This window comes from Bubalus bubalis, chromosome 12 (genome assembly GCF_019923935.1).
Source record: "Bubalus bubalis isolate 160015118507 breed Murrah chromosome 12, NDDB_SH_1, whole genome shotgun sequence".
Lineage (NCBI taxonomy): Eukaryota > Metazoa > Chordata > Mammalia > Artiodactyla > Bovidae > Bubalus > Bubalus bubalis.
The window spans coordinates 10515046-10659224 of NC_059168.1; the positions used below are offsets into that span (position 1 = coordinate 10515046).

Here is a 144179-nt window from a genome sequence, read left to right on the forward strand (position 1 = left end):
TTAAAGAAACCGTTGCCTGGGCCCCACTCCCAGAGATTCCCCTGGGATGGGCTGAGCCAGGTCCTGGGCTTTATGCCTTTGGCAATATCTAGTCACTCTTGGGTGGGCGTATAATGTGCAGCCAGGCTGGGATGCACTGGCATAAGTCATCACAAGTTTCCTCAAGAGTTAGGCCACTGTGGTCTGGTGGAGGAGGAGCTGCCGGTCCTCCTCAGGAGGACCCATGTAGCCTCTCTAGCTGTGTGCGTTAGCTGAGTCATTTAACTGCATCTTCGTCTATCTGTAAAATGGGAATATTTAATGCAATATTTGGAGTCTGGCTTCAAGGAAGGAATAAATGAGAAAGTGCTATGTGAAATAGGAAGCATATAGAATGTGCTCTTTGTGAGAACCTGGAAACTCAGATGATAGCAATTATCTTTGATGAATGAAATATCCTTGGCAACTCGGGAGCTCATGCAAATAGACAGGTTTTCTTCTAAGCTGTATCAGTCTTGTAATTTGATTTGATTCAGAGATCCTACAGGCAGGTGTTGTCAAATGTGGATGCCTGGGGCAGTCCTAGCCTGAGGGCTCATGGGCTGTGGACAGTAGACAATAGATCTGAGTTGGTTCAGACCATTTGGTCATCTTGCTTTGAAAGGTGGCTGGCCTCTGGAAGCTAAAATTTTGTTCTCATGAAAATGTGCCTGGACCTTTTACACAAATACCTCAGACTGTCACCTCAAAAAAAACATCTAAATCATCTCCTTGGGAGATTATGTGGCTATTGCTTAAATGTCTTAGTAATTCCTCTTTTGAGACTGGTTTTGTCTAAGATACATTATTTTCTGAGTATTTTTCAATCAGTGAATTCATTCGCCGTCCTTTAAAGAAAAGTTTAACTTTAGAAAGCAGCCAGAAATATCGTTCAGAACCAAACCTGACAAGTAAGAAGGTATTCAAGCCTAGGTAAGACTATTTTTTGACTCTTAAATTTCTTTTAATTTGCAGGTTCACTGGTGACCCACTCCAGTACTCTTGCCTGGAAAATCCCATGGACGGAAGAGCTTGGTAGGCTGCAGTCCATCAGGTCATGAAGAGTTGGACACGACTGAGCGACTTCACTTTCACTTTTCACTTTCATGCATTGGAGAAGGAAATGGCAACCCATTCCAGTGTTCTTGCCTGGAGAATCCCAGGGATGGGGAAGCCTGGTGGGCTGCCGTCTATGAGGTTGCACAGAGTCTGGACACAACTGAAGCAACTTAGCAGCAGCAGCAGCTTTTGTTAATGAAATCAACTCATTTTCCCTATAGAATGTTACATTCTGGATTTGGCTGCTTGTATCCTGGAGTATTATGTTGTTGTCATAAATTTAAGGCACTGTTTCCGTGTTCAGCTAGTTGGGTGTAGGCCTAGAGAAGGTCTGGAGTTATACCCAGCAGGGTAAGTGAATATAAAAGAACTAGAGTTGCTTTTCATAAGTTTCCCAGGTGGTACAGTGATAAAGAATCCACCTGCAATGCAGGAGACTCGGGAGATGTGGGTTCAATCCCTGGATCAGGAAGATCCCCTGAAGGAGGAAATGGCAACCCATTTCAGTATTCTTGCCTGAAAAATACCACACGATCATAGAGCCAGACACTACTGAGTGACTGAGCACACACAGCTGCTTTTCATAATGATGGATCAAGGGATCAAAGGCAGACAAGGGGAGAATGAAGGTAAGAAAAACATTATAGAGAACTTTTTAAAAAGTATTGGGGTCGGTGGATTAGAGAAACCGAGGTGTTAGATAGGAGGCTGTTTGGACAAAAATGATAAGAGTAGGGTTGAAGAGAAAGACGAGTAGTGCCAAGACTTTAGTGGACGAGAGGGAATGACTGGGAGATGGGAGATTTCTCAACTGTGGAAACAAGGAGATTCAGCTTTTGAAGAAAGAGGAACAATAGTTTGAGTGAAGACAGTTTATTTTTTAAGTGAAGCCGTCACTTGTAAATGTGTGTCTGTCTTGCTCTCCAGTGTTATTCCCAGCACCCTCTATGGCGCAGTCAACAGTCTTCTGAGTGGTGAATAGAGCCTGGTTCTCTACTGGGACCCAGAAACTGACTCAATAGGTAAGTCTGAGAAAGGTTGAACACAGCTGCCTATTTGGGATTAATTTCTAGCTTGTATGCTGATTAGAAATCTGTCCCTTTCTTTTGATAAGTATGCTGTGGGTATACCTTACGCATTTGACTAAGGAGAAAATGGTGCAGTTCCTTCTCCTTATTGGGGCTAATACTGGATTTAGTCTCCTAAGACAACACTAATCAGCAACACTGGGCAAATCCAGGCAGTTTTGGAATTATTTTTCATGCCAACCCAATCCACAAAACACACAAACGTGGTATTGTCAATAAGGACAATACCCAAAATTCTTTTCACAAAAGAATTTCAAGACACTGACATGAATCCAAATGAAGACTTGCAGATTAGCCGAGGTCCACACCTCCACGCACTAATGAATTTGAGACGTACAGAATTAAGCAGCTCAGAGCCAGGACTGAGAGCATCGCCTGTGAGTCAGAACTCCTGAGTTGGTTTTGCTCAGCGGGTAACTAGCTGTGTGGCCTGGGGGGCGGAGGGGACTTCACACCTCCCCCCTTGGTCTTTATCCATCAGTGATCTCACACTCTAAAAGCCATCAATCCTAAGAACAATGAAGGAGGACAGGAAGCAAGGAGAGCAGGTTGCTAACAGCAGGCACCCTGCCGGCAGGGCAGTGGAGGGAAAGCTGGGTGCTGCCGAAAGAGCGAAAGACTCCGCTGAGACGAAGTCCCTGCTAGGAAGGAAAAAAAAGCCAGACAGAGCTCAATCGCTCCTGGCAATGCAACTGTTTCCAAGAAGGGAATACACAGGTCATCTGAGGTCAAGTTCAGGGAACACAGCCAGCCGCCAGGCGGGAAGGAAGCTGCAGTGAATGCCCGCCTGCTCTCCCAGCCCTTCGCCTTCTGAACATGAGTCTCGCACCAGCCCCTTTGCCAGGGCCCCCTTCCAGACCCCGGCCACCTGGCTTGGGCCTTGCGGACGCAGCCCGTGCTGAGGGATGGGAGAAGCAGGTGCGAGCACCCGGGCAGTGCCGGCTGGTCGGGTCTTGGCCTCTTGCAGCGCTCTCCTGAAAGCCTTAGAGAGTTCGTCATCCACTGCTGTCCTCCTCCAGCCTCACGGCCTCCCCTCCCCTAGACACAGGATTCTCTCTTAGCTCCCTGCCTTTGCCATTGGTGTTTACCCCAAAGTCATTCTCATCACAACTTTTGCTCTGAAAATCCTATTATCATTTAATGGCCAGCTGGAAAGCCACGTGACCCGTGAAGCCCCCAGAGCTGGAAGTAGCACTTGTTACCGTCTGTTCTGCATCACAGGTGGGCCATGTTGTCTCGCCCAGATTTGGAATCGCATCAGATCCACTCCTCACCATGGCATCATGTGACTTCCCTCCTAGCTCTGAGCTGCCCACCTGCAAACACATCTTTGAGGTTCTGCTACCATCACACCCCTCACCTCACCCTTCGAGGCTCAGCTCAGAAACAGACTGTGAAGGACCTTCCAGCTCTCCCCATCTCTCCACCCACAGACATGCTGTCTCCATTTTTTGAGTGGCTACTCAGTGCCCAGAAGTTTATCTTGGGTATTTCTAATCTTTGGAACATATCTGCAAAGTAGGTGCAGAGTCTCACTTTCAGAGGTAAGAAAAGAAGCTCAGAGAGGTTAAGAAAGTGTCTGAGTTGCACTGCTCCCTTGTGGCCCAGCCAAGGTTGGAACCCAGGCTTGCGTGACACCTGAACCCAAGCCTTCCTTCCATTCCATGCAACTTCTTCATTCACAGGGCAAATATTTTAAGCCTAAGACTGTTAGGACCTTGAAGATTATCTTTGTTTTCAATGCAGGAAGCCTAAGGTGTCACGACTTGCCCAAGGTGACATAGTTTCTTCCTACCTGCTCTCCTCATCTCTCCCAGAAACCATCTGTCAGCTGCAGTGGTCCCTAATACCAGGTAACATTCCCTGGGGTCCCCAGTTGCAAACCATCTGACACAACTTCCTGGCAGCAGGGCTCCAAATAGGCAGGAGAGGATGTTGCAACAAGTTCAGAGTCACAGCTGTACACAGTGATAACGTCCCAAACTGACAGTCACTTAGCATTTCTTTCTTGTCTGAGGAGAAGCTGCTGCTGCTGCAGTTTTACTGAGTCAGGGCCTGGGCCTCTGCTTTCTCCTGCAGTTCCCTTCTCAAGGGGTACTTGTGGTCGCCAGTGGCTCCAGGATCGCCTAGAGCAAGGGTGCTGCCAGAAGAATCCAAGGACTCACTGCCCATCTTCTGTTCCTGCCATTTACTCTAAGGATCTCCCAATCACATAATCTAGTCCAGAGGTGGATAAACTGCTCAAACCTAGCTGGGAGCTGGCCTGGGACTTGGCGTGTCTGTAGCGTGTAGCTGGGAGCATAAAGGGATGAGGGTGTGGGAGACATTTCATTGCTTAGTCCAAGGGGCCCTTCTTAAGCCCAGCCTACTTCTTTCCATTCGTTTAACATTTATCAAGCTACTTATACCTATGTGCCAAGCACTGGAGAGACAAAGAGGAATAAGACCCACTCTGAGTTTATTATAAAGAGACAAGGAAACAGATCATTTTAATGCTATGTGGCAAGTGCAACAATAAGGTATATGCAAAAGGCAGTCAACAGGAGTAAAATGCCAGACCCCTGACCCAGCTGCGGGGCAAGGGGTTCAGCTGAGGCTTCCTGAAGAGGGTACTTGCTGATGAGATAGATGAGAAATACTAGGAGGGATGTTGTTAGCTCCAGATGACTGGCTGGATGCTGGGGATGAGTGAGAGGAGAAGTTGGCCCCTCCCGCTGGCTGCAGGAATGATGGGAGAACGCTGAACAATGGATCTTCTCACAGATGCCTAGTGCTTTCTTGCCTCAGAGCAGGCGGTTGCTTTCCCGCTGTTGCTCCCAAAGATATGAATTTGGGCCCTTCATTCTCTCAGAGATTTAACCCAGGTGCCCTCAGGAGCTGAAGTCCCCCTGACCCTGGCCTAGCATATCAAATATAGGAGCACAGTCTGCACGGTACTACCTCCAGGCCAGACTCAGCTGGCGTTTCCCAAGCGTCACCCGAGTCTGATAGTCCCTAAGAGAAGCTCTGGCTCTAGAAAACCCACCTGTAAACACCTGCCACCTTGTGAAGGGCTGCTGTCTGAGAACGTCCTGTGTTTGGGGACTTACCCACCTTGGTTGAAAGTAGAACCCACCTCCCGCAGGGAAGATGAAGACTCAGATACTGTTTTTCCCACCCTCCCTTGCAGGTACTTGGCATATCAAGCGCCCGTGGCCTAGATTCTAGGAGTCGACTATCCCTATCGGAGTCAGGTCCCTGACAACTTTCTGTGACAATTGTGTGTGTGTGTGGGGGGGGCACATTTTCGGCACAACTGTGGTGGACCCTCTGAGACCTCGCAGGTGAAGGGCCCTAGGGCTTCCTCAGGTTCACAGTAACTTGCTCCTCAATGCAGTTTAGGTCCATGATGGAGTCTTCAGCTGTCATCAGTCCAGCAGAGGGTTGGGCTATGGCAAACATGGGGACCAGGAGAGCATGGCTTTGTTCCGAGGACAGTGAGTAAAACCATTGAGCTGGCACAGAGAGTTCTTTCATAGAGGCAGGAGAAGATGAGGTTGGAGGACCTCAAAATCCCAGTTAAGGAACCTGGTCATCATCTTGTAAGGAGCACCAACATTTTTGAAAAATGAACTTTTCCTTGGGAATAATTTTGGATTTACAGAGAAGTTTCAGAAATGCCATAGAGAGTTTCCATATATCCCTTACCCAGTTTTCCCTAGTGCTAACATCTTATAGTGTATGGCACATTTGTTAAAACTAAGAAGCTGACATTGGTGCATTACTATTGTTCAAACTCCAGAAAATTCAGATTTCACTAGTTTTTCCACTAAAATTTTCTTTTCTATTCCACAATCCTCTCCAGGATACCATTCTGCATTTAGACACCAACCTTTTTAAAGGAGAATATTAACATTATTAAAGGCATTTTAGGAAAACCATCTGACAGGAATGGTCAAGTGAGATAGGAAGGCATTCCAGAACCTTCAAACTTCCAAATACATCCCACTGCCCAGCAGCTGAAGGAGCTCACCACCTTGAAAGTGCAGTTGCCAGGAAGAGGAAACCTGGGCCATTGGAAGCATCTCTGTGCCTGTTCAGGGTTCAGGGGGCCAAAGATATATTTAGGATCCACTTGGGAGCCAAGAAAAAGAAAACTCCTTCCTTGGGAATTCTCTGGCAGTCCAGTAGTTAGGACACCATGCTTTCACTGCTGAGGGCCCAGGTTTGATCCCTGGTTGGAAAACTAAAAAAAAAAAAAGAGAGAGAGAGAGACACCTGGGAGCCTCTGCCTAGCAGTGCTGCAAGCTAGAAGGTCTTCCTGCCTAGGCACCCAAAGTTGGCTGGTAACCCAGACAGGTAGCCAAAGAAATGTGTGTTTGCCTTCTTTTCTGAAAGTCTAGACTTGTCTCCCTTACAATTCAGTTTGATGTTGTGGAAAGAGAACAGGCTCTAGGATCAGGATGGCCCAGGATTTAAGTCTTGACTCCACCACTTATTGTGGGACCATGTGTGAGTTACTGAACTTCTCTGAGCTTCACTTTCCTCACTGATAATAACTGTTATATTAAACTTCCTTTATAAGATTATTGAGAGGATTGATTAACATTTACAAAGTGTTCAGTAGGGGGCCTGGCACACAATAGGTATTCAGTAATCAATTGGCTCCCTTGACAACAAGAGGGTAGGGCTGAGCCCATAATTTTCTTGCATATCCTCAAACTGCTTAACATCTGCAAAGCAATTCATACATTGATGATTGTGATATGGAGCTCACAAACCCAATGACTTCAGAAAGAGCAGATCATGACTCCAACTACAGCATTCATTTATTGAGCAAGTCTCTATTAGTCACTCACTAAATATCAATAAGTAGGTAATGCCAGGCTCTGTGCTAAGTGACTAAGATGGTTTGCGTCAAGAATGGCAAAGCCCAGGAGGGAGAGAGAACTTTATTCAGGTCTGATACATAGTCCTGATGTTCAAGCTGGTTTTAGAAAAAGCAGAGGAACCAGAGATCAAATTGCCAACATCCGCTGGATCATGGAAAAAGCAAGAGAGCTCCAGAAAAACATCTATTTCTGCTTTATTGAGTATGCCAAAGCCTTTGACTGTGTGGATCACAATAAACTGTGGAAAATTCTGAAAGAGATGGGAATACCAGACCACCTGACCTGCCTCTTGAGAAATCTGTATGCAGGTCAGGAAGCAACAGTTAGAAGTGGACATGGAACAACAGACTGGTTCCAAATAGGAAAAGGAGTACGTCAAGGCTGTATATTGTCACCATGCTTATTTAACTTATATGCAGAGTACATCATGAGAAACGCTGGACTGGAAGAAACACAAGCTGGAATCAAGATTGCTGAGAGAAATATCAATAACCTTAGATATGCAGATGACACCACCCTTATGGCAGAAAGTGAAGAGGAACTAAAAAGCCTCTTGATGAAAGTAAAAGTGGAGAGTGAAAAAGTGGGCTTAAAGCTCAACATTCAGAAAACTAAGATCATGGCATCCGGTCCCACAACTTCATGGGAAATAGATGGGGAAACAGTGGAAACAGTGGCAGACTTTATTTTTTTGGGCTCCAAAATCACTGCAGATGGTGACTGCAGCCATGAAATTAAAAGATGCTTACTCCTTGGAAGGAAAGTTATGACCAACCTAGATAGCATATTCAAAAGCAGAGACATTACTTTGCCAACAAAGGTCCATCTAGTCAAGGCTATGGTTTTTCCTGTGGTCATGTATGGATGTGAGAGTTGGACTGTGCAGAAGGCTGAGCGCCGAAGAATTGATGCTTTTGAACTGTTGTGTTGGAGAAGACCCTTGGACTGCAAGGAGATCCAACCAGTCCATTCTGAAAGAGATCAGCCCTGGGATTTCTTTGGAGGGAATGATGCTGAAGCTGAAACTCCAGTACTTTGGCCACCTCATGCAAAGAGTTGACTCATTGGAAAAGACTCTGATGCTGGGAGGGATTGGGGGCAGGAGGAGAAGGGGACGACAGAGGATGAGATGGCTGATGGCATCACTGACTCGATGGCCATGAGTCTGAGTGAACTCCGGGAGTTGGTGTTGGACAGGGAGGCCTGGAGTGCTGCGATTCATGGGGTCGCAAAAAGTCGGACACGACTGAGCGACTGAACTGAACTGATACATAGTCTGACATAGTTTAATAAGCAGAGGACCCAAGGTACAAAGCCTGGCTACTTGTGTGAGGGCTGAGGGAAGAGCCTCACAGAGAGAAGAGGAAGAGACTTGGGACTGGCAGAATAAGTAGGTCTTCCAGTAAAATAAGAGTGAGGAAAAAGTGAGAGGGAGAGAGAGAGAGAATTGCATTATGTGGGAAACACAGGTCATATTGTGGAACTTATGTTAGTCTTGTATGGAATGAGTGGTGGAAAATGAGGTTATCAAAACACGGCAGCTGGAATACTTCTGCACAGGAAGGGCTGTGTGGGGGTGGTGCCCGAGACCCAACTGGAAGCTCCAAGTAACCACTGCTTTTTTAACACATGGTTTAGTTGAGGGGAGGGCTTCCCAGGTGGCTCAGTGGTAAAGAATCTGCCTGCCAATACAAGAGACACACGAGACCCGGGTTTGATCCCTGGGTTGGGAAAATCCCCTGGAGGAGGAAATGGCAACCCACTCCAGTATTCTAGCCTGGGAAATCCCATGGACAGAGGAGCCTGGTGGGTTACAGTCCAGGGGATTGCAATAGGTCAGATATGACTGAGTGACTGAGCATGCACACACACACTTTAGTTGAGGTATTTTGGGCAAGAGATGATTACTGGTAGTAGTGATGGGCAGGGTCTGGGCAGGGAGTGGGCATTCCAGCCACTCCTGGCATGCCCATGCAGGGAAGGAGCCATGTAAGCATCATGACAGAGCAGGTAGAGTGAATGAGTCAACCGCAATATCCACTACACCTGTGACTAGAGAAACAAACCAAGGTGCAGAGAAGATCTGCACTATTTTGGAGATGAACAGGTAGACTTTGGTGAAAAAGGAGGGTGTGATGATAGTTGGAAGGGGCAAAGATGACTCCACAGAGTCTGGTGAGTCAACTAGGTGGATGGAGGAGCAGAAGTGGATTTTGTTAGCTCAGGCTGGGGGTGGGTGTAGCGTGTGGGTGGGGATGAGACACTGTCTTGTACACACTGAACATGATGGATGTCCAGGTCATGATATCCAGAGGTCAATATAGCTGTAGCTTTGGAAGTCCTCTTCCTTTCTGTAATTTGCTTCAAAACCTGTGTCAAAACTAGGTGGGTAGGCTATAAGTGAAACACAATTGGCTATGAGTAGATAACTGAAGTGGGTGAAAAAGTAAAAATTAGCTCATACTAAGGGAAAAGAAGCTGCCCTGCCATTCATCAGGCTGGGAGGACAGACATCTGTAAGGCTGGCTACAAAGTTACCATGAAACAATATTCCCCCCAAGGGCACGCTGCAGCTAAAGTGTAATAACCACCCCCTCCTTTGTGTGACTACTGCTTTCTGATTCACTGGGAAACCTTGTTCTCTAAAATGATAGATCAGAAACTTCGCTGTTTGAAATTTTATCAGTAAAAATGAAACACCCTTCTGTTGCCAGGAGGATCTAAGTCACTTTGACACAGGGAAGCAGTCTTGATTTGCAACCCAGGTTCAGAGCCTCAGACAAGGGGCTTCTGAACACAACATTTCATGTTTAGCTTAACTTTGCACTTCCTAAGGAAATGAACCTGGGTCTAGCATGCAGTTCAGACCAGATGTTGACTCCTGCTTTGCTTTGAGTCTATCAAAACATGGCTTCTTTTAAATTTTACCTAAATTCTATCCTTACCCTAAATCCTGTTAACTCTTTGTCTGTTTGGTGAGACACCCCATAGTCTCCCCGGTATGTGGGTTCCTTCGTTTGAGTGAGCTAGTAAATCTGATTTTGCCAAAATACAGGTCTGTTCCCAGTGATCTGAGGCTGACTGATTATGTCATGAGCAACTGCGATATGGGAATTCTCTATACTATTCTATTGCAAATGATCCACGTTTTCCATAACATTTCCAAGTTTTTAAAAAGTCCTCACCCCATGTTAGTAGTGTGCACTATGACAGTGTTTGAGGTCTAAGGCAGAATGATGCCCCTCCCCTCAATGTACAGACCCTAATTCCTGGCACCTGTGACTCTTACCTCACTAGCAAAAAGGACTCTGCAGATGTATGTAAGACTAAAGACCTTGAGGTGGCAGAGTATTCTGGACTATCCAGATGAGCCTAATGTAACCAAGTGGGCCCTTAAAAGCAAAGAACCTTTCCTGGTTGTGGTCAGAAAGAGATGAGATGGTGGAAGAGTCAGAGATGCAACGCTGCTGGCTTTGATGAGGAAGGGGCCACAAGCCAAGGAATGTGGGCAGCCTCTAGAAGACCAAAAAAGGTAAGGGAACAGGTTCTCCTCTAGAACCTCCAGAAAGGAATGCAGCCATGTAGATAATTTGATTTTAACCCAGTGAGACCCATGTAAGAGTTCTGACCTTCAGAACTGTGAGATAATATTCTGTACTGCTTTAAATCACCTTGGTGGTAATTTGGTATGGCAACAATAGAAACCAATGCAAGATCACCCAGAAGAGTGAGCAGAGATAGAGATGAGCCAAGGGTGCCTGGGGCAACACCAGCATTTCAGACTAGAAAGAAAAAGGTGAAGCTGTCAAAGAGACAGAAAGGGAAATACCAAGCACTGGAAGAGCCAGAAGAGACCAACAAAGGAAAGAGTCTCGAAGGACAAAGTGGTCCAGAGACTGAAACTGCCTACTCTTTAAAGTGACAGCTGAAGAAGATTAAGTAGTAGTCTTTCCAAGTATGTGTTATTTTCTTGCTTCATATTCCCAGTGATTCTTGTATTTGTATATAACAACTTTCACCTGAAACTATCACTTTCTCCCTCATGTTAAAAGCCTGAGAGTTTGAGAACTTTCACCTCAACCCACATTATAAACCCATTATGGTAATTATTCTGGTTCCAGAAGAGCAGGTTTTACCACATGGTAAGCGAAAAGCAAAGGAGAAAAGGAAAAATATAAACATCTGAATGCAGAGTTCCAAAGAATAGCAAGAAGAGATAAGAAAGACTTCTTCAGCGATCAATGCAAAGAAATAGAGGAAAACAACAGAATGGGAAAGACTAGAGATCTCTTCAAGAAAATCAGAGATACCAAGGGAATATTTCATGCAAAGATGGGCTCCATAAAGGACAGAAATGGTATGGACCTAACAGAAGCAGAAGATATTAAGAAGAGGTGCCAAGAATACACAGAAGAAATGTACAGAAAAGATCTTCACGACCCAGATAATCACGATGGTGTGATCACTGACCTACAGCCAGACATCCTGGAATTTGAAGACCAGTGGGCCTTAGAAAGTATCACTACGAACAAAGCTAGTGGAGGTGATAGAATTCCAGTTGAGCTATGCCAAATCCTGCAAGATGATGCTGTGAAAGTGCAGCACTCTATATGCCAGCAAATTTGGAAAACTCAGCAGTGGCCACAAGACTGGAAAAGGTCAGTTTTCATTCCAATCCCAAAGAAAGGCAATGCCACAGAATACTCAAACTACCGCACAATTGCACTCATCTCACACGTTAGTAAAGTAATGCTCAAAATTCTCCAAGCCAGGCTTCAGCAATACGTGAACCATGAACTTCCTGATGTTCAAGCTGGTTTTAGAAAAGGCAGAGGAACCAGAGATCAAATTGCCAACATCTGCTGGATCATGGAAAAAGCAAGAGAGCTCCAGAAAAACATCTATTTCTGTTTTATTGACTATGCCAAAGCCATTGACTGTGTGGATCACAATAAACTGTGGAAAATTCTGAAAGAGATGGGAATACCAGACCACCTGACCTGCCTCTTGAGAAATTTTGTATGGAGGTCAGGAAGCAACAGTTAGAACTGGACATGGAACAAAAGACTGGTTCCAAATAGGAAAAGGAGTATGTCGAGGTTGTATATTGTCACCCTGCTTATTTAACTTATATGCAGAGTACATCATGAGAAATGCTGGACTGGAAGAAACACAAGCTGGAATCAAGATTGCCAGGAGAAATATCAATAACCTCAGATATGCAGATGACACCACCCTTATGGCAGAAAGTGAAGAGGAACTAAAAAGCCTCTTGATGAAAGTGAAAGTGGAGAGTGAAAAGTTGGCTCAAAGCTCAACATTCAGAAAACAAAGATCATGGCATCTGGTCCCATCACTTCATGGGAAATAGATGGGGAAACAGTGGAAACAGTGGCAGACTTTTATTTTTTTGGGCTCCAAAATCACTGCAGATGGTGACTGCAGCCATGAAATTAAAAGACGCTTACTCCTTGGGAAGGAAAGTTATGACCAACCTAGATAGCATATTCAAAAGCAGAGACATTACTTTGCCAACAAAGGTCCATCTAGTCAAGGCTATGGTTTTTCCTGTGGTCATGTATGGATGTGAGAGTTGGACTGTGCAGAAGGCTGAGCACCGAAGAATTGATGCTTTTGAACTGTGGTGTTGGAGAAGACCCTTGGACTGCAAGGAGATCCAACCAGTCCATTCTGAAGGAGATCAGCCCTGGGATTTCTTTGGAGGGAATGATGCTGAAGCTGAAACTCCAGTACTTTGGCCACCTCATGCGAAGAGTTGACTCATTGGAAAAGACTGATGCTGGGAGGGATTGGGGGCAGGAGAAGGGGACGACAGAGGAAGAGATGGCTGGATGGCATCACTGACTCGATGGCCATGAGTCTGAGTGAACTCCGGGAGTTTGTGATGGACAGGGAGGCCTGGAGTGCTGCGATTCATGGGGTCGCAAAGAGTTGGACACGACTGAGCTACTGAACTGACTGAACTGAACTGAATGATACAGTGCAAAGAAACAGAGGAAAACAACAGAATGGGAAAGACTAGAGATCTCTTCAAGAAAATCAGAGATACCAAGGGAACATTTCATGCAAAGATGGGCTCGATAAAGGACAGAAATGGTATGGACCTAACAGAAGCAGAAGATATTAAGAAGACGTGCCAAGAATACACAGAAAAACTGTACAAAAAAGATCTTCATGACCCAGATAATCATGATAGTGTGATCACTAACCTAGAGCCAGACATCCTGGAATGTGAAGTCAAGTGGGCCTTAGGAAGCATCACTATGAACAAAGCTAGTGGAGGTGATAGAATTCCAATTGAGCTATGCTAAATCCTGAAAGATGATGCTGGGAAGTGCTGCACTCAATATGTCAGCAAATTTGGAAAACTCAGCAGTGGCTACAGGACTGGAAAAGGTCAGTTTTCATTCCAACCCTAAAGAAAGGCAATGCCAAAGAATGCTCTAACTACCGCACAATTGCACTCATCTCACATGCTAGTAAAGTAATGCTCAAAATTCTCCAAGCCAGGCCTCAACTATATATGAACCGTGAACTTCCAGAAGTTCAAGCTGGTTTTAGAAAAGGCAGAGGAACCAGAGATCAAATTGCCAACATCCGCTGGATCATAGAAAAAGCAAGAGAGCTCCAGAAAAACATCTATTTCTGCTTTATTGACTATGCCAAAGCCTTTGATTGTGTGGATCACAATAAACTGTGGAAAATTCTGAAAGAGATGGGAATACCAGACCACCTGACCTGCCTCTTGAGAAATCTGTATGCAGGTCAGGAAGCAACAGTTAGAAGTGGACATGGAACAACAGACTGGTTCCAAATAGGAAAAGGAGTACGTCAAGGCTGTATATTGTCACCCTGCTTATTTAACTTATATGCAGAGTACATCATGTTAAATATGGGCTGGATGAAGCACAAGCTGGAATCAAGATTGCCGGGAGAAATATCAATAACCTTAGATATGCAGATGACACCACCCTTATGGCAGAAAGTGAAGAAGAACTAAAGAGCCTCTTGATGAAAATAAAAGTGGAGAGTGAAAAAGTTGGCTTAAAGCTCAACATTCAGAAAACTAAGATCATGGCATCTGGTCCCAAGACTTCATGGCAAATAGATGGAGAAACAGTGGAAACAGTGGCAGACTTTATTTTTCTGGGCTCCAAAATCACTGCAGATGGTGACTGCAGCCATGAAATTAAGACACTTATTCCTTGGAAGGAAAGTTATGACCAACCTAGACAGTATATTAAAAAGCAGAAAAAATAAAAATAAATAAAATAAAAAGCAGAGACATTACTTTGCCAACAAAGGTCCATCTAGTCAAGGCTATGGTTTTTCCAGTAGTCATATATAGATGTGAGAGTCGGACTATAAAGAAAGCTGAGCGCCAAAGAACTGATGCTTTTGAACTGTGGTGTTGGAGAAGAGTCTCTGAGAGTCCCTTGGACTGCAAGGAGATCCAGCCGGCCTATCCTAAAGGAACTCAGTCCTGAATATTCATTGGAAGGGCTGATGTTGAAGCTAAAGCTCCAATACTTTGGCCACCTGATGCAAAGAGCTGACTCATTTGAAAAGACCCTGATGCTGGAAAAGACTGAAGGCAGGAAGAAGGGGATAACAGAGGATGAGATGGTTGGATTGCATCACCAACTCAATGGACATGAGTTTGAGTAAGTTGTGGGAGTTGGTGATAGACAAGGAAGCCTGGCATGATGCAGTCCATTGGGGTTGCAGAGTCAGACACGACTAAGTGACTGAACTGAACTGAAGCTGGAAAGAAATGTAGCTGTTTTATGTGTTAATCCCAGTTACTTGACTCTGCTGCTGCTGCTAAATCGCTTCAGTCGTGTCCGACTCTGTGCGACCCCATAGAGGGCAGCCCACCAGGCTCCCCATCCCTGGGATTCTCCAGGCAAGAACACTGGAGTGGGTTGCCATGTCCTTCTCCAATGCATGAAAGTGAAAAGTGAAAGTGAAGTCGCTCAGTCGTGTCTGACTCTTAGCGACCCCATGGACTGCAGCCCACCAGGCTCCTCCATCCATGTTCGGTCCATCTGGGCCTAACGCCTCACCCTCACACGAAGGCCTCGGCACAGGACCTTCTTCTCTAGACACTTCATTCTTCAGAGCAGCTGTCACTTTTGCAGGGGGCTGTCCCGGACTCTGCTGGCTCCTTCTGTTATGGCCCCCACGTACACCTGACATCTTTTCAAACGGTCACTATACCTGCAACACGTGGTCCGTGACTATCAGCCTCTCCACTGGCTGACACTTTCTGTGAGCTGAGGATGAGGCCTGCCCTGTGCTGTGCTCACTGTTACCCTCCTGGTCTCTAGCATGTGGGAGATACTCAAATATTTGTTGATGACTGAATAAATGAATGAAGGGTGGGGACCGAGTGCTCTTACTCCGGGTTTACAGGTGATTTCTACATTAGTGGCTCTGGGAAACTTAAGTAGGAATGAAACATTTGAGCCCCTCAGAGCTCAAGTACCAAAACCACTGACTTTCCAAACACGCCTAATATCCTGTATTCATCCCTGGTCTTGTCCAAAGCCAAAGCGGCAAATAAACACATGAACAAGTGGGACAGATTTCTAACATGGTGCCAGGACGATTATTTTTTTTTTGCCATGACAATTCAATGGGAGAAAAGAGTCATGTTTTCTACAAATAGTGTTGGAAGAACTGGATATATGCATGCAAAAGAACGATGTTGAATCCCTTCCTTACACTCTACACAAAAATTAACTCAAAATGGATCACAGACCTAATGTAAGAGCTAAAACTATACAACTCTTAGAAGAAAACACAGCAGATATTTGTGACCCTGGGTTATTCAAAACTTTCTTAGACACGATGCCAAAATAAGTTGATAAAAATAAATTTGACTTCATCAAGATTGAAAACATTCAGGCTTCAAAGGACACTATCAAAATGAAAATATAACCGACAGAATGGGAAAAATATGAATAAATTATCTATGTAATAAGGATTTGTATACAGAATACATACTCCTACAACTCAACAATAAAAAGCCACAAAACACAATTGAAAAAATGGATTTGAATAGACAGTTTTTCCCAAAGATATACAAATGACCAATAAGTACATGAAAGTTACGTTCAACATCATTAGCCGTTAGTGCAATGTAAATCAAGACCCCAGTGAGATACAGCTTCACTCCTATTCAGTTCAGTCGCTCAGTCGTGTCCAACTCTTTGCGACCCCACGAAACGCAGCACACCAGGCCTCCCTGTCCATCATCAACTCCCAGAGTTTACTCAGACTCATGTCTATTGAGTCGGAGAGGCCATCCAGCCATCTCATCCTCTGTCATCCCCTTCTCCTCCTGCCCCCAATCCCTCCCAGCATCAGAGTCTTTTCCAATTAGTCAACTTTTTGCATGAGGTGGCCAAAGTACTGGAGTTTCAGCTTCAGCATCATTCCTTCCAAAGAAATCCCAGGGCTGATCTCCTTCAGAAAGGACTGGTTGGATCTCCTTGCAGTCCAAGGGACTCTCAAGAGTCTTCTCCAACACCACAGTTCAAAAGCATCAATTCTTCGGTGCTCAGCTTTCTTCACAGTCCAACTCTCACATCCATACATGACCACAGGAAAAACCATAGCCTTGACTAGACAAACCTTTGTTGGCAAAGTAATGTCTCTGCTTTTGAATATGCTATCTAGGTTGGTCATAACTTTCCTTCCAAGGAGTAAGCATCTTTTAATTTCATGGCTGCAGTCACCATCTGCAGTGATTTTGGAGCCCAAAAAAATAAAGTCTGACACCATTTCCCCATCTATTTGCCATGAAGTAATAGGACTGGATGCCATGATCTTTGTTTTCTGAATGTTGAGCTTTAAGCCCACTTTTTCACTCTCCTCTTTCACTTTCATCAAGAGGCTTTTTAGTTCCTCTTCACTTTCTGCCATAAGGGTGGTGTCATCTGCATATCTGAGGTTATTGATATTTCTCCCGGCAATCTTGATTCCAGCTTGTGTTTCTTCCCGTCCAGCGTTTCTCATGATGTACTCTGCATAGAAGTTAAATAAGCAGGGTGACAATATACAGCCTTGACGTACTCCTTTTCCTATTTGGAACCAGTCTGTTGTTCCATGTCCACTTCTAACTGTTGCTTCCTGACCTGCATACAGGTTTCTCAAGAGGCAGATCGGGTGGTCTGGTAGTCCCATCCTTTCAGAATTTTCTACAGTTTATTGTGATCCACACAGTCAAAGGCTTTGGCATACTCAATAAAGCAGAAATAGATGTTTTTCTGGAGCTCTCTTGCTTTTTCCATGATCCAGCGGATGTTGGCAATTTGATCTCTGGTTCCTCTGCCTTTTCTAAAACCAGCTTGAACATCAGGAAGTTCACGGTTCACATATCACTGAAGCCTGGCTTGGAGAATTTTGAGCATCACTTTACTAGCGTGATGGTTATAATCAAAATGATAGATGGCGATGATGTGGAGAAAGTGGAACACTCATACACTGCTGGAGGGAATGTAACACGGAATTAAGGAAGTTTAGCAGTTCCTCAAAAAGTTAAACCCACATGGAGTTATCATCTGACCCAGTAATTCCATTCCTCAGTATATACCCAAGAAAAATTATAACATATGTCCACACAAAAACCTGTAGATGAATTTTCATAGCAGCATTATTCCTAATAGTCAAAATGTGGAACCCTCATGTCCATCAATGGATAAATGGTTAAATAAAATGTATATTTACAAAATACTTAGCCATAATGAAGAATGAAGTACTGATATGTTTTACAACTTGAATGAATCTTGAAAACCTTGAAAATGAAAGAAGCCTGTCACAAAAGGCCACATTTATGTGACTCTGTTTACACGAAATGTCCAGAAGAGGCCAATCAGTAGAAATAGAGAGTAGACTGCTGACTGCCCAGAGCAGGGTACGGGTGGGTGGGGATTGTGGGAAAGCGGGGGATAGAGGGCGACTGCCATTGGTATGGCATTTTTTTAGGTGATGAAAACATTCTGGAATCGATTGTGGTGAGGGCTGTACAAGTCTATGACTACACTGAAAACTGCAGAATTGAACACTTTAAATGGGCAAATCATTGGTGTGTGCATTACCTCAATAAAACTGTAAAAATTTTTTAAGTAGAATAAAGAAATGCTGTGCTATTTCAAAACATCACATGTCTATTAGAAACCAATCTCACATTCGTTTTGCCAAGTATCAGGGGAAACGCAGATTTCTGTCTTCTGGGACACTCTGGGTCCCAAGCTCATTCATTTTCTTGTGGGCCTGTGCAGCTGTTAAGGGCTCAGTGCAGGAATTCCAATCCTGATGAATCGTGGATCTGTAGGCTTCTTTCAATGAAGCACTTCAATTCTATACAGTCATGTATTTTTCTCTCTTTACAATAAAACTATCCTTAAAGCTTGAACTGCAGCACACACACAAAAATTTTCTTTCTTTCTAGCATAGACAAATTCACTCCATGAAGTTAACCTGAAACTTACTTGGTAGGTGTTTGGAGGAGGCCAGAGTGCCATGATGACCAAGCCCTCAATGTCATATGCTGAACTTTGAAGCTTGTGGTTTATTCTCTCCCTCCTTCCCTCCTTTTCTTTCATCCAGGTTTTTCAGCTTTGGGACAAAGGTTTAAGTACCGACCCCATCGCCCACACCAAGAGTGCTGGATGGGGAGAGACAGAGAAGCTTCCTGGAGTTTGAGCTCCATTTCCTGGCTCTGAGGGCTCTCACTTCACATCCACCCACTCCTGAGTCATTTTATTCCCCTTCTTCATTCCTAAGGCAGAGCTTGGTCAGGGTTCTGAAGCAATTCCTGCCCTAGCATGTTACAAGGAGCCAATGAACACACAGGGAAGTCTGACAGGTGAAGGATTTAAAAGCAAGCCAGGACTTTTCTCAAGTGAAAATGGCTAGTCTAGAGGGAGCTCAGAGCAGTAGATACAAGCTGAAATAAATGAACAAATGGATTAACAAAATCCACAAAAGCATAGACTTTATTTAAGTCCTTGAGATACAAAAGAAGACCAGGGCTAGGTCTACAGATAACAGAAGCTTAACCCCGAGTGTCAGAGCGCTCTAGGGGTAAAAGCAGGTGGGAGCAGGGGACAGGAAGGTGGGTGGCTTGGTATTTTCTGGCTTTAGAAAGTCAGAGAGCCCAGATCCCAGCTAGAACATCCCAGTACGGTTATAGATTCTTTACAAAGGTGTTTACCTGTGGGAAAGAGAAAAACGAAAAGTTAAATTTCACATTTTCAGGAGACTATACAATAGTCCATCCATAATGCATGTGTAGCCAAGCCTTGGAGTTTTTTGTGAGGAAGAGAACACAGGTATAGAGAGGAAATGTGACCTGCCCAGGGTATCAAGTGGCAGAGCTGGAGAGAATCCAGAAGTCTCACTTCCCTAGTTCTAGAATACCTCAGACGAGGAAGTCCGCTGGAAAGCACATCTTACAAGGCAAATATTTAACAATATTAGCCCCAAATACTTTAGAGAATAGAGATTATCTTAATAACTTATCCAAGGCCCCACAGGCTTTGGAGTGTGAAATGCAATTTGAGGTGCAATGCATAGGACCCATAGTGAAGTTTTGAAGTGATAAGAGTGTAAAAAAAGAAAAGCAGGAGTAAGGTCTTCCCCACCCTCCTCATGAGCTCTTCCTGTATGGTTACTTCTTCCGAAAAATCATCATTGACATCCAACACGAGCACTGGAATGTTCAGCAGAGCCTCAGAGTGGAGCCTGTAAGAAGCACGAATATTTAGGGAACAGAAAAAAGATGGTAAGCTTCACATACTCACCAGTCTTAATAATTCATAACAGCTCTAAGGTTACAGGGCTTCTTAGGGAAATTTCATGTAAACAGTTTAAAAAAAGGAATTCAATAAAGTTGGCTGGGAAGACGAGATTGAAATTTCTCTTTAGTCTGAAGACTGATACTGAAGGTCGGAGCCCCAAACAATTGAAATGGACAGCACACTAAGCCTGAAGGGAGGAAAGGCTGAAACCAGGAGTATTAACTTAGTACACACTGGCGACGTCTCAGCCCCTCACCCTGAGCCAACCACTTCATCATCATCAATCACCAAGTTCAGTCTAAGGGCACATCGAAAAATAAAAAAGCTGGGAAACAGAATCTAATAAAAAAGTTTCTTGAAATATATAGATTATATCCAGTATTAAATTTCTGCTGGGAATAATGCTTAACAATTCCAACCACTTCCAGGACATTCTGAACCTGCTTAAGGGGCTGCGTGTTCAGCTTCCTGTATTTTAATGACTGGCTGCAGGAAGGCAGGCCTCTGTCCACTGCCGCTCTCTTCTTCACTTACGGGGTTGTCTTGTGGACAAGCCAGGCTTCGTGTTGACCATGAAGCTGCTCCAGATAGGCCAACTCAACTTCTTTCTCCTCTTGCCTGGCCCTCCGCTGTAGTCTCTTTAAACAAACCTGAAAGACAATCCCCAGGCTCTGCTGAGCTCCTGGGTTATCTGGGCTGGTACAGCAGCTGCGGGCTCTCGGGCGTCCTTGCTGTGTCTATCCTGGGCGCCAGTGCTGTGACATTCCTTCTGCTGCCTTGTCTTCTTAGTGAATCACAGGTTAATGGCAACCATCACCTACCCTAGGAACCTGGAATTATTATTTATTTCCTCCTCCCTGCCACATCCGGGAAGTCACTGAATTCTCTTTCATCTCTCTCCAGCTGGTTCTCTCCTTGCCTCTCTCTCACCCCTGCCCTGGTCAGGTCCCCAGCACTTCTCACCTGGACTATGGAGCAAGAGCTTTCTGACTCTGCCTCCTGGAGGCAGTGAAGTGTATGGAAAGAGCACAGGCCTTAACGTCAGAAAGTCCAGGGTTAAATTCCCATCTTAGCCAGGCACCAGGGGGGTAAGCTTTGTGGGCTTCCATTTCCTCTCATCAACCCCGTGGGTCACTGTGAAACTCAGGGAAGGGAGCCCATCAGTTTCTGGCAAATGCTGTCTTTTCTCCTACTTTTCCTGCTCAGTCCACCCTTCCAGACTATTGCAATATACAGCTGTCCCTCAGCACGTGCAGAGGAGGTTGCAGGGGCGTTTGGTTCTAGGACCCTCTGTGGGTACAAAATTCCAAGGTTGCTAGAGCCCCTTATGTGTGTGAAATGGCAGTGGGCTCTCCACATCAGGGGGTTCCATGTCTGGATTCAGAGGGCTGACTCTAACGGTATGACTCTCCTTGCAGGGTGCTTATCGCCTTCAGTCCCAGGTGCAAGGAAGTATGAGTAACATCCTATTTACAAAAGGGTACGTAATTCGAAGTCATGTCATATCACACATTCACTCTGGGGCAGAATGCAAATTCTGCATACATCAAAGTTCAAAAAATAAAAAAGTGAGGCTTGAGATTCACTCTGTCCCTCAGTCCTTCCAGAGTGTGCATAATTCTAGTCTGTCTTCGTCTGATTAGAAATCTGAAGCACAATGACTCAGGGAATGTCACCTTCTCCTTTACTGGTCACACAGGGCCATTCCCAGAGTCTGGCCACCCCTCCTAACTCTCCACTCTTGACATCCTTAGCTCCTTCCTCCCCTGAAGCTGGATGTCACCTCCTGTCTGCAGTACAGACCAAGCTCTTTCGCATCTCAAAACTTTTGCTCTGAATGTCTGCTTTGCCTGAATTGCCTTCCTTTCTCTCTATGCATGGCAAACACTTCATTATTCAGTGGCATCTGTCCTGAGAAGAACATGTAGATTAACTCACTGATTTAGGACTTCTCTCTTTCAAATAGTTAAGTTTTATTCCCAAATGTAAACTTTTATTCCCAAAATAATGTATAATATTACCAAAGATGCAATCTGCACTGTTTCCCTCTTGTACCATCTTTTCTCTATGGAAAGAAAACCATATAAACAAATTTCATTTATGATCTTCTGCCCAACTTTTCAAGTTAACACAGGTTAACAGTCTAACATGCTAATACTTTTAGCACTTATCCCTTCTCATCTCTTTCCCTTGAATCAAGAACTGTTCTAAAGTTAGATGAAGTCCTTGTCCTAGGGAGTCTATAATCTAATTAGATAACAAGTAAAACAACATATGCAAAACAGCAAATCAGGTGCTCTACTGTGAGGTTTGGATCTTAAGTAGAGAAGTCAGATAAGGAAGGCGGCAACTGGGCTGGGGCAGTCAGAGGCGCTTCCTGGAAGCGGCAGGGGCTCCCCCTTCATTGCTGGCACCAGCTTACTCAGCACCACTCTGAAAGCAGGCCAGAATCTGTCTGGTCCAGGGCTGAGCACAGGGCCTGGCAGGGCAGGTGGTCAATACGTATTTATTGCACATACTCACTGAATGTTTTCATTTCTGACCCCGTCCATCCCTGTTGACCATCTGCTCCTACTTTCATCTTTTTCCATCTCTACTTTCCTTCCCTCTGAACCTTCTCTTTTTCTTTCTGTCATTCTGTCCCTACATCTTTTCCTCACTGCTGACTGCTTCAAGACCTCTCCGCCATTCCCTTGCCTCCCCATCACACAGCTTTACAGCCCTGACCAACCACGACCCAGTGCTCTACCCCACTGATGACAGATGTTAGTGGCCACTGTCTACTTTCAGAAAGACTTTACACATATAGTCTTACCTCCACTTAAAAAAACATATAAAAGGTCTCCTATTACACATTTGGTTCTTATTTTTCTTAAGAATATGTTTTGAAGATTGCTATATGTCAGTGTAGTACCTTCCAGTTCTTTTTCATGGCTTCAGAGTTTTTCAGTGCATCGATGGAGCATAATATATTTAACTGGCCTCTACTGATGACTACTTGGGTTGTTTATAATAATTTGCTATTATAAACAATGCTGCCCTGCACATGAGCCATTTTGCCTATGTGGGAGCATATTTATGGAGTAAATTCCAAGAAGCATGATTAATAGGGCAGAACTATGTACCCTGCTAGTATACACTGCCAGACTGCCTCCTTAGAGGCTGACCAATTCTCATTCCTGCCAGCAAGGTAGCGTCAGGATTTCTAAACATAGCAAAGCTACCTAATTTTCCTGAGAGAAAAATATTATCAGAATTAATGAAAATGCGTATTTTTCAGAATGTGACGTTATGTTTTCAATTATACACTAGGGCAGAGCAATTCTTTTTATAAAAGCTATAATTATTCATTCATTGCTGGCAGGCAAACACTGATGCTAAAGTCTCTCCTGTTAAAATAGGCTAACATTTCCCTTTGCACTATTAATTTACTTAAGAGAGCAAACTTTTCTTCCCTCCCAGCAGCCTAGGTAAACTTCTATTTTGAACATTTGGTGTAATTCTTGCTGTACTGATATGGTTACAAGTTCTTTAAAAAAAAACAAAAAAAAAACAAAAAACAACCTTGCGAAAACAGTGCTTTAGTCTGGTTCCTCTTTACCTCAGTCCTCATGGGGAGGACACGCTGAACATGAACAGGAAAGAGCGTGGCTGGGAACGGCAGCTGCCTGCTTCACTCCACCCCACCCTCCTGGAAGAGCTGCTGTTTGGACTGCCTGCAGTCAGAGGCAGCAACTGGACAGGGACTGCTAGTGGGTCTGACCACTGCACTTCCTAAGCCCCACACCCAGGTGCCCCTTGTCCCAGGTCTTTGCAGCACACGCTGTCTGGGCTGCAGACAATGCCTGGCTCTTGGAGGTACACTGGCCAGCTGCACTCTTTCTTGCTGATTCTTTGGGGCACTGAGGCCCAGCCGTTTCTCTTCTGATTTCTTTTTTTTACTGTTGGCTCGCTTGCTTTTTACAGGTTAGTGAAGAGTAGGTAGGAAGGAGCAAAATGCCCTACTCAAGCCCATCGCATGAGCTCTAAGCCAACATCTGCCGGGACTCTGCACTGGGGACTGGGCGCTCACACCGCTTTCTACATAGAGATGTTTCACTTCTGTTCTGCTCTCTCACAGTCCCTCTGGGTCTCACAGCAGAGGTTAGGAGTGACTTCAGGGGAAGGATATCAACATTCTCGGTTCTGGTGCCATCAAAATAGCACCAAAATCCCCATTCAATCCCAAAATGAGTGAGTAATTTTTTTCTACCATCAACTTGCAGTAATCCTTAATCCTTCAACCCCTATTCTACCCCAGCTGAAATACCTCAATTTGTCTCTCCAAAAAGATGTTATCAGCCACACCGTAACAATTACAGCCACCACCGCCACTGTTATCATCATTGTCCCATCTCACAGTCATTCCAAGTACACAAAGACGTGAGGAAGACTTCCTTCCTCTCCTGCTGGGTCCCAGTGGCCCAGCAGGCTAGGTCAGGAACCAGGCAGAGGTCAGGTGGCAGTGCTTTCAATTCTCTCAATGCTCAGCCCCTCAACCTGCTGCTGCCTTCAACTCTCCATCCCATGAACTCCTACTGGAAACCATCACCTCTTCAAACCCAACCACAATCTTCACTCAGTTCAAGTCCACAATGCTCTTAACTCATCCTTGGCTCAGGCCATGAGCATTCCTGGGGGCCAGGACTTTCCTCTCACCCTGAACCCTACATTCGGCTACCTCAAACCATCCTTTTGGCAGGGGTCTCCCTTTCCCCTAAACACTGACACCAATCCCTGCCCCTACAGGACAGAACTGGTCTCTTCTATTCCTGCTCCCAGGAAATGACAACTCCTGCAAGAAGTCATAAATGCGCGAGGCTGCCACCTTCAGCTGTGCTTTCCACAGAAGGGTCTCAGCCCTCTGGCTTCACTGCATCTCCAGTTGAGTTTCACTTAAACCTGAGACTCTATTTACTTTCGCGGACTCTCTTTATTTCCTCACAATCTTCAGAAGCTCCCGACATAAAGAGCCCCGATCCCTGGTCCCCTTCACACCCAAGGCCCTTGCCTGCTGCCACCCTTGCTGAGGTCAGGCCCTTCTATCCGGTCCTCTCCCCTCTGGTTCCTGCAAGTCTGTGTCATGGGGGTGCTCCCACCCATTTTCTGACCCTGGCCAGTCTGCTTTCAGGCTTCTTCCTTCCACAAGACTTGGTTATATACCTAAAATCCTGGCCTCTAGCCTCAAGAGAACTTTCCCTCCTAAGACTATGCGTTATACCTGGCATTTGACCGTATGTCAGGTATCTGTCTAAAAAGGTGAGAGCAACACATCCCTCAAAAATACCCCCAGCTTGACTCCCACTCCAGAGGAGCCCTTAGGGATCACGTGTCTGCGACACTGGATTGGACAGACGAGGACCCCTCCAGGGGAAAGGTTTCCAGGGCCTGCCCACTGTTGGCAGAGCCAAGGACCCCTGCCATCTCCAGAGACTCCACATCACCACCCTACTGTGTGCTGGGCTGCCCCCATGGTCCAGGTCGGAGGTCATGGGAGGCAACTCCCACAGTCCATCGTGCCTTACCAGTGGCATCCTTCAGGTTCAAAAAAGCAGACAATGAATTAGGAGAGTATCAGGATGAGGTGAGGAAAGCCTCTTCATCCTCCTGACATGCTAGTCAGGAAACCATAGAGACCACAATGGACTCTGATAACCCAGTTAGAGGGAAGGAAAAGCTGAGGCAACTGGCTACAGGTTAGCTGGTCAGAGAGTCGAAACTGGATCCCAGTGATAAAGCCCAATCTTCTCTAGGTGGGCGCTACATCAAGACGGACCCTTTAGCCCCCTGCTGCAGAAAGCCTAAGGGAACTGGGTACTTGTGCTAGAATGGGAGGGTGCTCACCCACTGCTCTCCATGCTCCAGGTAATACCCACAACCAACTTTCTCCAACTGGAAAATCAGAGGCTCAGAGAACATCACCTTTTAAGTTTCATATGGCCCTAATGTTTAAGGCTTTAAATTCTGTCTTACCTGGGGAGCAGCCTGAAGGTAGATGAAGCCATGTAATCTGAGCCGGCTGGCAAACTCCTGCAGGAGAAAATAATGCCAGTCCTGATAGATATGCCATTCAATGTCACTGAGGGAACCATTTTCAAAAAGAGTCTTTGCAAAGATATACCTGGTTGGAAATGTAGGTGGGATGGGTGAGGGGAAGAGAATGGGAAATGGAATGAAAGGCAAAAGAAAGAAGCAAAAAACAACATTAATAACAACTTCTTCCACGTCTGTCCAAACCACTTAACCTTTTTGGTTCCTTACTGATTTTTAAGAAGTCTGAATTCTTCACCTACACTTTTTGCTCAATACTGAGAACAGCATTTAGACTTCAGAGGCCAAAATCTCTGAGTGGATTAATCCACTGGAAGAAAAAGGCCACTGAAAGACAGTACCATTGGTCGCTAACAATTTTCCCTTCTGGAAACCAGTCAAAACGTGTGCAAATGGTGCATGTAGACTCAGACTTTTAAGATTTCCTTACTATTACTGTAAGTAAGGCCCCAAACAAAAAACAACCTAGTATAAAGCACCCACGACTTACTTTAAGGACTCAAGGGTTCCGAGGCTGCAGAGCCATCCTTTGGTCTAGCTGAGAAGTAGAGCAGGAACTGTATTTAAGTCATGTCCCCTATGGAGCAGGAAACGCATTTCCTACTAACTGCAATATCACCAAGAAAACAAACTCTCCTCCAAAGCAAGCCTCCTCTGCTTCTGAGCTTCTAATCCAGATATGAGAAGGCTAAATCTAAAAATCAATCTCATTTTGCCCCTTGCTTACTTCCATAACTAAAGGAGCATCGGATAAATAGGAAGTCGGAGCTAACCAGAAACCATCGTTTCAGGAGGGGCAATTCTGCTTTCCAACCTCAGGCATCTTGATACAAAACACAGTTTACATCTTAAGCAATGAATTCCAGTTTCTAAGGCAATACTCAGCAACTGGCTACTTCCGGAAAAATGAAATTCGGAAGCCTTGTCTATGAATGGCTCAGGGAGGTATACACCACAAGGCTGCGAGGGCTGCATAAGAGAAGGGGTTGAAGGGTCACATTCCTGAGTCTGACCTGGCTTCAAAATTCAGGAGCTGTGTCACCAGGGGCAAGTCATCAAACTCTCAGGCTGCTTCTTCCTCTGTACATAGATAACAGCTGAACCTCCTTCGTAGAGTTGTGAGAACTGCAATACTTACAAGGTGCTTACAACAGTGACTGACACATGCTAGTAAAGACACCTTGGCTGTCCCTGTAACTGCTTCATTGTTAGGCTATGAAGGCGCTCATTTGGGAGCTCTGAAATGGCTTACCTATGGCCTAGCTGAAGGCAACAAAGAAAAGAGGTGAATTTCTAATTCAGTGTCTGAAAAATGTTTTCAGCTTCTTCATAAGTAACATGGAAATGAAGATCTTATAAAGAGCAAGTAAATACCTGTTACTTAGTCTTATAAAAGGCCCTGGCCTTTTTCTGAGGATGAGCACTTCTTGATTTCTCCAAAGCTGGTAGTAAAGGGGCGAGAGGACGTAGAGGCCATGGTGGTGCTAAATGCTGAGAGGGGTGGGAGAGCCACTGCAGCCTGAATGAAGGGGCTGCAGGAAAGAGCCAGCTTAAGCACCAAGGCATCAGGGTCCCTGCTCTAAAACCACCTGCTGTTGTTTTCTTTCAACTCAAACAGAAAAGATTTAGATTTCCCCCTCCTTGTCATCTACCCTCCCAAAAAGCGATGCTGCTCCTTTGGAATACATATAACACACGTGGGCAGGTGTGCAGTCTCAGAGTTCCCTGCCAGACTAAGGTCACCATGGGGGCAGGAACTGGGTCCGCCCTGCTTACTGCTGCAGCCCCCAGGTCTGACCCAGTGCCTGAACACAGGTGGCATTCAACAAATCTGTTCATTTGCTGAGCCCAATGAATAAATGTTTAAAGGAGTGGAGAGGCTCTAAATTACCATCAGGGTTAGAGTGTGTAATCAGTTAGCCTTTCTGCCTCAAAAATGTCCCCTCTGAAGAAAACATCTGGGGTGTTGTAGCTGCCTATATTGCAATCAGTTGTCTCCCTTTACAAGTAAATGTGAAGATTGTGTACCTTTTTTTTGGCCATGCCACGCCACATGAGGGATCTTAGTCCCCCGATCAAGAATCAAACCCATGCCCCCTACAGTAGAAACACAGAGTCTTAACCACTGGACTGCCAGAGAAGTCTGGAGATCTTCTAAACAGATCTTCTCAAGTCCGTGTACTTTCTAGACAAAGTATTTCTATTTTTAAGGGGTCTCTCACATGTCTACCTCACTAAAGGGCTGAAAATCAAAAGACCAATGGCCAGTTTGTTTCCAGGCAGGTAGCAATATGTAATTCATCTTCCTAATTCAAGAGGCTAGGCTTGAGAGAGGGCAAAGGAAAATAAATAGTAGTTTATCCAACAGTTGAAAAAAACAACAAAAGTCTATATATAGCTCAACCATTTACAATTCACATATTTAGCTTTTATAAAGAACAGGCTCTCTCTTGGGGTCCACAGAGAAGGAGTGCCTAGCCTATAGGGTTTGTATTACATTTCTTGAATGATTTTTAAGTAATGCTTAAAAAAAAATCACAATACATTTACAAATATACCCTTATTTTTCCCCCTCCAAGCGGCTTTATGGGAAGACTAAGAAGTAGCGCTAGTTTTTGTAATTTGGAAGTAAACAGGTAACCAATCTAGCATCTTGAGAAGTGAATGGACAGGGCTTCTCTGGTGGCTCAGCAGTAAAGAATCTGCCTGCAAGAGACATGGGTTCAATCCCTGATCCAGGAAGACCCCATATGCTCCACAGGAACTAAGCCCATACGCCACAACTCTTGAGTCTGTGCTCTGGAGCTGGGGAGCTGCAGCTACTGAAGCCTGCATGCCCTAAAGCCCGTGCTCCCCAGCAAAAGAAGCCACTGCTCCCCGAGCACCACAGTGAAGAGTAGCCCCCACTCTCTGCAACTAGAGAGAGCCTGGGCAGAACGAAGACCCAGCACAGCCAAAAATACATAAATAAAAATTTTAAAAAAGACGTGAATGGACAATACAAGTGAATTTTTCCATTCTGATAATTAAAAGGGGCTTCAGAGCTCAACATGCTTTGAGCCGCCATCTCACACTGACACAGGTTCCTTTGGATAAAAAACCCTCAGTGATGTCCAGATCGAGGCACCCTCACTTCATCTCCAAATGGCTGAAACACAAGTCTCAGCCTGGTCTTGTGGCAGAACCAGGAATTCCGGAGTACAGACGGACTAGCTCCTTTAGAATCGAGGGGCTGAATTCCCAAGCTAGCTGCTAGCCTTCGTGAAAAGTGACTCCTCATCTCACTCCATCAGTAGATAGGATAATGCCCTTCCCTGGACCTATGAGAGACTGAATATCTCTTATAGACTCTGGCCAATAATAAGTCCTCTCACACGACAGAGTCAAAAATGGTTAAATCCAAGACAGAAGTCAATTTTTCAGATGTGCTTCTACTCAGAAATCCTTTCTTGGAGAATAAAACAAGGATAAATGTATTTCTCCTATCATTTTAGGAACACAGATTTTAATTCCATCTGCTTTTTTCTTCAAGGTGATAGCCAGCCACTGATTCATCTGGTTTGCTAAAATATACGCTTCTACTTAAGTGTCTCTTCCGAGCCTTTGTGCATGTAACGGTTATACTAGGTAGCCACCAGCCTGCTTCTATGACAGAAAAGACGACGACAAGGCAATCAGTGCCAGTGTGAGAAATTAAATGCATTTAGTTTATGAAAAACACAGTTTCCTTTCTTGACATGTGTGGTAACTGAAATCGTTAGTCTGAACAAATCTCTATAGTGTAGTCTTTAAAAAGAAGACAATTTTTTCAAGGATAACATTCAATGACAAGAGCAGTACAGGGTCTGAGCAAGAAAAGAAAACCTGTGGTGCTGAGCACAGCGCCTGTGGCCGGCAGAGGCTCGGGAGCTTACCTGTCGCTGTACACAGACCTCTCAAAGATCTGTACTGCCCTCCCAACCTCTAAGAGTTTCTCAGGGAAGGGCTCCAACTGCACTTTCAGGCGGCTCAGGAAAGAAAATGTCTGGAAGGTGTAGGACCATCGTGCTGGCTCCTGGTACATCATATCCAGCAAGTTTCCAAGGCTGGTGGCAGCGCCGGCCTAGGGGCAAATTACAAAAGAGGAGAATTTCCTAGGACGCATTTACTTCACAGCGTTCACCACCCTTCTACCTCATACCTTGTAATCACTGGGAGAAGCAATTACAGAGGTTTCCTCCCCCTAAAAAGATACTGCATCCCTCACCATTGGTGCGGTCAAAGCTACACAACCAAGGGAGAGACTCTCCTACTTTATTAGGTGAGACTCTGATAGAGGGAGATGACATGCCTCAACACACCTAGAAGAGCAGAGGCAGAACCACCGTAGAATTAGCACATTCACCGATAGATGTGTTTGCAGAGCGTGCCGGAGGAGGACTTAACAATCACAACCACCTAAAACTCTACTTGCAATCATATTACTTCTACCGCAACACTATGTTGCTTCTCTCTGGGGCTTCCATTTGTGGTTCTTTCTTTCTAAAACTAACCTAGACAAGAAAGTAACTGACTATAAAATCCAACCCACAAAATAAAGAGTTCTGTCTCTCTTATGGCACAGCTACACGTTGTTAAACAAACAAATACACGAACAAACAAAAACACACAAATCCCTCCTCCTGGATTCTAGACACTTTACGAAAGGCACGTGAAGACCCACTTACTCAGCATGTGCAGGCGGGAACGTGTGTAAGATACTCAGGAACCCTAGATTCTTTCCTGGGCTCTGCCACTGACTCAGTGCAAAAGTGAGTTTTGCGCAAAGCACTCTCATCTGTGTTCATTTAGTCACCATTAACTGAAGGCCTGTGTGGATGAGGTGCTACGTGAGCTAGGTGCTGTAAGGGGTACAGAAAACAAAATTAAGGCTTAACTCAATGTTCACTGTGCTATGCTGTCTCATTTAATCTTCACAACAGCACCATGAGGTAGGTACCACTGTTATGCCCATTTCCTTGAGGAGAACATCCACTCAGAAAGGTGACGGAACTTGCCTAAGGTTTCATGGTTAAGTGTTGAATGGGGACTCAAACCTGGCTTCCACTAACTTCTTCATTCTAATACTTCTCCATATAAAAGCGAGCAAGACATGGTTCCTAAATTTAAGGAGCTCATAATGCAAACAGAAAGGGGTTTTCTGTTTGGACAAAAATATGGAAAACTAGACTAGAAAGCAGAACATACAACAAAGGGGTGCTCACATATGGTGGAGAGCATCTGGGAAGTTTCTGGAAAAAAGTGGCATTAAGCTGGGAAGTAAGTAAATGGTACATGGAATCTCCACAGATGGAAATAGAGATTAAGAAGAAAGAATTTCACATAGAGACAAAAATCTTGGTGGGGGTGGGGGGGTGGGGAAGAGGAGGTTAGACAACCACAAGTGGTCTGGTTTCACAGAATATCAACCCTGGATTCCAAAGAAGGGTCTTACCCTTTGGAAGGTTTCATCAGGAGCAATGCAGGTAGAGCACAGCAGGTCACAAAACAACTTCCCTCCTTCCAGTCCCAACCCACAAACACACACCAGCCTCACAAACGGCCCCTGGCTGAGAGCTGGAGGCTGAAGCAGGAGGACAAATTTGGATGTACTGGGGTCTCTGGCAGGGTCACTGGAGACTGTAGGGAGCCCATGGTGCGTGGCACAGTTCTGAGATGGCAGGGAAGCCAGCTGACTGGAGTGGGGCACTGCGCTGGCAGAGGCACCGGGCTGACTGGGTGGGGGCTTCTACCAGCAGGCTTTGGGCTACTAAAGGGAGCCTGTTGTAGGATAAAAAACTGTACAGAGGCCTACACGATTTCTAAAGAACCTATCTCAACTACAGAACATGAAGCACATATCCCTTTAGACATAAAAACAAAAAAGGGGACAAGCAGTGGAAATAAAAATACTCAGCAATTCAAAAGGAATGAACTCATCAATGTGCTCAGGACAAGCAGCCTCTCAGGAGACAGAGCTATTGCCAGAAAAAGGAGAAAATGGAAAAAGCTCAATGAGATTCAAGAGACTGCCACACTGATAAGAACAGGTTATCAAAAAAAGGAGCCAGAGACTTCCCTGGAGGTTAAGACCCCGCACTTCCACTACAGGGGCAAGGGTCTGATTCCTGGTTGGGGAATTAAGATCCCACAGACTGCATGGCATGCCCCCCAATAAAAGAAATGAACCCATGCTCCAAATGGAACAATATGAAAAGAACATTCTTAGAGGAAAAAAATGCAATTGCCAAAACAAAACTCCCAATGAAGAGAGTAACCAGCAGACTGTAAACTGCACTAAACCTAATTAGTGAGTATCAAACAGAATACTGCTTTCCTCGTGGCTCAGACTAGTAAAGAATCTGCCTCCAAAGTGGGAGACCTGGGTTCGATTCCTGGTTTGGGAAGATCTGATGGAGGAGAGCATGGCAACCCACTCCAGTGTTCTTGCCTGGAGAATTCATGGACAGAGGAGCCTAGCAGGCTACAGTCCATGGGGGTGCAAAGAGTTGGACACGACTGAGCAGAGTCGGACAGGACTGAGCGACTAAGCACAGCACACAGCACGTACAGAGTATCAACTCAAGAAATTTTTCCTAAACTAACAGAAAAAAGTAGAAAGTTAAGAAACAAACAGAAACAGTTTAGGAGATCCAATATACACTGTTACATAGTGGGAGGGTATTTTTTGTTTTTTCTTTCTTCTGGAAAGATACATCAAGATGTAATGTCACCTTCTCCAACCCCACAGCAGTTAATACAATTTTGTATCAAATAACTTTTCAAACAAGAGCTAAAATAATGTGCAACTTTGCAGTACCCATATTTTAGATAAAACTACCTACCCAAAGTGAACAATTTTCTTTCTCAAGTGATGAGCCCAATACAGAGAGGTGAAATGCCACTACCCCCCAAAAAAAAGAGAGGAATGGAGAAGACCACTACTCATAAGGTCTGTGTCTCCCTCTCATCAAATTTCAGTCACTGAGAATCACTGTCTAATAGCAACATGACATATCTCTAGGTATTTTAGAACAAAAATAAACTTTTAAAACCATGGTACTTTTACTATGGTTTTAGTTCAGGTGAAAAAGAAGCCAAAACCAAAGAAAAAAATTAAAGAATATCTCTGAAGACGTGAGACTTTCCACCAGAGAAATTTGCGGAGTACCAGAAAGGATTTAATACGGATTTACATATGTGGCTTTCATATTCTCTCTTTCTCTCTCTCTCTCACATACACACACCCACCCAGACCTATCCTAGCAAGATCTCAATTCATAAAAACAAAACAAAAAACCTAAGGAGGGGGAAAATATTAATTTCTTACATTTAAAAAAGGGTCAGAACCACATAACACTTCCCTACAGCAGAAACCTAGATAGTATATTAAAAGGCAGAGACATTATTCTGCCAACAAAGGTCCCTATAGTCAAAGCTATGGTTTTTCCAGTATTCATGTGTGGATGTGAGAGTTGGACTATAAAGAAGGCTGAGCACCAAAGAATTGATGCTTTTGAACTGTGGTGTTGGAGAAGACTCTTGAGAGTCCCTTGGTCTGTAAGGAGATCCAACCAGTCCATCCTAAAGGAAATCAGTCCTGAATATTCATTGGAAGGACTGATGCTGAAGCTGAAGCTCCAATATTTTGGCCACCTGATGCAAAGAGCCAACTCATGGAAAAAGACCCTGATGCTGGGAAAGACAGAAAGCAGGAGGAGAAGGAGCTGACAGAGGATGAGATGGTTGGACGGCATCACCAACTCAATGGACATGAGTCTGAGCAGGCTCCAAGGTATGGTGAAGGACAGGGAGGCCTGGTGTGCTGCAGTCTGTGGGGTCACAAAGAGTCAGACACGACTAAGCAACTGAGCAACAACACAACAGAAATTAAAGACATTTTAAGACAAGCAATCGCTCAGAGACTATATTAATACCACCTACATTCTAAAAAAAAAAATTCCTCTAAAATAAACTTCAAACAATTGAAAAATGAATCAAAGAATCAAGAAATGGGAAGAAGTGGCAATAAGAAAACAGTGTTCAGTGAATGACCAGCAGAAGAGAGTTAAGTATAAATTATTATTAATGTGGTTAAGAAGTTTACTGCCAATTTCTATAGTTAAAAGAGAAATTTCCAGGAATTCCCTGGCGGTCCAGTGGTTAGGACTTGGTGATTTTACTGCTGGGGTCCAAGTTCAATCCCTGATTAGGAAACTAAGATCTGACAAGCTGTCCAGCCTGGCCAGAAAAAAAGAGAGAGAGAGACAGAGAAATTTCACTATGTACAAACATTCCAGAACTATAAAATTACAGATTTCTATGCTTGGGTGGTAGAGCCTAGAGAAGAAAGTAATAAAAAAGTAGTAAAATTTATTTTTTTCTTTCATGGAGATGCCATTAATATCGATAAATAGGTTTAAACATGAATATATATATATTTTTTGAAGTATAGTTGATGTACAATATTATATTAATTTCAGGTGTACAACACAGTGATTCCATATTTTTGCAGATTATACTCCACTATAGCTTATTACAACATAAATGGCTATAATTCCCTGTGCTGTATATTCTTGTTGATTTGTCTATTTAATATGTAGTAGTTTGTATCTGTTAATCCTACATTCCTGATTTGTTCCTCCCCCTTCCCTCTCCTCTTTGGTAACCACAAGTTTGTTTTCTGTATCTGTGAATCTTAAACATATATATATATTTAACATGTATATTTTTAGTTTAAATGTTTCCACTAGCAGAGTAAAAATAGTAAAAATTTCCACAGGAATGAAGGGGAGAAAGATGAAAGAAATATTTAAATACAGAAAAAAGAAAAAAAAAAAGGAGATGAAAGCACAAAAATAAGGTGGCAGGAAGAAGTTAAATATAATCATGATCAAAGAGAAAAATTCCCAGGAATGGGAAGCAGACCCTCAAAATGTGTAAAAGCTAAAACTCCTGTTCATAAGTGAAACACCAAACCAAGATGACAGAGATTATTTGAAAACAAAGGGGCAGAAAAATCCATCAAGTAGGTGCAAATAAAAAGAAAGCAGATGTGACAAAGCTGTATTAAGAAAAAAAGCATTAGGGACTTCCCTGGTGATCCAGTGGTGAAGAATCTGCCTGTCAATGCAGGAAACATGGATTCAATCCCTGGTCCGGGATGACCCCACATGCCTCAGAGCAACTAAGCCTGTGCTCTGGAGCTGCGGAGCCACGGCTACTGAGCCTGTGCACTGAAACTACTGAGGCCCGAGTGCCAGAGCCTGCGCTTTACACAAGCGAAGCCTCCACAAGGGGAAGACCACGCACTGGAGCGAGAGAGGGGCCTCCCCGCTGCTCGCCGCAGCTAGAGGAGGCCAGTGTGCAGCCACAAAGACCCGTTTATTTTATTGTAAAAATAAAAAATAAGTAAGTAAATATTTTTAAAAATACAAGGAGAAATGGGCAAAACATAATAAAAGCACAAAACTTTAGTACACTTCTCTTAGCATTTAATTAAAAAAAAAAACAGTAGAGAACTTGGAGGATTAGACTCTAAACCATTTTTTTCACATATCAGAAACTGGGATACATAGTACAATGCTTACTAAACGTAACAGACATTTTAATTATTCCTTAGGAGTGTCACTAAATTGATAATGTCTCATAATCAATGGCATCTTAGAATGGATAAAATATGTGACATCAAACTATACAGAATTTACAGGAAATACATACTCTTCTTAAAAGTCCATGGCAAACTTATGAAAACTGACCATACACAGGCCATGAAGAAAACCTCAGTAAGTTTCCCCAATGAGAAACTGTATCAGCCACACTGATCTTAACAAAATAAAACTAGATTAACAAAATAATAAACATACAAAATCTACTCAGAATATGTAAAACACTAAAAATAATTCTTAGGCAAAAAATAAGTTAAAACTACAATTACATATTTTTTAGAAATTTCAGTTACAGTCTCATATGTCAAAATCTAGAAGATAGGCCCATAAGTTATTCTACGAAGAAAATTTCCCATTGCAAATGCTTTTATCGGGTTGGCCAAAAACAGGTGGGAAAAAACCTCGTGAACCTTTTTGGCCAACAGTATTATTAAGGCAAAAAAAAGGGGAAAATACACAAATTAATCATTAACTTTATTAAAGACTTTTCAAAATACAAAAATTCTGAGAAATAAATTTAAAAGCAAAAAGTATGAACTAGAATGCAAGCCCCAACAGAATTAAAAATTACAATCTATTAATTGCACCTTTTAAAAAAGAATAATCATCTACCAAGTCTTTTCCCTTCAAAATATTCACACAGATAAGCAACATCAGACAAACAATAAAATAACTCTCAATACAGAAGAATTTAAAGCATAAAAGACATGACCTAATTTTACATTATTAAATTTGAAAATCTTAACAAAAGGTAATTCTTTGGAAAAAAATAATCAAAAGTGACTAAAAACCCTGAATAATAATTGAGGAAGAAAAACTTGTCCAATATTCCCCTCAAACAACACCAAGTCCATGTAATTTTGAAACTAATTTCTATCATACCTTCAAGGAATAGAAAATTTCTATGCTAAAAATGATACAAAGCTCCTCAATTCATTTTCATAACCTTGATGGTAAAACCTGTCAAAAACTGTATACCCAAATAGTAATACCAATTAAATTTATAAATACACATGCAAAAGTCCAAACAACATATTAGCAAATTAATGCAACAGTACACCATGATCAAAAGGGTTCATTCTAGGAATGTGAGGATGACATCATTATCAAATCTATGACTAACACTAAGAGAAAAAAGCAAAAGAAAGAAAAATCCCATGGTTATCTCACTAGATGCTAAAAAAGGCTTTTGATGAAAACTTAACATCTGATACTGATAAAAACAGTTAATATCTTAGTAATAGAAGGGTACCTCCTCCACACAGTCTACTGAAATGAATGACAAGCACAGAACTTAATGATGATACATTAGAGGTAGTTTCACTAAAGACAGAAAAGATAAGGGTGACTACCATCACTGCTATTATTGAATATTATTCTGGAACTTCTATCTAACAAAAGAAACCAGAAATGAGGTTTGGATATTGGAAAGCCCTTACAAGTGATTAGGATTTAGAGAAAACTATTATTTTCTAAAACCTCAAGCAAATAAAGAAAAAAAAAAAAAAAGAGAGAAGAGAGAGAATTAAGTCACACAAGACATATAAAACAATCAACTGCTTTTCTTTAAAACAGCAATAACCAGTTTGAAAAAGATGATGGAAAAACAGTTCCCAGTCACAATAACCACAAAATATATAACCACTCAGGAATAAACTCAACATGACTATTACTGGAAATGCAGATAACAATTGGGGGAAAATTAGACTCCTGTAACTTTTAAAGTCACATAAAGGGTAAAACCTTAAAAGCAAAAGAAAGAAAAACAAGTGCATGTTTTTATCATCTTGGGCTTGTAACAGGTTTTTTTAAACTTTCACATCAAAGGCAGTAACTATGAAAAAAATGTAGATCTGACCACATAAAAACTTAAAAGTATTATATTGCAAAATATACCATATAGAAAAGGAAAGAAAAAAAAATGACAAAACTGGGGAAAGAATCGACAGTATATGACAAAGAGTTAAGATATTTAACAATACAATGAGTTCTTATGAAGCCAGTAAAAAAACCTAAAGATCTCAATAGGAGGAAAAAATGGCAAGAGGTTTGAACAAGCAGTTCACTAAAGAATACTAAAAAATAGCCAATAAAGATTAAAAAGTTGTTCAATTAATTGGTATTCAGTTCAGTCGCTCAGTCATGTACAACTCTTTGCAACCCCGTGAACCACAGCACGCCAGGCCTCCCTGTCCATCACCAACTCCCCGAATCTACCCAAACCCATGTCCATCAAGTCAGTGATGCCATCCAACCATCTCATCCCCTGTCGTCCCCTTCTCCCGCCTTCCATCTTTCCCAGCATCAGGGTCTTTTCCAATGAGTCAGCTCTTCGCATCAGGTGGCCAAAGTACTGGAGTTTCAGCTTTAGCATCAGTCCTTCCAATGAACACCAAGGACTGATCTCCTTTAGAATAGACTGGTTGGATCTCCTTGCAGTCCAAGGGACTCTCAAGAGTCTTCTCCAACACCACAGTTTGAAAGCATCAATTCTTCAGTGGTCAGCTTTCTTCACAGTCCAACTCTCACATCCATACATGACCACTGGAAAAACCATAGCCTTGACTAGACGGACCTTTGTTGACAAAGTGATGTCTCTGCTTTTTAATATGCTATCTAGGATGGTCATAACTTTCTTTTCAAGGAGTCAGTTCAGTTCAGTCGCTCAGTCATGTACAACTCTTTGCGACCCCATGAACCACAGCACACCAGGGCTCCCTGTCCATCACCAACTCCTGTAGTCTATCCAAACCCATGTCCATCAAGTCGGTGATGCCATCCAACCATCTCATCCTCTGTCATCCCCTTCTCCTCCTGCCCTCAATCTTTCCCAGCATCAAGGTCTTTTCCAATGAGTTAGCTCTTCACATCAGGTGGCCAAAGTATTAGAGTTTCAGCTTCAACATCAGTCCTTCCAGTGAACACCCAGGACTGATCTCCTTTAGGATGGACAGGTTGGACCTCCTTGCAGTCCAAGGGACTCTCAAGAGTCTTCTCCAACACAATAGTTCAAAAGCATCAATTCTTTGGAGCTCAGCTTTCTTTATAGTCCAACTCTCACATCCATACATGACTACTGGAAAAACCATAGCCTTGACTAGACTGACCTTTGTTGGCAAAGTAATGTCTCTGCTTTTGAATATGCTGTCTAGGTTGGTCATAACTTTCCTTCCAAGGAGTAAGCATTTTTTAATTTCATTGCTGCAATCACCATTTGCAGTGATTTTGGAGCCCAGAAAAATAAAGTCAGCACTGTTTCCACTGTTTCTCCATCTATCTGCCATGAAGTGATGGGACCAGATGCCATGATCTTAGTTTTCTGATGAAGGGATGCAGCCAAAGCAAAAACAACACCCCAGTTGTAGATGGGACTGGTGATAGAAGCAAGGTTCGATGCTATAAAGAGCAATATTGCATAGGAACCTGGACTGTCAGGTCCATGAATCAAGGCAAATTGGAAGTGGTCAAACAGGAGATGCCAAGAGTGAACATCGACATTCTAGGAATCAGCAAACTAAGATGGACTGGAATGGGTGGATTTAACTCAGATGACCATTATATCTACTACTGTGGGCAGGAATCCCTTAGAAGAAATGGAGTAGCCATCATAGTCAACAAAAGAGTCCAAAATGCAGTACTTGGATGCAATCTCAAAAACGACAGAATGATCTCTGTTCATTTCCAAGGCAATCCATTTAATATTACAGTAATCCAAGTCTATGCCCCAACCAGTAATGCTAAAGAAACTGAAATTGAATGGTTCTATGAAGACCTACAAGACCTTCTAGAACTAACACCCAAAAAAGATGTCGTTTCATCATAGGGGGCTAGAATGCAAAAGTAGGAAGTCAAGAAACACCTGGAATAACAGGCAAATTTGGCCTTGGAATACAGATTGAAGCAGGGCAAATGCTATTAGAGTTTTGCCAAGAGAACGCACTGGTCATAGCAAACACCCTCTTCCAACAACACAAGAGAAGACTCTACACATGGACATCACCAGATGGTCAACACCGAAATCAGATTGATTATATTCTTTGCAGTCAAAGATGGAGAAGCTCTATACAGTCAGCATAAACAAGACCGGGAGCTGACTGTGGCTCAGATCATGAACTCCTTATTGCCAAATTCAGACTGAAATCGAAGAAAGTGGAGAAAACCACTAGACCATTCAGGTATGACCTAAATCAAATCCCTTATGACATACAATAGAAGTGAGAATTAGATTTAAGGGACTAGATCTGATAGACAGAGTGCCTGATGAACTATAGACGGAGGTTCATAACATTGTACAGGAGACAGGAATCAAGACCATCCCCAAGAAAAAGAAATGCAAAAAAGCAAAATGGCTGTCTGAGGAGGCCTTACAAATTGATAATCAAATAAATGTAAAATAAAATAACATACCATTCATTTTCTTCACTCTCAAGTCAGAAAGGATAAAAAAATAATACCCTGTGTTGCTGAAAATATGAGAAAAATAGTAAAACTTTTCTGAAGGAAGATTTTACAAAATGTAACAAAAGTCTCAACAAAACATGTAATTTGGGGACATCCAAATACCACTTCTAGATTACCCTCAAAATTAAGCCATTAAAAAGAAAAAAAGATATGCTACAGAAATATTCATCATTGTGACACTGTTTATAATAAGCAGAAATTAGAAAAGTAAACATTCAAAATAAGGCTGGATGACTAAATGATAGTACACCACATTATACAGTGTAACATCATACAGCAACCGTTAAAATGACATTAACGGAAAGGAAGAAGACCTTGTGTATCAAGGGACGTGCAAGTGACAATCACAATTTTTACTTTAAAAGAGGAAACGTGGGCATCCCTGGTGGCTCAGTGTAAAGAATCCACCTGCCAGTGCAGGGGACACTGGTTGGATCCCTGGTCCGGCAAGATCTCACGTGCCTTGCAGCAGTAAGCCCATGTGCCAGCTACTACTTAGCACGCACACTGCAACCAATGAAGCCTACTCACCTAGAGCCCATGCTCTGCAACAAGAGAAGCCACCAATGAGAAGCCCGAGCACCGCAACGAGAGCAGTCCCTGCATGCTGCAACTAGAGAAAAAGCCTGCGCAGCAACGAAGACCCAGCACAGCCATAAATACATTTTTTAAAAAGATGAAATGTGTGTGTTTCATACATTTATATGTGTGTTAATATATACATTTTGTCCTTTTAAAAAAATTTAAAAGGACAAAAATGTTAACTGTTTTATTTCCAGACAATGGGATTATGAGAGTAGTAATTATCTAAGTTGTGCCAAAATTTAATGGCTTAAACAAAAAAAGACATTCATTAAATCCACTTCTACGGGAAAGGAATTCAGGACACAGCTTAGCCAGGTGGTTCTGCCTCAGGGTTTTCCATGAGATTTCAGTCAGGATATTGGCTGAGGCTACAGTCATCTGAAGACTTGACTGGGGATTCAAGGATTTGCTTCCTAGAAGACTCAGTCACACGGCTCCTGGCAGGACCAGTTCCTTGCTGCATGGACCTCTTCACAGACAGGTACGCTGCATCACAGGGCAGCTGGCAGCCCCAGAGCCAAAAGTGATCGAGAGAGAGCAAGACGGAAGATACGGTGTCTTTTACCACCTACCACAGAAAGTCACACACTATTAATCCTGCTATACTGTACTCATTAGAAGCAAGTCACCAAGTCCAGATCACACTCCAGGGGAGAATTAAGAATAAAAGAATTAATGCTATTTCCTTCTTGAAGGAAACAGTACCAAATCTGTGGTTATATTTTTAAATCCCCAAAGCAGGTGCCCTGTGGCATACTCAGAAAAAGATAATTTATTTACTAAATAGAAAAGTTAATCTCACAAATACACAGACACATGTACATACATAGATGGAGACAGTTAAAAAAAACAAATATCCTCAATAAGTATAAGTGTCGGGGGGAAGGGCGGGAAAAAAAAAAAAAAAAAAAAAATAAGTATAAGTGTCTGCCAAAAAAGGTAACACGATCCTAAGTTGGAAGAACAAGAAAAGGGCACGGAGAACCAGTTCTGTGGTATTCTGTACCATGTAGATGACATCCAAGAAGTCCCGTTCGGCTCTGAGTACTACTCTTACTAAAATCTAGGTGGAAAACCAACAGACAGGAGTGCATCTCCTACACAAAGTTACTTCTGCAAGAGAAAACAGTCTGGAGGAAAATGGTATTTGATTTCAAAGAGAAGACTCAAGGGGGCAAAAAAGCAAGAAATCATTGCCTTAGAAATGAATGAAGAGTTGCCATGTGGAAAAGTTAAAAGTCTTAAGAGTCAGAACTTGAACCAATGAATCAGAGTCACAGGTATGCAAAGTGGCTCATACAAGAACTTTCTAACAATAGGCTGTTAAAAGCAAGAATGAGGTACTCGTGACTGCTCCTGGAACTACAGGAGTCTGCGGAGATGCTGCCACTCCCTCAGTTGCTTCTGAGGGTCACGTCCAGTGGGTTGTTCCCTACTCACACTGATGTGGCTGGTGAGAAACCAAGCCCATGGCCTCTCCCACAGCAACATACTGAAGGGAGGGCTTCAGCCACAAGGCGTCTGTGCAATGTACAGTGTTCGGGACAGGACAGTGCCTGGCACATAGTATGCACTTTATAAACGTTAGCTATGATTTCTTCATTGACTTAAAATGTGACAAGATCTTCTCTAAGCTTCCTTTCAACTTCTAAGACTTCAAAACTAAGCTAAAATCACTGTAATTAACTACTATTTCTGATGGTCAATTTCAATAAAATACTTAAGGTAGGAATGACAAAATTAATCTTCAATGCCAGGATGGCTGGCCATGCTTTGGGAAACTGGAAAGAACAGAGGCAATCACTTAAACAGAAATGTAAAAACAACAAAAATCAAAACTAAACACATTCAAACAAGTCATCCCTCCCTGATGTACATGGTCTGCTTTCTGAAATGAAGGTATTTTAAAAAGGAGACACAAAATGGACTACTTTACCTACTCGGAGCAAATGAGATTACTACAACTAGTTTATGAACCCAAGCCTGCCAACTACCCACCACAACTGAAAACTTACTTTTTGGGAGCCAGCAGCCAGGACGTTCTGCCATGTTGCTACAGGTTCTGTAGCTACGTGCCACTCTGGGTAAGTTTTCGTGAGTAACTTCACAAAGGTGGATTTTCCCACAGCTGCAATGCAAACAGCATGTATTGGGACACTTCCCAAATCAGGTTACAGGAGAAGGCTGCTACTCAACTCTTCCACAAACACCCAACTCAGCAGCCACATCACTGTCAGACAGATGACAGGTCATGCCATGCTAACCAGAGTCACCATGATGAATGCAGGTAACAGGGAGGAAAAATACCCCTAAGATTGGATTTGTAATTTTATTGCCCCAACCTCCCAGAGGAAGAGAGTATTTAATAACAGTTAAAAATGGAATACTCTCAAAAGTAGACGAAATCAACTACATATGTTATAAACCTTGAATCACAGTCAGTTATTCTGTGCCAGTATAAAATTGCAAGTTTTTCTGTAGAAAATGAAGACAATGACCCTCATTCATTCAACAAATCTAACCAATACTCGGGGAGTGCTATTACGTGCTCAGAACCGTCTGGCACTGGTGGTACCACGGTAAACAAAACACAGATTTTTTGTACAGATTCTGCCCTCATAGAGCTTGTGTGAGAGACAGACACCAAGCAAACACATGAGTAACTAACAACAAACTGTGTTAGTGCTAGGAAAGGAAAATGCATGTTGACTCTAATGTAGCTCGAAAGATCAAGGAAGGTTCCTCTGAAAAATGTGACCTGAGGTGAGACCTGAAAGACGAGGACTGGTCAGGTCAAGGGTGGGGTAAGCGGAGAGAGAGCAGCCAGGCCAAGGGTGGGGGGAAAGGTCAGGAAAAGAGAAAAACAGTGCACAAGAAGACGGAAGAGCAATCTGGCCGTGAAGAAAGCACTGCGGTGACAGTGTGGTCAAAGAGGGAGAAGGGCGGCTCAAAAGGAGCGTGGAGAGGGCAGCGGGCAGGGCGGGGCCAGGCCACACGGGGCCTTGCACCATGCGAAGAAGGGCAACGGGAAATCACTGAGGAAGAGTTTTAAGCAGGAAAATAACAAGTTACCATCTCATTTTTAAAAGACACTCCACCAGCTAGGTAAGACTGGACTGATGTAGACATAGACAGACCAGTTGGAACATAACAGGAGCTTCAACCAAGGCAACAGCAGAGGAGGTGGAAAGTAGTGACTGCTATGAGAAATATTCTGGAGATGAAATTAACCCAGTACCACAACATTTAAGTTCCCTTTTCCCATTTACACCAACATCTAGCCCACACCTTCCTAAATTCCAGACTATCTAAGAGCCCTCCAGACATTTCCACTTGAATGTCCCACAAGCACCTCAAAGTACTGACATGTGCTAAATGAACTCACCATCTTCCCCACCAAACTGAGCTTCCTCCCATATCCCAATCTCAGGGCACAACAGCACTATCCACTCAGTCACAACCTCCTCCTCTGCCAAACCTCAAGTGGCCGCCAAGCACTGTTGAACACGCCTTCTAAAATTTCCCCATCTGTCCTTCTATTCCCATTTCCCGCTCAAGACCAGGCTCTCATTTCTTGCCTCTCAAACTCTGGCCTTGCCCTCTTCAATCCATTATTCATACTGCAGCAGCCACACCACACAAAATAATCCTGCTTAAAATCCTCTGACAGGTCCCTACTCCCTTCATGACAAAATTCAAACGCTTTAGCACAGCGTATGACGGTGGTAGTGACGATGAAAGTCTCTCACTCATGCCCGACTCTCTATGACCCCATGGACTGCAGCCCACCAAGCTTCTCTATCCATGGAATTCTCCAGGCAATAGGTTGGAGTGGGTTGCCACTTTCTTTTCCAAGGGATCTTCCTGATCCAGGGATCGAACCCAGGTCTCCTGTATCGCAGGCAGATTCTTTACTGTCTGAGCCACCAGGGAAGCCCAGCATGGCCTGTAAGACATATAAAAACCTGGCCCCTGCATAGATGGCTCTGCCTCAGCTTCTCTTCAGACACCCTGAGCTCCCGCTGGACCAAACGCCTTGCAACTTTAGTCAGGCCATGTGGTCTGCTGCAAATGTGCCTTCGCATATGCTTTCCCACTTCCTGGGGAGCCTCCTCTCCTCCTCTGACCAGCTACTACTCAGTCTTCAAGATTCTGCTTAGATACACATCCTGTGTGCAGCCTTTCAGGACCTCACACCTATAAGCTGGATTGGCCCGGCAATGCTTGTGCTTGGCCTGGCAATGTGGATAAGACTCCATCACTGCCACTGTAATTCTGTTTCTCTAAGTAGAAGACGCGGTTCCTCCAAGGCAGGAACCAAAGCCCAGGCTAATGACCCAGCCGAGTGAATCAAACATACATTATTAACTTCAGTTCCCTACGAAACCCACATCTGTTAAAAACCAAAACATCCAAAACAATTGAGCACTTGGAGCTCAATCTCCCCTATCAGAGATGATCTTTCTCAAGTGAATTCCACCCTTAGGAGGAACCCAAACAGAACCAAGAGAAGGAAAGGGGAGGCATCCTTCCATCGATTCTATCAGCCATTCATGGTTGATGACTGGGAGTAAAGAGATGTCTCAGCAAGAGAGCCCACACATCCAATATGTGACATTTATTACACACTGCTCCAACTCCTCTCTGAACACAGGGGGTGAAAAACACACACAGAAATCTGTGCATTTTGTACAGTCATGCTCATCTCTCAATCCCACGTCCACGGAGCTCCTGTGCGCCTCTGCCCCTCCCACACTTCCATGAATAAATGCCTTCCCCTGCTCTGTTCAGCCTGTGTCTAAATCCCTTCCCCACCATGCCCATGGCCCACCTCTTCCACAAAGTTCAGGACATCTCTAGCTCACACCAAATTCCTACCATGTTGGGCAGTTGACTCAAACAAATATTTATTAACTGCCTCTTATACATTTAGCATTTAATTGGTTTGATTTTTCCTGGGTCTCAATTTTGGTTTCCTAACAGGATCTGAATCTCTGAGGTTGGATCCCCAGGAATCCACATTTTTAAAGTATGCCCTAAGTGACTGTGATGTAGACTTACATTTCAGATTGTATCCAGAACAATCTGATCACAATCAACAGAGGCGGTTTTTAAAAAATATAGGTTCCAAAACCACATCCCAGACTACCAAAGACCACCTTCTGGGCTTGTCATGGAGTGCCCAACAGGGTTGCAGGAACTACAGACTGGTTGAATTTTCTATTATCAGACATCTGCCTGCCCTGAATCGTCCCTAGTTCAAAATATTTGGCAGAGATGGTCAATATTTAGATTGCAGGTTTTTGATTAAGGCTAAAACATGGTTCCTGGCTATGGGCTGAAAAACTATTTTAATTCACATGAAAAGATGAAGGTAACTGATTTTTTACATGGGTGGGGTAAAATGGTTGTTAGAATTAAATTTTTTAAAAGTTAAAAACAACTACCCAAGGAACAATTGCAGATGGAAAGGAAGGGCCCTGAGGGGTAGGGCGTGCCAACTTCACATCTGAGATCAGACACTATTAGTTCATCCAAGGGCAGTCAGTACTCTGAGAAACCGACTGGTGCTATTTAAACACACAAAACCCGGAATGCCAATAAACAAGATGTAATGGGAAATATACAGTCCCAATTACTGGAACAATCACACCAGTGCAAAACCCCCAACTTGCACACCACTCCCCATTCCAAAAATTTTGGAAAGCCACTTTAAAAATGAGAAGCTAGACTTTCAGCAAAGAATAACAGTGAATGCTGATGGAAGGTCCTAGGAACTTTGCCATCCATGTCACTGTAGGGCTCGGAGAGCCTGGGTAACTTACCATAGAATGACCACAGAACTGCACTCCAATGGAGCTCAGCTGTGCCAAGCACCACCCACCAATACGGAATAATTATTTTAAAAAATAATTCAAAATTATGTATTTATAATACATAACTTTTGGGGGGGTTATGATACTTGACCATAATAGTTTGTTTTTTTTTTCCTTTTAAGTTTTATTTTTTTAAGACTTAGGTTTTAAAATATTCCCAGGGGTTTCCTAAGAATGGTGCTGTCTGGTTCTCCACTGCTACACTGGTTTCCTCCTAGTGACCAAAACATCTGTGTCCAGACGTTCTCTTCTTCAGAGTAACACTGGGCCAACTGAAAAATGCCTCCCCCTTGTCCGGTCTCTATACTGAGCACCAGCGTCTTCTGATATCATTATCTCAGACTTAAAACAATTAACTGTTCTTTTTCAGTATACTTCTAATATCATGAAATTTGGGAGGTTTCAGACCTCATAAGCAGCATTAAACGTGCCCTTAGGGCCTTGGCTATCACTGTACTTTATTACGTGTGCCATGGCTTGAGAAAGGGTGGGAGGTACTTTGTTATTAGAGCACATTACATCAACAAGTTGACTTTTATTAGCACCAGTATTGTCATTCCACAGGATGGATCAAACAGTTCTGTTGTTAACATTCATCTTTTCCTAAATCATGTTTTTTTTTCCTCCCACAAGTTTTTCTATAAACTAGCAATACAATGCCTGTTACAGCTGCTGCTGCTGCTGCTAAGTCGCTTCAGTCGTGTCCGCCTCTGTGGACCCCACAGATGGCAGCCCACCAGGCTCCCCCGCCCCTGGGACTCTCCAGGCAAGAACACTGGACTGGGTTGCCATTTCCTTCTCCAGTGCATGCAAGTGAAAGGTGAAAGTGAAGTCGCTCAGTCGTGTCTGACTCCTAGCGACCCCATGGACTGCAGCCTACCAGGCTCCTCTGTCCATGGGATTTACATTATACTAAAACCTAGTAGTTAAGATAGTATCTTGATGTAACACTTACAGCCGTAGTTCATGGGAGCCTCTTAAATATACCATCATCTCTAGGCATTTTCTTCTGAACAAGATGTAAAATCCTTTACCAAGAAGCAAGCAAAAGCAGTAAATATAAAACTGCCTATCTTTAAGCAAAAAAATTCTTCCAAAGAAAATTTAAAGCCTTTATTTCAGGAACTATATCTGATGCTATATTCATTCATTCAACCAACAGATGTTTACAGAGTAGCCACTAACAGCGGGTACTATAACTAAAATGAAGTAAGCTGAGATGCTGCCCTCAAGGAACTTATATTGAGACTCTGAGCATACAAGCATTCTGGGAAAAAAAATCATCAGCTGACTTAAAAGAAACTTTATATATTTCAGCCCTGATTACTTTCTCTTCTTTTCATGAGAAGAAAAAAAAATCGTTGTTAAAAAAAGAGAAAAAAAAACAGTCCTCACAACTTCCAAAGTGTAGTTAAGCTTCTGCACTCAGCACAGACCCTCGCTGATCCAGAATGCCCTCCCCAGCTCTGCCCACCAGCTGATTCATCCTTTCAGTGTCTCCTTCTCAGTGAGGTCTCCTTGAACTCTCTCCAGCTCCACTTTATCCCTGGGCAGAGTTAATTACTGCCTGTTCTGCTTTAAAAGGCATCACAGTGTAATTATTTGTTGACTCATCAGTCTCTCCAGCTAGACTGGGAACTCACGTTTTGAAGACAGGGACCAACCTTATTTCCTTTGCATCCTGAGTATCTGGCCAGGTGCTAAGAATGAGATGGATGGATAGAAGGATGTCAATCACAGAAACAGAGAATCCAATTTATTCCTAACATTGTATCCAATATACAAAGATTCCTTTTTTCCCTAGGAATCTTGCCCAAATGTTTACATTTAATGAAAATAAAAGATGACACTAGCAATGTTAAATCACTAATTTTGAATGCTGGAGGATATGTTATTAGGAACGCTCTCCACTGCTTTACATACAAGCCTCTAAATGGCAAAAGAGAGGTTTCTTCTTCTCTGCTGGGTCTTTGAAAACCAAGATGGGAAAAAAAAAAAAAAATGAGACTAGTCTGAGATGACTCACTAACAAAAGTTCCTACAGCAATCCTTTATTCAATTTAGGTTTGTAAACACAAAATAACTGACTTTGGAAGGTAATAATACACTTTAGTGATGGATACACTTATATAAAAAAGATAGGGTAGGTATTTTAATTTTTAGATTTTAAGGGATTCTAGATCCCAAGCTTTGACTTTTAATCATAACATATGGCTCACAACTCATGCTAGATACAATTACTTGCTGCTTCACTGATCCATTTCCTTATGTGCTACTGTGTGTACCTGCAGGGTCAGATTAACAACATTTAGAGCAGCAAAACAAGAAAGGTCCCTCTAAACTTATCTAACTCCAGCTGGGACAAGGGTTCACCTTCCCCTGTTCAGGTTTCCTGAATGGATACTCAGATTTTTGGGGGTGGGGGGGAATGTCACCTGTGGTTAGAGAACAAGATGACTGTTTGATTGTAAAAGCAGTTTACTGTATTTCCTCTGTGGATACCAATGACTAACTTGCACATGGCTATCACAGCCCAGGAGTCAAGCATCTAGCAAACACTGAATGAGTACAATAGGCCACACACGGGTTAGATGCTGGTGATACAACGATGAACAAGACACTCTGTGGCTGATCCAGGAAAAGTACTGAGGGTGTCAACAATCTCAACAGAACTCAAGTGCTGCAGAAGTTGTGGGTACAAAATGTTATGTGAGCACACAGAGGAGGCAGTGCCCAATTCTGTCTGGGGAGAGTCATCACCGTGTGGGGGTGATGGAGAATAATATAATGGGAGATAAAACTAGAAAGAGCCAGATTAAGATCCCCAGTCCACCTCGCATTAGTCACTTCCTTTGGGCAACTGCACTCACTTCTAAGACTTCAACAACTACCCTGACAAGTCAACAACTTCCATGTCTGGGACTGCAGCTCCAATCTGTCTATGCACTTCAGGCACTTACTCTAATCTACCTCAGAACATCTATCTCGTCTCAGGAACCTCCTCCAAATATCACTCTTACATCCCAAGATTGCTTCTTCCTTCATTCCCATCCTCAGTTTTCAGTCAGTGTCTAAATTAAGGCTCCTTATCTCTCACCTCCAAGTGGTCACCAGGTCCTGTCAATTCCACTTCCAAAATCTTTCTCAAACCATCATGATGTCTGATGATGTCCACCATTCTCTCTGTTAAGGCCTGCATCTTCCCTCCCTCCAACTACAATGGCCACAAAACCTAGTCTGTCTACACCAACATTCATTCAACAAACTGCATGCAAGGCATGATGGGTACTACAGCAAATAAGACACACAAAATGCCCACTTTATGAAGCTTTATTTTCATTCATTCATTCTAGTCCATTTCCTTTTAAACATCAATCTGGCCATGGCACATACTAGCTTTAAGTCTTCAGTAGCCTCCCATAGCCTACCTGAGAAGCTCCTCGCTGTTCAGCACCTGGCAAATCCTACCCTTCCAAATTCTTGTTCTGCTATCCTCTCACAGGCCCTTCAAACTCCAGGCACAAGCCTGATATTAAAACTGCATGTCTCCTGAGGCTCTGTGTTGGCAAATATTACTTCCTGTGCCTGGAACACTCTTTCCTCTGGGGGAGGAATTCCTACCCCAGAGATTCCAAGTCTCCATGTCCGAACATAGCACTCATCACTTGGTATAGAAACTATGCTTAGAAGTCCGCTCCTCCCACTTAGCTCTGAGTTCCTTACAGGAGAAGGCCTGGACCACATCTGAGTCTACCTCCACAGCAGGCACACACTGAGCTTTGGCTGCAGGAGAAAGCAAGGAGGCGGCCCAGAAATCTGGAAAGGATAAGAAGAGAAGCAAAAGGCAGGAAAACTGGGACAGGCACTTCAAATTTCACTTGATCATCTGTTCAAACCACTTATTTTGTGAAGTACTCTGTTCCTCTCTGGGCTCTGAGGACAAAGTTTCCTTTAGTGGCATGTTTCCCAAAGTATAGGACAGAAAATCTTTTTAAAAAAAAAAACACCATGAGGCAGGTAGCCCCTCTCATTCCCTTCAATGTTTCTGATTTAGCTGGAGAAAAACACACATCTGTGGTGACTGATCTCACTTAAATTTCAAGACCGCTGAGTCCAAATGGGTCCTTAATGCCGCCCAGCAGTTCTACATTTCTCCTGCTCACTAACCAGACTATTTCATGTCTTTCCTCTCTCCTCACACTCAGCTGATCTTTCTTCCTTCTACTGAGAAACTGACACAACCAGAAGATGTTCCCCAGGTTCCCAATGCACCTACTCAGGTCAGTAATCGTTTATGTTGCCATTCTCCCTGTTTATTAGGGATAAACTGCTCCTAGCTAAAGCCAATCTCTCTTTCTTAACTTGGGCAAGAGATTCCATTCCTTCCTGCTTACTAAAATCACTCTGGCAAGTTTATCCTCTCTCCTGTTTCACCAATTTTCTCCCTTTCTACCAGCTTATAAATATGATCTAATTCCTCTTACTAAAAAAAAAGAAAAAAAAAAATACAAAATCTAACTCTCTCAAACCCTTGTCCCATTTCAGCTATTACTCCACATCTCCCCTTTCAAGGAAAACTCCAAACAGTGGTCTTAACCCACTGTTTCCAATTCCTCACCTCCCATTCTCCTTGAACCTCTACAATCAGACTTTCATGCCCCCACTCCTATAAATTGTTCAAGTTCACCAAAGAGTTCCATTATTCAAACAGCATTATACAGTCGATCATTTCTTTCCCAAACACCTTCTTCACTTAGTTTCCAGTATATCATGTTTCTGGCTTTCCTCTCATCTCAGTGGTCATTCCTCCTTTGTCTCTTTTGCTGGTTTCTTCTTATCATCTCAATCTCTCTTAACATTTGCACGCCCAGGACATGGTCCTCTCTATCAACATACATAGGCTCCTGGCTTTAAATACCATCTACATGTATAACTACAATCCAGGGAGACTCAACTCTAGACTCATATATCCAACTGACTATTCAGCCCTACTTAGATATCTAATAAGCATATAAAAATCTAACATGCCTAAAACCAAAAACTTGAAATCACCCTTCTGTCCCCAGGCTGTTATTCCCACTTTTCTCTAAGAGAATTGGAACTCCATCTTTCAAGTTGCTCAGGCCAGAATGATTCGAGTCATCACTGACCCCTTTTATGTTATACTCCACAATTTCCTGTTACCAATTTCTGTGTGCCCCACCCTAAATGAAATTAGAATCGAATCACTTCTCACCACCTCCACTGTTAACATCCTGGTCCTACACACCATAACTCATCACTGCAGCAACTTCCTGACACCTTCTATTTTCAACATATCAGCCAGAGTGATCTTTTTATAATCTTAGTCAGATCAAGTCACTTGACTGCTCAAATCTTCCAACAGTTTCTCATCTCAGTCAGAGTAAAATTCCATAATGGACTACAAGGCCTATACAATCTAGCCACCCTTACCTTCTGACCTCATCTCCCTCACCTGCTCCCTTGCCTCACTCCACTCCAGCCACAGCAGCTTTCCTCTTGTTCCCTGAACACACTTCCCACCTCAGGGCCTCTGCACTTGATCTTTCCTCTGCCTGGAAGATTCTTCTCCACATTATCCACATGGTTCACTCCCTCACCTTCTTCAGGCTTTTGCTCAAATTATCACCTTCTCAGTGAGGCCTGCCTTGACAACTCAACTTAAAATTGCAACTTCCTTCAATTTCTCAATCCTGTATTTCCTCCATCACACTTTTTAATATCTAACATACTATTTATTTATGTTGTTTACTGTGTATCTCTCTCTACTAGAGTCCTGTGAGAGCAGAGATTTTATTTGTTCTCTTCACTACTGTATCCTCAGGGCCAAGAGCAGTGCTGAAATATGGAAGTTGCTCAAAGGGCTATTTGTTGAATGAACAAATTGAGAAATTGCCAGTTTGCTGCTAAAAGTCTTCAATACTTAAAACTTCCTAATCCTTTTTTAGGGCTCAGCACCCTACAGGTAAAAGCCTCAAGTCAGACTTTAGCAACATTAGTAACTAACAGTAACTAATTGAATATTTTGCTTTATTTTGAAGTATTTTTATTTAAGGTACTGGACTTCTATTCACTCTTACAACCGTTATTTTTAATTTAACACATGTTTTTAAGTTTAAAAAGTGAGCTGTTCTAAGAAAAATGTTAAGAAACTATAGTGGGACCAGCACAGACATAGCAAAAATAGTGAAAGTGATATCTGAATGACTGGAGTTTATGAACTTATGGTAGGGTTGCCAGATAAAATAAGGACACTCAGTTAAATTTGAATTTTAGATGGGGGGGGGGGTATGTTCCAAATACCGCATGGGACACACACTAAAATATTATTCCTTATTTGAAATGCTATTTTAAATGGACATGCTTTTTTCCTCCCCTCAATCTAGCAACCTCATCTTAGGAGAACAAAGAAATTGCACTCTTCTCTTTGTCGCTTCCATTTTGATCTACCAAAACAAGCTAGCTCTTGTCCCATTAGCAGATTGCGTGGTTTTTATGCCTCAATAAACGTATCCCTGTGGGAGAGTACGAAGGCCTGACGTCTGAAAAATCTAAGAGGCAAAGGCACACAGCACACCTTGAGTGGGGAAAGGTCTGGCAGCTCAGAACAAGGAGCCTGGCCGCAACAGATCGAAAAGGAAGGGCTTCTGGGCCCAACTCCCTTTCCTAGCCTCTCAGGGACCTGCTCTGCGGAGGCCGAAGCCTGGCAGCTACTTTCTGGCCCTTACCAATGTTGCCTTCGACGGAGAGCCTTCGGGGACCACGCCCCGCGTGTAGACCCCTGGAAGGGGGCACACCCTCGAGTAAGCGCTGAGCCATGAACTTCGAGGGTGCGCGCAGCAACCTTAGATAGAGCCGGCCAGCGGTCATCCTACCCACGATTCACGCAGCGATCACTTCCGTCGAGAGCACTTCCGCCCCCGATACTGCTGTTGAGACACTCCGGCGCACCTTTGACGTCACGCGGAAAGTAGGTGGTGTTGAGCTGGCTCGAAGGGAGGGGCCGAGGCGGGGGGCCGGGGTGGGGGGGGGGGGGGGGAAATCTCTCTGTTCTCGCGATATTTGTAGGAAAGCGTTGCAAGAAAGACTTCTAGTGTTGGGTACTGGAGAGTTTAATGAAAGTTGGAGTTGCTGCTGCTTTATTCGCTCGTCTGTTTGTGTTCACTGGAAAAGCAACATTTAAAAACTGCCATAACTCAACAGTTCATCACCTTTGCATATTTGTCTCACTTTAGAATAAATTTCGTAATTGCATATTTGTCTCACTTTAGAATAAATATCGTAACTAAAGACAAATAAAAATAATTGTAATTTTAAACGAGTTTTTCCCCCAAGCGTTTATTTTTTGGCTTTTGTTCTAACGTGGGAAGAAATTGGACAGTTTTAAGTAGGAAAATGATGCAGTCTGATGATTTACACAACTTAACTTCATATTCCGTATAACTTCCACCGCAATGCTGGCATCTTATTGAATAAATTAGCAAGTTAGTGTGTTAGTTACACGCCACCTCTTGTTTCGCTTCTTGAATAAATATTAAGTTCAATCAGTTGATTTGAGTAGTAAGCAAAAATTCCATAAGGGTGAAGAGGGTGGAGGGCTTCCCAAGTGGTGCAGTGGTAAAGAATCAACCTGCCATTGCAGGAGACTAACAGAAAGCTGGTTTCGATCCCTGGGTGGGGAAGATACCCTGGAGTAGAAAATGGCAACCCACTCCAGTATTCTTGCCTGGAAAATTCCATGGACTTGGGGACCCTGTGGGCTACAGTCCATGGGGTCAAAACCAGCAGAGACATGACTGAATCCCTGGGACAGGCTGCAAAGTGAGAGTCCTCGGCTTCTTGCAGGAAGAATTTAAGAGCTAGCCAGAGTAAAGTGAAAACAGGTGTATTTAGGTAGATATACGCTCCACAGTGTATGGGCTGTCTCAGAAGGCAAGAGCACTAGAGGTGTGGAGGTGGTTAGTTTTTATGGGCTGGGGAGTGGGTGGAATATTCTAACATCTTGGAGAAGGGGCAAGGATTTCCAGAAATTGGAGCACCACCCACTTTTTGCCCATTTATGGTCAGCCTCAAAACTGTCATGGTGCCTGTGGGTGTCATTTAGATGCTAATGTATTACAATGAGCATATAATGAGGTTCATCTACTGGAAGTCAAATCTTCTGCCATCTTGGGCCTAGGAGGTTCTAACCTGTTTTTGTGATCTCCTGTTCTTCTTATTAACTGTGCCATTCTTTTAATGATTGTGCCCTGCTGCCTTCCTGCCAGTCTCAGGACAACTATTTGCAAAGCAGGCACAAGATCCTTTTCCTATATTGATGTTTATATGGGATGGCTGAAGTGACATTCGTATATTTAGATATAGGTTCAATCCGTGGAGAAGAAGATGGCAACCCACTCCAGTATTTTTTTCTGGGAAATCCCATGAACAGGGAAGCCTGGTGGACTATAGTCCATGGAGTTGCAAAGAGTTGGACAAAATTGAGCACACACACATACACACACACATTAAAAAATAGATTCTAAATTTATTTAGGATAACCTGGGTAGAGTGCTAAAGGATATTGGAGCAGCTACAATCTGTCCCATTCCCCCACTTTCTCTGCCACAGTCACTTCTCCGTAGAAAAATTACTTCTGTTTCTTTATCTATGTAAACTCCGACTTGGGAAAATATTCATCCAAAAAAGTTTGAGAAGCTCTCACCATCCTATGGCCTTGTTTGTCTCTTTGCCCTCAGGGTGACTGTGAAGGTTAACTACAAAAGTTGCTGGCAGGTTTAGGTACAGATAGGCAATTAACCTGTTCCTAAAAGTTAGAGCTCCTAAAAATAATTTAACTAATTTATTTACTTATGTTTTAAAATAAGGTGTCTGGCTGCACCTTGTACATGTAAGATCTTAGTTCCCCAACCAGGGATTGAACCCACTTCGCCCCATACCTCGACAGTGGAAGTGCAGAGTTTTAACTACTGGATCACCAGAGAATTCCCTCAAGAGTCATTTAAAACAACTTTTTAGTGAGGCAGAATATGTAGTGAAGAAAAGAGCATGTGTTATAAGTATACAGTTTTATGAAATGTTCACAAACTAAGCACACCCTGTTACCCAGGATCGGAGCAAGAAATAAAGCACTACCAGCACCCCCAGAATTCATTTCCCCTGCCAGTTACTACCCCCAAAGTTAACCAATAGGCTGACTTTTAACAGCAGAATTAGTTTTGCCCATTCTTTATGTAAATGAAATCATGTAGTAAGTCATTCTTTCATTCAACATAATGTCTGTGAGATTTATGTATGTTATATACATAGCTGTAGTTCGTTTATTCTTGTTGTTGTGTGGTGCTCCATTATGTTATTATACCACCTTGAATTTAATTTATCCATTCTACTCTTGATGGGCATTTGAAAGTTTCTAGATTAAAGCTATAATAGATAGCATTGCTATGAATATTCTTGACTATGTCTTTGGTAAAGCTAAGAACTCATTTGTCTTGGGCATATGCCTACAATTAGAACTGCTGCATGAGAGGTTATATGTGTGATGAGCTTTAGTAGATATTCCAAAAGAGTATACAGTTCCACGCTATTTGATCATACCAATCAAGAGTGCTACCATCAGTGAGTCAGCGCTCTTATAGCTCCACATTCTTGCCAACAATTGGTATTGTCAGCTTTTTTCATTTTATTCATTCTGCTGTATAATGGTGTCTTGCAGTTTTAATCTGCCTTTTCCTGATGATTAATGAGATGGAACTTTTTTTGTGTATGTTTATCAGCCATTTCAGTAGCCTCTGTTGTGAAGGACCTGTTCAAGTCCTGTGCCCATTTTCTATTGGCTATCTCTCTTTTACTTATTGTTCTTTGTATATTCTGGATATGAATCCATTATGAATATTTCCTCTCACTCTGTTCCTTGCTTCCAAAAGCTTTTAAATTGGGGGGATGTATACTGTAAAGTAAGAAGCTAAAATGTCTTTTGCCTGTTAGTCATCCCTCAATTATTGATGATCCTTCTATTCCTCTGTATTTCTTCATGCTTGTTTATTATGTTATACCATGTAGAAAAATTCAACACTTTTCTTGATCTTAATTCCAAATTTCCAAAAGAGAAACTCTGATTGGCCCAGCTATGGTCAAAAGGTTAGGGCTCAAGAAACAAATGGGTGTGTTGGAGGCCCACCCCAGGGTGCATGAGGAAGAAGGGTGATTAAAGGGATTGTCAGGAGCAAGGGAGAAAAAACGGTGGTGATCAGTTCTTCCTGGAAGTGGTAAACAGGTTTTGGCCAGAAAGCAGTTGGTGCGCAGAATTATGTCCCATTTGCTTGGAAGAATGAAGTCACTTCCTGCTCCTGGGGGTTGTCAGACATCTGCTGAAGTTTATGAGTAAAAGCTGATGTTGCCCCAGGAGGACTGCAGTCATTCAGCATCCATTCCTTTATCCAGTATTGGCTCAGCATCTACCATGTACTAGATACTCTGTTTAGTCCTTAGAGCTCTGAAGGAATTACCACTTTCAAATATTTGTAAATGCTGCTGTGACAAGGAAACTGATCTGTACCAATGTGCCATGCAGCCTCTAAAAATAGGGAGATAAACATACAAAATGTGACCCTGACCTTCTTCTACGGCTTGATGTCTGGTCAGTTATATTCTTATCTACATCAAAGATATTCTAATGTACTGGATTATGCTAACTCAGTCTGGTTAAACTGGGAAGTATGCTTCCAAAACCCCCTTGCGCTTACTCCTTGGAAGGAAAGTTATGACCAACCTAGATAGCATATTCAAAAGCAGAGACATTACTTTGCCAACAAAGGTTCGTCTAGTCAAGGCTATGGTTTTTCCTGTGGTCATGTATGGATGTGAGAGTTGGACTGTGAAGAAGGCTGAGTGCCGAAGAATTGATGCTTTTGAACTGTGGTGTTGGAGAAGACTCTTGAGAGTCCCTTGGACTGCAAGGAGATCCAACCAGTCCAGTCTGAAGGAGATCAGCCCTGGGATTTCTTTGGAAGGAATGATACTAAAGCTGAAACTCCAGTACTTTGGCCACTTCATGTGAAGAGTTGACTCATTGGAAAAGACTCTGATGCTGGGAGGGATTGGGGGCAGGAGAAGGGGACGACAGAGGATGAGATGGCTGGATGGCATCACTGAGTCGATGGACGTGAGTCTCAGTGAACTCCAGGGGTTGGTGATGGACAGGGAGGCCTGGCGTGCTGCGATTCATGGGGTCGCAAAGAGTCGGATACGACTGAGCGACTGATCTGATCTGAACAGGGCTTTGAGTTTGAGTTGATCAAAAGAGGACCAGGTTTGAGATTTAGAAAGCAGGATGGGAGCCTCAGCAACTCTGAGGAGACCTTTGTCATTGGTGTGCCCAGAGATAGATGCCAGCTAGTCCTTGAGGCCTAGCGACTCCTCCCTGATTGCCCCACATTTCCCTCCAGACCTCCACTTCCCCAGCTTGTCCCATGGTGGTGCAGTCTCATTCCTATAATAACTCCCTTATCCCCATAATGGGCATGGTGGCTCTGCCCGCCTGAATGAACACTGATAGACCCAGTCATAAAAGGAGGCATATAGGAAACGGTTAAGTGTGTGGGCTCTTGTATTCAGACAGCTGGGGGTGAGGGTTAAGAAAGATAATCCACGTGCAGCGTTTAATGCAATGCCTGCAACACGGTTACCAACCAATAGGGATTACATAATAAGTAATGGCCGCCTTCAGCTTGGCCCTCAGGTCCTAGGATGTTATTTCTTTTTAGTTGACTTCCTGTTGGATTTACACACTCCTCAAACCACTGTAACCGATCCATGCTCTCTCTTCTACCAGCACATAACTCGACTTACCCTGCAGAAGTCTAGGACAGCACTTATTGAAGTGGGGTAAGATCAGGTCAGGGAAAAGGAGGAAGGACTGGTCAACCTTCCCTTCTTGCCGCATGTGGAGACTCCTCTGTGCCCCTCCACAGTGGGAAGGGTCTGTGTGCCTGGGCATCATAACCCATCTTCCCTGTGTTTTCTGTCCCAATAGCCCGTGCCTGTGGCTCTTCTTTGCAAGACAGCTCTTAACCTACTGGAGGAAAGTCTGGGACTTTCTGTCTGCTAGGAAGTGCCATCACCAATCACTGATATATGGCCGTGGCTCCTTGCCTGCAGTAAGGTTTATACTCCAGGGCTCCCTGGAGACCGGGCTGAAGTCACCCTCTTCTGTCCTGCCTCTCTCCTCACTCGCTGGTTTCCAGCGAGAGCACTTCTCTAATAAATCACTTGCACGTGAGTCCTCCTTCCAGGGTCTGCTTCTGGGAAACCCTTTAGAAGACAAAAATCCTCTAGGGATTTTGTTTTTGAAAATATGCCTCTCTACCACAACCCCAGAGGGCAAGTGAGGGGATGGTGGAGGAGGCATGTCTGACCTTGAGTTCTGTAATGCTTTAACTGGACTCCACTGTTTCCATATAGGTGTGTCTGCAAAGACCAGGTGGGCTCTGTTCAGGAGCATCAAGGATGGACCTGGCCAGGTGGCAAGAGCAAAAGGCACGTTGGCAGAAGTAAGGACTTAGTTCTACCAATAACTAGCTGGGCAATCTAGTTAACTAGTAAACTAGCTATGAAATGAGAATGATACTAGCACCTGTTTCATAGGGTTGTAGTAAGGATGAAATGAGAAAATCCACGTAACGCTCTTAACCCAGTGCCTGGCATAGTGTAAGCATTCAATCAATGGTAGCTGTTAGTATCCATTATTCTCCCATAGTATTTTGTGAAGGCTTCTGTTTCTGCTCAAATCATTGTTTTATATGTATGTGTCTGTCTCCTTCTTTAGGCCTTGTGACCTTGATGGGCAGGAATCATCTTTGTCGGGTACATAAATCCCATTCGACCTTAACCAGGAATTGTAGATGCCAAAAATTCAAATAAATAAAAAAGTCAAGTAAATACTTGTGAAATAGCAGACTTGACCAAGGGCAGGGAGTGGGTAGCAAATAATCTGAGACAGAGACAGAGAGAAAAGGGGAAGAGGGAGGGAGAAGAGGAGTGCAGGAAGAGAAAATATTCTTCCTGTGGTGCTGCTCCTTTCTTGATTAGTTTTTGGGGCAAAATACAACTTAATCCTCAATGACAAAGGACTTCATAGAGACTTAAGCCCACTAGGACCATCCTTCACCTGAGTTTAAATAGCATTGTGTTTCAACCACTCATACGTTACATGCTATAAGTGCTGTGTTTCTCTTTTTGTTCACATTGTCTAGTGTTATCACCCTTGAGTAAAAGGACTTACATCTCTGAAAGCCCTTGTTTCTTAACCCTCCTGTCCCCAAGAGTCATCTAGTCCTCATTCTTACTGAAGTTCAAAGAAAAAGGAAACAAGTTGGTAGAAGAAGCTCTAGGCTTTAGCATCAGATACACATGAATTTTTAACCCTGGTTCTGTGTGATCTTCAGCAAGTTTGTAACTTCTCAGAGCTCAATTTCCTCATCTGTGATATGTAACAGCAGCACCTACCTCATAGAGTCATTGTGTGGACTAGAAATAAGGTGTGAAAAGCCCTTAGCACTATGTGTGAGACATGGCCCAGGAAGATAAAGATCTTCACACAGAGAAGGCAGGCTTGTAGGTTTTAATGTTTCATGATTCATGATTGTTAACAGAGCACGCTCAAGGAGGTCCCCAGAGAATCTGTTCTGACTTTAGAAGCACTTTCTGTGGACAATGGAGGGCCCTGCCTCATCATACTCTGGCTTGCTGATCCACATCTGCTGGAAGGTGGAGAGAGAGGCCAGGATGGAGCCTCCGATCCAGACTGAGTACTTCCGCTCTGGGGGAGCAATAATCTGCAAAGAGCAAATGTGGGGAATCATGGTCAGTTGCCAAGGTATAGGGAAGGTGGTCCAGGAATCATCTCATCATACTGCCAGACTGCCCTGGGAAAGGACAGCTCCTGTGGTCAGAAAGGAACTAGGAGAAGCCTTGTGGTGGATCAGACTATTGCTCAGATTGTCATTCTGCCTCCCACTTCATTCCCCTGCCCCTCCATGAGAAGAATGGGCTGGGCCCTGTCTGCTTTGGCCAATAGGATATCAGCAGACTTGACATAGTGGCTAGAAATGTGCTTCAGTCATGCAAGTGGCACAGTTTCTTGTGTCTCTGTCATCTTCATGAGAAGAACTTCCCTTAAAGAGCTACTGGCCCTTTAGCCTGAGCCCTACAGTAAGAGATACACCCCTGACCTGAGTTGGCTAGACCTGCAGAACTGCCAAGCCAAACTTGACCCAAAACAACTGACTCCCAGCTGACCTGCAGATGCACGAACAATAAATGCTTATTGTTATGTGACCTGACATTTCACAGTTGCTGTTACCCAGCAATAGCTAGCCAATACAAACATCTATAAGGGCAGTGCTATTCTTTTCTTGCCTGGATGCATGGGCAGCTTGGGCTGGGATTCCTCCTTTCCGGAGTATAAGCCAGTCTACTCAATAGTCTCTTGTATCTGAGAAGTTCTCAAATTCATACATGTCACTGGGATTCCTGAGCTTGGCCTTTAGAAATTCGTTGCCGTGTCAGACAACTTTGAACTTCATCTAAAAGTGGACTCAAAAGGACTATGACTCTTCAACTAACTCCTGTTTCTGAAAGGACTAAGAATCCAATGCTAGAACAAGCCAGATGTGAAACAGATTTTTTTCTGGTCTCCTAAGAATCTCCCTACATATTTCCTAAATTGCAGAGATCACGGAATTACAGAATAAGAAGGGTCTTTAGAAGTTCTCTTTTTCACGCAGACAAAAGTCACGCCGGGGCTCCTTTGACAGACACCTCGAGGACGGGTGCAGCCACTAAGAAGGTAGAGGGTTTTATTGCTGGGCAGCTCCAGTGAGAAAACTCTGGGCTGTCTTGGGCCGGAGGCCCTAAATCTCAGCTCCATTTCCACCCTACTCTCTTCTTCCATGTTCTGGAGCTGGCCTCTTCTCCCCCACACATCTTGCTGTCCAATTTGGCTGGGAGTTTGTACATGCACACACCCTTGGGTACCTGTACTCACTCTCTCCCCCCCTGCCTGCAGTGCCCTTTCCCTTCCTCTGGTCTTATTTAAGCTGTTCTCCCATTGCGCATGTCTAACGAGCAGATCTTAAACTCCTGAACAGCTGGCCATGTTATTAAACTCAGGGCATTGGCTCATAAATCGGGATGTGCATCAAACCACTGGTGTCCGTCTGTCAGTGTAGGTGATGGCGGTACCCCATATCTGTTGAACAGGAATCTGGGGGTGAGGCTAGGTCTGGTATCCTGACACAAGGTCTTAGTAAAAAAGCCACTGCCCAAGGCCTGGCACAGTGCCCACCATACGGCAGGCCTCAATAAACATGACTGCTTCAGTGGTTCCAGGTGAGAAGAGCTCGGGGGTGCTCACCTGTTTTCTGATGGCCCATTCTGCTTCCCTGGGCAGGGAGGCCTTTGTGGAAAAGGTTCTTAGAATACTAACATATAGAACACACTTCCTCAGCTCAGAGGCCAACTTTATCATGAGACTCTAACTTTCAACCTATTTGTTATTGCTATTTGGCGCCTACCTTTTTCTAACCCCTCTAGCAAAACAGTTCCTAGAAATCCTGAAAGGGTCTGGTTGCTTGGGGACCAGAGGCTGGGGAGGGGTGGTAAAACAGGTGGGCTCCTGTGCTGAGGAGGCCTATGAGGTGCGAAGCAGTGTGGGAGGGCTGCGGCCGAGATGGGACACAGGTCAGAGGTTATCCAGGAATCGAGGCATGTCCCTGTAGCCTGTCCTACAGCCAACATTCTCTCTCGGGAACTTTCACCTTAAAAAGGTTTCCCAGGTCCTTTTTAAAGTTTAAAGATGGTGAGGTGCTGCCTCTTCCTTTTCTTTCCCTCTTTAAACTCATTTGCTTCTCAACCCCTTCAACATTCTCTCCATTCCAAATTCATTTTACCTCCTTCTCATACAGTGTCCATGAGATTGTGCTTAAGAGCCCAGAATAAATGTGTCTCCCGTTCAAGGTCCCAGGAACATACTCCCCCCCAAGATGAAATCTGCCTCAGGCCAGGATAAAGGTGACCACCAAGCTGTAGGCTTGGCAGCCTGACTTGGACCTGTGTACCCAAGTACACAGGTCTTTGTACAAAGAATAGGATGAGGGGAGCCAGGGTAGCACCCACCTTGATCTTCATGGTACTGGGGGCCAGGGCTGTGATCTCCTTCTGCATTCTGTCGGCAATGCCGGGGTACATGGTGGTACCCCCGGAGAGGACATTGTTGGCGTATAAATCCTTGCGGATGTCAATGTCACACTTCATGATGGAATTGTAGGTTGTTTCATGAATTCCAGCTGACTCCATGCCTAGGAGAGACCACAGTATCTGGTCAGGACCCACTACCCCACACCTACAGCTCCTCAGGTGACCCTTCTATCGGGACAGCTACCCCGATTTGCCTCAGTCACCTCCCTACTGGACTGTAAGATCAGACCCTCTAACTGGTCACTGCCCTGCCTTGAGTTTCCCCTATTCTGAGTGATCGTTCACACTGCTGCCTGATGAATATTTCTAGAGGGACGCTTCCGTTGTATCACTTTTTTTTACAACTTTATTGAGATATAATTCATGTACCATGATACTCACCCCTTTAAAGTGTATAGTTCAAAGAGTTGTACAACCATCACTACAGTCTAATTGTGGAACATGTTTAGAACCCCCCAAATAAACTCTATACCCATTGGCAGACACTCTCCATTTTCCCCTTCTCCCCTTTCCCAGCCTTAGGCAACCACTAATCTATTTTCGATCTCTAGAGATGTGCCTATTCTGGACATTTCATATAAATGAAACCATACAATATTCTTTCATGTCTGGCTCACTTCACTTAGCATGATGTTTTCAAGGTTCTTCCATGTTATAGTCACTTATAGCCAAAAAATATCCCACTCTAAGGACACAACAATCACATCATGTTTGCCTACTAGTTGACATCTAGCCACCTTTGTCTGCAACCGAGATCTTCCACAGTAGAAGGCCCTGCCTGCCAAAACAGCTCATGCCCACATACCTAAGTTTCCCCACCTCCAGTCTTTTTCCATGTGGTATTATTCCACACTGTAGACAGAGGAATCTTCCTCAAGTGAAATTCTGACTTCTCTACTCTGCTGCTTAAAGACTTCCAGGGGATTTGAAATTGCTGATATGATTAACACCCACGCTTTTTGTGTGACCCAGCAGCTCTCTTTCCCGTGTGTGAATGCATGCACACGTGCACATGTACACACACAAACACACACACACTTCACCTATGATGTCCCAAATAGAATACGACGTGCACATATTCCATAATTTTCACAAGCTTTCCCTCTGCCTTGCATGCCATTCCCCACTTTGCACTCCTTCCATCCCCAGATACCATAAGGTGATGTTCATTCTTCAAGGTTCTGTTCAAAGATTCAGCTTTATGAGAAGCCTTGCCTGATTTCTTAGGCCTATAGCACTTTATCCGGTTTGCTATTTACCACTACATTGTATGCCAACATTTGCTAACGGGTCTTCCTCTTATATACTTCTCAAGATGATAGTTATCCTTGTATTAAACATTATCTTATTTAACCCCTATCTAGTAGGTACTATCACGGTTTATACTTTGTAGATAAGAAAACAGATTTGAAGAAGGTAACATGCCCAAGGTATAGCGCTTGAAGGACCAGAATCAAGACTTAAAACCAGGTCTGACGCCCAAACCCACTCTGTCTACTCCTATAGATTTCAGACTCCGTGATCTAAATGGTGAGAATTCAAGAAGAGTTTTGTGTTTTAACCTCATTCTTAGTTTCATGTTATATTCCCATCCCATTTTTCCTTTATTTTGGTTTCCTTACCCTTTTATTTAAAATTAGATTTTATCTAGTTGTATTGTTCATGTATTTTCAGCCCTTTCTGGAAAAATATGGGTAAGTATAAACAATAAACAGTGTGTGTGATTGGCCGGAACTAAGGCAGAGCCTCACCAATGAACGAGGGCTGGAAGAGAGTCTCTGGGCAGCGGAAGCGCTCATTGCCAATGGTGATGACCTGCCCATCTGGCAGCTCGTAGCTCTTCTCCAGGGAGGAAGAGGAGGCTGCCGTGGCCATCTCATTCTCAAAGTCCAGGGCCACGTAGCACAGCTTTTCCTTGATGTCTCGCACAATTTCTCGCTCAGCTAGAAAGAGTAGAAATGACAAAGAGTAGATACTCGGCTCTGCTAGTTTGGTTGTCCCATTTTGGTCTCCATGAAAACTTCCTTCTTCCTTCTCCCTTGGATTCAGTCTCAAGATTTGCTTGATTCTCAAGCAAAACTTTGCATGTACTTTTCATCTAGCTCTTATCACTCTGTCTTGACAAAGCTGCAGGCCTTCCTGAGGGCCTTGCAGCACACATCTCCCATCTAGATGGAGGCATATATGCTGGGATTGTACAGAATCTAGGAAAGCCCCTACCTATAAATTCTTCCTGCCTTGGGGGCCACTTCCCCTTAGAAATTCAGACCTTAGTTATTCCATTTGTCCTCAAACCATAAACACTTCGAGGTAATGAAATGCACCACCAGTCTTGCCACCATCCAGCCCCATAAAAACTAGCTCTGATCCTGTGGACGTGGACAGAGGTAGCAGGACCCTGGGAAGGGAGGGTGTGCTGTGAAAGCACAGTTAACGGAGGATGAAGACAAGCACTTCTTAGAATGAGTAGGTCTAAGCCTCGTACCCCTCCCCAGGGTGTCTTGGTTGGGAAACTTGTCCCTTGAAAAAGGCTCCCCTGACTATCTGGTCTGGTCCAGGGCCCCAACCCCAGCTTATGGCCTCCCTATCTACCCTAAGAGAGTTTGAGGACACAGGGCCACTGACTTCTCATTACTCATGAGAGTTTCTGGTCCTAGATCAGATTTGGTTCTGAGCTCAAGTCAAGTCCAGAAAGAGGATGGGTACCTGTGGTCACAAAGGAATAGCCTCTCTCTGTGAGGATCTTCATGAGGTAGTCCGTGAGGTCGCGGCCAGCCAGGTCAAGGCGCATGATGGCATGAGGCAGTGCATAGCCCTCGTAGATAGGAACATTGTGGGTGACACCATCCCCTGAATCCAGGACAATGCCTAAGGACAGAGGAGATAAAGCCTATGAAACCCTTTATTTTTTTCATCTGTTTCTTTCTGGGACCTGTCACCAAATGATCTTCAACAAACCATATGTTTCTTTAGCAGCTGGAAAATTCACCCACTGTGAGAATTATCAATCATATTTTTTGTGTACGTCAATTTTGTGTATGTCAGAGTATTTTCTCAAATGAAACTGTAGGCTTCTGGAAGGCAAATGAAACATCTCCTCTTCTTATATCCCTTGAAACACTTTCACAAAAATGCATACTTGTCAATTGGCACCTAGGATGCACATTCCTTAAGTTAGAGTGAATAATTTGCATATCCTTCAGGCATCAAACTAACATATATGCTCATGCAATTAGAATGTTAGCACTTAAAGGACTATAAAAACCAGCTTAAAAAAATGAACATTCTCTACTGATGAAACTTTCAGTAAACTATGAAAGGATATAAGTTTTCTCAGCATGATAAGAAATCCCTCTTGATCCAACAGCCATATAATTGATGGGGAAACATTACAATATTGTTACTATATTATTATTATTTAATATTGTCCTTGATGTTCTAGCCAATGCAATATGACAAGAAATAGAAATAAGAGGTATTATTTTCAAAAGGAAAGAGGATCATCATTATTTGCAGATAAAGTGGTGTGTATGTTAATTGCTTGGTTGTGTCTGACTCTTTGAGATCCCATGGACTGTAGCCCATACTTAAAAGACCTAAGAAGACTAACTGAGAAACCATTAGAGTTAATAAGATGTCTCAGTAAAGGGCAGATCCAAAATAAATATCCAGAGATCAGGAGCTTACTCTTATACAAGGATGTTGGTCACAGCATAACTTATAATAAGCAAAAATTGGAGGCCACCTAAAGGTTTTGCATTAGAGAAATAGCAAAATCAGTCAACCAATCATGGAAGCCTCACACACAATGACTACCATGTGGCGTGTGAACATGACGTCCACAGCATAAAACCAAGCGCAAGGCGCAGGGTTCAAAACCGTGTGTACCTGCATTCCCCCGTCACTGTCCTTATCACATGCAGTGAAATTATCCTTTAATTTCTTCTCTCCTCCACTAGACTGTGTTAGCTGCAAACTGGCTCATCTGTCTTGTTTCCCAGTGTGTGCCCATGGCCTGCAGCATTTGGCACAGGGTATGAAGTATTGGAGAATATTTGAATGGATGAATAAATGGACAAATCAGTGAATATATGAATGAATGTTTGAAAGATATTTCTGGAAGCTGTCAAACCCTTATTAAAAATCACTTCATTTTGAAGTTCCCTCTGTTTTCCCTGAGTTTTCTATGCCAAGGCCACCTCATACGTATACAGCCACCATCACAGATTCTGCCATTGCTGCTTCGTGAGCAGAAACATTCCAGTGCTGTTGGAAAGTGTGTACAAGCTCCCAGACTAACTCCTGTGATGGAAATAGGCCCTTGCGGTCATGATTTGCTCACATAGATTCTCTTCAGCTCTACTGGGGGACTTGCACCTGTATTCTACCTGGGCTTCCCTCTGTTATCCCTCACCCACGTTTTCATTGGGCTTTGGCTGTCCCTTTGATTCTTCTGAACAGGAATCTCTCCAGGAGCCCAGCTTTCCCTTTCTTCCCCTCAAGTCAAAAAGGGAACAGATTCCAGGGCTAATTACCCGTTGTGCGGCCAGAAGCATAGAGGGAGAGCACAGCTTGAATGGCGACGTACATGGCAGGGACGTTGAAGGTTTCAAACATGATCTGAAAGAACAACGCAGAACAGAAGACTATCAGAAATCACAGCTCTCTTGGCCCACAGAATGGTTGGTAATTTTATTAAGGGGGGGACCTGTGCCTGTTAACCCCGCTCCAACCTCCCATGGGTTCTGGCGTGGACTGCACGCACAGCAGGTCCTCAAAAAAACTCTTTTGCATTGATGCGTGGTTGGGAAAAAGAATCTGGCCAAGCATCCATGTGTGTTCCTGCGCTGGTACGCAGGTCTTCCTGGCCTCTTACCTGGGTCATCTTCTCCCTGTTGGCCTTGGGATTCAGAGGGGCCTCCGTGAGCAGGGTGGGGTGTTCCTCAGGGGCTACCCGCAGCTCATTGTAGAAGGAGTGGTGCCAGATCTGGTTGGGAGAAAAGTCAGATGAGACCAGCAGACTCTCAATGGGCAGGGAAATTCCAACTGGCATGTCCGTACTGGGGGAGGATGGCTTGATGGTCTCAGAATAGACTGGATCTGGAGAGGAGGCCCATCAGCACTGGGAATTTCTGATCACTCTTTCAAGGGTATATTCCTTCTCATCAGGGCCCCAGACAGGACTCAGACCTAGGGCCAACATACTCAGTGTGTTGATTATTTCCATCTGACCTTGGCTCCTCTTCACTCGGCTCCCTCGTCTCCCCTGCACCCCGAGGGACCAGGTGCACTGCAGCTCTCTGGCTTCTGGCTGTGTTTGGCTGATCGAAGATACCAGCAAGGGGTTGCAGAGTGTGAGGCGGGAGGAGGGCAGGGTGCCCTCCTAGCCAAGTTGAGGTCTCCCTGAGCACGGCTCCTGCTGTGTGGCCCCTCTTCAGGCTCCAGCTCTCACTGACCTCTAGCCTCGCCACCCTTGCCCTTCAGCCTTCCAGCTCTAAGAGCTTTCCCTGCTGCTGGTACTCGGGTGTCTCTGCCTCTCTTTCTGGTTCCCTAACTTGCTCACACCTCTGTAAGTAATCCTTCCTTAAATTAATTCAGAACCCCGGCTTAGTGTATACTGTCTCCTGTTGAAGCCTGACAGATATGCATGGACTGTCACTGTCTATTACTGACCAGGCTGTTCTTCAGAGCAGGGTTTCTCAGCCTCAGTGCTTTGACATTTTAGGTCAATAATTCTTCATCGTGGGGGCTGACCTGTGCATTACGGGATGTTTAGCAGCATCCTTGGCTTCCACGCACTGGATGCCAGTAGCACCTCTCCAGTTGTGAGGAGCACAAATGTCTCCAGAAGTTGCCAGATGCCCTGAGAGGCAAAATTATCCTGCCTGAGAATCACTGCTTTAGATGAAGCTAGTTCTTTTTTTTTTACTTCTATATGTGTGCTGTGCTTAGTCGTTCAGTCGTGTCTGACTCTTTGTGACCCCATGGACTGTAGCCTGACAGGCTCCTCTGTCTGGATTCTCCAGGCAAGAACACTGGAGTGGGTTGCCTGCCCTTCTCCAGGGAATCTTCCCAAACCAGGGATTGAGCCCAGGTCTCCTGCACTGCAGGAGGATTCTTTACCATCTGAGCCACCAGGGAAGCCTGGTAGTTTACTTCTATATATTTAATATTTAATAGTTACAGGGCACAATATTAGATTTTGAAAACATTGCATGGTAGTTTTAGAGGAAGTTACTTCTTCCCACTGTGTCCAGTTCCCTCTGAGTGATCCAAATAGCAAACAAGAGCCTTTATTTCAGAGGGATTCAGCAAAGAGTGGTAGGGACACAGGGCTTTGATTTCCTCAGAGGTGGGGCACAGAGTCCTTTGTGTCCATTGAACCCATATGTTTATGGGCCTCCAGTTTTGTGCTGCTGCTGCTGCTGCTAAGTCGCTTCAGTCGTGTTCGACTCTGTGTGACCCCAGAGACGGCAGCTAGGATGGTGCTAAATGTAACCTTAGTTTCCAAGTCTAGAGTGGATAAAAGCAGTCAAAAAGACAAAATGCAAAGACTCATTCATATTCAAGTGAAGGAAGAGGCAGGAGAAGTTCATTTTCTAGGAGATCTGAGAGAGCCCTGAAGGCAAAGGAAGGTCTCCAAAGACTGAGAAGGGCACCTGAGGCAGAGCAAATGGCACAGGCAGAGGCTGCAGGCTGTGGGGGTGTCACAGGAGACAGAAGAGACCGCAATTAGGCTTAATAAGGTGATGTCAGTGTTTCCTCAAATGTGGCCTCAGTTGTGTGGGGATAATTGCTATAGGTGCAGCTTCCCAGGCTGTATCCCAGGCCCATAAATCAGAATCTTTTTGGATGTTGGGTCCAACCATCTGCACTTCATTTTATTTCATTTTCAAAAGCTTTTATAAAGTACTTTGAAGTTTAAGTTATGAAGTACTTTAAAAGTTAAAGATGTTGACAATTTTTAAATTAGAAAAATTTCTTTAAGAGGAATACAGATTTCCCATATTTCCATCACTTACTAATAAACAGTTAACACTTTGGCTTTTTTCTCTCCCTAACCTTTCATCTTTATGTATTTTCAAATTTATTACTATTATCATTTATTCACTTCATATGCTTTCATTTATTACTACGATTACACTTCTGTGTTCAATTTTGTTTCCTATCACTTTTCAGTTAATATAAGTAAATAATTTTCTTTTTCATAGTAAATATTTATTTTTAATAAATTGAATTAAAAATTATTTTAATGCTTATATGACAGTTGATCATATCTCATCACTATCATATATTTAATCACATTGCTATTCAGGGTAGCCTTGATTTTTTTTTTATAATTGTGTGAAAACTATCTTTGTACCTATTACATTTTCTTTTTTGTATTCAGGATGTTTTCCAAAAAAGAAAAGTTCTAAGAGGGGCTGCACATACAATCATGACTAATGCATCCTGCTGTATGGCAGAGACCAGCACAGCACCGCAAAGCAAGCATTCTGCAGCAACAACAACAAATTGTCCATCTAGAATTACTTTCAATTCTTTCAGCAGTGCCTGAGTCCTTATCATAAAAAAAGTTCATTCAGCTGATTCACTATCCATTCATTCTTTGGTTAATCTTCACACACCGTTTTCTCAAATGTACTTTCAAATATTGCGTAATGCTGAAAACCATGAAATATCCCAAAGACTGTCTGGAAAATGAGAGGAATCACCATTGCTTTTATCTCTGTTTGACGAGGCAGCAGCCAATAAAATAAAACCCTTCCTTTTGGTGGCAGTGGAACAGTACACTTGACTGCCAGACATCCATTTTTATAAAAAGCCAAAGCAGTGGGGTATAAAACACCACATGCCATGCCAATCAGTGAACTTCTCAGAACACAGTTTTCCCGGCTTGTATTACCTAAATACAAAGCATCTGTTATAAGAAGCCTGTAGGAAACTGTGGTGGACAAAAATGGAAGTATAGTCAATGGTGCATATGTCTTCAAAGCATCATGTTTAACCTTGAAGCAATGCCTGGAAATGAGGTTTCCCAATATTCCAGGGAAAGCAACTGTTGTTCCAAAGGTCACTGTTACATATACAGAAAAGTCTTTTCTTTTCTAAAGTATTCAAATTTTTTTCTGTGATTTCAATGACCATTGGTTTTCTGAGTTTTGCATCTCCTAAAGAAGGACTGGACTGACCATGTGTATGTGTTGGCATCTTGAGGTCCTTGCATGCTTCCCCAGCTCCCACCAGCACCACACCTGAAGCCCTCAGGTCAGCTCCAGCCTCATGCCTGGGTACTGCCATCTTGGTGACTGCTGGAAAATGCTTTGATTTCTGTTACTCACAAAGAGGCTAATTTTGTCTTTACTTCAGAATAAGAAATTGCCTATTTCACCCTTATCTGCATTCAGTGTTCTCACTCTTAAAATATGAAATAATTTGACAGATAAAAATAACACCTAGCTGTTTTACTCTAAATTTTAAAATAAAACTTTAAATAATTTTTCAAAAAATTTTCAGATTTTCAACTTTTAATCATTTCTATTTGGCCAATTCCCTGGTCATGTCCCTTGATTATTTGTCTGGTGGAGACTTTGTGTTTTTAATTATCAATTTATATTAGTTGTTTATATTAATCCTCTATTACACTAGTTGTGAAATTTATTTGCAATCTGCTGTTTGCCTTCTAAATTTGGTTTTATTTTTCACATACTAGAAATTATGATTTTTAAGAAATCACATTTGTTATTCTTTCTATGACTTATTTCACCAGAAATTTGATACTCATACTTACTATATTGTATTTTTCTCATTAATTTTTTTACATTTAACTTTTGTATTCAACTGATGTGTTTTAATGAAATTGTATGAGGTAAGGGCCATAAACAGATTCCCTGCCCCCCCAAATAATGAATCAGTTGTCACAGAATAATTCACTGAGTAATCCTTTTTTCCCCTCTGGTCTTGGAAGTTACATTTACTATTTCTTTTTTACCTTTGTACTGGCATCAGATTGTTTTAATTTGTATAACTATATATCTTAATATTCAGATATAGCAAGTCTTCTGTCAGTTTTCCTTATTCATAATAGTCTCATAAATTTTATTTATTTCTCCAAACTTTATGATTATCTTGCATAATTAAAGCTTGTGTTATTTTTAGTCAAACTCAAGGAAGCAGAGAGTAAAACTGGAGTTACCAGGATCTGGGGGGAGGGGAAAGGGAGGTGCTCTTGGTCAAGGTGCACGGAGTGTCAGGTATGCGGAATGAGTAAACCTGGAGATCTAACAGAATATATTAGCATGGTGAATAGGGGTAACAATACTGTCCTTAAAATTTGCTAAGAGGGTAAATCTTAAGTGTTCTCACTACAAGGAAAAAAACAAACTGTGAGGTAGTAGATATGTTATTAGGTTGAATATGGTGACTGATACCTAATGTATATACATTATCGAATTATCAAGTTGTACACCTTAAATATATACAATTGTGAGAGTTTTATTAGAATGGCAATGAGGGCTTCCCTGATAGCTCAGTTGGTAAAGAATCCACCTGCAATGCCAGAGACCCCAGTTCAATTCCTGGGTTGGGAAGATTCACTGGAGAAGGGATAGCCTACCCACTCCAGTGTTCTTGGGCTTCCCTGGTGGCTCAACTGGTAAAGAATCCACCTGCAATGTGGGAGACCTGGGTTAGATCCCTGGGTTGGGAAGATCCCCTGGAGAAGGGAAAGGCTACCCACTCCAGTATTCTGGCCTGGAGAATCCCATGGACAGAGGAGCCCAAGTCAGTCCTCACCTATTGAATGGTAAGTGCCAGAGTTTAAACTAGATGTACTTAACCTGAAATCCATGGTCTTCCTGCTCTTCAAATTCAGGGAATTCTAGATGAGTAAGACATGGTTCCTCCTCTCCCCTCCACCCCAAGGTTTACTAAGAGAGAATTAACATACCACACTATATAAGTTTGTGGCTCAGCTGGCAAAGAATCCGCCTGCAATGCAGGAGACCTGGGTTCAATCCCTGGGTTGGGAAGAGTCCCTGGAGAAGGGAAAGGCTACCCACTCCAGTATTCTGGCCTGGAGAATTCCATGGACTGTACACTCCATGGGATTGCAAAGAATCAGACATAACTGAGTGACTTTCACTTTACTTTTAATGAGCCTATAAATCAACTTGAAAAAATTTGACAGCTTTATCCTATTCAGTTTTTCTTTTAAAGCATGTAATGTATTTTTAGGAGTTTCTTTAAAGAGTCCATATTACTATTGTGAATAAAAATTTTGTCTACTGTTTTTAAATTAGATATTATTAGACATATACAAGTAATATGTGCCACATATTGAGCATTAAGTATGCTCCATGCTTTGGGATTATACTATTTGCCTAATTCAACCTTCAGCACAACCTAGTGAAGAAAGTATTTTTATTTCCACAAGTAAGGAAGCTGAGGTTTAGAGGAAGTTTTTGCTCCCAGATCTCCCTGCTTCTGGTACCAGTGTCTGTGCTTTTAACCGCCCCACAGAGTGGAGCCAAAAGCAATTGCATTTGTTATCTGTTTATTTCTCATTCGGAGTGACTGAATTTAAGGTTTAGAGAAAAGTGTATGTGAAGCACAGATTTCAAATCAGCTTTCTTTATTCCCAGCTGCAAGACTGCAGCTGCTCAATAAGCCCTCTGTTACATTTCAAGAGACAGTCATTGCAGAAACAAGAATTCTCAGACAACTGTCAGTGGGATTTATCAAAAGAATATTAGAAATATTGAACACCAACTATACTTCAATTAAAAAAGAATATTAGAAAGGTTCTATTAGCATTTTGCACGTGATTTTGTTGAACACAAACTACTATTTAAAAATTACCCCCATATCTTCCTTTTCTAGATATTTTATTTTCATTTACCATTCACAGGTGGTTTTGTTCCTGATATTAGTATTTCCTAGGTATCTAGTGAAAGTTTGATTTTTGTTTTGTTTTGGCCACACCACACAGCATGCAGGATCTTAGTTCCCAGATCAGGGACGGAACCCCCGTCCCCTGTTGTGGAAGCGTGGAGTCCTAACCACTGGACCACCAGGGAAGTCTGCCCTTTCTTCCATTTTCTGACATGAAAAAAAGCTTCTAGAAACCAGTAGCAATTCTTACTTAAATTTTTCACTAGAGAAGCATCATAATAGTACAGTATCAATGTACCTATCTGAGGCAGGACAGGGAACATAAAGAGGAGAAGTTATTCACCTTTTTGGAGGGGACCGTGCATTTTAAAGAAGGACAAGCGCTGGGCTGGGATGAAAGCTTCAGGAAAGGATAAAACTGGGACTTAGGCTGGACCAGGTCCTCAGATGCCAGACACGGAGTTAGGAACCTACTGATGGTCAGTGAGGAGCTACTGAAGAGTCCCAGGAGGCATGTGACATGATTTGGCCTGTTAGAAAGACAAGCTTTGCAACAGAGCAGAGAATGAATTAGGCGGTTGAGACAGGAGACAGAGAAATCAGTCAGGAAGCCATTGGAATCATCCAGTGAGAGATGTTGGCAACTTAGGCTGGGGAATGCCCAGGGGGGTGGACAGGAAGGAAAGAAAGATGTGAGAAACATCGTAGAGGAAGAGTTAACAGGGCAGAAGGTCTTGATGATATTAAAATGAGCACATTACAGGAGGGGTCCACCAATACCTTCTCCATGTCATCCCAGTTAGTGATGATGCCGTGTTCAATGGGGTATTTGAGAGTAAGGATCCCGCGCTTGCTCTGAGCTTCATCCCCCACATAGCTGTCTTTCTGGCCCATTCCCACCATCACACCCTGCAATGCAAAAGAGAAGGAAGGAGAAGGGAATTGGCTGAGGGTTCCACTTGGAGGGATTCAGGCACTGGAGAGTCTCTGAAGAAGGATAAAGACAAGAAGAATGTCCTTTTTCCCCACTGGAAACCAGGCTGAAGGAGGCGGGGTGAGGCAGATGCTGATGAATGGGGAAATGATAGGAGAGAAGACGGATGATTTCTCACGGGCGTGTCTCCCTTCTCTGTCCTAAAACAATGTCATTTTCTGAGAGAACAGGGCTCATCCATACATTTCTCCCTCTTACTTTACTTGAAGCACACACACACACACACACACGCACACACACGGCTCCCCGTGGATGCCACAATGCAGTGCTTCTTCCCAGGAACTCAAAGCCTTGGGTCCACATAAGCGTACCTGGTGACGAGGGCGACCCACAATGGAAGGAAAGACGGCGCGGGGGGCGTCATCTCCTGCGAAGCCAGCTTTGCACAGGCCAGAGCCATTGTCACACACGAGCGCGGTGGTCTCTTCTTCACACATGGTGAGTGTGGCCGAGTGAACCAGGGGCTGGAGCAGCTAGGGAACTGGGGAGAAGAGAGGTAGTTGGCCACTTCTCAAAATCATGCTGGAGACGATCTTCTAGGCTTTGGGGTCTGACCCCATTGGCAACTAGGGCCTAGTTCCAGACGGACAGGCAAGGACCCGGCCCTGCACTCTGGCATTTGGGCCTCTTCCCTCTCTCTACCCTGCTGTTTTGAGCTCAACTGTGGACCCCCCAATTTCTGTGTTGAAGTCTAACCCTAGTGCCTCAGAATGTATCAGTATTGGAGGATAAAGCCTTTAAAGAGATAATTAAGAGTAAAATGAGGTCATTGATCTATTATGACTGGTACCAAATGTGCCTAATTCAATAGAATGGGTATCTTTACAAGAGAAAATTGAAACAGAGACATACAGAGGAAGACCATGTAAAGACATAGCAAGAATACAATCATCTACAAGCGAAGGAGAGAGGCCTCAGGAGAAACCAGCCCTGCTAACACCCTGCCCTCAGACTGCTAACCTCCAGAACTGTGAAAAAATAAAATTTCCCTTGCTAAGCCAGTCTGTGATACTTTATTATGGCAGCCCTCACAAACAAATCCACCTGCCTCTCAAAGACCTGAAATGATACAAAGTGTTAATCCAATGGAAAAACTCTCTACAGACTTGAAGTTTAGAAAAGAAATAGAAAAAACTTGCAATAAACATAATTAAGGGTTATCATTTACTATATACAAGAACGCTTATAAATCAATAAGGAAAAAGTAAATAGCCCGAAAGGAAAAAAAAAAAAACAACTATGAAATAGATAATTGACAGAAAAGGAAATGCACATACCCAACAATTACCTGAAAAGGTGATCAGCCTCATTAGTTATCAGGAAATGCAAATGAAATAAGACCATTTTCACCCATCTCATTGTTAAGATTCGAAGTTTTATCATAGCTGTTGGCTAAGTTGTGGGAACACTGGCACTCTTTAATCCGAAAAATACATCAATGTACAATCTGGCACTGCCTAAATGTCCCTTGTGGGATATTGTACTGAGGTTAAGGGAAGGGACAGGCAGATCGACATGGACTAATGTGGACAAGTTTCTAAACCATTCTGCTGAGTGAACAAAGCAAGTTGCAGGATAGACGGCCCAGCATGAAAAATTTGTGAGTTTTTTTTAAAGCACAAAAAATATTGTGCATTTTCCATAATTTTCTTTTTGTGGATGTGAACACATAGCAAAAAGTTCTGGGGAAAAAACACTAAGGCTGATCGTAGCAGTTACCTGGAGGTGGGAAGGGGACTGGGAGGAGAAGTGTCGTAATGTTTTAATTTTTAACAAGGAGACTGTATCCATGTACAGTTTATAATTAAAATCAGTCATAACATATCATCAAGGAAAAAAAGATGCAGCAGTTCTAGGTGAAATGTACAATCCTAAGGATAGAAGCCCCTGGAGGACAAGGAAAGCAAGAGAATTCATGATGGGACTCACTGCCCCTGTCACTTCAGATGGAAAAAAAAACAGAGAAGTCCTTCCTCCAGTGCTAATACCTGAATTGGGATGGCTGCAAACTGACTAGGAAATTAATTTTTCTAACGTGTTGCAGGTTTTCTTTTTTTTGAGTGACCCAACAAATTCTTGACCCTTGTGACGAAGGAGAAGTAATAGCAGTCTAGGAGATGGTGTACAGATCACTATCTGGCCAGCAAGCCCCGGGTGGAAGGTGGAGAGAGTCTCAGCTGAGGGGGGATAGGGGTCCAAAGAGAGGCACAAGGCGTGGAAAGAGAAGGTGGCTGCGGAGCCCACCAAGCTCCGCTCAGAACATGCAGCAGGAGGGGAAGAAGAGAGCTGCCGCAGACACCTGGGACGCCGGCTCCCGTACAACCTTATGTGGGAGGAGGACAGCAAAGACCATGACCAGAGGAAAGAGGGAGAGCCCTAGGCCTGTGAATGCCAAAGACTACCTAGAGACTGAGCAAAAGCTTGTTCACACAATTTTGGGGCTAAAAGGAAGCCCTTCCTGTTATGTTCAAAGCAGTGTGTACACAGAGGCCACCGGGACGTCTAGAATCCAACCCTGCTTGTCCTTGCTGACCCTCATGACCCCCTTGGCCATGGAGAACAAGTCCCAACTTTCTCACTCAGCCTCTGTCCCTTCCGGACCTTTAGATGCAGGGTCTAGAACACCCTTCCCCCAACCTGTTTACTACTCTGACTCCCATCACCTGTCAGGCTTCTGTATCAACATTGATTTTCAGTCTTTTTGGCCCACCAGTCTCAGTGCCATGGAACAAACACTGGTGAGAAGACAAGAAGGTCTGAGATGTGATGGAGATTGAAGGGAAGTGCCTGGTTGCTCAGAGCCCATGGTTGCCAATGGGAAAGAGATAGTTAGGGAGTTTGAGACCAACATATGTACACTGCTATACTGCAAATAGATAACCAACAACATCCTATTGTGTAGCACAGGGAACTCTGTTCAATGTTATGTGGCAGCCTGGATCAGAGGGGAGTTTAGGGAAGAATGAATACTCAACCAAAAGGACTTTTGGCTGAGTCTTTTGCCGTCCACCTGAAACTATCACAACATTGTTAATTGGTAATACTCCAATATAAAATAAAAAGGTTTTAAAAAATTTAAAGAAAAAGTACCTAGTTGTTCAAAACAATGCTGCCTCTGGTTTGAACAGTTTCTGGATTGCAGAGAAGTTCCCTAACCTACCATGTTGGAACCATGGAGAAATGGAGAGATGTCAGGAGATGGAGGTGGCAAAAGTTCCAATGTTCAAAAAGGGAAACAAGGCAGAGGTCTAAAACCTCAGGTAATCTTGATATCCAAATTAGGTGGGTTTCCAGAAGGCACTATTAAAGAAAGCATTATTAAAGAAGAAGTGATTTCTTATAACTGACTAGGGTTTACCAACAACAAATAGCCTCCTTTTTTTCCCAAGACTCCCCGGCTGGAAATGAAGGAGAACGTGGGAGAAATTGAGCTTAATTTGATCTTGGCATCTGACAAATTCTCCTGTGACATCACTATTGATAAAGCCATGTAGGCCGAACGATAAAACAATTAGGCATATTCATAGCTACCTGAGTTACTGTCACTGAAAGGAGTTCATTGATAGATCACTGTCAACCTGGAGGCAACAATATACCTCAGAACTCCACTCTTGGTCCTGTCTCATGTTTTATATATGAACTGGACGAAAATATAGAGTACATGCTGATCATATGTCCAGATAAAACACATCTGTTGGCTGGAAGGATCAAAATCTAAGATCTCAAAAGCAGAGAAAAACAAGTTAAATTCACTAGGATTAAATTTAACAGGATAAATATGAAGTTGTGAAGATGAGTCTGAATAACAAACTGTGAAAGTTCTTGTTCAGCCTCTGTGAGAAGGACCTGGGGTCTTGTGGACAGTCAGTAGTGTTCTGGAGCCAGGATAAAAGCTGACCCCACCTCCAGCCTGAAAGCTGTGTCTGCTCCTTAGGACTACACTTGCCCCCAGAGGTGTGGGAAGGTGAGCTCCTGTTCACAGCTGACAAGGCGAACAGGACTACCTTTCTGAAGGAGAATTCACAAACATTTATCAAAAGTCTTTAAAAATGCACATGTCTTTTCACAAATACACTTCTAGCAATTTATCCTTGACAGTGAAAGTGGAAGTTGCTCAGTTGTGTCTGACTCTTTGCAATCCCATTTACTATACAGTCCATGGGATTCTCCAGGCCAGAATACTGAAGTAGATAGCCTTTCCCTTCTCCAGGGGATCTTCCCAACTCAGGGATTGAACCCAGGTCTCCTGAATTACGGGCAGATTCTTTACCAGCTGAGCCACCAGGGAAGCCCATTTATCCTTGGGTGAGTGCAAAGATTTGGCCAACTTTAATGCCAAAAAATTTATTGAATAATAAATAAAATGCTTGTAAACTAGTTGCCAGAAACCTTCCTATAATAGAGCAGAATATTTACTGCCATGGAAAAGGTGCAGGCTGTCTTGTTAGGTGAAACACAATATATTCTGTGTTTGGATTTTTGGTAAAAAACACATCTTTAATTTTTAAAAATGGAATGCCTTTCACACATACTATCTATTTAATCCTCACAGAAGCCCTGAGTAAAGATATTCTTAGTTCCAACTTACAGAGAAGCAAACCAAATCTCAGAACAGTGAAAGGACATAGCTCTCAGGCTGCTCACCGGGGGAGGTAGGGCTGGCCACAGCCCATGAGGCTCCAAAGCCTGGGCTTGCCCCTTCCCCAGCAGCTCAGTGACACCCACACAGCTTCTCCATGTTTGGTGTTTTTGCTTCTGCCTCTCTGTCTCTCTAGCACTGCTGGCAGCAAAAGCCCTAAAACAAAAGGGTCAGTGTTCTTTTCTCTCTCGGAGACTTTGAGCCCCTCCTGTGCCATGACAAGATCTAGATTTATGTTGACAGCCCCCGTGCCGGTGGGCAGCACGAAGTAGATGCTCAGTAAACGTCGGATGACAATCTCTCCACCTGCCTGGGCTCCGCCGTGACAGTCTGCTCTGCCCCTGACTGCTGAACTCCCAGTTCCCACAATCCCAGGCAGCTTGCTCACACGATTTAGAACCATGAAGGGATAGTCTTCTTCACAAGCTGGTCACAGAGCGCTGGGTTTCCTTGTTCTAGCAGGTGGTCCACCTTGAGGAGAAAACAACCTCCAAACGTGGCCAAGAAGCAAAGCTGCCCCTCTGTGACTATCTCCCTCTGGGGTCCCCTCACTCGTGTGACCTGTAGTTCAAGCCGCTCTGGCTTTTCGGTGAACCCTATTGTCTCCCCCTGAAGTTCTGCACTCACAGGAAGAAAGAGTGTTGGACTTCATTTCCCAGCAGCTGAGACAAGCCACAGAGTGACTTCAAGCTGTCAGCCGTGCCATTCTGCAGCACTTGAGGTGGATTCAGATCTGCTTTTTTTTGAAGTTGGAACCAAATGAGAAGCAAGGGAGGTGAAGGCAGGGGGAGGGCAGCTGGCGGCGGGGGCCCTCTGGGGGAAGGCTTGGACCCTGGAGCCAGCCTCTCCTGGAAGGTCTCTGCTGGGGGAAATTCTAAACCTCACTCAGCCGCTTGCTGGTAATTTGTGGCCAGACTCGAGCGTGTCAGCTGAACCAGGGCCAACATCACTGTGGTTTCCTGGGTCACAATCACTTTGCACTCGCAGAAAACCCAAGCGCTCTGTTCTGGCCCTTTCAGCACGTACTACATCTGGGCTTCATTGAGGATTTCACAGAGTTAGAAACACAAATCCCCACTCCTCCCCCAAAAGTGGCCAAAACCCAAAGACATAATGAGTGCAAAGGATTTGCTCACCCACTCATGCCCCTGGCCACCTCCAAGCAAATCCGAGAACAGGGTGAGCGCTCCACACCCTCACTCTGAAGATTTGGTTTCAGAGTTCTCTCCCACCCTCTTTTCTTTTCTCTCCTCCCTTCGGGCGCCCCTTCCCATGGTTCAGTTGCACGGCTCCCTCTCTGGCCTTCAGTTTCCTCAACTGTAAAATGAAAATGGTGACATCTATCTCCCAGGATAATGGATCAAATGAAATAATGGAAATGAAGTGCTTTATAAAGTGCAAATCAGGGTCAGTAAACTCCTGACTCTGTAGACTACAAACTACAACACCTGTTTTTGTGAGACCCTTGAAATAAGAATGGTTTTGATATTTTTTAATGATTGCAAAAAAGTCAAAGAATAAGATTCTAGTACCCAAGAAAATTATATGAAATCAAATAATAAATAAAGTTCTATTGGAACACAACTACATCCATTTATTTACATACTGTCCGTGGCTGCTCCAGTACAATGGCAGAGTTGAGTAATTGTGAGAGAGACCTTTAGACTCACAAAGCCTAAAATATTTACTATTTTGTCCTCTACAGAAAAAGTTTCCCAATCCCTATTGTAAAGGACTGAAAAAATAATAATTCTTGTTATCTCTCTTATGTTCTCCATTAGAACTTGCTCTCAGGATGAAGTCTGCCACACTGGAAGGAGATGAAGGATCTGCTTCACCAATCAATGATTATTGAAAGGAAGGTTGAATTTATGCCAGTTCCCAAAGGCATTTTCATTTCAGTGAAAAGTTTGAGGCCTAAAAGGAAAGCCTCTCAAATATAGTGAGATTTCAAGTAATAGTTGGGGAAATAGATTGGAGTGAGGGCTTCAACTGACAGCTAAGCAGCTGCCTATTATAATCTGCAAATGCATATATCCATACAATGACTGCATGAGGAACACTCCTATGGTGGAAAATTCTAGTGGCACCTCTTATTAACTTCAGGATACCTTGACTTGGTTAATACTAATTAAATTAAAAATGGCTTCTTTCTCGTAACCCTACTGGTCCTCAGGAATCTGCCATTTGGACTTGCTGTTCTGGCTTTTATCCTGGCCACTCTCTTCCCCTGCTCAGATCTAGACCTGACCCCTCTCCTGAGCCCCACGGCCCTGGCACCTCAACTCCATCTCTGAGACTGCCATCCTCATCAATGTCCTCTGGTTGGATTGGCCCCTCAGAGACTTGTACCCCAACCCAGGATGGAGCCCGGTCCCCCAGTCCTCCCTGCTCCTTCCCCTCCAATCCTCAGGCCTTTTACGTCTGGACCCAGCGCCAGCCGGGACCAATGCACTGCTGTAGGAGCCTTGCCCTGTCCCAGCCCACTCCCCTCACAGCTGCCTGAGCAGTCCTTTCAGGGGGCAGACCTCCTGCCGCTACCATTCTGCGATGCCCCATTGCCCAGTCCTTTAGTTTAGTGGAGAAGGCAATGGCACCCCACTCCAGTACTCTTGCCTGGGAAATCCCATGGATGGAGGAGCCTGGTAGGCTGCAGTCCATGGGGTCGCTAAGAGTCGGACACACTGAGCAACTTCACTTTCACTTTTCACTTTCACGCATTGGAGAAGGAAATGGCAACCCACTCCAGTGTTCTTCCCTGGAGAATCCCAGGGACAGGGGAGCCTGGTGGGCTGTGGTCTATGGGGTCGCAGAGTCGGACACGACTGAAGTGATTTAGCAGCAGCAGCAGCAGTAGAAAGCCCTAGTAATCTGGCCCCGCCTTCTCCTCTGACCTTAGAACTCCCTGCTTCCTGCCTTGAAATCTATATTCAGTGGCGCTGAGCCACTTAAACAGTCCCAAAGACCACTTGTCCTCTGTCCTGGGACTATCCCGACTTTAGGACCCAGGTTAGGTACCCATTCTTCCAGGAAGCCTTCCCTGATAACTTCTGGGCTGGGTGAGGGGCTCCTGGGCTTTACCTCTTTCATATATTTATCTTTTCCATGGTTTTCATTTGTCTCTCCTAGTGATTGCAGAACCCCTACTCTGTCCCTAAGGAGCAGGGACAATGCCTGCTTACATAACAAGTGCGCGAGAAGTGTTGCCAGAATGAACAAAGGGAAGGAGGAAAGAAATCTAGCTTCAAGGTCATGATGTCATATTGCCCATCCTGGTTTCCCAGGTGTGACATATAATATCTGCTTATTAGATTTCTTCTAGTTCCCCTCCATCTATGTCACAGGAATCTCTCTCTGCAGCCCAAGGGCTAACCTCAAACTCTAAACCCATTCAAATGGTAAAAGCAAGAGCTTAAAGCCTCCCTGTGCAAAGGGCGATCCCAGACCAGCCACCTCAGCCTCACCTGGGAGCTTATTAGGGGTGGAAATTATCAGCTCCCATCCCAGTCTATGGAGTCAGAATCTGGGGTAAGGCAGTCTGTTTCAGCAAGCTGTCCAGGTGATATTTAAGGTCTGAGCACTCAGGGCCAGGCCCTGACAGTGTTGAGCTGGGAACTTTCTACAAATATTATTTCATTTAATCCTCACAACAGCACTGCCAGGGAGATATAGAATTACTTCCATTGCTGGGTGATCAATCTTCAAGGCCCGCACCACTACCCCGGCCAGCCTCAGCTGTAAAGAGATGTTAGCAGAGTTTGATCGCAAAAGTGGACACAGCCCCTTGGTCTATTTTCCTCTTAATTATTTATGCTCACGTGTCTGTGTGTGTGTGTCGCTGGGGGAGGACAACGACATTGGTGGTGGTCTCACAGCTGGGTGAGGATCTTAACTTCCCCAGGTCTCAGTGTCTTCATCGGAGAATGAATTGTTAATAGATGGTTCCACTTCCTTCCAGCCCTAAAATCACATGATGCCCCGGGACACTTACCCCACCCTACTCCTGATTTGTTGCATCCTGGAGCCTTTAAGACGGAGAAAACTCTTAGCCAAGCATGAATCAGAAGTCAGAGAGACATGAGGTGGTCTGAAGAAAATACTCACCCATTCCCAGCAAGACATCTCACAGACACAAGGGTTATGACTGGTTTGGATTTAAATGCCCTGGGAAGTCATTTCTCTGAAAAGCATCTGCTCCCCTAAACAGCCTCCCAGACATTCTGAGCCATGACAAAGGACACGGAATAGATCTGCTCTGGCCCTGGTGAGCAGTGAGAAGAGAGAGCGCGCAGGTAACATATCCCACCCGGCACCTAGTTAAGAGGGCAGGGAGCTGTGCTGCCCTTGCCCTAGGATGCCCCATGGCCAGAAATGCCTTCTCCTGGCAGGCAGCAGTGTGCTTGCAGGCACCACTGCACACCAAGGGCCTTGACGTGTGACCTAGGCCAGCGTCACCAAAGCCAGGCCAATCTGAAGGCGCCTTCTGCACCCAGGGGGCCAGGCGGCCCCAAAAAGACAGAGACAGCAGAAGCTGTATAGTACTCACCGAGTGTAGAAGAGGTCCTTCTCCCAGTGACTGAGGGCTGGTGTGTCTTTGGCATAAATACCAGAGCAATATAAAACCCCAGAGGCGGATCTTCTTTAAACAGAGTCCCTAAAAAGGCCAGCTGACGGTGTGTTAGCAATATTACCATATAAGGTGGTTTTTTCAATAAATCGGCCTTGGGGGTGGGGAGGGTGGAGAAGGGGGTTGGGTAGAGTGAATTATCATTTGAAAAAATGTATGCAAAAGGACTCCAGAGGCAGCAGCCTCGGTGCTGGCGGATTTGTTCCTTTTATGCTGCACTTGCATAAACAAAACTCACACCAGGCCTTATAAGCTGCCCAGAGTGAGGCCAGATGGAGCTCTGCTCCTGGAGAGAGAACCATACCAAGAATGGCAGTGGGCCGCCTCCCTCCGCACCTCCCTACTTAGGCCCTGCTGCCCGCCACCCCAGGGCAGTGTCCCCAAAATGGATGCAATTGTGCCTGGTCTGGGGCAAGCCCAGGTCAGCTAAAAACCAGAGGGAAATGCCATCCACACTGAAGCAATCCCGTGTACTCTCCTGACCTGTTGCCCCTCACACACGCTCCTAACCCCTGGGCTGAGTCACCTGCGGGCCCAGAACAGCATGAGCCTCTTCTGAAACCTCTGTCTCCTTTCCTGAGTCCCTCTGCCAGTCCCTGGACCTTGGGAACACAGCCTAAGGTAGCTGCCTTGTTGTGGAGGGACACCCAACAAGACCCGCTCCACCTAACAAGGCCCCCAAGCTTGTAGACCTGTCCACAGTCCTGGGCTTCCTGCTCTTCTCACGTCCTCTTCCTGAGTAGCCGCTTCATTTCCAAGCTAGCAGCTAGAGCTCTGTGGCAATTACTCTCCCCACCATATTCCCACAGTCCCAACGCCTCATGCCTGACCCAGACTAAAAGTACCGACTGCCTATTGGACGTCCCTGCCCAGATGACCCTCCAAAACAGAATCCTCGTCCCCTCCTGTCAATGTTGCTGTGGCAACTGGGCTCCCTACTTCAGTCCTTCCTCTCAGTCCTTTAAGCTAGTAACTGCCTCGCCCTCCCTGATGCCCATATCCACCCAGGCATCTTTCTGGTGCCGCTCCCCCTCGGAAATGCTCTGCCTCTTCCCTGCCACCCCCGTGGGCCCCCACCCTGCTTCAGGCTCTGGTCCTGCCCGGCACAGCCTCCTGACTGGCCTTCCTGACTCCGCCCCACCTTAAAACCCAGCAGTTCCCCGAGTGTGGTCCCCAGGCTGACTGGAAGGCAGCGACTGCATGACCTGGGCCGTGTTAGAAATGCAGACCCTCAGGTTTCACCCAACAGGACTAAATCAGAAACACTGGGGCAATGGCTCTGTGTTTCACAAACCTCTTCCTCCCACCCAGACGTCCAGGGTTCCTACCCGTCACCAGAAGAAATGTACATTGCATGCCTGCTTACATTGTCCTGGGCCCCCAGGTGACTCAGCCCCGAAGTTAGGGGCTTGTGTGAGGGGCAGCAGGGGAGGAGGGCACACGGGATTGTTTTCCCGGCTGTGGACACCATTGCCCTTTGTGGGATTGTTTTCCCAGGTGTGAACGCCATTGCCCTTTGGCTTTTAGCTGACGTGGGCTTGCAACAGACCATGCACAACTGCATCCATTTTGGAGACACTGAGTGGAGGTCCCAGTGGTTTTGGGGGTCCTGGCACAATGGCTGGTATAGGTCTGTATCGCTCGTTAATTAAGGACTGAGGCGGGCAGAGGTGTGGGTAAGGAGTGGCCACTGCTGAGAGGACCCAGAGGAAAGACTGGGGAAGGCTTTGCATGGAGACCTCGGATTGTCCCCTGTATAGAAGGGACACTGTAGCCATCATGAGATATACTTACTTATCTTTGACTACTGGCCTGAGTGCTTAACGCCAGGTCTAAATTCCAGGCCCCCAGGAAGATTCCCTGACCCTTTCAGGTCCCTGGAAAAGCCCTCGTTGTGGATGGTGGGGCAGGAGGGCAGCAGATGGGCGGGAGCTGTCCAGCAAGGACACAGTGCTGCCAGTTCCGACTGGGCAGGACAGGCCGAGCGCTCCCCACTAGTCTCCCTCCCTGGGCAGCGACAGAGCGTGAGTCTCCTCTGAGTGGATCAGGGGTCTAATGGGGGCGTTTTTTTCTCTTCACAGTATCAGGGTTGGCTTCATTCTCTTCTAATCATTCTGAACTGTGACTTGGGTGAAAGCTCATTCATACCTTGGTTGCCACAATCATTTTATAAGCAATGAAGAACCTATAATCAAAGGGAACTGGTTGTGAGTCCAGGTCCAAACAGTCCAGAGTTCAGAGAGGGCTATCTGAATAAACTGAAGCCTGCCGGAAATACTTAGAGAGGCTGGAGTCTGCCTTGACTTTGATAGAGAGAAAGGGTGGAGGAGGCAGGAGGCCAAGCCAGCTGTCAGAGGTGCTCAGTTTTTTGTTTTTTTTTTTTAATAGTATAAAGATTCTTACCCTGAAACAGCTACTTCTTTCTTTTTTTTCCCTTGGTTTCAAAAATAATGCAAAAAATTCAAAGAACACAAAAATGTGTGTTTTAGAAGGCAATTGCCTCCAACAATCTCGTACAGACCTGAGTCAGAGATGGTTCTAACATGCTTTCAGTATGATGTACATTCTTTCAGTCTTCTTCCAGATTTTTTCTTCTATTTTTATGTGACTTCATAAAAATGGGATTATGTTATAACATACATTTTTGCAACTGTTCTGAAACTTGCCATGTTTTCTTAATAATACTCTTGGATGGCTGTCCAAATCAGATTATAGATTTTTTTAAACCCTAACATAGTTTTCCATAGTAGGGATATACTGTAAAATTTTTAACCAATATTCTGATTCATAGGTTCTTGAGTCATTTCCAATTTTTCACTTATGCAAACATTGCTGTAGTTTATAAAACTTTATATACTGTGCCTTTGTATACTTGTGTAAGTATATATATATATATATAGGTTCATTTCCTACAGTGGAATTGTCTGATCAAGCAAGGAACATTTAAAATATTGATAGATATGGCCAAATTGTCTTCCAAAAAGGTTGTACTAGTTTACACTCTTGCCAATAAGATATGAGACCACTTCCTTCACACTGTTTCAGACTCTGAGTATCAGTGGATTTTTTGTCCATTACATCTGTTTGTTACCTTTGGAAACATACAAATTTTCATGTGGCTCACCACCTTAGAATTGGCTAAGTTTTTCCCCTAATTATAAAAGTAATGCATGCAATTTTTTTTAAAAAAGGAAAATATGGAAACAAGTGTCTGCATCTTAAGATGTTTCTTTTGGTGGACAGTTGGCCAACTGAGCATCTCTGCTCCTCTTGCTCTCTTTGTGCCCAAAAGAACCATGTGGCAATGAACCATCTTTTAAACTTTTCCTAATCCAAAAGGAGAAACTTAGCATCTTCTTGTTTTGAAATTAAAATTTTAAATTATTTGGTAAACAATGAGAATAGACCCGTTTATTAATCTTTTGGGGGGAATCTTTCTCTGAGAAAGATCATATCTTTGTCTATTTTTTTTTATTGTATGGTCTGTCTTTATCTTCTTGAGTTTTAAGAGTCCTTGGTATATTTCAATAGTGATACCATTAGCCTTTTATTTATCACAAGAGCTGCAATTATTTTCCCACCAGTTTAACTTTTATTTATTTACCTTTTGGCTTTATCTGGTAGCATTTGCCTCATTGGAATTTAATCTAAAGTCTTTCCTTTTTGCTATCTGTGTTCCATTATATTCTTAGTTCTTTTATTTTTTATTTTAATTGTGGTAAAATACACATAACATAAAATTAGCCATTTTAAGTGTTCACTTCATTATTATTAAGTATGTTCACTTTGTTGTGCAATCTCCAGAACAATTTCATCTTGCAGAACTGAAACTCTGTATCCATTAAGCAATGACTCCCGACTTCCCCTGATAGTCACCAGTCTACTTTCTGTCCAGATTTGACAACTCTGGGTACCTCATATGATGAGTGGAATCACACAGTATATGTCTTTTTGTGACTAGTTTATTTCACTTAGCACAATGTCCTCAGGGTTTGTCCATGTTGTAGTATGTATCAGAATGTTCTTTCTTTTTAAGGCTGAGTAATCTGCCCTGCTTATTTAACTTATATGCAGAGTACATCATGAGAAACGCTGGACTAGAAGAAACACAAGCTGGAATCAAGATTGCTGGGAGAAATATCAATAACCTCAATATGCAGATGACACCACCCTTATGGCAGAAAGTGAAGAGGAACTAAAAAGCCTCTCGATGAAAGTAAAAGTGGAGAGTGAAAAAGTTGGCTTAAAGCTCAACATTCAGAAAACGAAGATCATGGCATCCGGTCCCATCACTTCATGGGAAATAGATGAGGAAACAGCGGAAACAGTGTCAGACTTTATTTTTTGGGCTCCAAAATCACTGCAGATGGTGACTGCAGCCATGAAATTAAAAGATGCTTACTCCTTGGAAGGAAAGTTATGACCAACCTAGATAGCATATTCAAAAGCAGAGACATTACTTTGCCAACAAAGGTCCGTCTAGTCAAGGCTATGGTTTTTCCTGTGGTCATGTATGGATGTGAGAGTTGGACTGTGAAGAAGGCTGAGCACCAAAGAATTGATGCTTTTGAACTGTGGTGTTGGAGAAGACTCTTTGAGAGTCCCTTGGACTGCAAGGAGATCCAACCAGTCCATTCTGAAGGAGATCAGCCCTGGGATTTCTTTGGAAGGAATGATGCTAAAGCTGAAACTCCAGTAGTCTGGCCACCTCATGCGAAGAGTTGACTCACTGGAAAAACTCTGATGCTGGGAGGGATTGGGGGCAGGAGGAGAAGGGGACGACAGAGGATGAGATGACTGGATGGCATCACTGACTTGATGGACGTGAGTCTGAGTGAACTCCGGGAGTTGGTGATGGACAGGGAGGCCTGGCGTGCTGCGATTCATGGGGTCGCAAAGAGTCGGACACGACTGAGCGACGGAACTGAACTGAACTGAAGGTTCCATTGCGTGTATGTGCTTCATTTTGTTTCATTGGGAGATAAGTTTTTTCCACTTCTTGGTTACTGTGAATACTGCTGCTATAAACACGAGCATCCAAACACCTCTCTGAGACCCTGCTTTTGATTCTTTTGGGTTCGTACTCAGAAGTGAAATTTTTGGACCACATAATAATCCTATTTTTAATTTTTTCAGGAACTGATACATATTTTTCACAGCAGTTACATCATTTTATATTCCCACCAGCTGTACACAAGAGTTCTAATTTTTCCACTTCATCACCAACACTTTTTGATAGTGGTCATCCTGATGGATGTAAAATGGTATATCACTGTGTGTATGTTTTTTTTTAAATTAAATAGACTATTTCTTAGAGTAGTTTAGGCTTATAGAAAAATTGAGCAGAGAGTACAGAGATTTTCCATATATCCCCTATCCCTACTCATGCATAGCTTTTCCCACTAGCAACATCCCCAATCAGACTAGTACATGTGTTAAAACTGGTGAGCCTGCAATGACATGTCATTGACACCTGAAGTCCATAGTTTATATTAGAGTTCACTTTAGGTGTTGTGTGTTCTCTAAGTTTTGACAAACATATAATATCGTGTATACATCATCATAGTATCATACAAGACAGAATCACTGTCCTAAAAATCCTCTGTGCTACACCTGTTCATCCCTCCCCACCCTCCAACCCCTGGCAATCACCAATCCTTTTATTGTCTCCATAGTTTGCCTTTTCCAAAATGTCATTTCATTTGTGTCATACAGCAGGTAACCTTTTAAGATTTTAAGCCACTTTTAAGTGGCTTCGTTCACTTAGTCACATGCGTTTAAGGTTCCTTCATGTCTCTTTATGGTTTGATAGCTGATTTTTCAGTAGTGAATAATATTGCATTATCTGAATGTACCACAGTTTATTGATTCACCTGTTGAAAGACATCTTGATGCTTCCAAGTTTCGTCAGTTATGAATAAAGCTGCTTTATAAACATCGTTGAGCAGGTTTTTGTGTGGATATGTTTTCAGCTCACTTGAGTAAATACCAGGAATGTGACGGCCAGATCACATGGTGAGAGTGTGTTTAGTTTTGTAAGAAATTTCAAACTGCCTTCCAAAGTGGCTGTACCATTTTGCATTCTCACTAGTAATGAATGAGAGAGAGCCTGTTGCTCACATCACCGTGGTTCTGATTTACATGAGAGCACTTCTTTTTAATGTTAAAAATGTCTCCTGTTTCACAGTTGTTGATCTCTTAATTTCTTTGAAGGAAGGAAACAACAAATATCATTTTTTCATACACTCTTTAAAATAAAATTTTGTCATTTTATTTTTGTCAAAATAGGAATTTGTTATTTTTCTTCTGATTTAAAAAGAATTAAAAACATTTCAAGAAAAAGATGTATGAAATGAAAAATAAAAATCCCCACCATACAGATAACCATTATGAACCAAACTCTTTACAGACATTTTTCAATACAAATACACATTTATCGTACTGTACACATTGCTTTATATACTACATAATTTATTTCACTTTTTATTATCTTTCATTTGTCATTAGGCTGTCAGCTCTAGGAAGGCAATAGTTTTATTTCTTTTTTTGCTCACCTCTGTAATGCCCATGACTACAGGAGGGCCTGACACATGTGGGTACTCAAGAAACATCTGCTAAATGAAGAAAGAAATAAACAAGTTCCACTTTTAATTGCTTAACAAAATGTCTTGGAATTTCTTTTTTTTTTTTCCTGTGTCCATAAATACAGACTTTCATCATCATCTGTTTTATTGGCTGCATATATTTCAATGTATTTATCAAATTAATCCTTTACTGATTGCCTGTAACAACTAGCTTCTACTTTGTCACTATTATATATAATACTGTGATGAATATGCTTTTACTTATGTTTGTATACATATGGGATTATCTCCTTAGATTATTCCAAAAGGAGAAGTTTCTTGGTTAAATAGAATACACATTTTAATTAAAAGTCATTTTGCTAAGTCAGACCTCCTAAAAGTAACTGCAATTTATTCTCCCATTTAGGTATGAGAGTGCATATTTTCTTAGAACCTAACTGGAGAGCGTCAGACCTTTTTTTTTCCAGTGGCTTACCCAGTTTTAATTATATCAGAAATTGCATCATCCTCTGCTTGTTTACAACTCAGATCTTCTATGAGTCAAACGACCAAGGGGAGCCAAACAGCTTTTACTCCTATTCTTAGAGCATATTCTATACTGTAGCTATTATCCAATGTATTTCTTTAAGTTTAATCTTTTTGAAAAGCTCTATTTTAATTTTGTTTTTACATATAAACATTTATTTTTAAATGCTAAGTCTCAAATCCAGGCATTTTTGAGCACCCTAATTACATACCGCTACAATATCTAGTCCACATCCTGGAAGTATTATTTTCTGTTAATTATTCACTCTGTACAGTTAGAAAGAGAAAGGACAAATGAAGTTATGGTTTAGAAAGACCAGTCAATCAAGTTGCTATCTTCCTTGGCTTTTAAATTTATAGTAAAGGCTCAGAGAAGTCCTAGGTACAGTAAACATTCAGAATTTCCCAACTGATTTACTCTTAGAACGTTTCTTTTTTTTTATTTTTTTACTTTACAATATTGTATTGGTTTTGGATAGAGTTCTGCAGATGATCCACTTGAAAAATACAATTAGTTGTGGAGTCCTGGTCTGGGTATGAATAACAGCTCTGTCCCCTACTATTAACTTTAGGCAAGCTCTAATTTTCTCATCCATAAACAAAGTTTCTTCATACGACTATTGTGAGGATTAAATGAAATCATGTGTGTAAAGCTTCTGGTGTATAGTAAGGGTTCTGTGGCAACTGTCAGTAAATGGAAGCTGCGCTCTTACCATTTCAGGGCTCTCACCTCATCAGGTTATTTATCAAGCTCTATCATTGATTTCATCAAGAACTATGTCCCACTCATCATCTAGATCATCTGGAATAGATTTGGGATATTCCTAAAACTGATACCAATGGAGAAGGCAAGGGCAACGCACTCCAGTACTCTTGCCTGGAGAATCCCAGAGACGGGGAAGCCTGGTGAGCTGCCGTCTATAGGGTCACACAGAGTTGGACACGACTGAAGCAACTAAGCAGCAGCAGCAGCAGATACCAAACATTTTTCTGTTTGTATCATTTTTTGCAGATGACTGGTCTACTTAATGTGTTAATTCTTAATTGCATTTTTGGAGGTAGCTTGCAGTTATCCTCTTGTGATATCCATAACTTACATGTTTGTTGTCATTGTTTAGTCACTAAATCGTGTCCAAATCTTTTGGGACCCTGTGGACTGTAGCCCTCCAGGCTCTTCTGTCCATGGGATTTCCCAGGCAAGAATATTGGAGTGTGTTGCCATTTTTTCTCCAGGGGATCTTCCTGACCCAGGTATCGAGCCTGCATTTCCTGCATTGGCAGGTGGAGTCTTTACTTACCTTTCAGTAAGCCAAGTGGCCAGTTATACTAATGCCCTCGTATTTGGTTTTGCCCTTTTAGTTTAATCATTAGTTTCTAGATCTAGTATTAAGGCCTCTTTAGGACCAGAATTTGGTTTACCACTTCTAATACTTGGTATCTTTCTTCTCCAAACATGTTATTGAATTTTTGTCAGCACACATATTTTCCTGATTGTCAGGATGTTTTTGCACTGACTGACATTCCCTCAATTTTTATTCCAAACTCTGTTATTATTATTAATTTTTTTTAGTGATCCCAATATGGTGACTTTTGGGTTCTTAGAGCTCATTCTTCAGTTGTAGCCATAGCATAGATAGGGAGGTATACCAGCTGCCCACTTTGGGGCTCTTATAGGTGCTTGTGAGGATCAAAATCCAGAACACTGATTTATGTCCACTCGCACTAAACTGACTGGTTCCCTGGCCATATTAGCAGTTGAGTGATTGATATTCTGTTCCATATGTTATTAATACTTGGCAGTAAGTAAAACCTACTAAGAAGCCTAGAATAATGCTAATAAATTCAAATTTTCTTTAAAACCAAGATAATATGCTTCTGCATCTAGATCAGAGGCTGACAAAATGCAGCCTTCAGGCTGGCCACCTGCTTTCGCAAATATCATCTTCTTGGGATGTGGCCATTCCCATGTTTATGCAGCTTCTCTGGCTGTTCTGTGGTGCCACAGACGCTGATTGGCTTCCACAGAGACCAAGTGGACTGCAAGCCTAGAATATTTACCATCTGGCCCTTTAAGACACAGTTCACCAACCCTTGATCCAGACTATTAGAAGTTGCCAGATAATCATGGTTTTACAGCAAGGAGAGCTGGATGAGTTTAAGAGATAGTATAATCAAACTATGCCTGAAACCTCCTTCACCATTCTAGAATTACACTTGAATTCACTAGAATTCTTGAGTCCTGTTAGGTCTTGGTTTGGAGCTCTCTTTTTAAAAAGCTTTATTTATGGTCTTTGTTTCAAAGTCTATTTTGTCTAAGTATTGTGACCCCTGCTTCCTTGTCATTTTCACTTGCATGAATTATCTTTCTTCATCCCTTCGCTTTCAATCTATGTGTGTCCTTTGCCCTAAAGTGGGTCTTTTGTAGACAGCATATTGCAGGCTCTTGGTTTTTTGTTTGTTTGTTTGTTTGTTTTTTATCAAATCTGCCACTCTGTGTCTTTTAATTAGAGCATTTAGTCCATTGATATTTAAGGTAATTTTTACAATTTTATTTTTATTTATTTGGCTGCACCAGACTTTAGTTGTGGCACATTGTATCTTTAGTTGCAGCAGGTAGGGTCTATTTGCCTGGCCAGGGATCGAACCTGGGTCCCCTGAATTGGGAACAGAGTCTTAGCCACTGGACCATCAGAGAAGTCCCCGAGGTAATTATTGATAGATATGTATTTTTTGCCATTTTAAACCTAGTTTACTAGCTGATTTTATATTTCTTCTTGTTCCTTTCTTTTTCCTTTTGTGATTTGATGATTTTCTTTTACATTATGCTTGTGTTTTCCTCTTTTTCGTTTTTATGAATGTATTGTGTGTTTTTGATTTGTGGTTATCCTGTTTTTCAAGTATGTTAACCCATTACTATACCTACTTCCTTTAGACTGATAGTCATGTAGGCTCAAGCACATTCTAAAATATATACATAAACATACATAAATGTACATTTTCTTACTCTTGTCCACCACATTCTATGATTTTGATGTCCTCTTTTACATTTTCGTGTTTGTCCTTCTGCTATTCATTTTGGTTATCATCACTTTCACAAATTAAAAAAAATTTTTCTTAATCTGTACACTGGCTTATTTAAGTGATTTACTTTCCAACTGTGATTTTCTCTTTTCTTTAGATTCTTGTTTCTTTTCTATTTGGAGAAGACCTTTCAATATTTCTTTTATGATAGGTTTAGTATTGTAGTCGGAGAAGGCAATGGCACCCCACTCCAGTACTCTTGCCTGGAAAATCCCATGGATGGAGGAGCCTGGTAGGCTGCAGTCCACGGGGTCGCTAAGAGTTGGACACGACTGAGCGACTTCACTTTCACTTTTCAATTTCATGCATTGGCGAAGGAAATGGCAACCCACTCCAGTGTTCTTGCCTGGAGAATCCCAGGGACTCGGGAGCTTGATGGGCTGCCATCTCAGGGGTCGCACAGAGTCGGACATGATTGAAGCGACTTAGCAGCAGCAGCAGTATTGTGGTATTCTTTTAGTTTTTGCTTATCTTAGAAATTCTTTCTCTCTCCTTCTAATATAAATGACAATCTTGCTGGGTAGAGTATCCTAGATTCCTTTCAGGACTTTAAATCTAGCTTCCCTTCTGGTCTACAACATTTCTGAAAAGAAATCATCTGAGAGCCTTATGGGGGTTCCCGTAATTAACTGTTTGTTTTTCTCTTGCTGCCTTTAGAATCCTCTCTTTAACTTTCGCCATTTTAACTACAATACGTCTTGATGTAGATCTGCTTGGGTTCATCTTGTTCGAGATTCTCTGTGCTTCTTATCGGAGAAGGCAATGGCAAGCCACTCCAGTACTCTTGCCTAGAAAATCCCATGGATGGAGGAGCCTGGTAGGCTGCAGTCCATGGGGTCGCTACGAGTCAGACGCAACTGAGCGACTTCACTTTTCACTTTCATGCACTGGAGAAGGAAATGACAACCCACTCCAGTGTTCTTGCCTGGAGAATCCCAGGGATTGGGGAGCCTAGTGGGCTGCCGTCTATGGAGTCGCACGGAGTCGGACACGACTGAAACGACTTAGCAGCAGCAGCAGCAGCAGTGCTTCTTATACCTGGATATCTGTTTCCTTCTTTAGGTTTGGGAAGTTTTCAGTCATAATTTCTTCACATACATTTTGATCCCTTTTCTCCTTCTAGGATCCTTATTATGCATAGATTGTCATGCTTTATATTATCCCATAGGACTTTTATACCACTTTCATTTGTCTTTTTTTCTATTCTTCCAGATCACTTATTCATTCTCCTGCATTATTGAATCTGCTATTTATTGCTTTTTAGCTCAGCTTTTGTCTTGGCAAATGAATTTTTCTTGGCTCCTCTTTAAAGTTTTTAGTTCTTTTTTTACAGTAATCTGCATTTTTATCAACAGCTTTTCTTAATTCCTTCAGTATTTTTATTATCTCCTTTTTGAATTCTGTGTCTTTTAAACTGAAGAGGTCTGCTTCATTGTCTGTTCTTTCAGGGGAATTCTCTTGTTCTTTTAAATGGGAGTGGCTCCTCTGCTTCTTCATTTTGCTTATATTTCTCTTATTCCATGAGTTTAGGAGAAACGATTATCTCTTGTGGTCTTGAAGGGCTATTTTTATGTGGGAGTGTCCCTGTGTAGCCTGTGTGGGTTTAATATTTTTGCTGTGAGTGCTGTTTTTAGTATGGATGCCTGTCACCTCTTTCTTCAGCATGGAGCATCAAACCTTTTAGTTTTTACAATCTAATAGGTGAGAAATGTGCTGTACAGGGTTTAAATTTGCATTTATTTGGTTACTAGTGAGTTACGCATATTTTCTTGTCTATTATCAACTTGTATTTCTTCTTTTGTAAATTTCCTGTTGGATGCATTTTTATTAGATGCCTAAACTTTTCTTATTGATTTATAATAATTCTTTATATACTTAAGATACTAACATTTTGTATGTCATGAATACTGCAAGTATTTGTTCCTAGTTTGTCACTTCTTTTAAAATTGCTTTCATGGTATCTTTTTAAACAATTTTTTGTAAGAAATTTTACTTACAGGTGTTCTTAGTGATACAGAACCCACCTGCCAGTGTAGGAGACACAGGAGAGGCAAGTTTAATCCCTGGAGCAGGAAGATCCCCTGGAGAAGGAAATGGCAACCCACTCCAGTGTTCTTGCCTGGAGAATCCCATGGACAGAGAAGCCTGGTGAGCTATAGTCCATGGGATGGCAAAGAGTGGGACACGACTGAGCATGCACATTAATGAGTTTTTACATCCACATCATCACTGCCTGAATCAAGTTTCCATGTGACCTCTCCCAGTTGATAATCCTCCCAAGGTCAACACTACTCTGATAAAGCCTTAACTTTTGATGTAGTAAAACTTTAGCTTTCATAGTTTGTACCCTTGGCTCATGTTTTAAAATAATTACTCCTGTGTGCATCCTCAGTCATTTCAGTCGTGTCCGACTCTTTGTGACCCCATGGGTGGTAAACCACCAGGCTCCTCTGTCCACGGGAATCTCCAGGCAAGAACACTGGAGTGGTTTGTCATGCCCTCCTCCAGGGGATCTTCCCGACCCAGGGACTGAATCTGCGTCTCTTATGTTTCCTGCATTGGCAGGCAGGTTCTTTACCACTAGGGCTTCCCTGGTAGCTCAGCTGGTATAGAATCTGCCTGCAGCACAGGAGAACCCAGTTCGATTCCCAGGTTAGGAATATCCCCTGGAGAAGGGATAGGCTACCCACTCCAGTGTTCTTGGGCTTCCCGGTGGCTTAGATGGTAAAGAATCTGCCTGCAATGCGGGAGACCTGTGTTCAATCTCTGAGTCATGAAAATCCCCTGGAGACGGGAATGGCTACCCACTCCTGTATTTTTGCCTGGAGAATCCCCATGGACAGAGGAGCCTGGCAGGCTACAGTCCATGCGGTCATGAAGAATCTGACAGGACTGAGCAGATAAGCATAGCACCACCTGGGAAGCTCATTCCTCTACTCATAATTATATAAATATTCACCTATGTTTTATTCTGGCACTTTAGTTATGTCATTTATATTGAAATCTTTATTTAATCCAGATAAAATCTATTCTAATGTAAACAAGAGAGAAGGATCAAACTCCCCTATCTGTTCCTTCAAGGCTATTACCCAGCATTATTTGTTAACAAGTTAACATCATTTATAAACTAGTCAACACCATCTCCATGAGTTAAAACATTTTAATATAGTCTACTCTCTTGCTTTATTTGCCAATTTCTGCACCAGTATCTCAGCATTTTAAATATAACTCCAGGTTTTAATATCTCCTGAATTAAATATTTCTTTGTTATTTTCTTTCAAACCTTTCTTGGTTATTATTTATCATTTATTCTCCAGAAAACCTTTAAAATCATTTTGTGACATTCTCTCCCCACATCCCCTGAAAAAGTTGAAATCTTAATTGGTTACATTGAGTTTACATATTAATTTATTTTTAAATTTTTTATTTATTGATTTCTTTTGGCCTCATTGAGCAGTATGCAGGATCTTAGTTACCCAACCAGGGACTGAACCCGTGCTCCCTGCGGTGGAAGCACAGAACCCTAACCACCAGACGGCCAGGGAATTCCCTACATATTAATTTAGAAAACACTGATACCTTTACATCATTATATATTTATTCAAAACTTTATGTTCCTTAATAACATCTCAAGGTTTTCATCATATAGACTTTGCACAGTCTTGTTTTTCAAATTAGGATTTTTATGTTTTTCGATGATATTATATTAGCATCTTTGCAATATTTTCTGATTACTGACATATGGGAAACACATACATTTTATTATGTACATATATAAATATTATTATACACACATATCTTGTCATCTTGCTAAACTATCTCATTAGTTTGAAAGGCTTTTATTTAGTGGGTAGCATATCATTTGAAAATAATATGTATTTCAACCAATATTTCTATATTTTCTTTAGTTTCTTATTTTTATTATACTATGTGGAGCTTACAGAACAAGGTTTAATGTTTTGTTGTTACAAGTCGCATCCTTGTCTTTAACGCCTCTAGTTCATTTTTCTTAACATCTCTACAACACTCAAGGGTTCTAATTCATTAATCTGAGGTGGCACCCAGGCAATTGCATCCTGTTAATTACACTAATAATATTGAAGCATGTTCCCAATATGTCATTAGGATGGTAGTCTAGCACTTTCCCGTTAAATATAATTCAATATAGTATGCATTATTTTTCATATTATGGAATTATTGTTCCACCAAAGGTTTATTAAGAGTTCTTAATTGGGAGTTTGGGATTTAATAAAATGTCTTCTCAGCATCTCAATGATCCTCCCTTCAGGAAAACACATGAAAACATCTGTTCAAAGGCACCAGAGAACACCCAAAATAGGACTTAAGAGGCCAGGTTTCTGGAGAGAGAAAACTCATTTGGGTGAACTTGATATTCTATGCCATTTTTCTCTTGAGATGTCTTTCAGTGTTTAAGCAGAGGTCAAGAAGTTGAATAAGGAGCAGTAACTAAGAGAATGGGAAGCTTATCAGTACTTCTGACAGACTTAGGCCAGGGAGAAAAACACTATTCAGGAGGAGGAGCACTGTCAAATATTTCAGGCTTTCCACTGGGACCTGTGATGGTTAACTTCTTGTGTTAACTTGGCTAGGCCACAGTATCTAGATATTTGGTCAAGTACTAACTGAAGTATTTCTGTGAAGGTATTTTTTAAAGATGAGGTTATCATTTACATCAGTAGACTTGGAATAATGCAGAATATCTTCCACAATGTGGGTGGTTCTCATCCAATCAGATGGCCTAAATAGAAAAAGACTGATCTTCCTGAAAGAAGAAATTCTGCCAGCAGACCATCTTTGAAGTTAAGCTGCAATTCTTTTTTGGGTCTGCAATCTGCTGGCTGTATGTATACAGACACACACATTCTCTCTCTCTTTCTTTCTCTCTCTCAATTTTGATTCTATTTCTTTGGACAACCCTAACTAATACTAGTCCCAAGAAAAACTATGCTCTAGAGAATAAGGGCAAGCCAGAAATAGACCAGGCCTTACAAAGACTGAACCCAGCTTAAAATGAGTTCAATTCCAGATTGGAATGAGGTGGTCTCTAACTATCTGAAAAAATTTAGAGTAAATTCTCTCTAGAGGAAGATAATACTTTTAAAAGCCTGTACAAATATTTGTCTACAGTATCTGGCATTAATTTAAAAATTATCAGAAATACCAGGAAATAGGACTGAAAGAGAAAAAGCAAACAACAGAAACAGGTCACCGATGATCTGTATCTTGAAAAGCAGGAAAAATACAAAAGAGAGAAATTTGGATATGGTGAAAAGGTTTAACACGTGTAAATGTAATCCTTGAAGGAGGAGAGAAAGAAGGAGATGAAAAAGAATATTTGAAAAATAATGGTCAAGAAATTTCCTAAGCAGGTGAAATACATTAAGCTTCAGATCCAAGAAGTACTCTATATCCCAAGTAGGATAAATACAAAGAACATCATTCCTTTGGTACATCATAGTAGAACCAGGATATGCCAGGAGAGGGGTGGGTGGGAGAATCTAAGATTAAGAGAACAATTTAAAAGCAATGGGTTGAAATGTGATACCTTCAAAAGAACAGCAAAAAGACTTATAGCTGACTTTTCACAATGGCATGACATCTTTAAAATGCTGAATAGATGCAGTTTATAATTATATAATCTGTGAAATATTCCAGAAAATGAAGGCAAAAAATAAAGACATTTCCAGAGATGCTAACACTGTGATAATTGCCTTAAGGAGAATTCCTCAGGCAGAAGGAAAATTATCCCAGTAGGAGCCACATAAATTCAGAAAGGAATGAAGAACAATGAAAAGGGTTAGTATTGCATAAATCTGCATGAATATTAATTATACAAAGCAAAGGTAAAAATGTCTTGTGAGCTTTAAAATATATGCGAACTTATAATATACAACAACAGTAATACTGAAGTCAAGAGGGGATAAACAGAGTCGAAGTATTCTAAGTTTCTTGCATTGTCTTGGAAAGAGAAAATTCTATTTTACATGAAATGTTAATAAATTAAGGATAAATGTTATAATATCTAGGGTAATCTCTAAAAGAAAAAGAATGTATAACTAATAAGCTAAAAGAAGAGAAGGCAACTAGAATAATAGAACATACTCCATTAATTCAAAAGAAATTAAGAAAGGCTAGAAGGAAGATAAACAGGTGGGAAAAATAGAAAACAAATTGTAAGGTGCTAACTTTATGCCCAGACATATCAGTAATTATGTTAAATTTAAACTGAATAAATATTCCTATTTAAAGATAAAAATTGTTTGCATATTTGATGATATTAAATCAACAATCATCAATCCTGCTTATAAGAGATATGCCTTAAATGTAAGGATTCAGTAAAATTGAAAGTAAGAAGCACTAATCAAAAGAATGTTATACTAATATCAAAGTAGGCTTTTAAGGCAAGGAGCAGTCCTAAAGATAAAGAAACATTTTATAATGAAAATGGGTCAGTCCACCAGAGAATTCCTCAGTTCTATGGAATTATAACAATCCCACAGTTATGTGCACTTCACACACACACACAGGGCAAAACTTAACCAAACAAAAAGGGAAAGACACAAATTTGCAATCACATTGGAAGACTTGTAACACAGGAAAGTCTCAGTATCTGTTAGAACAAGGCGACAAAAAGATCAGGAAGGATTTAGAGGATTTGAACATGATTAACTCTTATCTGTGTACAGAATGTTGAGTGAATGTTTTTTGTTTCCCTGAATTGTTGCTATGGCCCCAACTGCAAACAACAAGCCACGGGAGATGGCCAAAAACCAGAGCCCAGCTCCTCTCCCAGGGCTTACTGAGAGGCAGCTCAACCACCCTGCTTTCTGGGAGCAGCACCCCTGCCCCCACTCGGAGCCCCCAGACACCTATGTGAGAAAGCTAGAGAGAGACTTGAGTCTTCGCAGTTGGAGCCCTCAGCTTTGGAGGGAGAGCAGTGCTAGCGGAGGGGGCGTTCTCTCCTTTCTCTGTGGGGAGGGGAGGGCTGCTCGTAAGTAATTCCCTGTCAAGTAAGGGGGTTTCCAAGAGGACGATATGGAAGGTCCAGTGAGTGTGAAAGTCACTCAGTCGTGTCTGACTCTTTGAGACCCCATGGACTACACACACAGTCCATGGAATTCTCCAGGCCAGAATACTGGAGTGGGTAGCCTTTCCCTTCACCAGGGGATCTTTCCAACCCAGGGATCGAACCCAGGTCTCCCATATTGCAGGTGGACTCTTTACCAGGTGAGTCACCAGGGAAGCCCAAGAATACTGGAGTGGGTAGCCTATCCCTTCTCCAGTGGATCTTTCCAACTCAGGAATTAAACTGGGGTCTCCTGCATTGCAGGTGGATTCTTTACCAACTGAGCTATCAGGGAAGCCCTAGAAGGTCCAGTGCCCACAATAATTCTCCTCTTGGGGGTCTGCCAGTGCAGAGGCTATACTGATCTTCTCTGAGTCCACCTGAGTGGGGTTTGCGGGAAGGCAACTATACAGGTCGGACATTGGGAAACTCTATGGAGAAGACTGGACACCCCCATCTGGAATGTTCTTACAGGTCCAATGGGCACAGGGAAAGCGGTTGGGCTTAAGCCTTCTTGCCAATATTTAAGCAAGAGAAAGACTGTGGGTGGTCCCCTGGAGAATGTATTCCTAGAGTGGGGCTAAGGGCGAGTGAAAGCATTTGAACTAGACCAGATTCCCCAGATCAAGGAAGGGTGCTGTTTAGGTGCTGGGGGGGCAGGCGGGGGCAGAGACAGCAGTTTGCACACAGCATGCTGAAAACCCCACACATGATCACTATGAGAAAGACAGTGCTAAATGGAGATGTGAGAACTCTGAAACCTACCAGCCAACTAAGTAAAAAGACACTTTTCCTGCCCACTTTCAGGGACGACCCCAAGTCTGGAGGAGCTAGAAACAGATCTCACCCCCTCTCCACTTTCTAGGGATCCTGAGCCTTGGGGCTGGACTGGAAGGTGCCCCGGGATCCCTGTTCCTTCCCTTACTTATTATTAGGCAGTTTCTTCTCCCACTCCTTCCAGGCAAGCCCTAGCAGTATGGTGCCCCAGGTCACTATTTTGAGCCTAGGAGACAAGAGAAACTAGAGGCGAGGGTTGGGGGAAGGACGATTAGAGGGCTTTAAAAGTAGAGTTGATAGCCTCCTTGCTGGATGGTTCTTTAAAAGTAAAGCTCTACCTAACACTTCAGGCGAGCCCACTCAGAAGGGTGGCTTTGAAATGACAGACACCTGCCAGGCCATTTCATTTTGTGATCGGGGCAGTGGTTTCCCTGGGATAGGCCTCAGCATATAGGGACACCACTGAGCCTGGGCTAATAGGATCCTCTGCCCATCTCTCTAAGAAGGCAAGGATGTTCCCCTGAAAGACCAGAGCCCCCAAAGGATGATTTGGAGCAAACTACTGGCCTTGGACCACACTATTATTGTTATTATTGCTGTTATCGATAGCTGCCATTTATTGATAGTGGTTTACAAATTGTACTAGGCCCTGTGTATGCATTCCCTTATCTAAACATGGTATTTTCTAGAGGTGAGAACTTTGAAGCTGTAAGGCACTTATTGAAGTGACATAATAAGCAAGTGAGGAAGCCAGGAATCCACCCCAGGTCAGTCTAGCTTTGAAGCCTGCTCTTAACCTCAGCATTTTGCTCTCCCCTAGTGCTGAGGGGAAAAAAATATATATTTGCAATTTGGTATTAGCTGAGAACTAGTAGTGTTCTGAAAGGGAGGTCTCCCATAACAACATAATGCACATAATTTAGTGTCAGCCTTAATTTTCAAAATGTTCCTGAGTAGCCAAAGTAACTTTTATTAAGTCAAATGAAGCAACTGTAAAAAACCAAAATAGTAAGAGGGTACTTAGGACCTCATAAAAATTAAGGTTTAGGATACATTTTTCACTGTCTTAAAAATATTTTACTTTGGAGGGGAGGAGAAAAATGGGTTGAGGAAGACTAAGAGATACAAACTTTCAGTTACAAAATAAATGTCACAGGTATGAAATGTACAGTGTGGGAAATATAGTCAATACTATGTAATACCTTTGTATGATGACAGATGACTAGATTTATCATGGTGGTCATTTTGAAATGTATAGAGATATCGAATCACTATGATGTACACCAGGAAGTAACACAGTGTTGGAGATCAATTATTCTTCAAAAGTAAACAACAGAATAAGCTCATAGAAAAAGAGTGCAGATGTACGGTTACCAGAGGTGGGGGAGGGCGGGATTTGAATGAAGGTGATCAAAAGGTACAGACTTTCAGTTATGAGACAAATGAATACTACAGAAGTCATGCACAACATGAGAAAGATAATTAACGCTGTTCTATGTTACAAATGAAAGTTGTTAAGAGTAACACCTCTCCCAAGTAACTAAGACTTCTTGTCACAAGGAAAAAAAAATTTTTTTCCATTTCTTCAGTCTTTACACTCTCCCAAGTGAGTTATTTTGGCTGCCTTTTTCTTTTCCTTTAATGCTGTAGTTATGTGAGATGATGGGATGTTCACATAATCTATTGTGGTGATCATTTCATGCACATACGTCAAATCATTATCTTATACACCTTAAACTTATACAGGGCTGTACATTAATTCTATCTCAATAAAACTGGGAAAATCTATTATCTTGTGGTGAGTATGGAATCTGGCAATAAGGGTAGACTCTAGAAAAGGTTTGCGAGTGGTTATCTTGGAAAGTGTGTTTGTGTGGGACGAAATGCAGAATAACACCTAGGAAGTTCACTTCCTCCAGCTCTCTGACCATGTGGTCAACAGCCCCCGTTGTTATAAATATGAGGTCAGTCTCTGACTAGAGCCCAGTTATGGTCCATCACTGCCCAATTCTAACACTTGAGCTAAGTAAAGCATCCATGGGGACTTTTTGCCTCTTGAAGTTTTAATGTTCCTTCTGAACGATGGGGTCTAATCCCCATCTTTATTTATGAATTGTGCTTATTGTTTATTATTTTACTCTTTGGATTTAGTTCTAGCTTATTTTCCTTACATAAGGATAACTTGTGCTTCCCCTAACTCAAATTAAGTCTATTTTTTAAAATTGGTCATTCTACCTAAATTCTATGCCACCTTATTAACAATTTGTGCAATTCCAGGATTCTCAGATCAGCACTTGACACAAAGAGCAGATGGTCTTCAGACAACGGTGCCACCACAGGTCACTGCTACCGTGCTTGCCCTACAGTGGCAGGAATAACATGAACTTGTCCGCAGCTTTCATCCACCTCTCCTCAGCCTGGGCCATGGACACATGGATTTGGCACTGTGATTGCGCTTCATGGGCCGGAGTCGGGGGACAACTTTCCTGAGGGCTGATCCAGGCTGAGTTCTGACACCAGTACTTTTCCACTCGTTCAAAAACAAAAACAAAAACCTGATACTATCTTTAGATGAGTTAGTTGCACAGCCCCCTGCGATAAAAAAAGAAAAGGAGGTATTCTTTTTTACTGTGGTGAGATGGCTTTTTTTCCTGGACAAAGAATGGTCTAGATATACAACAGTCTTTATTAGTTAAGGACAGAGAAGGGCTACAGATCAAAATCTCTAACCATAAAGTTATTACCTAGGAAGGTATTCCATGTTATTCCCAAGTTCATAAATGAGGAGACAACCACGTTGTTCAAAATTTGATTCCCCAAATTCGCTGTCCAAAATCTCTTTGTGGTTACTGCAAGTCCCTTTTCGACTGTAAAGTGGGAATCTATGTATTTAGTGGGCCAAGAGCTCTCTTACTCCACTGTGGTGAGCTGTGTTAAAACAAAAGTCATTTGAAAGTCAGAGTCTCAGATCTTACTTAGCCACCAATAAAGAATGGCAGCTAAATTCCAGATACTTGCCAAGTATTGCAATTCCAAGTTCACTGTCACTAAATATTTATTAAAATGTCACCAGAGAAACTTGGAGTTGTTTAAAATCTCTGCAGTCCATCTTCAAATATGATGAAATATGTCCTTCAAATATGACAAAATACATCCCTAGGTTAAACCAGATTAAAAGACAACTAGGTATCTGAGCTGCACTGTATATACTGCCTGCCTCCATTCCCCATTTTTCCAGTAGAATTACTTTTACAACATATTGTCCTTTAGTGAGATGCCATCTTTTATATGAATAAAAATGATCCTCTATGTGCTGTTTGGTTTATTACACAAAGGTTTCTATTATTCACGACATCACACATCCCGTGGCCTATCCACGGGAATGTAAGTGAGCATTTTACTTTTTGCTGTATTACTGTATCTACTTTCTTGTATGCTTGTATTCTATATTCCTTTGCCTCTACCTTCAATTTACTTTTCCTTTGTAGTATTTTACATATCCTGGAAAGCCTTTCTACTAGGTTCAGAGTCTAGCATGGGGTTTGGCACTTGGTAGTAAATATTTGCTGAAAAGTAGAATACAAAATAATTACATAGAGTATAAATTAAATTATAAAAGTTGACTATAAATGACGAAAACATTCATTTCTCCCTAACTTGGGGTCTGTCAATACTCAGGCAAAGAATTGGTGCCCTTTCTGTATACACTGACCAATTACGAAGAAATTTATTTCATGGGAGTATAGTTTCTTTAGTACTTCCCAGGTGGCTCATTAGTAAAGAATCCACCTGCCAGTGAGAAGACGTGGCTTCAATCCCTGAGTGGGAAGATCTCCTGGAGAAGGAAATGGCAACCCACTCCAGCATTCTTGCCTGGGAAATCCCGTGGACAGAGGACCCTGGGGTCCTGTGTCCATGGGGTCACAGAAGAGTCGTATGTGACTGAGCAACTAAACGACATAGTTTCTTTAATTTACTCCATTATTTTTCTCCCTGAAGACAGAGTATAACACTTACTTCCTGTGTATTTTTAAGAGTGCTCTGCACACAGTAGATGCTCAATAAGTGCAAATTAAATGACCCATCTTTTGGGGAGTGAAACGGTTGCTACTCCATAGTCAAGCTGCTATTATCTGAAGCCAAGAGCACTTGGTGTTTCCATTTGCATTCTATTAGTTTGCTCATCTTGGGTCATCAGAGTGATGGTGCCCTAGCTTCTCCTTCTAGGCACTTAGTGTAGACGCTGTAGCTTTTTCCTGGCCAGCATCCATTCTTCCCTTAATGCCATCATGATTTTTCTTTGGAGAATGAATGTTCCCCCATTCCCAATGCACCTAGTTCAGATGGGGTATAGATACATGACCCAGGCCAGGCCAATCAGAGCATGCCATCCTCTTGGACACAGTGATTGATTCAAGGATGAAGTCATGACCCTATGACTCAATTCCAGGACTTGTTGGAATTGCTGAACACACGTTCTCTTTTTCTTGCTGGATTTACAAAGACAATATGAACAAACCTATAGCTGATGGAGTTCCCATACTGGAAAAATCTAATTAAATCAACAAATACTGAGTATATAAGAGCTAAGAGAAGAAAGCAAAATGAGTCTTTGATAGCAATGGGCACTGGATTCAGCTGTGCCTGAACACAAGTTTGAATTGAGTTTTCTGTCAGTGCAGTGCAAAGAATTCAAACCAACCCAGGATTCTCTGTCATTATACGGTCTCTTCCAAGGCCATGTTGAAGCTCCAAGGGCTGTATCAGAAGCCTCGTGCTTACAGAGCGACACTGGGACTGGGAACTGAAAGATTTGTGTAAACTTATCCTGAGTCTGCCATGGTTCAATTAAAACAATTTAAAACTCCCGGGCCATTGGAAGGTATAGAACACTAAGCTGGATAAGAGAAGTCTGAGACACAGATGTTTAAGCATGGTGTGCAGGGATGTTAAGAGCTATTCAAGGTGGCAAAGGGATCAGTGCTGTAGATGGCATGAACCGTATCTTGATGCAATTGTGTTTTGATGTGATTTCTTTTTTTTACTGCAAAGGGAGATGAAAAGAGGAGATGGGGGTAGATAAGTTAACTACAGAGAATGACTGAGGAATAGCCTAGAAAAATCTTACTTCCCTTAGGTGACATTTCCACTTCTTTCACCTATTTAAAGAAGGTGAAAGAAGTGGAAATTTTCACCATTTTCACCACTACTATTGGTCCAACACAAGTAACATCCTATATTCTCACTCAGGCCCAGGAAGAAAAACAGAAATAACCCTTGAGCCACCGTGGGAATTCTTTTTTGGAGGACGGTGAGTTGGGGAAAAGTAATCCTTCCCTAGAAACTGAGCAGAGGAAAATCTGCTAATAAGCTCAAACAGATACATAGGCGCTCTGCAGGCCAGAGGTTGTCTTCTTTAGGTCTATTCTTTCTTGGGCTTTCCACTCTTCAGGTTTTATCCACAGATGTCTGCCAGCCCTTGCAGCAAGGTTTATTTTGACTAGGTTCCAGTGGTGATGTCACCCTCGTGGAAGGTTTCCATATATGACATCCTCCGCTGCTGTGCCCACGAGCATTCCTAAGGCCCTTTCACTGGTGCTGTCCAAGAATAAGGTCTTGGCTGGATTCCCACATTGAAAGGGCAGTGGAGCTTTGGTTTCTGAAAATAGTAGGCATTGTTCTTTCTGTCCAATTATAAAAACAATGCATGTTCTCTGTAGAATATTTGGAGAATTCAAAAAAGTATGGAGGGGAAAAAAGAGAGCGATTATGCCATAATTCTATCACCTACAGAAAAATACTATTAATATTTTGGTGTATTTCTTTCTCACAGTTTTAATGAATGCATATATCTATGTATATTTTAGGAAGGTGGTATTGCATTGTGGTTGAGTGTGGGTTTGGAAGTTTGACACCACTCATTTGCAGTTCCATGGCTTTTGGCAACTCCAAAAAAGAACTCCCACAGTGGTCCAAGGGTTATTTCTGTTTTTTTTCCTGGGTCTGAGTGAGAATATAGGATGTTACTTGTGTTGGACAAAAAAGTAATGGGTTTTAGTGGGTGAAAGAAGTGGAAACATCACCTAGACTAAAGGAAGGAAGACTATTCTTAGATATTTCTCAGTCATTCTCTGTAGTTAGCTTCCCTACTCCTCTGTACCTCATTTCACCTCACTTTGCCTTGGGGGAAAAAAAAAAAAAAAAGGCATCACAGAAAAAGCCAAATAGCATCATATACCAAAGCACAATCCCATCAAGACATGGTCCATGCCATGCACAGCATTGTCTTTTCTCTTTAAACAACAAAGTTTGCTATTCTTAATCTAGTCTTCCATCAGTACACTATTATTTTAACTTATGTTTATAATAAGAATTACCTAGTAATAAAATTTCCCCAACATTCTTCACCTTTCAATTAAAAAATGGTTATTCCCTTATTCCAGATTAATTTTAGAGTAGTCCTTTCAAGTTAAAAAGTAAAATTTTTGTAGACTTGCATTTAATTTTATGGATTAAAGAATTAACATCCTTAAAGCATTAAATATTCCCCTCATAGAATATAGAATATTTGTCTTTCCATTTATTTTCCTCATGTCCCTCTGTATAGCTTAGTTTTCTTTATAATAAAGAAAGAAACTGAACATTTCCTGTTCATTTTATTCCAAGTTATTTCATAGTTTTGGTTTCTAAGGTGATTAAGAATCTTTTTCCCCAATCACAACTGGCTATTGCCTGTACTAGAAAGCTAGAATTATATACATCTTTTAGTGGACAAACACTGCTACTCTTTTGTGATATTTTACCAAAATAAAAAAGGGCATGGGAATTATCCTTCGCTTGAAAGGTTGAAAGAACTCATTCATAAAAGCCTCTGAAGATAATATTGTACACGTTTTCCCATTTCTTCACAGACTATTGGTCTTTTAAGTTCCACTTAAGATAAATTTTAGTTTCATGCATATGTATAATTTTTTTTTTTACTAGAAAATCATCTGTTTCACTGAAAAGATTATTCAGTGAGAAGCTTAGTTATACACAAGACTTTCTCATGGGCTTCCCTTGTGGCTCAGCTGGTAAAGAATCCGCCTGCAACGTGGGAGACCTGGGTTTGATCTCTATATATGCAGTTTTTATTTTTTCATATGCTTTCCTTCTTTTATCTTCTAAGAGGTAACCTTCTATGATTAACCTGTTAATTTTTAAATTGCATAATCTTTAAAGTCATTATTCAAACTGTGTGCACATTTAATGTGCTGTCCCTGAAGAAACCAAAGCTTTTCCATTTATTGGTTGGGTGACTTTGGGTAAGTCTGTGCATGTATTCCTATCTTATCAAGTGTCGGGCACTGTGCTGGGAGCTGAGAATGGAAGAGTGAACAAAAATTGCTGTTTTCAGAGTATACTAAATATATAGTATATATATTATACATTATTAATTATATATATTATACATTATTATTATATATAATATATACTATATATAAGCTAAAAATAAACAGGATGATTTTAGCTAATGACAGTGCTATGCAGACAGTAAAGAAGGAGATAGTGTAATGGAGTGGAGGTGATTTATATGGGGCTGTCAGGGAAGACCCCTGCCAGCTACCAGATCTCATGGACCTTGGGTCCCTTGGTCATTAGCCTGAAAACCTCCCCTGAGCCTTTTGGTGCCACTCACCTCCCCCTTTTCTAAGCTGTTGCTTTCCTTTGTTTCTGCGACAAGGTAGTAATTACTTGTCACCAGAGTCTCTTCGTTTCCTCCTCCCTCTCTGACCTCCCCCTTTCAGCCTTCAGTGCGGGCACATCTTCCCCGTCCACCTTTCGGGCAGCACAAGCAGCCGTCCTGGCAGCCGGAAGAAGAACAGCTGCTGGCAGCTCGTGCCTGTGTTCAGATCTCTGGCATGAGGTGACACTGGGGTGGTAGGACAGGCCCAGGATACATGTCTGAGTCAAGGCCTTAACATGGCTTCCTACAGGTGGAGGTCAGGGCACAGGTCCAGCTGGCTTTCTAGCACATGGTCCAACACCAAGGCTGCTATTTCAAGGAAGGGCTCAGCAAAAGAAAGTAAGGAAGTACTGCGTTGACTAAAAGGCACTCAACACAGAGTTAGAAAGCAAACGTGACATGAGTTCACATGACAGTTCAGTGACTTGACTCACAAAAGGCAATTAAAAAACACTGCAAAATAGCAAAAAAGTCACATACCAAACTGTGGGTAACAGGCTTAAGTGCCACTGGAGCTCAAAGAAGGAAACCCTAAGAGTGAATTTACCAGTTTGAGTGGACACTGGAAAAGACAGAACTTGAATCAAACCCTCAGGGAAGCAGGTTTAATTAACAAGGACACAAGAGTCCATGGTTATTTAGTGCGACAGGGCTGGATGCTGGATCTGACAGGCACAGTGAGTGATACTGCACACATCTTATAAACATAAGGTCCACTTCTGCCCAGGTAGGCAAAGGTTAACCAAAAACTCAACCTTGGATTAAGAAATAAAGAGATCTGGGAAGAGGGTCCAAGTTCTCCTCCTATTCTTTCACCTCAAGAAGTAGTTGGAACAACAAAAGTAGGAGGTACAAACAAAAATGGGGTGGAAGAAAAAAAACTCTGCACATGACATGATTCTATAAACAGAAAACCCTAAAGATGCCTCCAGAAAATTACTAGATCTAATCAGTGAATTCAGTAAAACTGCAGGATACAAAATTAATACACATAAATCCCTTGCATTCCTATACACTAACAACAAAAAATCTTAAAAGGAAATTAAGGAAATAACCCCATTCACCACTGCAACAAAAAGAATAAAATACCTAGGAATAAACATACCTAAAGAAACCAAAATCTATATGCAGAAAACCAAAAGACGCTGATGAAAGAAAATAATGACACAAACAGGCAGAGAGGTACATCATTGGATTGGAAGAATCAACATTGTGAACACTACCTAAAGCAGATTCAATGCAAATCCTATCAAATTACCAATGGTACTTTCACAGAACTAGAATAAAAAATTTTAACGTGTATGGAAACACAAAAGACCCCAAATAGCCAAAGTAATCTTGAGAAAGAAAAACGGAGCTGGAGGAATCAACCTTCCTGACTTCAGGCTATACTAATACAAAGCTATAGTAATTAAGATGGGAGCTTCCCTGGTGACTCAATCGGTAAAGAATCCAACTGCAGTGCAGGAGACCTGGGTTCAATTCCTGGGTCAGGAAAATCCCCTGGAGAAGGGAATGGCTACCCTCTCCAGTATTCTTGCCTGGAAAATCCCATGGACAGAAGAGCCTGGTGGGCCACAGTCCATGGGGTAGCAAAGGGTCGGACACAACAGAGCAACTAAAGCACACAGTAATTAAGACAGTATGGTACCGGCACAAAAAAAAAAATATAGCTCAGTGGAACAAGATAAAAAGCCCAAAGAAAACCCCACACACCTATGGGCACCTTATCTTTGACAAAGGAGGCAAGAATATGCAGTGGAGAAAAGACAATCTCTTCAATAAATGGTTCTGGGAAAACAAGACAGCTACATATAAAAGAATGAAATCAGAACACTTTGTAACACTGTAAGACCAGAAACTATAAAACTCTTAGAAGAAAACATAGGCAGAACACTCTTTGAAATACATCACAAGATCCTCTTTGACCTACATCCTAGAGTAATGGAAATAAAAACAAAAATAAACAAATGGGACCTGATTAAATTTAAAAGCTTTTGCAGAGCAAAGGAAACTATAAATAAGATGAAAAGACAACACTCAGAATGGAAGAAAATAATTGCAAATGAAACAATGACAAAGGATTCATCTCCAAAATATACAAGCAGCTCAATATCAGAAAAACAAACCACCCAATCAAAAAATGGGTGGAAGACCTAAACAGACATTTCTCCAAAGAAGACATCCAGATGGCCACCAAGCACATGAAAAGACGCTCAACACTGCTTATTATTAAATAAATGCAAATCAAAACTACAATGAAGTGTAACCTCACACTGGTCAGAACGGCCATCATCAAAAACTCTACTGACGATAAATGCTGGAGAGGATGTGGAGAAAAGGGAACCCTCTTGCACTGTTGGTGGGACTATAAACTGATAGAGCCATTATGGAGAACAGTATGGAGAGTCCCTAAAAAACTAGGAATAAAGCTGCGATATGACCCAGCAATCCCACTGCTGGGCTTACACCCTGAGGAGGCCATAATTCAAAGACACGTGTACCCCAGTGCTCACTGCAGCAGTGCTTACAATAGCCAGGGCACGGAAGCAACCTAGCTGTCCATCAGCACAGCAATGATAAAGGAGTTGTGGTATATATACACATACACACACAATGGAATATTACTTAGCTATAAAAAGGAATGAATTTGAGTCAGCTGTAGGGAGGTGGATGAACCTAGAGCCTGTTACACAAGTAAGTCAGAAAGAGAAAAACAAGTATCATATATTAATGCATACGTGTGGAATCTAGAAAAATGGTACTGATGAACCTATTTACAGAGCAGGAATAAAAATGCAGACAACGGACTTGTGGGTATAGTCGGGGAAGGAGAGGGGGAGTCGAACTCAGCAACACTGACACAGATGCAATACCACGTGTGAAACGAGAGTTAGCGGGAAGCTGCTGTATAACCCAGGGAGCTCAGCTCAGGGCTCTGTGACGACCCAGGGGGATGGGGTGGTGGGGGAGGTGGGAGGGCGGCTCAAGAGGGAGGGACATATGTATACTTATAGCTGATTCATCTTGTTGTACAGCAGAAACCAGCAAATTAAAGCAATTATCCTCCAGTCAAAAATGAGCTTTAAAAAAGAGTGGGGGTGGAAACAAGAGATAAAAGATACGGTGCCATCTCTTTAAGTCCTGGCTCTGCTCCGAGTCTTAGGGAAAATGAGTAGAAATTTGGAGTATTTCTTCTGGTTCTTGAGGTTTTCCGTTTTTTCAGTTCAGAACATCGGAGCAGACCAGAAAAGATAATTGGAGCTGAAGCCCAGTTAGTGATAAACAACATGAATCTGTCTGAGGAGTCCTCTAGCTGGAAGCTGAAGCAGGTAGAGGTCTCACAGGTAGAAGCAAGGGCACCTCAACTCTAAGTCTTCCAGAGATACAAATAGTAAGTACGTTAAGCCTTTACAGCATCTTTACAACTCTCATAGTTACATATGGAGTTCATTTTATCATTTGAGGTAGGTATATTAGACTGATCCCACTTTATAGATTTTAAAGATGTTCGGGAAGTTAGGTGACTTGCTGGTAAGTGAACATCTGGGCCTAGAATCAAAATATCACGTTTAGTCTAGCACTTCCTCCCAAAAGGATAATGTTCCAGTGTTCCAAACAGGTTTTCTCAGTGCCCCAAGCAAAGCTCCTCACAAAAAGAAATGAGCCCTGGGGACTATCCTGGTGGTCCAGTGGTTGAGAATCCACTTGCCAATACAGTGGACATGGGTTTGATCCCTGGTCTAAGAGGATTCCATATGCCACAGAGCAGCTACTGAGCCCGCACTCTCCCCCACATGAAAACATTTCTTCCACTGGGGTAACTGAAACCTAGAAGTGAACAGCAATCAAAGGGGATAGGCATTATGATTTTAAATTCTGAGGTGCCAAGTGAAAGTTGAAACCCTCGCCTCTCAAGCAACACATATCCATCATGACACCAGCCACACTAGGGAATGCTTCCCACATAAAGTGCCTGGTACCGAAGAGAGCATTATAAGGTTTAAGAGGCTTTTTTCTTCCTCTCTGGTTTGGTATTTAATTAGGAGTATGTGAAAGTATGCTTGTTGCTTGGAAGAAGACCTATGACAAATCTAGACAGAATATTAAAAAGAAGAGACATCCCTTTGCCAACAAAGGTCTGTATAGTCAAAGCTATGGTTTTTCCAGTAGTCATGTACAGATGTGAGAACTGGACCATAAAGAAGTCTGAGCACCAAAGAATTGATGCTTTCAAATTGTGGTGTTAGAGAAGACTCTTGAGAGTCCCTTGGACAGCAAGGAGATCAAACCAGTCAATCCTAAAGGAAATCAACCCTGAATATTCATTGCATGTCTATGATGTACAGAGACTGATGAGAGCTCAAAACTTTTAGGTATAAATGACTAGTACAGTGGTTTTCAACCCTGGCTATACTTGAGAATCCTATCAGCTTAAAAGACAAAAACAAAAACAGTGTCTGAGGTCTCACTCCAGAGATCTGGATCTCATTGGTGGGGTGCAAAGCATGAGTATAAGTACTTTTTAAAAAGCTTCCCAGGTAACTAGTGTGTGGCCAAGGGTAAGAGCTTAATGTGAGCATATGGTAAGTCTGGAATGAAGGCTAAATTTAGATGTTAAGCAACAGAAAGCTACTGTAGGTTTTTGAGTAAGTGAGGAAACATGAGGATGGCTGTAATGTGGGAAACTTCTTCTGACTGTATTGGGCAGAACAGACTCGAGTCAAGAAACACTAATAAGACATCCCTGGTGGTACAGTGGCCAAGAATCCCCTTGCCAGTGCAGGGGACACAGGTTCGATCCCTGCTCCAGGAAGATTCCACACGCCATGGAGCAACTAGCCTATGTGCCACAACTACTGAGTTCACGTGCTGAACTACTGAAGCCCGTGTGCCTAGAGCCCGTGCTCCTCAGGAAGAGAAGCCACTGCAGTGAGAAGCCCGCACACCGCAGCCAAGAGCAGCCCCCCGTCTGCAGCAACTAGAGAAAGCTTGTGCACAGTAACAAAGAAACAGTGCCACCAAAAAATAAAAAAAGAAACACTAAAAACAGTCTGGTAAGAAGTCTATTGAAATAGTTCAAGTAAGGGGTAATAAGATCATAAACTAGACAGCAGCCTTGAGAATGCAAAGGAGGCGGGCACTGCCTAGAAAGTACAGAGCCAGGCAAGTGTGGGGCTGTAAGGACAGGGCGGACCAGGCTGCCTGTGGGGCTAAAGCAGGGAAAGGAGGGTCCCGGCCAGAGAGATACTCTCCCTTGCCCAGACCCGCCTAGCCCCACATTCCCACCTACTCTGAAACTGCAGAAAAGAGAACTTCCAGTATCTTTGGAGTTAAGAACCTATGAGAACATGAATATAGACATTTGTCTCTTTCAGGGGAAAAGTTCAAGGGCCACAAACCTAAGTAATAAAGAATGAATATATTCAGGACACAAAATTTTTAAATGAAGCAGCTTCAAACATCTCCCTCGATGTTGCTTAAATCAGAAAGGAATAACCAACACAATAAAGCCAGTAGGGTGTGTTGGCACAGGAATATAATCATTTATTTGGAGTGTAACCTGGTACTCCAAATAAAGGCACTATTACCCTCAGCTGAAAGATTTTAGGGCACAAGGAGGAAGTGAATGGATGACCCACTTGAGACAGCACCAAAAGAACAAAGATGACTTCACACCTCTGGAAGATGGCAAGAGGCAGAATGAAAGGACTGAACAATTTAACGTGAACTGGGGCACACCTGCAATGTTGACACATCTCAAGTTCTATTTTTGCCTCACCTTTCCCCAAATAACCAGACCTTGTGTTAGCATTTAGTAAGCACTGTCTGTCTAGACAATGCTTGATCCAACAGATCATTCTAGAGCACACACACACACAACATATATATATATATAAGTTAATTGTTATTTTATTGTAGAAGAAAAAATACCCTGAAATATTTGTTAAATAACAATAATTTCTGACAAAATCATTCTTTAGGGTTTTTGAACCTCACCATCTGGTCAGACATAGCAAGCTGACCTTCAGCCTTATAATAAGCTTCATTAATCTTGCCATAAACCACAGAAAAACCCAAAGATTTTTTAAATGGCTTCCAAACTTCTGCATAGATGCTCTTCATTAGTCCAAAGGTAAACAATAAACAAGTTGGCAAATTAGAAGGATACGTGACAGGGAAAAAATGTTAACAATTGGTGAATCTTGGACAAAGCACATGTGAGTCTTCATTACACAGTTTTTCAACTTAATTTTTTAGTTACAGGCACACTGAAAAGTTGCTTTAGCATGACCATGCTCTTTTCCAGATGTGCCTAGAAAACATACTTGATTATTTCTTTTCAAACCAGAAATAGAAAATCAGTTCTCCCCTGGGTGATACTTCCTATTGTTTTAAAAAGCTTCCAGAGCTTTCTGGAAAGTTTAAATTAAGGGGCTACAGTACACTGATATGGTTTTACAATTCTTGGGAGGCGTCTGAGTCAAACTCTCATCGAAGGTCTGTGACGGTCACAGCTCTGTCCACAACAGTCACGTGGTTGCAGCTCTGCAAGAGCGAAACAGAAAGAAAGGGGAAGTCCTGGGAAATTCAGAAAAGTCATCTTTTAAATGCTTAAATACTTAAAATGCTCATTCTGGCTAGTGGTTCCCAGGCTGGAAGCCAGACTGTTACTTAAGTGGCAATTATGGTAAGGGGTCTGGGAATTATTATTTCCACCAATCCAGAATCAATAGCCTGTAGTCTGAATCAATATGGACCTATATATCTCCATTTATTCTTCAAATGTATGTGTATTCTAGAGTCATTTATAAAATACACATTTATTTTAAATAACTGCTGAATTAATTGCAGTATGCTGGGTCATTATGTCAACCAGATGATAAAGTACACCTATTCTCACAAGGGGAATACTCCCTCTTCGCACGCGCAAGGGGTCATCCTAACTGAAAGCCTAGGCCTTTCTGGGGGATTGTGCAGTCTCTGTTTCAACATCCTGGTACTTAGCCATTTACTACATTCCAAGGCAGACTTCCCTATTTGTGAGCAAATCTGTCAGAAATTTCTTTCTCGTACTCAGCTGAAAACTGGCACTTTCACAGGGTCTTAAGTTTTGGTTCTGGGAGTCATATGAAATATCTGGGACCTTTTTATACAACAGCTCTTCTAACACTTACAGTCAGTTCTCAGATGCTCCCTGGGGTTCTCTCCTAAACATCCCTCATCTCTTTTACGTGACAAGGCTCTGGAGTCCCTTTTCCACGTTGGTTTCTTTTCAGTGAACCCAACAGAAATAATACTCCATGGCCAGCACGGAGTGAGGCAGTACTATCTCATTAGATTTGAGGAGAATACTGCAACATACTTATCAGCAACTACAGCTTTTTATCCACAGCTTTTTACCACTGTGAATTTACCAAAAACCCACAACATTTACCACTTGGGGGAAAAACTTTCTAAGAAGGTCATAAAAATCTCTATTGCCTAAAATCAAATTAAAAGCAAAATTCCAAAATTAAATATACTTTACCTATCTTAAATGGCTTTTTTCTTTTGAATTCAAATCTCTTATTGAAATGCATGCTTAGCAACTGATGATGATGAAGGAAAAAAACCTAATGTTTAATAAGCAAGCTACTGCACTTGGTACTTTCATTTAATCCTGTCAACAACCTGTAAAAGTATATATTATTATCATCATCATCATCATCTCCATTTATAGGCAAGAAAGCTGAGGCCCAGGAAGGTTAAATAACTTGATCACAACCCTTAAGTAGCGGAGCTAAGACTCAAACCCCTTCCTTTTCCACACTGCTTCCCACACATGTCTTTGTAGGAAGATTTAGAAAAATTAGTGACAAGGCTGATCTTCTGTGTGGGCCGTGAAGGACACTGTGTCGCATCAGCTCTGACTGTGCTCCCTGGTTAAAGCGTAGCTCCAGCTTCCTCCACAGGGATACATACACAGAAGAGGGGTGGGTCCTTGCTGTGGGGATGAAATCCTTTCTGGCGACAGGAAGAAATCTCCTCTAGTCCATGGTCAGTGAGTTTAAAGAATCCAGTTCTGAAATAAGAAAAAGCAGGTCCAGAATCCAGCAAAGGTGTCCCCTCAATCACACACACACTGGGCAGGGCAGAGCTCATTCTGAGACACCTTCAAACGTCTGCTGGCCCGCAGATCTCTTCTCTGGTGAATGAATCAGGAGTGATTCATCACTGCCACCACATCAGTTTTACTGGGAGAATTCATAGTAAATAACAGGGTTTAAAATGAAAAAGTTAATTTTCAGAGATAATCTGTTGGATACTGACATTCTCTAATCTGACATCAATGTCTTGAAATTCCTACTGCTTCAAGTCAAACACTTCAAATTTCTTACATCCTTTTCTTATAAAAGCACCTACATTATTGCTTGGATACTTTTGTAAACAAGCAGAGTAGGTTTATCAGGCTACAGGACTTAAAAGGAAGACCTTTAGAAAAGCCAATCAAATATCACAATCTATATATTAGATAGAGAACAAGGTCTTAAGAATGCAGAACATTTCCTCTGAGGCTTTTCCCCTGAACACCCTATGTACTTACTCCTGGAATTTGGGGGAACAAACAATGGCTATCGACTCTGGCAACATCATCTGGTACGAGCAGTGAGTGTGTAGGTCAACACTGGAGAGGAAGGCTGTCTGCGTGGGATGAGTCTGAGAAGAGGGGAAAAAAGCCTCAGTGAGAATACACAGGCAAGCCCAGCCCATGAAGAAAGTGAAATGTTAGCTGCTCAGTCATGTCCAACTCTTTGCAACCCCATGGACTGCAGCCTGCCAGGCTCCTCTGTCCATGGAATGCTCCAGGCAAGAATACTAGAGTGGGTTGCCATGCCCTTATCCAAGGGATCTTCCTCACCCAGGGATCGAATCTGGATCTCCCACACTGTAGGCAGATTCTTTACCATCTGAGCCACCAGGGAAGCCCCCCATTGAAGGAAGGCAGAGCCAAATAATTCTCAATAACTTGCCATGATCGCCTTAAGTATAAAGTCATTAGCAGCCATGAGGAATATGCCTGAAGTTCCTAATAAGGAATGAACTTCCTTCCCTGCATTGTAAACAAATGTAATTTAACATGAGTATGCACAGACTCATAATTTCTAATTGACCATCAAGATCTATCTGGCTCCTCACAAGCTCTCTCGACACGATGGAAAGTCACCCATACTGGAATAGATGGTATGTGCTACCCAATACTTCAACCTGGTACAAGTCAAGGACTTAACAAACCACAGATGAATGATGCTTCTTCCTGACAAAAGGGTTTAAAAGTCAGGCACAAGTCAGGGGCTCCATAGGCAAAAGTGGCAAAAGCTGTCCTGTGGTTAAAGCATGTCATTCAAGGATATGAGAGGCAGAGGGTGACTGGGATTTCAGAGGGTGGTTAATCACAAGGACCCTGTCTTATCTGAGAAAAAGACCATGATGTTGAAATTTGAAAGCAATCAGTTAAAGCACCATATAAATTTCATTCAGTTTATCTCACTTGTTTTCAGTTTTTTAATTTTGTTTTTTTGGCCGTGCTGCATGGCTTGTGGGATTTTAGTTCCTCAACTAGGGAGGGAATCTGGGCCATGGCACTGAAAGCACCAAGTCCTAACCACTGAAATTCCCCAGTTATTTAATGTTTTATTGAACACTGTCTTTGTATACAAATGAACACTATATAAAGACTTATCTTAGAGGGGGTATGATGTTAGATAATAAGGATGGAAAAAGGAAAGACCAAATATGACTCAAAAAGAACACCAATCTTTACTGACTTAAAAGCACAGAAAATAAATATGCACACTTGACCAGTGTTTTTAACTCTATTGTGCAAAAATGAAGCTCCTAAGGGAACTTGTCAAAAGCACAAGTTCCTGCACCCCACCCTGGAAATATCCATCCTGAGAAGGAAAAAAATACTTTTTTAAAGCTCATTAAATAATTCTTATGCGTAGCCTCATCCGAGAAGCATGGCTGCACAAAACGCTGTGACCAGCTCACTGTGGAAGAAGTCTACAACACAGGAACAAGTTAGCCGAGTGCTGACAGCAAATCCACACACGCCTGCGCGGGGCAGGAAAGGACTTCGATGACCACAAGGGAGGAACAGTTTCTACCAACAAGAATACGATCCCATAGGCTTTTAGGAACATGTGGCCTGTGTCAACACCTTTCATCCCATGTTAGAGCTTGGAATTTTAACTGAGAACAAACAAAGTCTACACAAGTTGATGAAGGTCTCCAATCTAAAGGCGGGTTAGCTAGAAAGACGACATAAAGACATATAGCAGGGCCTCAATAAAAAACTGTAAACCAAAAAGTCTTGTTTGAGCCTATGCTCCCCTCTAACTACTATGCCTTCTCTCCTTCCCGTCACAGTTGAGTTTCTTAAAAAAAAGTTATGCCCACTGTGCCCACATGCTGGAGATAGAGGAAGGCATTTTTATGAAAAAAAAAAAAAAAAAAACAAAACAAAAACAAAAAACAATACACCAAAGGAACAGAAATGAGTGAGAAAAGTGAATGCTGAGGGCAGCCTGGGTGTTCAGATGAGCAGAGTGTCCACAAAGAACAATGCCAGCTAAGGTACGGCTGAGACAAGGTGAAGGAGTGCCTTGAATACTGAGTTGGGGGTTGCACGATAGTTGGTGATAAACATGACCATACAAAGTTTTTGACGAGGGGGGCTTCCTGGTGGCTCAATGTTAAGAATCTGCCTGCCAATGTAGGAGTAGTGGGTTCAATCACTGTTCTGGGAAGATCCCACATGCAATTAAGCGCATGCACCAAAACTACTGAGCCTGTGCTCTAGGGCCTGGCAGCCGAAACTGCTGAGCCCGTGTGCTGCAGCTACAAGAGACGCCACCGCGGGAGAAGCCCACGCACTGCAACCAGCCCGCGGGAGAAGCCACGCACTGCAACCAGCGGGTAGCCCCTGCCTGCCACATCTAGAGAAGAGCCTGCACGGCAACGAAGACCCAGCACAGCCAGAAACAATTCAAAGATTTTGACCAGGAACCTGATTCATAGCTGGCACGGTACAGAAGGAAGAATGGACCTTTTGCATTCTCCTCTTGCCAACTTTAAGATCTGAGCAAACATGACCGTCTGGTAATGTTTTGGTTTGCTTTTAATCCCAAGTTAGGAAGAAATGGTACAGGAATATCATGGGGGGGAAAAAGCTGGAATACTATCAATTTAAGTTCTAAATTTCTTCCTAGCTAGGCTCTCACTGATATTAAAAATACTTTTACTCACTTGTGGCTAACATGTACCTAGAGTCTAAACAGTAATTATTCCCAACTTTGCCTCATCTTGTCCAGTTCTTAAACTCTCCTGTCTCCTCCCGCTGGGCAATGGACCTAGATTTCAACCTCACTGAAAGATCGCCTAAAATGAGTTCCCTCAACATCTCCAATTATAACCTTGAAAATCTCTCTTTAACTTTCTTCCTTCAATTCTGTTGTAGAGGAGTGTTTTCTCCCTAATATGAAGATGACACCCTCTTTGTACTTTTGACTTAATTCCTTCCTACCTCCAGATTATCTTGTCTCTCCTGTCCTTTTACATCTCATTCACAGGTTCCACTATAGTTCACCCACTCACTGGGCTTAAAAACATGCTCAGACAACTATACACAAGAATGCAGATGAACCTTAAAGACACTGAGCAAAAGAAGCTGAATACAAAAGAAGACATATTATATAATTATATTGAAGTAAAGTTCAAAAGGGCTTCCGTGGTGGCGCATAGGTTCAGGAAGATCCCTGGAAGAGGAAATGGCAAACCACACCAGTATTCTTGCTAGGAGAAGCCCATGGACAGAAGAGCCTGGCGGGTTACAGTCCATGGGGTCACAAAGAACTGGACATGGCTGAGCACACACGCGTGCATGTAAAGTTCAAACCCAGGAAAAAGCAAACTATTGAGTTTAGGGACACACACTAAGGTGGCAAAGCTATAAAGAAAGCAAAGAATTTCAAAAGAAATCAAGAGAGGGATTACCTGTACCAGAGAGGAAGGGTGACTGGGCAGGAGCATGGGGTAGGAGTATGTTTCTGGCAATGCTCTATTTCTTAACCTAGGTAATGTGTACACATATATTTTTGTTTAATGATTCATTAAAGTGTACATTTAGTTTATATAATACTTTCTTATATATATTTCAAATATAAAGGTTTCAAGAAAATAAAAATAAAAACAACACATTTTCACACACTAAACCATAAATCAAGCAAACTTTCTCTCAACCTGGCTATTCCTTAAGCCACTATTCAATCTCTTTCCTTTCCTCTAGTTAGTGCTAAGCTCTTCAAAAAATTAGTGTACATTTCACTATCACCACAACCTCAATACCCATTACTTCTTAAACCTTTTAAATCTATTCCCACCACTGCCTAAAACCCACTAAACTGAGGTCATCAATGACTCAGCAAGTCCAATCAGCCCATACAAGTATTCATCATCCTGGAGCTCTCCGCAGCATGTGACACAGTGAACATCCTGAAGTTTCTCTCTGAGACATTCCTCCTCCTTTGGCATCTATGCCTCAGCACTACCTCACCTTTCTCTGACATCTCTGTGCTGCATGACTGACTACTCCCTATGCTCCCCTAGGTGGCCTGGCCTTCAGCTGCAAGTTAATTTCTTCTTGTTCTCCACCCTCCCCCAGCTCCAAAGCCTCCAAGGTCAGCTTGACATAGAGGTCTCCTGGTTCTCTTTCCCACCTTGACCTTGTTTCCAAGTTCAAATTCCTGATAACTACCTCTACTGATATAATGTCTGGAAAAAGAAAAAAGTCAAAGTCAGTCGTGTCCGACTCTTTGCGACCCCATGGACTGTAGTCCTCCAGGCTCCTCTGTCCATGGGATTCTCCCAGCAAGAATACAGGAGTGGGTTGCCATTCCCTTCTCCAGGGGACCTTCCCGACTCAGGGATCAAACCCAGGTCTCCCACACTGCAGATTCTTTACCACCTGAGCCACCAGGGAAGCCCAATGTCTTACCAGTATCTTAAATTCAATATACTCAGAACTGAAGACAACATTTGCCCCACTTCCAAGTAAGTTCTCTTGCTGGAACCTCTGTTTCTCCTTATGAGATGATTGATCACTGCCACTTCCATGAGTCAGGCCTGAAATTTCTAAGTCATCACATTTACTCATCATCGTCTCTGACTCATTCCCCACATCCTCTGAAATCCTACATTTGTCTCTTTTTTTCCCAAATGCACTACCATCACCCTGGCTCTCTTCATTATTACATTTTAATCATCACATTAACCTCTTAAATGAGCTCCCTGCCTCATCCTACTCACTAAAATGCAGAACTATCCTGCCTGTCCACCCCAAATACCACTCCTAATGTATTATGTGAAAACTTATCTATCACTGTTTCCTGATATGAACTCTAAGCCCCAGAAAACTGGACCACTCAATGCCCCAGGATTCCAGTCTACCTATTTCACTGTTGTCCCCTCCATATGCAACCCTCCCTTGGCCCCCCCACCACAAATCTAGTACATCACCCCGGCTGTGATCCTTCCCTCCTCTAAATTCTACAGGGCATCTCTTAAGGCACTAGGCACATTCTGCTTCACATAAGGAGTTAACGACTTGTCTATATGTCAATCTCCTCTATTAGACTAAAATCAAATCTTACTCAAATTGTATCCCCTGGTGGATAAGACACAGGTTTTCTATCCCCCGTGTATCTATAATGGGGGATACACAATAGCAAGTATTTACGAAAGGATAGAGGCACAGAGGACCGCCTCACAAGTCAGTGTTTCCCCAGTGCCAATATGCAGGGACGTGCAATCTTCCCAAACCCAGAAATAAGCTGCCTTGTTTGTGTGGAACCCTGTCACACAATGTAAAAAACAGCTTGGTCTATGAGAATGAGGGGTTGTAAAAAGAATAAAAAGAAAAATTAAAATGTAATCTTTAGGGATGGAATTATATTTTACCTGAATATTATTAGAAGACTGTTAGGATATGCAGATACTTAAAAATTTTCTATTTTGATAGCCTTTCGGATTTACATAAAGGTTTACATATAGGTTGTTTTGGGCTTCCCTGGAGGCTCAAATGGTAAAGAATCTGTCTGCAATGCAGGAGACCTGGGTTCGATCCCTGGGTCGGGAAGATCCCCTGGAAAAGGGAACGGCTACCCACTCCAGTATTTGCGCCTGAAGAATTCCATGGACAGAGGAGCCTGGCAGGCTGCAGTCCGTGGGGTCCAAGAGTCAGACACGACTGAGCAACTGACATTTTCACTTTCTTTCATAGGTTGTTCTAAGAAAGATGAAATGCAAGTATCTGAATTAACTTCCTTGGTTCATTTTAAATACTTTGATTTGTACACCTTTCAGGAACATCATTTGTATGAAGTAAGGCAATGATAAGGCTCACATACACTCTCAGCTAGCATCCTATCAACATTCATGCTCACAGGGCAACTGGGACTTTGGAGGAAGAATTTCATTTCTATTAAAAAATTATTTTGATTAAAAAGTCCTGGGCTTCCCTGGTGGTCCAGTGGAAGAATCTGCCTGCCAATGCAGGGGAGATGGGTTCGATTCCAGATCTGGGAAGACCTGCAGGGCGACTAAGCCTGTGTGCCACAACTACTGAGCTTGAGTGCTGCTACTACTGAAGCCCAGGTACCCAGTGCCCAGGCTCCGCAAGAGAACCACCATAGTGAGAAGTCCATGCACCATAACTAAAGAAAGCCTGTGTGCAGCGATGAAGACCCAGCACAGTCAAAAATATATGCATCTCTTAAAAATATAATAAATCATAACATCTTTTAGAAATGAAAAGCCCCAGAAATCAACACTGGAGTGCAAGCAGGTAAGTACGCTAAGGAAGTCAAGTCTGTACCCAACAGAGGGGAACACAACCATCTGAACAGTCTGGATACAATTCACTCTGCTTCAAGAAAAGAACAAGCAGTGCGTCTATAACATCATGTGAGATGAACCCCCGGAGGGCTCAGAACTGCTTACATGGATCCAGCCCAGTGTGATGAGACCCTGCTGATCCTGTATGAGGAAAAGCTCTTCTTCATTCTCGGTGTTGCAATAATCAGACCCAGCACTTTGCTTGGGGATGAGAACATGGGTAATGGTAAATTCGTTCCTCATCTGTCAAATTAGAAAACAGCTCGTCACAATTCCGCAGTACGTAGGCAACCCTCTCTGTCACAGCAGTGGAAAGTTAAACTTCCATACGAGCAAAGGCCCTTCTCCCAGCATGAGTCTCCTTCGTGAGATGAGTCCCTCATGTCAGTCTTGCTCACAACTCTTACTGCCCAAGTACACTGCCTGGGGCCCTCTGCAAGGCCAAGATGCCCACAGCCCTGTGGGAATTTCCTGCTGCAGCCAAACAGGTCTGCTCATGAATCTTAAGAAGCTCTGGGTATAGTACTGTTTCTCTTCCTTCATTCATGTCTAGAGTAGTTTCCTTTTACTATTTCTCTAAGCCCTTCCCAACCTTTAAGGCTCAGTTTAAGTCTATTCCACTTTACTCATTTATTTATTCAGCAGCTAGTAATGAGTTCTTTAAGCATCTCCATTTAATGATCCTTCTTTCCCCATAATTCCTAGTGCTTTTATTGTACGTGCTAGTCAGCAAACTCTTTTGGTGTATATCTCCCATCTCTCTAAAGTGCCTGGGTACTTTTTGTGGACAGATGCTATCTGCCTTACATGTTTCATATTCTGATGATCTACCATAAAGCAGGTGTTCAAAAGCTGAACAAGGGATCTTCCTACCAAGTTTAGAATTAAGCATTTCTTATCACCAGCATTAAAATACTCAGTTAAATTCAATTAATTAATTGATTAATCAAATTAATCAAATCCAGGGCCACTAAATTCAAGGTGACACTGCATTTTGCTGCCACGGCCCCTTCAGCAGAGGGATCTGTACAAAGAGTAACTGACCCTGGATATCTCTCTGAAAGTCACAGGAGGCCAAGGGTGAAGAAACAGTCTAGGCTCTAGAAAGCATTTTTTTTTTTTTACCAGTTTTCCACAGAGAATTCCACATGTCTCCACTCCCCGGGCAGTGTTGGCACCGGCCAACTGGAGAAACTGTGGGCAGAGCTTCCCGGGCACCACCACGTGGCGCAATCCATCGATTGTAGGAGCTGTAAAGGAGAGAGAAAAAAAAATCTAAGACCATGGGGCATAGCCTCCCCAAGCAGACCTCAGAGTTGGCAGCCCTAGGAGAGCAATGCCAAATCACTGGGGTCCCCCCAACTGCAGGCAGTAAGTAGGGATCTCATCCTAATGGCAGAAGAGAAAGGGCTGCAAAGGCTCTTCTCCAACCTCTGACCACAGCCACTAGGAGTAGGTTGTTTCAAGAAAAGAGAAGAGGCTTTAATCATTCAAGTGAAGACAAAGAGAAACTACTACTTAAGTTTCTGAGCTATTCAGGAATAATAGTGAGAGGCAACCCTGCCAAGTACATGGGAGAAATCCTGAAAGCTTCAGAGTCTAACACCTCTTGCCCACTCTTACTTTGTCCTTTTAAGTAGATTCTGAAAAGCTGAATTCCTTACATGACTACTTGAAAGACAATTCCTAACAAAAAGATCTATTCTAATCATCAAGGCATACTCATCATTTTGCTGCTACTGTTATTTTCTTGGTTAACTATTCATTGGTGAGAGAAGGAAAGACTCAATAGTTTTTATGGCTAGACTGAATTACCACTAAGGCAATGGCACCCCACTCTAGTACTCTTGCCTGGAGAATCCCAGGGACAGGGGAGCCTGGTGGGCTGCCGTCTATGGGGTCGCACAGGGTCGGACACGACTGAAGCGACTTAGCAGCAGCAGCACACAGAATAGTTACCTTGACTAAGCTCCTTACCAATTAGGAATATTTGCAAGGCAAACACAGTTCAGTAGCTTTTATTTTTAAGTCAGTTGTTGAATTTTAAAGTGTTACTATAAATCTCAAATTTCCTTTACAAAAGGTTAACAGTGGTCTCTGGTTCACTGAACATGTCAAATCTCTATATAACCCTTAAAAGCTGAGAGTGAGTCTGACTTTCAAGGATTTTATTAGCGCTTCAGAAAATCAACCTAGCCCAGGTAAATTATATGGCTTAAGCAAAGGCCACTTTATAATACAGCTGTCATAGAACACAGTATGATAATATTGATCAAATGGATTTCTGTGACCAGAGCCTAATGAGTAGGATCACGGAGGGAGTCTTCCGCTGAATCCCTTGAAATGACGCCCTTTTTGGCTGCCGCTGAGATGGAAAAGGATTCGAGCGAATGAATTCACTACCTTCCAAGTTGTTCAGTGCTCCAGGTTTCAAGGATCTGTCCACCACCGGTGGCTTGGCAAGCCTCACAGTTGCATTACAGTCTGAAGGCTGTGTGGATATAGCAGGCACCGTGGGGAACACATCTAGGGAGGGCGTCTCCAAGTCAGGCACCAGTGGGCCCCCGAGGCCAGGGTCCACCTTCCCAAACTCCTGCACAATCTTCAGTCGTTCCTTTTCTAGCTCCTGGTTCCGGATCATCTCCTCAAAGGCATGGAACTGCTCCTGCTCCAACTGCTGCTGCTTCTGCTGTGCCACCCTCTGTCTTTCCTTTTCCAGCTCTTCCTGCATGGCTACATTTCGGGCAAATTCTTCCGCTTCCTTCTTCTACAAAGCACAAATAGGAGTTAACAATAACACTTTACACTCAAGTAACTTCACACCTTAGGAGGACAAAGCTTTTTAGCAGGGAGACTGCCCCCAAATGTTCTGGCCTGATTTCCAAACACAGAATCCAGGCTTCCCTCAGTGCCTCTACACCCATAGAACAGTTACCCCTAATGGATCTAACCACCGTACACCTATTTTTCAACGACAGTTAAAGTCCTGATCCTCTCAGTACCCTTTCCCAATAACTCTTAACTAATGCATTTTCTTCTTTACCAAAATGTCAATGCAGCATATTGCCTGCACATGCATATCATATACAATTTTAGTCTCTAAGTGTGCCATGTATACATTCTGTATCCCAAGTAGGGCTGTGAAAAGGAACCAGATCCCAAATTATAAACGCCATGTAGGGGGTCTGTATTGAATTTTAATCCTGAATGAAGCCTCTGAAATTCTTCTGGTGATTAGTAAAATACAGAGTGACATTTTAAACTATTAAGAATCATCAAGTAATAGCTTCCTTCATGAAGATTTTCACTCACTAGGTACCTTAGAAATATACAGCTGTTTTCCTCTCAGCTGATTTTCAACATCAGAGTCCAGAATAGAGTTCAGGAGAGTGTACAAAAGAATGCGAAATGCTTGCCGTGTGTGTTCCCAGCTGACAGACCAGTGACACTGCCTCAGAGCTTCTCACATGTTTTAACTGACTCTTCCTAACAAGAAGTCATTGAAAATATTAATAGCTTGAAAAAATTTGACTATTATAAACAGGTATAATCTGTTTTGGATATAATCAAATGTGAATCAAATCCCCAAATTCTCTGATCTAAAAACCCTATACTTTAGTGAGAACTTTCTTTGTTCTTAGGTTCTAGCTCTAGACGTAACAGGCAAGCAATAGATTTTCTGTCCCTCAAGTCATCCTCTTAGATAAAGGGGTTAATCTGTATTAGAATCCTCAGCCTCAACACTTTTTTCTGGATTTTGCCAAAAATATAAAATATCACAATGAAATCAAAAGATCCGCTGAAGTACCTACTAGATTCCTGGAACACAGCCTAATAAGCCAAAATAATTTCCTTTTTTTGCTAATACATACTCACTTTTTCTTCATTATATTCTAAATATTCTTTGGTATATCGTTTTAACAGTTCTGCCTTCAGTTCTTCTGCTTTGGGAAATGCAATCTCCTTTAATTTCTGGGATACAAAATCAAAATCTGAGAGTTAGGACAATGGTCGCCAATTAAGTAGAAAAGTAAAAAGACTTAAGTCAAGTTGGCAATGGCAACACCACTTCTAAAAACATTTAAATAATGTAATTTAAATTACCCTTGCCATACTGTACCTGGCACTTCGTAACTGATCTACTGAAATGGCCTTATCTCCTATTTGCAGGATTTGACATTCAGATGCAGACTCTGCTACTTATATCTGGAAGTTAGTCTGTGCCTCTTTGAAGCTTTTAGATGGGCAGGAGTGAAAGTGAAGACCCACCTTTACTGTGTCTTTCTTTTCAGGAATGACAGCCGATTTGTAATCTCGATGCTTTGGTAGTTTCTCAATAAAAAGCCTAAGGGGACAGAACAGATTGATGGTGATACAAAGAAGACATGAAAATGCCCAAAAGACTCTGAAACAGTGCAACTCCCTTACCCTGTTTCCAGGTACGCACAGGTAACAGGCAACCTCCCCCACTCACCCTCAGCCCCGTAAAGAGCCACAGAATTGCTCTTCTCCCAATTCAGGCATTCAGCAGCACGAGACGCCTACAACAAAAACTATGGAGGGGAGAAAATCCTAGCCTGTGCCCAAAAATACGCCTCCAAAGAAATTCTTTTCTGGTTGTGACAGTAACAGGCTTCCAAAGGAAAAGCCCTCTGTCACAAAGCATTCTTCAGTGAACAGTCTGGCAGCCAAAGGCAGGAGGCTAAGAGAAAACCCACGTTCTATTACTACTAGCTCTGTGTGATCTTTGCTGTTGGCTTATTTTCTTTGGGATTCATGTTCCTTTGTAGAAGAATCATCCTTGCACCAGATTAAGCACTGGGATGCTCAGAGAGTATATGTGTTATATGTGAACATTACATGTGTAATGTGTAATATGTGCACATGTGCATTATGTTTGATATGTGCATTATGGTCTCCGATGAAAACTGCTTAGAGAAACATAAGTGCTAGATTTCCTCTTTTAGTTCTTGTCCTTGACTGTAAAGCTCAGTGGGAAAAATAAACTGAATCAATTCACGAGCTCTAACATTTATGATATCTACTTGGGAATGGTGAAAACAAATAGAAGTTCAGTAACTTGTCACAGCCAGAAGTGGAGGGCTCAGAATGCCAGATTCCAGATTCTGCTTATAAGTATATATAGTAACACAGGAAGTATATACAGAAGCTAACAAAAGTAGAGGGCAGGGGAAATAGAGTGCATGAGGCAAGAGTGGGAGTGAAAAATCTATATACCTTTTTTTAAAAAATTATTTTGATTTTGAAGCATGTAATGAAAACTAGTTCATGAAGGATTTCCCTGGTGGTAGTTAGGAATCCTCCTGCCAATGCAGGGGACATGGGTTTGATCCCTGGTCTAAGATCCCACATGCTGTGGAGCTACTAAGCCTATAAACCACAACTACTGAGCTTGTGCTTTCCAACAAGAGAAACCACTGTAGTGAGAAGACTGCACCGCAACTAGAGAGTAGCCCATGCACAGCAACGAAGACCCAGCACAGCCAAAATAAATAAATAAAACAAGTTTATAAAACTTCCAGACCTGAACATGAACACCTTTCTCGTGTTTCAGTAACTGTAGTCAATTTTCTGAACGGGGACATGTGGGCAGAAGGGTCTCCTGAAAACAGAATGAGTACCACAACCCACTGCCCACACTGGAGGCAAGAAAGCTTAATGCTTAGGAGGGCAGGCTCTGGAGCCACCCTGCTTAGGTTCAAATCCTGGCTTTAGCCACTTATCTACCAGCTGTGTGACCTCCAGCACCATCCCTCAGTTGCTCTCTCTCTATAAATTATATACACAGAGACAAACTAGTACTACCTGAAATGGTTGCTATGATACCAAACAGAGTTTAAAAATAAATAAAGTGCTGAGCACAGTGCCTAGCGCATAGCCAACATCTGCTATATATACGATTGTTTTTACTATTATAATAAATAAAGATGTGAGCAAGAAAAAGAGAGGAAGATGTTAACACCAGGGTTAGAAATTTTCCAGGCAGAGAATAGCTGTGGCCCAGAGGTATACTGTTCTCTGGGTTGTATCTGGTTGCAGTCTAGAGAGAGGAGCTGTACAAAAGCAAACAAAGATGCACTGGCAAAACACAAACAAAACAATCCAAAAGAACAAAAGGAAAAAATATGCATAAAAGTAAATAAAAGAGGGAAATAAATAAAATGGTACTCAACTTTACTTATAAATGAAAGAAATTCAAATTAAGATGAGCTACCATTTCTCATCTATCAGATTGGCAAAGGCTTAAAACTGGATTGCAATCAGTGTAGGTAAAGGCACAGAGAAATAGGTGTCCTTACACATTCCTAGCAGGACAGGAATTTGATAATACCTTTTTCCTTAGGGGAGGAAGGGGTGTAGGAGACAAGTATTCAAAATTTAAAATGTGTATACCATTTAAGCTCACAATTCCATCTCTGTGAATTTATCCTACAATAGTACAAAAATATATGAATAAGATTATTCAATATAGCATTGTTCCTAAAAGAAAGGCAAACTGAAAACCTAAATGGCCATCAGTAGGGGATTACTTCATAAATTATGGTAGACCCAAATGTGGAACAACAACACAATCATTCGCTCTTTCATTCAAAAAACACATATTGAGCATCTACGATGGGGTCAGGCATTATTATAAAGGCTGGGGACTTGGCAGTGAATGTCACAAATTCCTCCCCACCAGAGTATACATGACAGGGGGTAAGAGACAATAAACCAAACAAAGAGTATGCAGATAATCAGTGCTGGGAAAGGCACTAACCGGGAAGGGGAATAAGTGACATGGAAGGGATGGAGATTTTAGGTAGCGCAGCTAAGGAAGGCATCACTGAGAAGGTGACATTTAAGTAAGGACTGGAAAAGCGAGCCATGAAGATATCTAGGACAAGACTGCTCCAGGTAGAAGAAACAGCCCTAAAGCAGAATAAGATGATGGATCAGTGTCCTGATATGTAAAGATACGACTGTTAAGAAAGCAAGCTGTAGAGAAGACTATGTTGTATCATCTCGTTCAGGCACCAAGGAAAAAGGATAAAGACATGAGCCCAGGTGCTTGCATGGGGATATTTTCTTAATAAACACACAAGAAATAGAACATGATTACCTCTGGTGGATGGGCATTTTCTTTTCACTTTAGTATTTCCCTTGCTGTATGGTTTGAAAACAAACTGTTTTAATCATGAAAACATATTAATTTTGTGTAAAAATAATTTAAAAAGTCAAAAAGAAATTCTATAACATGGATGCATTAAGGGCTCTAATTTCTTCCAATCTGAAAAGTTAGTGAGCAAAGCGAGCATGATCACAGAGGAAAACCCTCTTCAGTCCATAAGCCCCAATCCTGGTGGGAAACATTTTCAACACAGGTGACAGACCATTTTCAGAAAGCAGGTTTGTGTTGTAAGAGGCTCACACAGCAGACAGGACTGCCTAAGGCCTCTGTAACTCTTTTTGATGCAGCCTAGTCAATGACCATAAAAAGCTGTGAAAGAATCCACTGCCTGGATTACTGTCTGTGCTCACCATGAAAATATGTACTGATTTAATACGTTGAGGATCCTTCTTCTATACTGGGGTCTGCAAAAGGAAAAGCATTCCTACAGTAAGGAAAACCTCTGAGGAGGGAAATGTGCTTGAGATCATTAAGATGCCTAAACTGATTGAGGGAAAAGAACAAATATACCCTTTAAAATCTTGAATTAAAGTATCCACAAAAGGTCTAGAACAATGACTCAGTAGTGGGGGGGCGAAGCAGAGGAGTGGTGAAATAGAGGCCTACCCTCCTCTCTCCTCCTCAGTGTAATAATTGCCAAAGTGAGCTCTTGTTAGCTGACAGGAACATACCAAGTAAAGTGTGGTAGAAAAACAGAGCAAGAATACTGAGCTAGAAGGTTTTTTTGCAACTCCTAGGACTTGTCAGCTCACAGAATCAAGAGTTAGGGTCTTGAAGATATCTGCAAGAAAAATAAATGTAGCTATATTTGTTGATTCAGGTCAAGCCAATCTAACAACGTCCCAAATTAAAACCCAAATCTAACAAGTTAAGTAATACATTTTCCCCTCCTCTCACTTGACTCTCCTCCAGGCCAAGTTCATCACGTTAAATGGTCCTATAAGCAGAACACCACATACAGGGACAGGCTCCCTTTACCAGTCTTGTTAACACTGATATTCATATCACTCAATGTAATAACAAGGCACAGAAAAAAAATCAACTGAAGCTTCTGTGTACTATTAATCCTACTCCTACTCCCTCTGGCCTATTTAGGAGTTTATTTCTATGCTCTATCTCTTTTCTGTACCATTAGCCTCTCCTACTCCACAGTATCCTTTCCAAAAAATATGCTCTAGCATCTCCCACCTGAAAACAGACACAAACACATTCATGTACTCTTTGTCCCCCTTCAATTATTTCAGTTTTCCACTTTACTTCTGGTCCAACTTCTCCAAAGAGCTGTCTATGCTAGGGCTTGGCAAACTATGGCCAGTGGGGCAAATCTAGCTCGCCATCTGTTTTTGTAAATAAAGTTTCATTGGAACACAGCCTCACTCATTCACTCACGTATTATCTATGACTTGCTTTCACACTACAAAGCAGAGGTTGTGACAGAGACCAACTTGCCTGTGAAGCCAAAAATATCTACTATCAGGTCCTTCTACAGGAAAGGTTTGCCAATCTCAGAACTATACTCATCGCCCATTCACCTTTTGACCCACTTCAGTGAAACTGCTTACCAAGATTACCAATCACATCATGACATCAAATCCCTGCCCACCTGACACAGTGCCCATTGTCCTGCAATTACTTACTTCTTTTGGCTCCCATGACAAAGTGATGGATCTCCTCCTATCTCTCAAAACTTCCTTCCAAGTTTCCTCTACTGGCCTTCCCTTCACTAACCAACCTTGGGGCTCTCTCCTAAGTTCCTTTTCTTCTCATTCTACAGTCTCATAATCAAAGTCTCTTTTCCTTTAATACACCATGGATCCTTCCAGCCTCTAATGAAGCCTATGGACTCTTCTTGAAATAATTTTTTAAAGATGTAATATAAATAATGAAAGATTACAAAAAGCTCCATTCTACTCTAACAATTTTCAAAATATTAAAAAATGATGGCATGTGCTTACTTATTGATGCATTGTTAATACATTAAAAAACAAGATCTAGTTGCGGGTTTAAGAACTGTACTATAATTCTGAAGTAGTGATAAGTATAAATGTTATTTTGAGACCTACTGGACAATCATAATATGAAAATATCTTGATTTCTGTTGGTGACAAAACTACAAATATTAATAATACTGTGGTTTGAGCCTATATTCAAAATTAAAGGAAGTGCTAAATTTCAGCCACACATTAGTAAAAGTAAGAAAAGCTTTTCCCAACCAAGTTCATGGACACTGAATTCTATCAACGAATCCCTGTGTGTTCCTAGACCCTAGATTAAGAACCACTGCACTAGATGGTCTCAGCATCCTTATGGCTTCAGGACCAACTATATGTTGAGGACTCCTGAGCTTGTTGCTCCAACAGAGACCTCTCCTCTGAGTTCAGACAGCTACACTCAACCTCCTACTGGACATCACTACTTGGATATCTCATAGATAACTTAAACTTAACACCTTAACACGAACTCTTTGTCTTCCCACTACCCAACAACCCCCTTTGACACCACTCTCCCCCATCTCAATAAATGGACCGGCAAATCCTGTTACTCAAGGCAAAATGAGGTCAACTTTGATACCATCTTCTTTCCAAAATTATGAGTAAGTCTCATGGACTCTATCTCCAGAAAACAAAATCCATCTACTCTTTTCCAGGCTACCATGTTCTTTCAAGCCACCAGCCTCTCTCTTGAACTGCTGTTAAGAGTTTCCTAACTAATCTCACTGCCTTCTCTTAACACTCCCTCCACCAGCTACCATATGGCAGCCAAAATTTATATTTCTAAAACATAAATAAGATTAGGTCACAGCCTCACTTAAAACTTTTCAGTGGCTTTCTATTACTCTCAAGATAAAATGTAAACTCTTTACTGTGGCCGATAAGATCCTCCATGATTTGGCCCCATCTGCCTCTCCAACTTCATCTGAGGTCATTCTCTCTCTTCATTTGCTACACTCCGAACACAATGATCTTTAATCCTCAGAACACACTAAGGTCTTTCTACCTGAGACCTTCTGAATACACAGTACTATCTGTTTTAAACGCTCTGCTTTATGCTTTTGGAATGACAAACTCTATGGCACCCTTCAAGTCTCAGTTTAAATCTTACATTCTCAGATAGATGTTACTCTATTTAATTAGATATCCATGGTTATTTTCTATCACGGCACTTTCTCTGTTGCTTCCCTGTTTTGTTACCATATATTTCTTTGTTTACTTGTATGCTGTCTTCTCCCATAATGAGAATAAGGGCAAGGGCCATTTTATTTACTATGTATGTAGGACTTACTGCAGTGTCAAGTAGATAGTAGATATACACAATATATATTTGCTGAATGAATACGATCCTCACCCTCAAAGCACTTTCTATGTGGAACAACAAGACCCAGAAGGCCCTCAGAAAACACCTGGTAGAGTGATTCCATGATTCTACTGTACTTACTCAACTACAATTTCCCAAAGGAACTATGCCCCTCATTCTGAGAGAGCTATCTACAAGATTACTGGAAATATACTAGTTCCACCAGCAGCAGAATAAATGAAGAGGAGGACAATAGCCAAAGAAATATCTCGGGAAAATAAATTTTGTGCCCATTGTGCCTAGGAATGAAAAATTCCTAATAGCAAAGAGAGGGAGAAATGTAATTATAATTCTATGAAACTTTATGAAACCACAGCACTCCCTTTGTTCCATTCTAAAATTACAATATGAATTCTAGGCAATCCACTCTACTTTTCTTTAGAGTACTGGCTCTCAACTGGGGCAGTTTTCCCTCTCAGAAAGCATTAGTGATTATCTGGAGACATTCTGGGTTGTCACAACTTGGGGGGTAAGGGGTTCTACTGGCATCTAGTGAGTGGAAAGACCAAAGATGCTGCTAAACACACTACAATGCACAGGCCACTCCTGTGCAACAAAGTATTGTTCAACCCAAAATGTCACTAACACCAAAGTTGACAAACACTGCTTTAGAGCAGTATGTGATCAAAAACTTAATATAATTAATATGCATCCATCACCTCTGGAAGAACATATAAGAAACTAATAAGGGTGCCAACCTCTGGGGAGGGGAACTAAAGGTTTGGGGGAAAAGAGAAGTGGTAGGGAAATTTAGTTTTTAAATATATATATACCCTTTTGTGCCTTCTGAATTCTGTACTACATGCACGTGTTACCTATTCAAAAAACAATAAAAAAATAACCCCAAATTAGTGTGTCACCAGACTATAATCTCAAAAGACTACCTTCAATTCAAGAAACAGCACCAAAAAGAAAACAAAAAGAACAGGCCTTATGTTGTAGAATGAATCCTGAATTAAGAGTTGGAAAATCCAGGTTTTGCCACTGCAAACTGTGGAATAAAGCCTACCACTGAACCTGGAGGGTGTTTCCTCATTGCAGAATGGAAGGATGATGTGCCCTACACAGTGCACACAGGACTGTAAAGATCAAATGACACAAATGCAGGTGAAATATTCTATGAACTATTTAAGAGCTATACAGATACACTGAAATTATTATTACCTTAAGGTCCTACTACTATGAAAGGACAAGACTAGAAATTACAAATGAGATCTTTTAACATTATTTTTCCCTTCCTAAATTACACATCTTTTCCAAAGTCACTGGAACTTTAGCAATTGTTCCTGTTAACTGAAATCTTCAATTCATGCTGCAAGAGGCTAAGCAACTCAAGGGAAAGGTCTTATGATGAGCTATACAAACCGTAGGTGGTTGGTACTTATTTAATGATTTACATGATTATGATAAAGGTTAAGAAAAAACTCTTTCCTGAGACACTCAATTTGCTACAAAATAAGTAGAGGTGAGGAATTTTGGCTCTGCTAAACCTCAACAATAACCCTCTGATTGGCTGCCTTAATAGAGAGGGGACAGGAAAAATCCTTCATCAATACAAAACATGTATAGTTTAAACACCAACTCTCTTGCCTAACAGCTGGGCCATGTGGGCACAGCCCAAAGAGCTAGGTCTCTTACTCATGAAATTACTGAGTCATGAAAACAACATTTTCAGTACCCAGTACCCATGTCTTTGAATGTCAAGAACAGCTAATATGTAGGAGCTGCTAGCAAAAATGATTAATGATAATGATGTTGTAAAGTTCTCTGGTTTTAGCAATTCTGAGCAGAAATAAATGAGCACAAGAGCACCATGAGTGGGGTATCAGTCACCAGAAAAGAAAAAGGAAACTGGAGGTGTCTTACGTGATATACTTGTTATAGAGGATGAAGGCATATTCGATGTTGCCTTCCTCACAGTAAACAGACGCCATCCGGATAATCTCCACTCCGGAGCGGAAGTACCGGCGGGGTGGAATGTCTTCATTGATCTCCACGGCGCTGCCCCTGTGGGACAGGGCCCTCACCCGGTCTTCGGGTGGGAGGCTCACATCTCCATGGTCAGACATGAGGACCAAGAAGTCCTGAAACAAACAAAAGATGGCATCAATACCAAGGCCCCCGTCACCTTGGCACAGGTGTTCATCTCAACAAACCTCTTCCTTACAAAGAAATTGAGAAAAACACCACATGCTGTTGCTCATATTAACTAAGGTCTCTTTCCCACAAGAAGCCTGAGACCCTCAAGGAAGCCCATTTCACAAGGATGAAAGGACTGACAGACTCAGAAACCCACAATGCCTGTGGCATGATTAGGTGCTACAAAGGGTATAACTATAATGAGCCACAAGGGGTTCAGTTCTCTTTTCATGCTAATCATCCCCTGTCATTAAGTGGCCCTGACCTCGGCACCATAAAAAGAGGGACAGTATCTTGTATTTTTTCCATTATCTCTCCTCCCAGCTACCCACTTCCACCCACCCCAGTATCTGACAGAGAACACTCAATGACATTTCCTGATGATTGTTAACTGACTTTAAGTTGATCATTTAACCTGAGAGTAACAGACTTTGTCTACAACTTTTCGAACTTCAGCACAAGGTTAGTGAGGGGAAATGGTGTGGGGATGAATATTTATAATCCTGACTCTGCTCATAAAATCACTAGTCCAGTCAATGTACAACATCATCATTTCAGGGTAAGGAATTCAGATCTAGAAAACAGTTTACTCAAATCTATCTTCGAAGACTAAATACTCCTTGAATAACAAAAGGACATGAAGGTAACTTGAAAGGCAAAACCCAACCCAACAATAACAACAAAAACAACCCGGGAGTCTCCCCTCCCTGGGTCTCAGATTGCAGTCATTCTACAATCTTTCTTGATACTGTTGCTGTTAGAATCAGATTCTTTCTTCCAGTCAGATATCACTCTACATCACTTCCAAAAAGATTCTGGGTATTTGATGCATACTGAATTACAGCACACCCCCTACCCCAGTATTCTTGCCTGGAGAATCCCATGGACAAAGGAGCCTGGTGGGCTGTAGTCTAGAGGGTCACAAGTGGGACATGACTGAAGCGACACAGCACAGCCTGCATGCTGTAGAACATACAAGCTACAGCAGATTTTGGAATTCAAGGCCCTGTGTCAACTGGCCCCATTTGGTCCTTTTAAACTTTACTCACTTTGTCCTTTTAAACCTCACTCATTGCCAACAGAGACCTTTTGCTTCAGTCAGGATTCTTATCTGCCTAGAAATCCTCATATTTGTTTCATTTGTCTACCCACTGTTGTTTTCCATTCCAAGCACTCCCTCAAAGATGGTTTTCTCCAGGTCAACTCTATCTCTCGGTCACACTTCCTCCACCAAGCTTTTCCTCAATCACCCTGCTGCTGCTGCTGCTAAGTCGCTTCAGTCGTGTCCGACTCTGTGTGATCCCATAGATGGCAGCCCACCAGGCTCCCCCGTCCCTGGGATTCTCTAGGCAAGAGTACTGGAGTGGGTTGCCATTTCCTTCTCCAATGCGTGAAAGTGAAAAGTGAAAGTGAAGTCGCTCAGCCCTGTTCTACTCTTAACAACCCCATGGACTGCAGCCCACCAGGCTCCTCAGCCTATGGGATTCTCCAGGCAAAAGTACTGGAGTGGGGTGCCATTGCCTTCTCCGTCAAACACCCTAAGGGTACAAAAATTGTGGGGACTACCAGGGATGTAGAGGCATTCCACCTTCTGTGGGAGTCTTTTCAGGGGCTCAAGAAGCCACTAGCAAATCTAAAACCTCCCCAAGTTAACTAATTAGTAAACTCAGTGCAGAGCCCATCAAAGCTAACTGAGGCAGGAGAAGCTTGTTGCTCTTTATCACCTCTCGGGAGAGGATTTTTTGGTCGAGAATGGAACCCTTTCCCAAGGCCAGCAAGTGCTGCCCCACACAACAAGGCTGAGCAACACTCCAAAGAGGAGATGTAGCGTCTGCAAACAAGAGGGGAAAGTGGCGGAAAAAACCGAGGCGGGGGAAGATGACTGGGAGGCGAAAGGAAGTACCAGGAATGAGCGAAGGGGGCGTTTACAGCGGAGACGGATCCACTGACAACTGCTTGAGGCCTTCTCGAAGGCACTCAAGCCCAAGTTGTCAACACCGAGCAAAATTATTCAAGGCTTTCGCGTCTATCGCGTGCGGTAGGAGGGGACGCGCTGGGCCAGGCTGGGGACCGGAGCCGTCAGGGGCCGCGCGCGCGACAGGCCGGGCAGGGGGCGCAGGGAGGAGAAGGCTGCAGGCCCCACACTCACGGTGGCCGCTCCCCGTCAGACTCCGATCACGCTCAGCGGCCGGGCCCCACCACACTGCTGGGACCCTTCCCCACCTGTCCCCCGCGGACGACTCTCGGCGCTTCCGAAAACGTCACGTCCGGCATCCGCCCCGCCCCGCCCCCTCCCTCTAGTCTGTGAGTTAAATTCTCAAGAACTTAGGACCCGAGCGGTGACTGGTGGGCGGAGCTAGAGCTGCCACCTGCGGGGGAAGAAAACACCAATGAGGAGAGAGCGGGGCCATTTTGGTAAAGGAAAATCAACCAGCAAAGAAGAGAAAACGAGCAAAGGACCCAATGACCGAGCTAACTTTTCTCTTAGGTTAGTACAGACACGGTGAAAGGCTACACAAGTTGTAATACAACATCCCTTGGAAAAGCTTAAGAAGTATGAAATCAGATAACGTCTGTTGCATAAATCATACATGTATTTAAATTAGACTGGTAACCTTCATGCTCACCCCATGCCTTTATGTCCTCCACATTTGTGCAGATGAGTTATATGTTTCTGCGTGCCAGCTAAGTCGTTTCAATCCTGTCCAACTCTGTGCGACCCTATGGACTGGAGCCTGCCAGGCTCCTGTGTCGTTGGGAAATTCCAGGCAAGAATACTGGAGTGGGTTGCCATGCCCTCCTTCAGTGAATCTTCCTGACTTAGGGATCAAACCTTCATGTCTTATGTCTCTTGCATTGGCAGGCAGGTTCTTTACTACTAGCGCCACCTGGGAAGCACGTGTTATATATTTATGTCAGTCCTAAAAACTAGGGTATCCCAGTTTTCTGCAGAAAATTCTATGAGCTTTATCAAGGTTGATTGCATGTTGAGACCTACCCCACCAGATTATTAATACCCTGTTTATATTACGAAGTCACTGAAAAACCAGATGAGCTATGTCTTTAATGTTTTTATGCTAAATACACATCCTTGGGTCTTCTCTATATGGAAATTTGCTTTCCCTGAATTTCCACTCACTTATTTTTTTAGAAATTACTCAAATCTTAGCTCTTCATTTCACCTTAATTTTGTTTATTGCCACATTCAGAAAGGTCATGTCGAGTTCTGTTTTAAACCTTTGTGGCCAGAAAGATAGGCCACGTTGGACTCATTGGCTGTTAGGGTCCATCCTGGTCAGTGACAAGATTTTCAGAAGAAGAGTGTTTGGGGAACTGAGCAGTCATTCTAGTGGTTTCCACTAGTAGGATCTAAAAGTAAACTTCATTTTGCAAACTTTAGCACACCACTTAAGCCCCTCGAGTTCTTTTTTGCATACTGGTTAAGCCATTACAATTGGGGGGGATTAACTTTTTTTTTCCTAGCCATGCAGCACAGCCTGCGGGATACCAGTTGAACACATGCTCCCTGCTTGGAAGCATGGACTCTTAACCACTGGTCCACCAGGGAAGTCCCTAATTTTTTTTTTTTTAGCATATATTACAATAAAATTTTATCTGTAAATTTGAAAAGCGTTTATTTTGTAACCATTTCCTTTTCAGACTGTAGGACTTTCAAAGCTTTGTTAAGAAAAGACTTCTTTAGCATTTCACTAGAAATTTCTAGGTTTTCATAGGTTACCTGACTCTGTTGTGATCATAAAATTTGCAGTTACCATTGCAAAAAACAGGTGTACATTTGTTTTAGATTGGCAATATTAGATCTTGGCTGTCATAGTTTTAATGTTTAAAGCTGTTTCAATATCCCGTCTGAATTTTGTTAAAAATGACATTTGAATTTATTTCTTGCTTCAAGGTATAGTATTCAGCTTTATAAACTTTTAAAAATATTATTAGACTAATTCTTGTTCATGTATGGCAGAAACCAACACAATATTGTAAAGCAATTATCCTTCAATTAAAAATAAATTTTAAAATTATGTTACTAGACTAAAGCCCAATGTGTTTAATATTTGATTATCTAGAAATATTATATCAATATGTATTTGTTCTTTACCATTATATTGTTGTTGTTTAGTTGCTCAGTCATGTCCAATTTTTTGTGACCCCATGGGCTGCAGCATGCCAGGCTGCTGTGTCCTTCACTGTCTCCTGGAGTTTGCCCAAACTCGTGTCAGTTGAGTTGTTGATGACCGCTATATAATATCAATGAATCTGCTTGCTTTGACCACCGCAAAATTGTCAAGAACTCTTCTATTTATCAACACATACTATTTCATAAATGGGTGTGCTTAACAAGGACTAAACTATTTAAAACTGAAATAGAAACCTATTTGCTTTGGAGTCTGATTGTATTACCCAGTAATTGAATGATTTTGTTCTATTGCTATCTGGAAGAGTACCCACAACTTCTTTAAATTCTAAAAATAGTTGCTATAATAAAAAACATCTTTTGCCTCATTATCTCATTAACTTACAATTTTGAGTCTTATGAAAGAACTACTATTTTCATTTTGAGTAGGGTTTTCCTGCCAGATAGATACTCTAACACACCGACATTAATCCAGTATTCAAAGAGGGATTGCTGATCTGAAAACCTGGCTAAACTTACCAGGTTTTCTAAATCAGAGAAAAGAAACTCCTGAAAATTTCCATTTGTTTGTTACATTCTAGACAAAATTGTTGGCCTGAAATATTAGACAATTGTTTTTTGCCTAGAAGACTAACTTTTTAATGTCACACCACCAAAAATATGTATTGAAAATGAGTGTTTACTCTCTAAGGGTCACTGTGCAAAGCAATGGGGACACAAATATCTGTATGACACAGTTCCTACCCTACGACCAGGGCATGGTGTTTATTTACACCAAATACAGAGTGACACATTCTATTTGTGGATGTGTATATGTATGAATGTATGCACAGCCTCTTTCCAAAAAGTTCTGCAAGCCTACTAGTCATTCTGTCTCAGGAGACTGTTTATCGCCACTCTGAAACTTTATGCTGTGGTTTAAAAGTTTAGCTCTTGATTGTCATACTGAGTGAAGTAGGTCAGACAGAGGAGGAGAAATATCACGTGACATCCCTTATGTGTGGAATCTAAAAAGAAATTATACAAATGAACTTATTTACAAAACAGAAATAGACTCGCAGACTTTGAGAATGAATATACGGTTGCCAAGGAGGAAGAACTGGGGAAGGGACAGTTAGGGAGTTTGGGGATTGACAGGTACACACTTCTGTATTCAAAGTGGGTAACCAACAAGGACCTACCGTATAGCACAGGGAGCTCCACTCAGTGTTATGTGGCGGCCTGGATGGGAGGGGAATTTCAGGGAGATTAGATATGTGTGCAAGTGTGGCTGAGTCCCTTTGCTAGCCACCTGAGACTACCACCACATTGTTAATTGGCTGTGCGCCAATATAAAATAAAAGGTTAAACTCTCTATACATACTTTAAGCCCCAAATTTTGAAAGACTGTCTGTAAGCTTGTTAGTGTGATGACATGACACTGCAAGGTCTAGCTTAAAGCCCCTGCACAGGTATCGCCTCCTCCACTAGGCCAGCATCCAGATCTCTAATTTCTCCCATTCTCTGTTATGTATAATTTTCTTAAATTTCCCTGGAGTGATTCTGCACAGGCATTGGCTTTTTAGACTTACGGCTGAAAGCGCTTATCAGATTTTTTCCCTTCACAACCATAAATATGCAAGTCAGTGCTAGGATTCCCCTGGAGGTGGGGAGGGGTGGGGCGGGTGGCATTGAAAACCTCTTTTGACATGCTCACAGCTCTATTCCTAGTGCCCAGGACAGCTTGGGACCCCAGATGATATTCAGTGAAGATCATTGGATGCTCAAATGTTGTTGAAATAAATGCTGTCTAACTGTCCCAAAAAAGAATTACTGGGATGGGTAATAATCATGGTGATAACTGAGATGAACAATGAAAATAGTGGCCATTATGTTCTTGGGACCAAATCTTCTCTACAAGGCAGTTAGAACCAAGAGCAGAAAGTCTCCAAGGCTAGATGCCTTCATTTATTGAGCAAAATTTTATTAAGTACCTATCATACTCATAGATCAGTGTCAGGCCATGGGTTTACAATAATGAAAAAGAAAAACTCAGCTCTTATTCTTTTAAGGCCCTCATAGATTAGAGCTGAGAGCCATCAGAAGGAAAACAAAATGAGTAAGTTTCTCAAGTGGTTGCTAGGTGATTTCCATGCATTGAGACACCGAAACAGTTGAAACAGTTTATCTTTAAAATTGCTAGGGAAAGGGGATGCTCAGAAAGCAGAAATGGAATGTATACTTAAGACAAATTATTCACATTGTTGAAACTTTTTCTGTGAACCCATTGAGAATATAAAATCACAAATTTGAATTCAAAAAGCAAGGATTTGAGAAGAAAAGATGTGGAAAGAGCTGTTTACAAGAAGGGAATTACAACAAGTACACTGGGATCTTTTACATTTGTATACTACGTATGCATGGAAATTATGTTCTTTTTGAGCTGGAGTTTGGAAATACATTATGAGAAGGTTCGTTGAGAAGCCTACAGAAAAACCAGTAGCATAAAGATGAACCTGAGGTTTGGGGCTCCACCTATTGTTAGTTTTGAAGAATGGTATCTCCTGTTGTCAAGAAAAATATCTAGTCAGGAAAATGAGTTTTTATGCATGCTTGTAAGGTTTTAAATGTGTGTATATTATTACAACTAAAT

General features: G+C 42.4%; 3 protein-coding genes, 3 long non-coding RNA genes and 1 pseudogene across 12 annotated transcripts; 3 read left to right on the forward strand and 4 right to left on the reverse strand.

Moving 5' to 3' along the window:
- Positions 1–1185: 1185 nt before the first annotated feature.
- Positions 1186–4451, forward strand: LOC102397237. The gene is made up of 4 exons (XR_326439.3): positions 1186–1706; positions 2005–2099; positions 3912–4018; positions 4245–4451. It is a non-coding gene; the product is annotated as an uncharacterized LOC102397237 (long non-coding RNA).
- Positions 4452–19044: 14593 nt separating this feature from the next.
- On the reverse strand, positions 19045–53581 carry DGUOK (deoxyguanosine kinase). 3 transcript variants are annotated; one of them, XM_006045952.3, is made up of 7 exons: positions 53314–53569; positions 42704–42816; positions 29871–30058; positions 25879–26026; positions 20401–20516; positions 19711–19810; positions 19045–19280 (listed from the first exon to the last, which is right to left on the reverse strand). In XM_006045952.3, the coding sequence occupies exons 1-7, from the start codon at positions 53453–53455 to the stop codon at positions 19254–19256; spliced, it is 834 nt and encodes a 277-aa protein (XP_006046014.2). In that variant the 5' UTR covers positions 53456–53569; the 3' UTR covers positions 19045–19253. The 3 variants fall into 3 exon arrangements, with proteins under 3 accessions (XP_006046014.2, XP_025116594.2, XP_025116595.1); XM_025260809.2 differs by lacking the exon at positions 20401–20516 and having other exon boundaries at positions 25879–25935; positions 53314–53581; XM_025260810.2 differs by lacking the exon at positions 42704–42816 and having other exon boundaries at positions 53314–53446.
- LOC123328405 lies at positions 50706–53166 on the forward strand. The gene is made up of 2 exons (XR_006543211.1): positions 50706–50844; positions 52972–53166. It is a non-coding gene; the product is annotated as an uncharacterized LOC123328405 (long non-coding RNA).
- LOC123328407 lies at positions 53347–53903 on the forward strand. Its single transcript, XR_006543212.1, has 2 exons — positions 53347–53555; positions 53654–53903. It is a non-coding gene; the product is annotated as an uncharacterized LOC123328407 (long non-coding RNA).
- Positions 53904–60191: 6288 nt separating this feature from the next.
- ACTG2 (actin gamma 2, smooth muscle) lies at positions 60192–84069 on the reverse strand. 2 transcript variants are annotated; one of them, XM_006045950.3, is made up of 9 exons: positions 83915–84069; positions 75041–75210; positions 74516–74644; positions 67719–67829; positions 67378–67462; positions 65549–65710; positions 64594–64785; positions 62762–62943; positions 60192–60420 (listed from the first exon to the last, which is right to left on the reverse strand). In XM_006045950.3, exons 2-9 carry the CDS (start codon positions 75164–75166, stop codon positions 60277–60279), a joined length of 1131 nt encoding a protein of 376 aa, XP_006046012.1. In that variant the 5' UTR covers positions 75167–75210; positions 83915–84069; the 3' UTR covers positions 60192–60276. The 2 variants fall into 2 exon arrangements, with proteins under 2 accessions (XP_006046012.1, XP_044781702.1); XM_044925767.1 differs by lacking the exon at positions 74516–74644.
- Positions 69953–72476, reverse strand: LOC102396617 (annotated as a pseudogene).
- A 31601-nt stretch (positions 84070–115670) lies between the features above and the next one.
- LOC102395465 (STAM binding protein) lies at positions 115671–139747 on the reverse strand. Of its 4 annotated transcripts, none has more exons than XM_006045945.4 (10): positions 139621–139745; positions 137125–137342; positions 128982–129057; positions 128589–128684; positions 127116–127479; positions 125838–125962; positions 124818–124955; positions 118363–118475; positions 117741–117840; positions 115671–116324 (listed from the first exon to the last, which is right to left on the reverse strand). In XM_006045945.4, the coding sequence occupies exons 1-10, from the start codon at positions 139669–139671 to the stop codon at positions 116268–116270; spliced, it is 1338 nt and encodes a 445-aa protein (XP_006046007.3). In that variant the 5' UTR covers positions 139672–139745; the 3' UTR covers positions 115671–116267. The 4 variants fall into 4 exon arrangements, 3 of the variants coding, with proteins under 3 accessions (XP_006046007.3, XP_006046009.3, XP_006046010.3); XM_006045947.4 differs by having other exon boundaries at positions 139547–139690; XM_006045948.4 differs by lacking the exon at positions 139621–139745 and adding an exon at positions 139301–139537.
- Positions 139748–144179: the final 4432 nt, after the last annotated feature.

Excerpts from the sequence above, each read along its gene's own strand:
- DGUOK (XM_006045952.3), bottom strand. The coding sequence starts at position 53,455 with ATGACCGCTGGCCGGCTCTATCTAAGGTTGCTGCGCGCACCCTCGAAG. Across the intron at positions 30,059-42,703 it reads TGGCTGCTGGCTCCCAAAAA|GCCGGCGCTGCCACCAGCCT; the intron begins GTAAGTTTTCAG and ends ATTTGCCCCTAG. Across the intron at positions 19,281-19,710 it reads AGGAAGAGCTCATGAGGAGG|GTAAACACCTTTGTAAAGAA; the intron begins GTGGGGAAGACC and ends TCTTTCCCACAG.
- ACTG2 (XM_006045950.3), bottom strand. The coding sequence starts at position 75,166 with ATGTGTGAAGAAGAGACCACCGCGCTCGTGTGTGACAATGGCTCTGGC. Across the intron at positions 65,711-67,377 it reads TGCTTCTGGCCGCACAACGG|GCATTGTCCTGGATTCAGGG; the intron begins GTAATTAGCCCT and ends CTCTGTCCTTAG. Across the intron at positions 64,786-65,548 it reads CTATTCCTTTGTGACCACAG|CTGAGCGAGAAATTGTGCGA; the intron begins GTACCCATCCTC and ends TACTCTTTCTAG.
- LOC102395465 (XM_006045945.4), bottom strand. The coding sequence starts at position 139,671 with ATGCCGGACGTGACGTTTTCGGAAGCGCCGAGAGTCGTCCGCGGGGGA. Across the intron at positions 128,685-128,981 it reads AAAAGAAAGACACAGTAAAG|AAATTAAAGGAGATTGCATT; the intron begins GTGGGTCTTCAC and ends TTTGTATCCCAG. Across the intron at positions 127,480-128,588 it reads TAGAATATAATGAAGAAAAA|AAGAAGGAAGCGGAAGAATT; the intron begins GTGAGTATGTAT and ends TGTGCTTTGTAG.